Source organism: Lepisosteus oculatus, chromosome 5 (assembly GCF_040954835.1).
Source record: "Lepisosteus oculatus isolate fLepOcu1 chromosome 5, fLepOcu1.hap2, whole genome shotgun sequence".
Taxonomy (NCBI): domain Eukaryota; kingdom Metazoa; phylum Chordata; class Actinopteri; order Semionotiformes; family Lepisosteidae; genus Lepisosteus; species Lepisosteus oculatus.
Window position 1 is genome coordinate 30557410 of NC_090700.1, and position 134339 is coordinate 30691748.

At 43.4% G+C, this 134339-nt stretch overlaps 5 protein-coding genes and 1 non-coding gene across 13 annotated transcripts; 2 read left to right on the forward strand and 4 right to left on the reverse strand.

Moving 5' to 3' along the window:
- Positions 1 to 980: 980 nt before the first annotated feature.
- On the reverse strand, positions 981 to 44953 carry elapor1 (endosome-lysosome associated apoptosis and autophagy regulator 1). Its single transcript, XM_006628294.3, has 22 exons — positions 44585 to 44953; positions 26891 to 27011; positions 23977 to 24163; positions 23004 to 23151; positions 21454 to 21534; positions 20426 to 20531; positions 20030 to 20179; positions 19041 to 19129; positions 18070 to 18247; positions 16862 to 16990; positions 15727 to 15817; positions 12611 to 12716; positions 11890 to 12027; positions 10841 to 11104; positions 9306 to 9479; positions 8909 to 9062; positions 7784 to 7877; positions 7569 to 7670; positions 6562 to 6688; positions 5577 to 5755; positions 4801 to 4966; positions 981 to 3725 (listed from the first exon to the last, which is right to left on the reverse strand). Exons 1-22 carry the CDS (start codon positions 44717 to 44719, stop codon positions 3654 to 3656), a joined length of 2991 nt encoding a protein of 996 aa, XP_006628357.3. The 5' UTR covers positions 44720 to 44953; the 3' UTR covers positions 981 to 3653.
- A 2110-nt stretch (positions 44954 to 47063) lies between these two features.
- On the forward strand, positions 47064 to 51713 carry cfap276 (cilia and flagella associated protein 276). Of its 2 annotated transcripts, XM_069190276.1 has the most exons (5): positions 47067 to 47204; positions 47504 to 47620; positions 48187 to 48302; positions 50274 to 50392; positions 51390 to 51526. In XM_069190276.1, the coding sequence occupies exons 1-5, from the start codon at positions 47124 to 47126 to the stop codon at positions 51458 to 51460; spliced, it is 504 nt and encodes a 167-aa protein (XP_069046377.1). In that variant the 5' UTR covers positions 47067 to 47123; the 3' UTR covers positions 51461 to 51526. The 2 variants fall into 2 exon arrangements, with proteins under 2 accessions (XP_015197632.2, XP_069046377.1); XM_015342146.2 differs by lacking the exon at positions 50274 to 50392 and having other exon boundaries at positions 47064 to 47204; positions 51390 to 51713.
- A 1069-nt stretch (positions 51714 to 52782) lies between these two features.
- LOC138239323 (small Cajal body-specific RNA 2) lies at positions 52783 to 53168 on the reverse strand. The gene has a single exon (XR_011189795.1). It is a non-coding gene; the product is annotated as a small Cajal body-specific RNA 2 (non-coding RNA).
- Positions 53169 to 55968: 2800 nt separating this feature from the next.
- tmem167b (transmembrane protein 167B) lies at positions 55969 to 60549 on the reverse strand. Its single transcript, XM_006628296.3, has 3 exons — positions 60412 to 60549; positions 59231 to 59362; positions 55969 to 58246 (listed from the first exon to the last, which is right to left on the reverse strand). Exons 1-3 carry the CDS (start codon positions 60419 to 60421, stop codon positions 58164 to 58166), a joined length of 225 nt encoding a protein of 74 aa, XP_006628359.1. The 5' UTR covers positions 60422 to 60549; the 3' UTR covers positions 55969 to 58163.
- Positions 60550 to 64280: 3731 nt separating this feature from the next.
- Positions 64281 to 65312, forward strand: LOC102683991 (galanin receptor 2a-like). The gene has a single exon (XM_006628356.2). It carries the CDS (start codon positions 64281 to 64283, stop codon positions 65310 to 65312), a length of 1032 nt encoding a protein of 343 aa, XP_006628419.1.
- Positions 65313 to 67582: 2270 nt separating this feature from the next.
- Positions 67583 to 116028, reverse strand: inavaa (innate immunity activator a). 7 transcript variants are annotated; one of them, XM_006628357.3, is made up of 10 exons: positions 95646 to 96045; positions 91180 to 91298; positions 88634 to 88767; positions 85542 to 85664; positions 84421 to 84652; positions 83814 to 83867; positions 82989 to 83256; positions 79856 to 80026; positions 77911 to 78694; positions 67583 to 70729 (listed from the first exon to the last, which is right to left on the reverse strand). In XM_006628357.3, exons 2-10 carry the CDS (start codon positions 91232 to 91234, stop codon positions 70637 to 70639), a joined length of 1914 nt encoding a protein of 637 aa, XP_006628420.2. In that variant the 5' UTR covers positions 91235 to 91298; positions 95646 to 96045; the 3' UTR covers positions 67583 to 70636. The 7 variants fall into 7 exon arrangements, with proteins under 7 accessions (XP_006628420.2, XP_015197860.2, XP_015197856.2 ...); XM_015342374.2 differs by lacking the exon at positions 67583 to 70729 and adding an exon at positions 76189 to 76840 and having other exon boundaries at positions 95646 to 96046; XM_015342370.2 differs by lacking the exon at positions 67583 to 70729 and adding an exon at positions 115925 to 116028 and having other exon boundaries at positions 77460 to 78694; positions 95646 to 95793.
- Positions 116029 to 134339: the final 18311 nt, after the last annotated feature.

The window sequence follows — 134339 nt, forward strand, 5'->3', positions numbered from 1 at the left end:
TCCTGCTGGTGTGCTGTGCATGTTTGTGACACGCTGGCTTTCAACTGCTATATCCTGACTTGAGGATCTTATCTTTTTCCTTATAGGAGGTGTTTAAGTGGCTTACAGATCACAGGCTTTTTCTACAAATACACAAAAATAGAAGCTTCTCCCACCCTTTTCTCTTAGTTGGTCAGTTGCCTGATCCCAATTAAAAAAAACGTATTTTCTTTCTATGAGCTACTACTTCTTCAGCAGCTATATCACCCTGTAACTCCCAACTAGCAACCCCTTCAAGCTAAACAGGTGTGATGACCTGCTTTGGAAGAGGTGTTAGATTGATCAGTAGGGGGAGCTCTTCTTGTGATCTGTGTGGGCTGTACATTGTTCCTCATTCAAAATAAATGAAACAAAATAATTCTTTACACTTATATTGCACTTTTATGTACACTCCGCTCAAAGCGTTTTACGGGTAATGGGGACTCTCCTCCACCACCACCAGTGTGCAGCCCCACCTGGATGATGTGACAGCAACCACAGTACACTCACCACACACCAGCTATCAGTGGGGAGGAGAACAGAGTGATGAAGCCAGTTCAGAGATGGGGATTATTAGGAGGCCATGATTGACCTCTTTTCAAGAAGCACCCTGGAATTTTTAATGAGTACAGAGAGTCAGGGCCTCGGTTTTATGTCTCATCTGAAGGATGGTGCCTTTTTACAGTATAGTGTCCCCGACTGGTCCCAGTAACACCACTTCCAGCAGCAACCAATTTTTCCCAGGAGGTCTCCCATTCAGATACTAACCAGGTCACACCTGTTTAGCTTCAGTGGACTGCCAGGTGTGAGTTGCAGGGGGATATGGCTGCGACCACATGGTTTAGCTGTTACTACAATATGGTTCTTGGTTGTTTCTGCTCATACTCTAAGAGGTCACACCAGGAGCTCAACAACTGAGCTACAGTTAGGAAAATAAATCACAGAAACTCAATAAAAGCACAAACATTACTCTTTATTTATTTTCTGATGGTTCTGTGTAAGCTTTGCCATGACTTCATAAGACAAATCTTTTGGCACTATCAGGGTAAGTAAAACATACAAAAAAAGAACTCAAAAATAAAAATAAGTCTTAAAAGTCAGTAGTGTTTTACAGAATCTGTCCTGCATTACTGACAGGAGAGGCCAAAGTGTGAAAATAGTTTTGAATAATGAATTGAAGTAAAAAGAACATTCTAGAACATAAAATGTAACAGTTTATTAATTAGATTAAATAACTAAAGTCATAAGATAAAATTAACCTGATCATGTTTTAAAACATTGACTAAACCTCTTTATTTAGAGGGTCTTGTCTTCATGGCTGTTCTTCTTGTTCTAGAAATACGTTTGTAAAGGCACTCAGACTTTATGTATTTCCAGCAGCATGGAATTTCATACAGAATTCCAGTGATCTCTTTCAATGAGAGAGGACCAAGCACAGTGACAACCAGACCATGTTTTGCAGGCCAAACAATTTCTCATTTTTTGACATGCATCTGCATCAAAAAGTTTTTAAGAACACTTTCAAGCACTTCATGGTCACATTTCTTTACCTCTTCTAAAATTTAAAATTGCCAGTTATTATATACCCAGCCAACGTGGAAGTGGCAAACAGCAGCCAGCTCTGAGCTCACACAGATGAGAATGAAGAAGGGGACACAGTCTCCTCCTGCTTGCCCATTTATCCAGCCATTTGGATTTTTACACACCACAGGCTCTGCAGCCACATGCAGGTGAATCAGTGCTGATTGGAGGAGAGACGCATCCCTCAATGACATCGCCGCCAGTCTGATGGTGCACAGGAAGCCACAGGCGTTGGTGTTTCACCTGCAGCCAAGAGAGCCCTGGCTGACATATCCCAGCCCATCCACTAGGGGTGCTGCGTTTATTGGGGAATCCTATTTAGTGAGAATCAAACTCTAACTTTCAAGTTGTTTCAGATTCTAGGCATGTGTTGATTCAGCCCTCAGTGAAAGAAAGTCTGTTTTTGTGAATACAGGAGCTGGACAATTCGGCTTTGGAAAGTACCAAAATGGGTCTGTTCTGTCTGACTGATCTGTGAAGGCACCTTCTCCAGGCAGCTCTGTTGAGCCCTGTTCTGGCTCTTTTTGAGCCAAAAGAGCCATACTTGTCACATGTTTCTACACCATGACTGTACACCACCGATAGCAGAAGTCAGTTCTGAAATATATACCAGACATAAACATGGGCATCCTTAAACATATATCAGAAAATACATTAAATTCATATGGAGGAAAGCCAGAGCACTGCAGAATGGGCAGCAGGGCATCCAGGTGAAGGACAAACTGCAAAGAGCTTATATTTATATTGACTGTAGATTTTAAAAATACAACAGCCAGGCCATTTAAAAACAATAAGGCACCCAAAGGCATTATTTTACATATATTGTAATATTTTAACACAAAATTCAATTTTTTCATTTTCAGAAATTCATTTTGCCTATGAAAAGATTGTGTATTTTGATTTTTAAAAATTCACTCCTTCATTAAGAACCTTGGTTCCCAGTTAAATATCACAATTTTGCACAATCCCATAATTCCATACCAGTGTATTTTGGCGGTCTTCCCACACCCCAGTATGAGAATGTAAGCAAAGTGAAAAATCTCTATCTGTTCTTGTGTTTTTGGGACTTCTATGTTCTGTTTATTGTTCTTATGGAACATATAAAAATGACAAAATGCAGTTAGCTTTGGTAAAAAGTAAACAGAAACTGGTGAATAAGCCACTATCGCCCAGGCTATAAAGAGTTCTGCTTCCCTTGCCTATAAGTTTGAAACTTCAGATTCCCCCTTCCATCCATCTGTTTTCTAAACACTTCTTCCAGTAGAGGATCACAGGGAATCAGCAGGGCCTATCCTGATAAGCAACGGACACAAGGCAGGTTACACCCTAGGCATGATGTGTGTGTGTCGGCCTTGCCAGTCCATCACAGGGCAAACACAGACACACTCACAGCAGAGCAGGTCATTAAAAATGATTGTTTTCGGACACGGGGGCGGGCAAGGCAATGAGGAGTAGGTGGTCAGAATCCTCTCACCGTGAGGAAGAACCGAGGAGCTGCTGTAAGGGCAGAGATGGTTGAAAAGGAGCTGAGCAAACAAGGATCTGGGAAACACGGTTTGTACAGGCAGGCAACGCAGGCAAGTGAGTCCTGGGAGTTTCTTTCCCTTACATTTGTTTCCGACCTACGTTAAAAGGCTTTCCTTTCTACATTCCTGACCTCAGTGCATGAGGACCACACGGGCTAGAGCTGCTTTTAACATAAAAAATAAAACTTAAAAAAGATGTTTTCATTTGGCAACAGTATAAAATTTAGCCGGTAAAGAAAAAAAAAAGAAGCTAGCAAACTGGATAAATTCTGTAGCCGTCATGAAAAACAGATTGTTTAAAAAGTCCAGAAACGTACAAAAAAATGATTCAAAGCGTTTCTGCTAAAAATATTGGAATTACTATATCTCACATTAATCAAGGAGGGAGGAATGTACATCCTATGTCGGCTTGATATAGCCTTAAAATGTTTCCTGAACGTGGTGTCTTCACACAGACATGACGATTGACCTGCGACACTGTCACAGACAGTGTGGCAGAAAGGCCACTATGGATCCCAGAGCTGGTTTCTAGCTTATTTCAACGTCGTTGATTCCCGACGATGACTTCAGTGGAACCGAATCAAACCCATCAGATGTTCTCTGCGGAGAGGGATGTGTCAATTAATATTTGGTCACCTTGGTATTTAAAGTCCGTAGAGCTCCTCTGGCAGAGCAGTGGGTCTCAGTGTGTGGGCTAGGCCCCAACACTGGATGGAGGAGGCAAACTCAGATGTCTTGAAGATTACATTTCAAAATAACAATTACCAAGCTTAAGATCATATTTTTTCATTCTTGAGGAAGAAAACTTGGATCTCTCTGCCTTTCAATAGCCCAATGTGAACCCAGGGACTGATGCCTGTACTTTGCCTGTTTTTGTCGATGCATCTGTGTGAGACCACTTTCTCATCACTTTTTAAAAGAGAGAAAAGGGCAAAACCTAAAGCATCTCACGACCTCTGTACATGTCTGTCAGTAATTCCTCCTTGATTCCAGCTCTACAGTTAGAGACAGGGACAAAGATTCTCCTTGTCTAGCAATTGTTGTACTCTTTAGTAAAGTTTTGAGGTACTGTATTTGCTATTATGTTCAAGGGGGTCTTGATTTTTTTGCATGTTATGTTGGTAAATGATGACTGAAAAAGTATTCTTATGCAGCTGCAGAATCTGTCTGTATTTTAACCCCATGGTGTCCATTTTAGCTGACGCATAAAGGTCATTAAAAAGTCAAAGGTGACAAACTGCTGCCTGCACATCAGTAAAACAACTTTTTTGCATAGCAATTCACAAGTAGGAGGGAACCCACATCCCCTACCAATGAAGTGTAGTTCCACCTGACTAATACACAGCAGACATTCTACACCTGTGGTCCCACTATGAAACAGATCAGGTATAGAAGTGACAAAATGCTTAACCAGCTGAATTTTAGGGAAGCCAGACTGCGCAAACACAAGTGGAATTTTTCCTGGACACCAGGGTATTAGTAGCCAATACAGTGTAATGATATCATTGCAAAAGATCTCATGGTACTCTTACCAACATTGCCTTCTGCCATGCTAAGACGAGCCTGCTTCTTTGTTCGTGTTTTGCTCTCAGACTGCGATCTGACAACTTTGCCTGTATTTCCATCCTGGTCCGCCAAGTTTAACAAGGGCTCCACTGCACAGAACAGCACTCACCTTGGAGGTGAAGGACTTGATCTTGCCAAAGATGGACCTCTTGGTGAGGTAGATCAGGTCGTCCTCTGCATCTTCTCCTTCCATGATGGCGCAGCTGTCCGCCGCAGGGAGCTCACAATCCTTCGCGCTGGAGTTCATCACCAGCTTCGAGTACTTATACTCCAACCTGCACAGCCAACCCATTCATCAGCACACGTGCGCCATGGCCAAGCCTACCAGTCTCTGCCACAAAGGAGCACTGTCGCACCCATCTCTTTTAACTCGCATCTGGGAGAATAATTCTGGGGGTAATTTGGGGTGAAAAGGTGGGCAAATTCCCATACCCCATGCTTTGCAAAGGTCCCACAGTTATTTCTGAATTCTCTTCAGGGATCATGTAGATCACACAGAGGATTCTGTTTGGAAATGTAGCAGAAAGATCTGTAAAGCTTGTAGACAAATGACCTTCCTCAAAACTCACTTCACAACACAGCTTTGACCCTGTACTAATTCTGATTCATAACGTAAGATATGTTACTTTTATTATTCCTATCAGAACCTAGAACAAATTAATCCTTACAAATTTTAACTAAGATGATCTGTGCTACTTTCTTTTACTTTAAAGAGCGTAGCCTGTATGTGTGTAGCAGGGGCTTGTTGCCAAAGCCGTGTGTCTGATGAGGGCTGTTCCTTCACACTGCAGAATTCCAACAGACAGCAGCCCCCAGGAAATCCCCTTGCATCAACAATAAAAAACCCGCCTGCCTTTCCTGACAGCGCACGGTCCAGACACTGACCTGCGGGTCCTCTTCCAGAAATAGCAGGTGACGGCCACCAGCAGCAGGGCCGCCACAGTGCCGGTGGACACTCCGAACTTCAGCCAGAAGTCCAGGGTGACGCAGACGCTGACCTTCTGCTCTGGCACAGTCACCCCTCCAGTGCACAGCCTGGGTTCCTGCCACACGTAGGTGGTTTTCTACAGAAACAGTCACACTGAGTCACCTGATGTTCACAGCAACACGTGTATCAAACACCTTTCTTTTGTTCACATGTAAGAAGCCAGGTTTGTAGTACTTTTGTTTAGAATTGTATAATGTTAGCATGACCAGAGGGGTTGGGCAGCCAGTTGACCTTGGACCCCTAGAGGTTTCAATTGAATTGAAGTTTAAAGATGGGCAGTTAGGAAGAGGGCATAGCTTGGCTTCTAAAATATCCTTCTCAAATATCTTGTTATATGTGCTCCTACAGTATCTGTAATGTTTCTGTTTTATTGTCCACATATCTCTACATATGACTGGTGTCCCGTCCAGGGTGTACTGTGCCATGTCCCCCTTGCTTGCTCGGATGGGTTCTAGCTCCTCCAAGACCCTGAATTGGAAGCACTGGTTTGAAAATGCTGGATTTTCAGCATCCATATCCAGGATGGATGGATAACCAACGCTATTTCACTAAGTCTGGTGTGATTCTTTCATTGTTTTAGCCAGGGGAGCAGGAATTTGTTGTCAAACCGCCGTATTTCCAGAAACATGTTTCTCTAAACCCGGAAGGAAGAGAAGCAACAACTAGGCAACTGTTCGATTCCAAGCGGAATGAAATGAAAGCTGCCATGTGATCAACAAGGGATACAAGAGGAGTGATTGCATTTCCTGTCGATCTCATCTCATGGACAAGCAGAGCGCTAGCCCCCTGCTGGCCAACACTGAAAGTGCAGGGGGTTGGAAACTCAAAGATAGGAGATCCTAGTACTGGATTTGGGCACAGCGATTGGGCACCGGGTCGTACCTGGATTCCCTTGACACAGGCACTCACGATCTCTTTGTAGTCGTTCTCAGAGCACAGCGGGCAAGCGTGCCTCGATCGCCACAGGAAGTGGAATGTGCAGCCATCGCAGGTGCCCTCTGGGCATTTACTGGAGAGAGCAGGAGAAAGTGATGATGTCAGCCTCATAAAGATAAATAAGATAAGTAAGCATTCTTAGTTATCTTATGGCACCGAATGAAACTCTGTGGAACCAAAATATTTTTCTAAAGTGAGCCTACACATGCTCCCCTTTCATAAACTTCCTTTAGCTTTGATATTAATTTACTTTCAAGAGTACCTGGCTCTTCATGATTAAATCTTGAAATTCAGCCCCTGACTGAGGGATCTTCCAGAGATGTGGGTGTGTTTGTTCCGAAATCATGTGGACCCCTATTATTGCAAATTCAACTAATTTTGTGACTGATTCAAGTAATTTTTGCACACCTGAACTAATTTAGGTTTGCCACTGCATTCCTCCTTTACTATCAACATATTGTATTTTTTGGGCAGTTTGTGTAACTGGCACGTGTAACAAACGTTCAAGTTTTGATAAAAATATTTTCTCTTTAAAAAATACATTTACAATTTGGCAAAATGTGACATCATTGGAAGGGGGCAATGCTTTCGCAAGGCACTGTATTTATGTGCAACATAAATTTATCAGGTACCAATTTTTGTAAACTGTTTGTAGATACAGCTTTACCGTGCTTGTGCTTCAGTTCCAGGTTTTGGTCTTGCAAATGATATGAGGTTATGGTATGAATGCAGCTGCTCTTAGGCATGCTGGTAGGTTAATTGGCTTCTGGGAAAATTGGCCTTGTTGTGAGTGTGTGCCGGTTGGCGTTTGTGTGTGCCCTGCAATGGACTGGCATCCCGCCCAGAGTGTATCAATCTTTGCTCCTGTTGCTTGCTGGATGGTCTCCAGCCTCCCTGTGACTCTAAACTGGATAAAGTGGATGAAGGGAAGAATGCATGTGTTGTTACAATACCTTGGCAGAGTGAGCACATTGGTCTCGGATTCGGTTGGGTCACACCTCAGTCTGATTGTGGTGGCTCTCCCATTTTTACAGGCCTTAGTCACTTCAACTGACCTGCAAGAATTATCACCAAAATACACAAATGCAGTTTTTCATTGAAGGCAAGGAATGAATGATTTGTGCATCATTATCGGTATTACTGGAGTCCAGCAGGGGGCAGTCCTCACCTGTAGTAAAAGATGACATCAGGTGATTTGCCTCTGCCAGGGAACAGCTCCTCGGGTGAGGTGATGTTATCAAGCTCAGTGTCAGTAGTAACCCCTGAGAGAGAGAGAGACAGGAGCAACAGCCATCACATGGTAGCTGAGTCATTGTACACTAACTCTGGCACCACTTTGCAAAAACCTGATCTGTGCGAGCACAAAGCTCTTCAGTATTCATCTGGCCCGGCGGGCAGACCACTTTGACTTGAGATGACTTTTGCTGTCATGAGAAATATTATGCAAAGTAAAGCTTGCTTTAAAAAGTGATACAAAGCAGGGGTGTCCAATCGTGATCCAGGAGTGCTAGCGTGCCTGCAGGTTACCATTCAAGCTCAGTTCTTACATGAGCTCATTATTAGCTTAATTGAATAAATTAATAGCTTCTCCTATGTGTCGCTGAAATAACCTATAGGTTTCCCTAACGATCCAGGACCAGGACTGGACAGCCCTGATATCAAGGAAGGGGGCTACTTGCTCAACGGGAAACATCAAAACCATGACTGCTGAGGTTTACACTGTGTATTATTCTGGAAATGCCAAGACAGCTTTCTCTGAACATTCTATATTTGCTCAGTGTTTCTTTATACTGGACTAATGTGGAATAGGTTAAAATTAGCAGCTCTGATTTTGTAAGCATGGCCAGTACTGGCGCAGGGAACCTCTAAGGAACGTTTTTTTCTTCTTAAGGTAGTGTTGGGAGATCAGAAGGTGGCTGTCCTCCTTCCAAGGGATTTTGCTTTCTGTGTGACGCTAAACACCAACTGTAGCTCAAGGTCACTAACCAAGTCTGCAACAAATTCCAGTTTAATACGACTCAAGAAAATTGGGGAAAATGAACAAAACATCTGCTTTCCTGCCCCCCCAAAAGGGACTTTAGGAAAGATAAAAATGGAAAATAAAATTAATTTGATCTTTCTGTCATCAACTACTGTCTTGTTTGAGGAGCAGAAAGAAATCAGCTGAAACACATCTGCTGGGAAGTCTTGTGTTCAACATGAGGATGTTTGACAAGCGGCAAGGAGCTCTCTGTTATTCAGTGTGAGAGGAATATGCGTTCGTCTGCTCACACCCAGGCAGGAGTGTCTCTACCTATTAATCTGTCTGCAATGCTGAATGGCTGCGAAGAAACCACAGTCTTCTGGGCCCTGACATCTGAGGGTACGAGGGTAGACTGGCAGGCGTATGCAGAGAGCTCTTGTCTGTGGTCTGTGATATTGTCGACACAAGATGCCAGCTTCCGCCCCTGAGGGGAAAAAAAAGCTAAGCTTAAACATGTATTTAGTCCAATACAGTCTAGTTTCTATTTTATGATCTGAGAAACTAAGGGTCATTCATTGTTATGGCCACATGCAAGACTGGACATAGGGAACCCCAGTAGCACTCACAGTCATGCATTTCCATCACATTACAAAGAAGTTTCAGAGCCATGGAAGGAATTCCTGCACCCGCTTGGGGGAATACAAGCAACCCCGTCTCGGACAGTCACCTCGTTTCCACACAGGCTGATGCTGAAATGATGGAAGTACTTGAGCCCTTTGGGGGTGAAACGGGGTCCACTCTGGAAGCTGGTGGTGTTGGACAGAGGGCCGAAGTCGTACTGCACTTTCACCTGCTTGTGCGCCAGAGTCAGCCTGCAGTCACTGAAGCACGTCGACTGCAGCTGGAAGGAAGCAGAGATGGATTATCCAAATATGTCCACACTAACAGAGTCTCGGAGCAATGCTGTTCAGGAGGCAAATAGAAATTAACCTATAATTCCAATGCATCCATCCACTTTGTATCTGCTTTGTCTAATACAGGGCTGTGGGAGAGCCAGAGCCAATCCCATCAAGCAATGGGCACAAGGCAGGGTACACCTTGGACAGGACACCAGTCCATCACAGGGCACACACAGACACAGTTCTGCCAGAAGCTCATTAACCTACCAGTATGCCTTTGGACTGTGGGAGGAAACCAGGGCACCTGGAGGAAACCCATGTGTACATGAGGAGAACATACAAACTCCACAGAGATAGAACCTCAGGAATTGAACCCAGGGCCCCAGTGCTGCAAGGCAGCAGTGCTAAAATGGAAGGAAAGTTATACTAAAATGTGCTTGCAAAAATTGAAAATTACTTTTTAGGATTGTTTTGTGCTGCACCCAGTGCTGCTCTCTGGACACCCTGCTTTGCAATTTAAAGCATCGGGCTGTAGGCCGATGTGAGGAACCAGTCCTCTTGCAATGACGGACATTTAGAAGATTTCTGGGGTGGATCCGTGGAAATATTTCGGCTAATAATATGCAAAACATCATTCAAACCACCCTGAGCTTTACTTGTTGAGACTCAACAAGGGAATTATCTGCAAAATACCTGGAAAAAAGCAGAACACTTCAGAGTAGGTGGCTTTGCTTTCTAGACACAGGCAAAAGGGCTTAAATGCACAGAAGCCAGACCTATGGATTGAGGGGTTAGTGGGGCCAGTAGAGGGCTCTCACCTTACAGTCTTTGTTGGTCCTAATGCCCCAGTATAGTATAGTGCCCAGTATAGTCCTTCAGATGAGACATCTGTGGTCATTAAAAATCCCAGAGTATTTCTCGAAAGGAGTAGGGGTGTTACTCCAGTGTCCTGGCCAGAATTCCCATTGGCCCTTACCAATCGTGGCCTCCTTATAATCCCCATCTATGAACTGGCTTCATCACTCTGCTCTCCTCCCCACTAATAGCTGATGTGTGGTGAGTGTACTGGTGCAATGTGGCTGCTGTTGCATCATCCAGGTGGATGCTGCACATCGGTGGTGGTGGAGGAGAGTCCCCATTACCTGTAAAGTGCTTTGAGTGGAGTATCCAGAAACGTGTTATTTAAGTCTAAGCAATTATTATTATTCATGTTTTAATCTCCCTTCTATAGCTGCTCACTTCAGGAGAAACTTAAAACAAACCTCAGAATTTGGGTGCCCCCCTTCCATTGGGCTTGGATCTAAAACTGGGGGTCTCCTACTACTGAAGGAAGCGTAATGCGAGAGACTTGTGTTGGTCGAACCTCATTGCTGTAGGTGTTGGGGCCACAGGGAACACACGCCCCCTTGCCAACAGGCTGGTCTGGCCTGAGGAACGTATTTGGCGGGCATGGCTGGCACGTGCTGCTGCCGTTCTCGATGTAGTGCCCGGGGGGGCAGGGCACGCAGGAGGAGCCGAGCTCCGAGGAGCCCAGGGCGCAGCGCCGACAGTGGGAGGCCACCCCGCTGATGACGTTGGTGATGCGGATGGAGAAGATCTTGGCAAAATCGCTGCTGTATTGTCTGTCCTGCAAGAGGGAGGCGAGGACAGCTTTGTGTCATAACTCTGTGCAAGCAATCTCAAATTTCCCATTTAAACTCACTTTCAAAAACCGTAGCTCTTCCCAATATCCATGTTTGCTACAACTGAATCCAGAAATGGGTCTTTGAGTTTCATTTCTTTGAATAGCTTCTATGGTTTATTTTTTATCACTATTGTTGATATATTTATATACGTTGTATGCTTTATAATCTATTTTTACCACCCATTCTTTTTTTTCTACATTGTAACTCCCCATAAGCCTGTACCTAACAGCATGCACACGTACATTTGAGCTGGGAAAAAAAGATGGTTGAAAAAGTTCTTTCAATCACTTATGGCGATATAACCAGCGTGTCTGTTTTTCCTGCACTGCTGGATTTCTCCCACAAAAGGCAGTGACACCTGGTGTCAATTTACATTTTCTACTTAAAGGTCAGGTGGCTGCCCAATGACAGCTGCTGCACATGAATTCTTACATGACAGTTCCCATGGGTGCATTCTGTGTTGCTCCTGTAAAACTTCTTTAACTATTGAAAAGCTGAATCTACAAAACAGGAGAGTTGCTCCTGTGTGAGGCTAATAGAGTCCTCTGTGCCCCTAGTGCTCTGCCTCTGCTTGTCTTTAATTCTGCAGAGTGGCTGCATACACTGGGCTCGCGATGGAAAAAGCATTTTCACACGGGAGCCTCCACAGTAACAGAACACCCAGGTAACCGCTGGGAGCTGAAAGCCTTTTCTCCCTCCCCCCCGAGAGCGGTGCCCAGGCTCGTACTGTGGAGTAGTCCTCAGTGCGCTGGAAGGCCCAGGTGAAGCTGACGGTGTAGTTGCTGCTCACGATGTAAGAGTAGGACTGCCTCTCCTTGGAGCCGGTCCAGTGCTCCACCATGGTGTTTGCCCTTTCGTTGTAGCCCTGTGGAGAAAGTCCGTCAGCTCCTTTACAACACTCATTATTAGAGCCACCGAGCAGACGCTTTCTACTGTGCTTTCAACTGTGCATGGGAAAGAGCACAGAACGCTTTGAGAAATTGCTCAGCCAGAAAGTGGCCAGCTGGGGCTTGACTTAGCAATTGCCTGCTGATGAGCCCTATTTAGTTAGTCTAGATTCAGCCCGCCTCCCCAACAATATTAGACTCTCACTACAGTACAGTGCTAATAAGTTATGGAGGACGGATGATAATGCGCATTAGCTCACAAGTTGAAGGGCATGCTCTTTTATTTGTAAAGCACTTTTTTTTCTTATTGGGGGAGCTACTTATGATAAGAGACACTGGTGAGATCCCCCCACCCCCAGAAAAAGTATTTACGAAATCCATTCATAATTCCTAGCCCTCCCACTGAAACCCCATGCATTCGCACACAACTAGAGCTTTTGAAAGAACAAGGCTGTGTGAAGGAGTTTGGAAGCCAATCGCAAACAAATTGGTGTATTCACTGCTTTTCTGTTTCTGAAAACACTTCCTTGTTCCCTTGAGAAGCATGGGAAGGAATCTCACCGCCATGAAATACAGCGTGCAGTCAGCCGTGCACTTGGTCTCGAAGACGAACGTGACCCGGGACAGCTCCTTATTCCCCGAGTCCTTGGCGACCGACTGCGGCTCTCTGGGGAAAACAGGCTCGGTCAGGACACTCGAAAATTCGGTGGAATCGGTGGGAATGCCAAATGTGTTTCAGTGGTCAGAAATAACTTCAGCACGTAACAAACTTGGACAGATTTCACTGTTGCTTTGGTATACGGCCAGACTAATAATACGCCTCAAAACTAGGATGATCTCAGCTTAGGAGCCATTGGGAAACCCCTATAAAGAAACTAGTTTATGTTACCCCAAGAAGTGCCTTTTGCAAACATACATATGACCAGCCTTGATCTGATTCAAGGCTATTCACTTTTTTTTCAGTGTTTGTTGATAACTTTTTAATTTTAGTTGATAAAACTAAGTCAAAAGCATCCATTCACCCATTTTGTGGCCACTTCTTCCAATTCAGGGTCGCAGGGGAGCCAGAGCCAATCCAACCAAGCAAAAGGCACAAGACAGGATACACCCTGGATGGGATGCTAGTCCATCGTAGGGCAGACAAGACATGCCTATTCACACCAGAGCCAGCTTTCCCAGAAGCCAATCACCCTATCAGTATGTTTTTGGATTGTGGGAGGAAACCCACATGAACATGGGGAGAACACACAGACTCCACACAGACAGCACTCCAGGTCTGGAATGGAACCCAGGGCCCCAGTGCTGTGAGGCAGGAATGTTAACATCTGCACCAGCCTCAGTAATAATATATTAATACTCAGAAAATCCTTCTGAATCAGTGGTCCTTAGTCCAGGTCCTGGAGTATTCTTACATCTGTTTTTGTTCCAGCTGAGATATTCAACAAAGCCAGCAGCCATACCACCCTGCAACTCACAACTGGCAGCCCACTGAAGCTCAGCATGTATGAGCCTGGGAAAAACTAAGGTTGCTGCTGGAAGAGGTGCTAATGGGGCTAGCAGGGGGTGCTCACCCTGCGGTCTATGTGGGTCCTAATGCCCCAGTATAGTGACGGGGACACTGTACTGTAGAGAGGCATTGTCCTTTGGATGAGATGTAAAACTGAGGTCCTAACTCCCCATTATCTGTAAAGCGCTTGAGTGGAGTGTCCAGAAAAGCACTATATAAGTATAAGGAATTGTTATTATTATTATTATTATTATTATTATTATTGTTATTATTATTATTAACATTGAAACTAATTGATCCACTTAACTGAACTTCTTGCATGATTAGATGCTTCATAACTTTCTCTACTCAGACATTAGATTCGTCAAAGCTCTGCTGCAGGTGTGTTGTTGTGAAGCAACATCCTGCTCTTTCTCTCCTCAGCTTGCCTATTAAGTGGTTGCTGCCTTATTTTCCTTTAAACAGCTCTTATTAGGTGACCAATAGGTGATGTGCAGACACAGGTAGGATTGATAAGTCGTGGTAGCAATAGTTATTAATTATTGTTTCTATCCAACATCTGAGGAGCCAAAAAAGCCTTAATCAATACAGATCAATTGATTAACAGCTGATTTGGTGCAAACACACAAAGACCGCAGCAGCTGAGTTCAGATCCACTGATATAAATTGAGCTCCAGCACAAACCTTCACAAGGTGTGGAACTGAGGAACTTTCTCAAGATTATGGCCTTTAACACTTTAAGTCGTGAATTTTTGGTTTCATCTAAAAAAAAAGTCTTATTAGAGCTAGTCTTAAAGAGCTTGTATTATGTAGGTTATACTTATAACCATTCATTCTCTTTGGGAGACTAACTCTGCCCAACGTCCACCTCAGTTCTGCAGTCTAATGTTATTGCTCACTGAAATTCTTCCCTTTTTCCATTTTGAAAAAAAGCCTGACAGGCTATAAAAAAGGTTAAGAAGGAAGTGCTGCCTTTTCCAACTGAAACATCAGAGCAGCCGTCTTCCTAAGCTGTACCTGTTGGTTTAGGCCACCAGAGGGCGACCTAGGGAGAATCTAGAGAGGAAGTGCAGGCTTTTGCAAAAGGTTTCAAGAGAGAAGTCTAATAATAATAATTAATAATTTATAATTGCTTACACTTATATAGCGCTTTTCTGGGCACTCCACTCAAAGCGCTTTACAGGTGATGGGGACTCCCCTCCACCACCAAGAGTTGGTTTCCATTAGGGTTCTCTGTTAAGCGGTATAGAACACAAGACAAAGTGTCTAGTCTCTCAGCAAGATCAGACCAGTGTCATGGTGAAAGACTGTGAGTCTGTTTGCTAGGATAGTTTTAAAGAGTTGGCACTTAAATGAGCACCAGAGTTGAGTGCGTGCTACTGACTCAGGGTTTACAGTGCCTGTATAGAGTATTTTCCAGCTCTTAGGGAACAGGTTACTTGGAGATGAGTGAAGGAAGAAACATGGTTTGGTTTCCCAACAAATTTAGGTTTATCTTTCACTGGTGAGCTCACTCTTTGAGATTCCAGTTTGCTCTGTTGGGAAAGGAGATGGGAGTCTCTTTTGACAGGAGTGAGTGACTTCCATCTCTGGATCACGCTGAAGGAATCCTTTCACACTATATCAGTGAGGGACAGAGATTTCCTTTCCTTCCCTAGGGATGCCAGCCACAGCTCCCGCTCCAAGATTCCCTGTAACTTGGGAGGTTAGTGTGAGTTAAGGAAGATCTGATACAACCAGGAATATAAATGACAGCTCAAAACCTGCCCCAGGTTGAACACTTGCACTGTCCCAGCCTGTTAGAAAATGTAAGCTGGGGAGCGTAGATCACAGATCTCTGACACATCGCTGTGCACCTGAAAGAGTACTGGGCAATACCTAATTCTCAGGTCTGGAAATGTTCCTGAACTATTCCCCTAGTTTGGCCAAGTGTCAGACCTTCCTGGGTGTAGGACACGACCTTTCATGGCAAGATGTGGTGTAACAGTACGATAACACTGGACCAAACAGCAGGGCAGACTATAAAAAGAGCTAATGAGGATGCTGCACCAATATTATTTTATTCCATCCGGTGCATTACCCGAGGGCACACACTGAGCACGTCCCCGGGGGGAAGAGCAATTGAGACTTAGGTTTGTTATGCTGAATAATGGTAAAATGAATGGCTCACCTGTACCCTGGGACAGTCAGGATGAGCATCAGGTAGTCGGTGTCCGAGTCGCCTGCCGTGGTGTAAATGTACTCCCCAGCGACCTCCCAGGCTGTGGAGAGAGTCACAGTGCCTGCTGAGCTCATGGGACAGGCAGGGGCGAGCCAGACAAGGGCCACGAGCTCTCTGTGTTGACCAGTCAGGCCAGACGCACACTCAACAGCCACAGTACTATTATGAAAGATATCTAAAATAATCTAAAATCATATTAGTATCTAAATATAATATACGATCTAAATTAATATTTCCAATATCCAATCACTCCATGCGGGATAACGACCTGGGAATATGGATTTCATTGTGCTTCAACCTCTTTCCTATTTTAAATAAATCCATACCTATTGGATGATCTTGATGTGGCAGGGTTATGGGTAACAGCACCCCAGTTTCAGCCCTGAGCTAGACCCAGATAGATTCACAGCACACTTTAAAAGCACCAGGGACCCCTAGAGGTTTGGGGTACCAGTGTGAAAGCACCAGAGAGCCCCAGAGATTTTGGACAGCAATGTACTGTACATGTAAATGCACCAGGCACCCACAGGGGCTTGGGGCAGCAGTGTTAAATGCACCAGGGTCGCCCTGGGGTTAGGATAATGTCACAGCCTGGGTTTCACCTTACATAGCCCAACACCCCCTGTTGGGGTTACCATACCCTACAACAAAACACATTGTGGATGAGTACTGAACCGCTAACAGCAGTATCAGTATATTACAGTATAGCCTGCGTGACTCTACCCCAGATCTCACTACTCTGCATCACACAGGCACTGTTTCTACTGATTTAATAGAACAGTATTATTGAACCAGTCAGAGCAGCAACGACAGTTAATATTGGGCACTGAAGTGGACGTGACTGCTTTGCTCATAACATATACACCTCAAGGAGGGTTATTCTGAGGGGTAATTGAAATCCATGTGTAAAAAAAACCCTCACCCTTTTAAAATGTACTTTTCTATTAGCTAAGGCTTATTTGAAAACAGCTCACTGGAGATGTTCCAAATTCGTACTAGCAGATGCGCAGAGCTCAGGAAACACCAACAGAAACACTTGCGCATGAAGGGTTCCCTCCAGCCTGCAGAGAAGAGTCTCTCTCACCAGTGTGCCTGCCCGAGTCGCTGTACTCTCTGCTGAACACCGACGTCTTCATGTTGCTGGGCAGGCTGTTCCACCACTTGTACTCAAAGGCCATCATCGGCTCTGTTCCAGCTGGGCACGGGACACACTCTGCAGACAGGCAGGACCGTGACATGTCACTCTTACTTCACATGCTTGACTCTGTCTTTCTGCAGGACAGAGGGGTCAGGCAAGCCAGAGGTCTCTTGTCCCATTGGCAAGCTCAGATAGCTTTTTAAAGTGACACAGTCCCAGCGCTCTTAAACAGTGCAATGCTTTTTGTTCAAATGAGATTCAGGGTAATATAAGTAATAATATTAAGACATCCAAGAAACATGTGCACTACCAGTTCACAGTCATCCCTTTATATCAGTGTGATCTGATGTGCATGATTTGTGCCTCAGGTATACCTTCATTTAAAGTAGGGCTGTGAAGGTGATGTTGCCAAACAGCCAGCTCTATCGCAGTGCAAATAAATAGGGTTTTCACATGTAATGCTCAGGAAATTGTGTTAACCGATGCTGGGTAACAGTGACCTATTCGGCATTAAACTCTTATATGTTTAGCAGTTTAAAGTGCCAGCAACTGGGGTATTGTTCTGCTTCATTTAAAACACTTCTAGTTAACAATGCACAGAGATTCTTTCAATCTGTTTTGCAATCTGCATGTATTACATGACCCTAGGTGTTCAGATTATTGGTATATAAAGTGTGATACTGGAATAATGCATCTCAATGGGACTGCAGATTGTTGTCAATAATAAACGATAATCTATTATGGCAACCTTCAAGAATTCATTGATGCATTTGCTTTGCAACTATTTCTTCTCGGATATAGTTTTGGGAATTACATGGAGATCCAAATGAATGGCAAAGAGATCTTTCTGATAGCACTTGAGATTAATGGAAAATTCTACCGGTGTTATAAACTGTATAACAGCCATTCATTTAGGACCATCACAGGACATGAAGACATTCTTTGAAAAAGCTGACAGGGATCTGCTGTTGTAGATTCCTGTCTGTGGCACAGGTGATGTGATACTGGGACTGATAAGAAACTATCAACTAAACCAGACAAGGTGACTGTCCCTCATTGCTAAAGCAGTTATTGTATTGATGCTGTTTCCTGCCAGATGCATGGATTCCAGGTATGTCTATGGCAAGAAGATGGATGCTCTATAGAGACAGTACCTGTGCCATTGGAATAGGAGTCATAAGGACAGGGCTCGCAGGCAGAGGCGTTGTTCTTGAAGAAACCCGGGTTACAGGGAGGGCAGTTGATTTTTTCTCCAGAGGCAGGCAGCTTCACCGCTCCGTCAGCATTCTCACTGCAGACCTTTGGCTCAATCCACTTGTACATCAGCTGGGTCTGTAATATAGACATCACATGCCGAGCACAGATTACGCTCTCTCCTTTTATGTAACACTTAAAGTACATTGCATGCCGAGTACAGACTACACTGTTACCTATCAAGTAACACAGATTCGCATTGGCATTTTCCTGTGTATTTTTGATAGCAGCTAAATGGAGCACAACAGATGTGTCCTCTTGTCACATCACAAATTGAGTCAAGCACTGTGAGGTGTAATTAAATTCCTGTTTTATTTCAGCGTATTCTGACCATGCCGACAGCTACAAATGAGAGGAGGGTCTCCTCTCATTTGTAACTCTCGTCAATAAATATGATTAAAATGATAAAAAGGGATAAAAAGCAACACTTAACACAGTAGTCTAAAGATATGAAGAGCATTATAGCTGATGGTAGCCTCTATATGACTTACACATACGATCAACTCAAGCTACCAGAGAGACACTGCTAGCTGTCTCAACTCTATTCATATTGCGTTTTATTCCATTTCTATTACATCTACTATTATGTGACCTTATTTTCGTAACCTCAATTTTGTGATTTTTGTGATTCTTGTGATTTTTGTGAGCTCGCAAATAAGACATTTCATTGCCAGCAACTACTGCTGCACGCTGTATTGTTGTGCATTTGATAAATAAACTTTGATAAATAAACAAATTTGATTTGAACTGCTTCGCACTTAGAAAATGTGACTTAGCAGGAGTGTCCTTTGCTCAGGTGAATAAACCAGAACGAACGGACTACTGCGTCACGCGGGGGAATTCCTCTGGCCTCGGGGTCCTGGGTGCTCACCTGCCCGCTGGAGTCACAGGGCGTGTGTGTGTAGAAGTAGTCACTGGCTGTGCACGCCGGCCGCTCCTTGCAGGTCCCTGACCCGATGTCTGAGACACGGAGGCAAAGTGCAGCAGACGTCAACACGCAGGAGGGAAAGGAGAGCGCGGATCCCACACTTCCCACTGGCTTCTATAGGGGAGAGGGAGCTGGACAAGCCAGCTGGGGGTCCTGACTTGGGGAGGGGGGGACCTGGGACAAGAGTGTCTCTCCCTCTAGAAACATTCGCAGCAGCCACACACAGAGTGCTTGAGGTGGACCTGGTACCTACCAAAGGTGTCCAGGGAGCGTCCTGAGCACTTCTGGGTAATGTGATCAATGGGCTTTGAGTTGTGACTAATGTGCTTTAGGGGGGACTGAATGGGGAATGGCTCTTTCCCAGTAACCATTAATCTTCAGGCACAGAGGCTTGACCCTCCAGCACAATTTCAGCTGAAACAGCATCTTACAATTCTTTCAAGGTTGGGCAGTCTGGGATACCATCTCATTGCACTCAGTCGTTGTTATTCTGCCAAATTATTCCAATGGAAGGAAGTGCAAAAAGTTGCAATTGGAGATTCAACAACTGTGACAGTGTGGTCAGACACCACTTCTTGAATTACAGTGTGATCAGTAAATCCCCTGTAATCAATTGCCTTTGCATTGTTTATTCATCTGTTGCTTTCTTTTGAGTGGTTTTGTATGAGTGCAGCACAGTGGTACAGAGGTTTAGCACAGCTGCCTCGTAGTGCTGGGGGCCTGGGTTCAATTTCAGAGCTGGGGTGCTATCTGTGTGGAGTTTGTATGTTCCCTTCGCGTTTGTGTGGGTTAATTGGCTTCTGGGAAATTGGCCCTGGTGTGAGGGCATCTGTGTTTCTGTCTGTCTGTCTGTCCTGTGATCCTGGGTCATGAAGAGCAGCTGTCCTTGTCATCCCCTGAGCACAATCAGCACGAGAGAACCCAATGCATACCTGCATATTTCTCACTGTCGCACTGCTGGCACACTGTGGCACCCTTATTGGAGTAGGTGTTGATGGGGCAGGGAGCGCAGAGGGCAGAGCCTGGTTTGGAGCTGTAGGTGCCAGGCTTGCAGAGAAAACACTCCGAGGTGTAGGCAACCCCTTGGAAAAGGGAAACAAGTCAAGTGCATGTGTACAGGACACCTCGTGCTACCAAGGACGAACTCAAAGATGTGCATGTGTAGCTCATTCCTGACCACAGATCTATAGCTACCAACATGTGTTTTAACAGTCCAAGCAAGTGTTTACATTACAAGGTGCTCTGGATAGGACCTTTGGACTGGAGAATGGTTATGAAGGAGAATTAATGTTTAAATTGAGCATAAGACACGTGTGAGAAAGAATTACCCGTGATGGCGACGTTCCTGACCAGCACGGGCTTTGCCACCGTCTTAGATATTAAGAATCCAGTAGTTCTCCAGTACAGGACATTATTACCCCGACTCAGTGAAACCTGCAGGGACAGGAAGGTCCAGAAGTCAGTATCTGCCATTTTAAGAAGAAATACATCCTTCTTTGCAAAAGAGGTATGATTTCTAAATCAGGAACATACCAACAGAACAGACAGATATATACTGCAGGAAACGCATTTTTAAAAAAAAAAAAAACAGTAGCACTACAGACAGTAAGAAGAAATCTAGAGGAGATATAATAGTTTTAAGATATCATAGATAGGTTTTTCAATATCTTATAAACTCCTGAAGCTTAGAAGTGTAACAAAAACACAGGAGTAATTGCTGCAGTGACAGCAAGATGGATTTTGGTGGTGGAAATAGCAGGCTCATGGGTGTATTCGTGTATGCAAAAAAAAAAAACATTTATGATTGGGATCTGTGAAAAAAACAGCTGGGCAAGATTTGTAGATTCCACTAAGGAAGCCATGTTCCACTAGGAACCAAAGTGGAACATGGCTCCTTCTTCTCGTTGAACTCTAATCCTGACATTTATTTAAATTAGACAAATGGCACAGACAGTATTTGAGCAAATCTATCCACCTACACAATGGCATAAAATAGAAGTATGGTGAAATCCAAGACCAATAGCAAATAAATATATTAGCATACATTTATAAATATTAAATGCACTGTACAAAACAAGCAATCTACATAAAAGGCCAAGGTCCAGCTCCTACACAAAGGGTGGTGGGAGTCTGGAACAAGCTTCCTTGATTTGTTGTTCTAGATTGTCCTCACATTCGTAACCCTTTTCTTTGTTCTTAAGAGTCTTGTATTAGATCTGTGATTATAAGGAAGACCCTTTATTTTTTTTCTCTTATCTGCCTGCCTTTTAAGAGATTACCTAAGAATGCAGTTACAAAAGAAGAACATTAAAGACACTGAAGAGAAGTATAGAAGAAACATAAAGAGAAGACCTACACTGTGTGTATCCCAGTCTCCTTCTGTGGTCTGCATCCACCTGGTCTGGGTCTCAGTGGCCTGACATTGGTCATTCTGAACCTGGGAGAAAGACACCATAGAGATTTACTGATTCTGTTCTGCTGCTGTTGCAGAATCGCTGGAGATTAGTATCTATATGCATGTTCACATGATAACTACCACTCAGAATTCATGAATTCTTTTTAAACAGGGCAAATTGCCTTGGAGTTCATCTCTAGTCTTTTTGAGACTTGGAGGGGAATATGTGCTATTTCGTTTTTTAAACCTTGGAAATTCTATTACGCGTCTGCAACAAATGCAAGAACATCAGACCCAGAGACATCGAAAGGACTTAAGCTGTGTGTGACAAACCCTTCAGGACACATCTCTGATTCAAAGCAAGGGCACCTACAGTAAAGTACATGTTTAAAAAACAGTAAAATTGGAAGAAAAAGACAGGTTTCTAAAGCATTTGCTGCACACAAAATATTTTTCCAGATCGCATACACTTTCTCTTTGAAAATTTCCAATGGCCTAAGCGCTGGAAACAGGGGAATTCAGACCAACTACGTCACTAATAGAAACAAAGAAGCCGTTAAGAAATGAGGGGCCCTATTTAAAATAAACAGTATAGGTGCTATAACACTTACGAAGCAATCAGGATTGAAGGGTTTCAATATTGTATCCTTTAAACCACAAGACTCTGTAGCTGTCCGGGCTCAGGAAACAGTAGTGCTGTTTCATGTTCATAGTCAGGCTACAGAAATGTTAATCTTGATTTAAAAAAACGGCATCTGGCACTGTGGCTGTACTGCTTTTAACAATCAGAAAAGGTCAAATTAACCCTAATATTTCTGGTCCCACTGTATAATCCAGTAACAGAGATCAGTTCTTTCTATTGTTGTTTTAGCTTTAAGGAACTAGCCCTGATTTTTGTTATCACCACAATATTTGCTCCTAGAACAGCAGGCAGGTAAGGGCTGATGTCTTTACCATTTGGGCAAATGCAAGAGTGAATAAGACGGTGATCAAGTTGCCTCTGTTCCTCCCCTGTTTTTTAAATTATTCAAGCAGGATTGTGTTCTCCCAAAAACCTTACTCCTGCAGCTAACCAGCGCAGATGAACAACTTATATTGTAACACACAAAAGAAAAAATTTAGAAACAAATAATTAGTACAGCTGCTTCTTCCATCCACAGGTAAAATTCTTTAGAGATGTTCTTAGTGTTTCATGCTGTTGAGGCTGCTGATATAAGGTAAAAGAAAAAAATTCTCGATTTGCCAATCGAGCTCATAACAGATCCAAGCAAATTGCTCCAAATTTGTACTGGAAAAAACAGTGCATAGCTTTATTGATAATAATGCATTTTTTATGCAAAAATTACACAGTAGCTGTCATGTTTCATCGTTGCCTTCAGCTGTGCTGTGAGCTTTTAGATCTTTCAAAACATTTTTTACAGATCAGTCAAGCCGGTCGATCCAGCAAATGGCGTCTAAATATTTTACTGGAATATTAAGGTTTGCTGGTCAAACGCAATAAGAATGCATACGTAGAACTCGAACAGGATGTTGTTGTCGGGGTAGAGGTACTCGAAGGAGACAAAGCCGGCCTGTTTGAGGTTGACGGCGTATGACAGCGTGGACGTGCACTCGTCCGTGTTGGATGCGATGTATTCACCCTTGGGAGTCCAGGCTGACCTGTAAACACACACATTCTTTTCAGATATTTATTGGTTGCAGCCTTTGTCAAGGTTATGTCACGGTAGGTACCAGCCTGCAATGCCTAAAATGTAATACAGGCTCCACAAATCAATCTATTACAGTGCCCCTTGACTAATTGGCACACCATTTTTGGCAAGGTCGGGTTCTGGTGGGTACTGGCTATGACGTTGTTTTGATGTGAAACCTTTAATGAACCTAATTCAGTGTTTTTACTTTCATAAAAAAAATTGTTTTTTCTATAAGCCCACTGACAAAGGCTGAAATGCAACATGGGTTTCAGCGATCAGTCCATTCACAGTCTCCCAAGCCAGATTTGCGCACATAATGAGGATGCACAGGTTCCAGGAATCAGTCTATTACAATCTACATGATCGCTGGAACACAGGGAGGATGACACTGGCCCCATGGATCTGTTTGTTACAGCCTTGCAGGATGAGACCGACTTCCGGTATCGGTTTATTTATAACCTGATCAGGGGCGCACAGGGAAGACGCACTTGTTCCAGGCATCAGTCTATTAACATCTCCCTGACCACTTGTAGGCAGTGAGGATGACACTCACTCTAGTCTACCATGAGAATACAATCTTGATCTGAAGTGAGCTGCATATGTGTCCTATTTTGCACAACACAACATAATGATAAAATTATACAATACGCTTTGATAATTCGTCAGACACCTTCATCAATGTATTGGAAAGTTATTTCCAAACAGGAGCACAACAATAGAAGTTCACAAGTTCATCATTTGAAAAAAAAACAAAGGGTGGGGAATTCTGAACCCCAGTCCGGAGAACACGCACTGGGAGCAGTTACTGTAGGAAGAGGAGGGGTTTGCATCCAGGTCGCTTCCCAGAGTGACGAAGCCCGGGGGCACAACATCCCACTCGTCCACTCGGACCCCCGTCCCCAGGGAGTACGTTCCAGCGGCACACGGCACGCACGACTGGGTCTTCATCTCCAGGAACTCCCCCGCCTTGCAGGAGAACGCTGAGGCAAGCAGAAAACGTAGTCACATTCATTCAGCGTCTATCGAATTATTCAGCACCCAGTATGTCTGCACATTGCAAAGCGCTGCACATAAACCAAGCAAACTAAATCTCTAACATGACAAAGCACCTTGACAAATTGACAGGTATCTGGGGAGGTTAAATTGGGCAGATAGACAAGACATACTGTAGGTATGGTAATATATACTGTATATAATAATGTGCATCAACAATAGAATGTCATAGTCAATGCAGAATTTTACAGGTAGCCAGTGCAGGGGCTCCAGGACAGTAGTTATGCACTCAGTTGACTCTGTCCTCATTCTTAAACAGGAAATGTTTGATATTGAAAATGCTTTAACAAAATCATCTTTATGAAAAGTACTTAATCAATGTGTTATTTAATCGACATACTTCTTTCTTTAGATAGCCCTTATTGTTAATAGAGGTTTGAGTGTGGAGCCCTGATAGCCCATATTGTTAATAGTGTTTCAAGTTGAGAGCACTGATAGCCCATATTGTTGAAAGAGCTTCAAGTGGAGAGTCCTGATAGTTCATATAGTTAATAGAGGTTTGAGTGGGGAGTCCTGATAGCTCATATTGTTAATAGAGGTTTGAGTTGGGAGTGCTGATAGCCCATATTGTTAATAGAGGTTTGAGTTGGGAGTGCTGATAGCCCATATTGTTAATAGAGGTTTGAGTTGGGAGCTCTGATAGACCATATTATTAATTGAGGTTCGAGTGGGGAGCCCTAATAGCCCATATTGTTAATAGAGGTTTGAGTGGGGAGTCTTGATAGCCAACATTGTTGAAAAACGTTTGAGCTTGTGGGTTGCAAAGGAACAAGTTGAGGTTAATTCCACACTGAAAAGCAGAAAGGAGGGCTCCATACCTAAAATGTTTTTTTTTATTCTTCCTTTGTACTTTTTGACATAATTATTTACCTGTTTCTTTTCACATGGCTAATATACAGTCAAATCGGTTAATATTATACACTACACCAAGAAGTTTCAAGAAGGCTTCTACTTTCATTAAAGCAACGATACACCATGTTGTGAAAAAGTCCAAAAGTTTAGAGAGTACAATTTGAAAGACACATAAACATGTGACCTTTGCTCATCGTACCAGACAAGAAAAGCATGGTGTGGCTGTGGAAAATGAGCTTAACATTTTCTTTTTAACGTTTGGAATTAAAGCAAAGCTTTTTGTTCAGTGGGATTAGGTGGACCAAAAACTGAGGAAATCCCTGTTTAATCTCATTGGCAGAAAAAGGAAAAGGTTTGCAAGATAAACACGAACAGACTGCAGGCAACACCCTCATATAGAGTGAAATTAAGAAACAGTGTCACCACCCTTTTAGAATCTTAATTAAGTACATAAGAACAAAAGAATGGTTACAAACAAAACGAGGCACTTCAGACCATTAAGCTAGTTTGGTTCTTAGTAACTAATTGATCAGAGGATCTAATTCAGCTGTATTCTTAAAGGAAGCCAAATTATTGGTCTAAAACATTTTGCAGAGCAGCTTGTTCCAGACACCCATAGCCTTTGTGTAACAAAAAACGCCTTCTGTTCTCAGGTCTAATTACGCTTCACCATAGTTTCTGCTTGTGTTCTTTAGTTCCTGTTTGATATTTTGCACATTGCCAGTACCTATAGTCATCTTTGTTCAAAGCTAAAAATATTGAGTTATTTTAAGCTGTAGGATGTTCCAAAATGTGAGCCCTGGGCTGGGGCAGACTTTCAAAGCACTAAAAATGACAGGAAGTCATTATGATGTACACATGGTGTGATAGAGTCAAGTAATCATCTTACCTGAATACAGTGCTGAGGTAAATACAACAGTAGGTGCAACAGCATGATATGTCATAGAGTAAATTAGAGGTCAACATGACAAAACAAAGACATGGTCCCCCAGACACAGCATTTAGAAAAATTCAAGGAAACAATGTGACATGCTTTCACAACAGTGCCACCACAGTGCTGTGGCACCATGGAAATGGACTTATTAGCCAAAAGCAGTAATACAGGCAATAGGGTTTCATTTAAACCCCAGAATTCCCAGCAGTGGCCATTTGCTATGGCTCTTCCTGGATATCTACAACACCACAGCCCTGTAGTAACGATCCTCATCGTGATTGAGATAGATAGATACTTTATTGATCCCGTGAGGGAAATTGCAGTGCAACAGCAGCTAAACACACACAACACAGCCACAGTGTAACGAATTACACAGTGTAACGAGTTACTCACAGTCCGGACACACAAAGAACAAACTAGAACAGAACAGTACACAGAAAAATCGTATCACACATATGAATATAAATATAGATGTAGATATAGATATGGATTTAAATATAGATATCAATGTATTGCACAGGTCCATGGCATATATTGCACAAAAAATGGTTGTAAATGGGAAAAAGAAAAAGAAAAAGAAAGAGAACAGATGTAGCAGTAGATGTGTAGATGCGTTTAGTCCAGAAACAGGTCACTGTAGTGTAGATGCCATGTGTTCTGCTGTTGGAACCTCCATCTTCCATTTCCCTAATTGTGGGATACTATACAGATATGCCCTTGGTTATTACAGAAAGAAATAAGTGTACATATTTTATATAAAACATTGCCTTTAAAATAAATGATCTGGTGACATCTAAGCTCTGGGGTGACCTCAGAAGCCTGCCTGTCGGCCACAGAGAACGGCGGTGCTCAGGTGCCAGTCACTCACAGCACTGGGTGCCCTTGACGGGGTCTGGAAGACCGGTGCAGATTCCAGGGGTGTGGGGCACTGCCACCCTCCAGCGCGAGCCCAGGCTGTCGCACTCCGTGTACTCGAAGCGGTAGTCCGACTGCAAGACACACAGCACGCACACACTGTCAGCATGGCATGACAACACAACTGTGTGACCCATCCCAGCATAGCCCAGTCAGAATGGATTTGACAGAGTTTAACGCCATAAATGTGTAATCCAAGTCACTCATTTTAAACACAGGTTTAAACACTAGTGAGAACTCATGCAGTCTGTCCTTGCTTGAAACAGACAACACCACAGGAGTCTGGTTCATGTGTTAGTGGGGATGATTCATCATAAATGGCAATATTCCACAAAATGATGCATTTCTGACATCAGCACAGCAAAAAAACTATTTGCATTTTGTACCGTCCATTGGAGACAAGCGCACTAACTAAAATAGAAAGTAATGAAGAGAATATTAAAATCTAACGTCCGCAGGTTTGATAATACTGCTGTACAATACCGGACAAGAGTCGGCAACACAAGGGACAAGGAACTGAGCTCACCTTCACCCAGTGATCGGTTTGTCAATAAAAAAGATCTTTAAATTTTCCTAATATACTCCAACAATCTGTAACATGAAAGTTTCCAAAGGTTTTATAAACATTACTCCGATATCAAGTGCAAATCAAATACAGTTCTTACTCTACTTGAGTAATCCTTCTATGCAACTCTACAGAAAGCTATGCTAGAAATCCCCTCAAACCTCGCCAGAATTACTAGACTATAATTACAAAGAGCATAAACTGACAGATGTTCGCTCACCTTAGAAATAAAAGAAACCTCAAAATAAAAGAACCTTAGAAATGAAAAATAAAATATAAAAACTGTATGTTATGTCAAAAAACGTTTAACTTGGAAATTTCATATGTTTGGAAATGTTGCCTGGATTGCCTGTTTTGCATATTGTTCTACTCATACCTTTTGTGGTATTTTGGCAACACTGTGCGGCAAGGTTCTGACATCTTTTTATTTTATTTTGGAAAGAGTGTGGAACAAGTGTATGACTGTATAAATCCGGCATTGAAAACTAAAGGGAATGTAATCAATTTCCTTGTACACTCTATTACACCAGTAAAAATCTGCCTGCAAACACTGATCCTGCTCGGGGAAGATGTCTGTTTGCCCTTAGTAAAAATGGCCAACCCCCTCTTTAAATAAAGCACTTAATAAATATTTGTCCAGGAACCTGCCTCACCCTTCTCTCTAATCTCCGCAAAGGGGCTGTGTATGTTACCCAAGCTCTCCCAGGAACAGGCAGTGGCTCAGAAAGGCTAATTTACCTATACAAGAGCTGACAATAATTTCTAAAGAATTAGTTATATTGTTGCAGACTTTACAGTGCTGCCCTTCTTCATGTTTTTCCACAGGTTTGGGTTTTCTGTTTGTGGTACAAACAACAGCTTGTTAGCCACTGTTGTTCCCAGTGCAGGTACAGTATCTTAAAGATTGTAAAGGCCAAAGTCCCTTTCTGAAACTGTTTTAAGTGACACATCCATTCATCCATTTTCTAACCACTTCATACAATCTAGGGTCGTTGGGGGAGCCAGAATCTATCACAGCAAGCAATGGGCGCACAGCAGGATACACCTTAGACAGGATGCCAGTCCATCACAGCACCAACACAGCCAAGACAGAAAGCCAAATCGCAGACATATTCATACCCACACTCACACCAGGGTCAGTGTCAACCTAAGGGTGGCAAGTATTGAAAAAAAATGCATTACTTAAAACAGCTGTAGTAAACTGCTGCTATTTTGGAAGAAAAACAACAGAGTAGTAATTCTTAGAAATACTTTACCACAGAAACGTAGACCAAAAGAGCCATTTGGCACAGTGTGTTTGTTGAGCATGTAACATTAATGTAACTGTTTACACAACCGATTGCCTTTAACTATGCCTGCAGCAAAATTTATTTCTAGCACCTTCAAAAATGGGGAAGACCTAGCTCAAAAACACAGAAAAACAGTTCTGATTGCAGTCTAGTCTTTGAGATCATTGTGTGTTCAGAGTGACTAATCCCTTTAACCTATTATGATGTCACTTCAGGAGGTAGTAACCAAAATGATGGGGTCATATAATCCTTTGAAAAACATTCACCTGAAATTCTGTATTTCTAGTTTTAGCAAGAGAGAAATATAGATGCTATGATGAAGAAATAAAACCACATACTTACTGGCACCAATTTAAAAAGAAATGCAGAGCAAATATTTGAGAAATATCACAATGTAAGACAGTAGGCTAGGACCTTTTTGAGAAAGGTAACTGGCAAACATTACTTTTTAAGGGCTTGCTATTAGTTTTTATTGAGTTAACACACAATCACTGGAGCTTTGTGTAGAGTTTCAGGGCTTGAGTTCCAAAGATGTCCAGTGTGAATGCACAGTACATCACCAGGTGCTGCAGGCAGTAACCCTGATCTCCGTGCAACTGTCAGTCAGTCTGTATTCTGATACTCTCTTCATGAGCAATCATCACAACGCACCCAACAGAAATGAAAACCAATCAGCAACTTAGAAAGAGAAAAACAATTTCTAAAAATGAAATCGAATATGCATATAAAATGATCCCAACGAGAAGCCAAACATAATTCTATTCAACGCCAGTCATTCATGGGAATCAGTCACAGTGTTCTGCAAGGCACATTGCAAAAATGTGACTTTAAGGTAACTTTAGAATCAAAGTGGTTAAGTTGCTCTCTACGCTTTTGGGACTTTAGGCTGGAGACACACCAGCTCTGCAGTCATGTGGGGCATTCATCAAGACCTTTCGCGTCACAGTACCGTACCCACATTTACCAGACTATACTGCGCACATGTTCATTTTCTCCATTTATTTTATATCATCACATTAAACCTTCAGAAGCTTAAGAAATGCTGATCTGGGCCAATGAATATGTTTATGGAGTATTGACCTGATGCAGGTTCCCACCAGGGAGAAGCAAGAGGCTCCAGCAAATCGAAAAAGCCACAAGCAGCTGCTGGGCCACAGCTTGCAGTAATGTCGAGGTTGGATTTAATCAAGGTCCTTATCACTGTGGAGAAAATCCCATCAGAAGCAATATCCCACGGGATGAAACATGCTTTGTTCTACTGAAAAAGCTGGATGACGCAACCTTCTAATTTTGTTTTCATGCAGGTCAGATAATCCTTCAACCTGGTACAGGGTTTACCTGTAGACAACAACATCCCAGCCTTGCTAGGCTTACGAGATACAGTACATAAACAATACACTCTGTAACACATCTGTCCTCTGATCCCTGTATTTATGAGGTGAAACCGTGGCAACAGGTCAGGCAGACACAATGTTCTTTTTTCATTTCCAAGAAACCAGGCCTTCTCCCCACCTCAGTGAGCCAAGCTAATGATCCCCCTGGAACAATTACAAAAACACATATCTACACAGTGAATTTTCCTATGATCTGTTTGAAGACTCAGGTAATAGACCTTAGTTTCAAATAGAATTCGGTATTAATTCAAGGTCTTGTGGTCATCTTGAAATAAAATAGAAAACGATTTATCAGGCAGCCAGTTTGTATAATTGTTGTTTGTTCTTTGTGTGAAAATGTTTGCATTCTGCAGCTCAGTTTTGAATGTGTCATCACAGATATGTAAATATACACTTCCCACCACAGGTAATGGTAACAATGAAGTAAAAATTGCTATTTTTGCTGTATACTCAAGCAAGTCACATTTCAGATGAAAAGATGATTGTGAGGCAAAAGTACAGAATCTCTCCTTTTATTTCTGGGTATTTCTGTGCTTATACTGTACACTGTGCAGTTTTGAATTAATAGACGTTTTTGGGGCCGTTGGCTGGCAGGTGTTTCGTATGAGTCTGGTGTTTCCTGTTGAATTGATAGGGCAACATAAAAGAGCTGTGAATGTGAAGAACTTTGCTCTTCTGTTTGGTGTCTGCCTTTGGAGTCAGTAGGCTTAAACCAGCATGAGGACTAGAGCACTGTCAACAAGGTTTGGATATCTATGCAATTTGGATGCAGAATGAAAAGAAGAATTCCATCAGTACCATAGCACAGAAGCTGGGCCCAGCAAATTCAACAATGTGGTATATCTTAAAATGGGAACAAAGCCACTGGTATACTAAGCAATCGGCAACAACCATGCTGGCCGAGCAAAACTGCAGTTCATTATAGAAAAACGATCAGGAGCGAAGGCATCGCAATCTACTGTTCGCTGAAGACTTTGACAGCAGAATTGTAAAGGCTGCACTGCAAGATGCAAATCTCTCATCGTCACCAAAAATAGAGAAACCGTGTGAATGTTGGCTCACACCCCCTCAGCTTCACACAGTCTGATAAAGTCACTGTCTGCACACGGAATGGGCAGTTGGCACTAATATCTGTAGTATTTAAAGTACTGCCCCCTCCTGCTCTAGCACTCTGTCATCATGAGTTATCCCCTTGAGAGTCCTGTCAGCAGTGCTGTGCGGCGCAGTTCTTTGTTGTGCTGTGCAGTACAGTTCTATGTTGTGCTGTGCAGTACAGTGCTATGCGGTTTGGTGCGGTGCAATGTTGTGCTGTGCGGTGCAGTGCGGTGTTGAGCTGTGTTGCGCAGTGTTGTGCTGTGTTGTGATGTGCAGTGCAGTGCGGTTCTGTGCGGTGCAGTGTTGTGCGGTGCACTGCGGTGTTGAGCTGTGTTGTGCTGTGTTGTGTTGTGCTGTGCTGTGCGGTTCTGTGCGGTGCGGTGTTGTGCTGTGTTGTGTGGTGCTGTGTTGTGCTGTGTTGTGCAGTGCTGTGCACCAACCTCCTGCTTGTCTCCCGACTGTGATTCCAGATTCTCCCTGGCTTTGTCTACACTCAGATTCCCTAGCTGTGAGCCTGTCTGAATCTGTGTTTTTGGAAACCCCTTGCGCTTTGAAGTGTGATCTCCATCTTTGTTCACTCTCTGCACAACAGCCTTTGCCTGGATTTAAGCAACTGCCTGGAAATCACCAGCACTCTCCCTATGCTTTTTTATTATAAGACCAGATTACAATTTGCTAAAATGTACAGAGATAAGCCAGTAGAAGTGTGGAGAAAGGAACAAACAGCAGAGAGCCCAAAGCACCACCTCATTTGTGAAACATGGAGGTAGTCTCAGTCTGGGCAGCATGGCCGCCTTCGGAACTAGCTCACTCATCTTTGTTCATGATGTTACTAATGATTGTGGCAGCAGGAAGACTTTAGAAGTGTAAAGGTGCATCTTGTCTGCCAATGTACAAGAAAATGCCCCCAGCCTCATTATGCAGCAAGGCAATGACCCACAACACACTGCCAACGAACCAAGGAGTTCAGCAGAGGGAAGAAAGTGGAAAGTCTCAGACTGGGGAAGTCAATGTCCTGATCTTAATCCTGTCGAGGATCCCCTCAAACAACAGCTGACAATGGCTGCAGCAAAGGCTTGGCAAAGCATCTCAAAAGAGCAAACCAAGAGTTTGGTCATGTCAACGTGTTGCAGACTTGATGGAGATATTGCATGCAAAGGATTTGGGACAAAATACTCTATACTTTGGCCTGATAGTCATTTCTTCATGTCAAATCTGAATCGCTTGAGTATACATCAAAAACAGCAATTTTGACTGTTTTGTTCCAATACCTATAGGGGGCATGGTACTGGTCTCCACAGCGTCACTACAAAAGCTGCACTGTGGGACTGATCAGGATATCACAAATATTGAAGGCACTTGTCAAATCACAGCTCAGGACATATACTGTATGTAGTACACAGAGACTTGCTGAAAGTGCTGGCTAGAAGCAGCCAGTATTGCAGACATCCTATTCCTGTATAGGCCATGCTATTGGCTGCCTTTGGACTCTCCAGGGTGCTGGAAATTAAAAATAAAAATGTTGAATCCAAGCTCTGGCTTCCTCCCACAGTCCAAAGACACTGGTAGGTTAATTGACTTCACTTGGTGTGAGTATGTGTATTTCTGTGTTTGTGTGTGCCCTGTGATGAACTGGCATTCTGTCCAGGGCGTATCCTGCTTTGCTCCAGAAGGCTCCAGAACAGACTGGAGAGTGTGCCAGCATGTGACATCATGATTTGAGCTGATAGATTGAAATGGCAATGGGCTGGACACAGAAAGCAGGAAAGATCATCAATGGACACATGAAATACTGAGCTGGATTCCAAAAGACTAACTAAAGCTCAAGAAAGATAAGGCAGTAGCACAGACATTCATGAAAGAGTCTGGGAGAGTTCTGCATATGGAGTTTTATTCTAGCAGAGTATGAAACGGTAAACACAAATAAAAAATTAGTCAACACGACATCCCAACATATACGGGAATCCAAACATGAGTATAATTTATTCTCTTGGATCAAGGCTTCTCTAGGTTAGCAATTTAATGTGCATATCTTTATTTACGCAACCCAAAATCCATATATGTGATGAAGAGAAGGATGCTGGGTAGGGTGTAGAGCTAATCAGGGAAAGTAATGACTTCGAAGGAGTAGAAGGAAAGAAATGCTGGTCTCTAGATAAATAGGAGAACAAGAAAATGTTCACAGGCTGCTGTGCACTGGAGTGGCACGTTCTGAACTTTTACAAGAATTCAAAGTGAAAAAAAGTCAGCAGAGCAGAGCTGGGTCAAGACATTGAATGCAGTCCTGGCAGTGGCGGGGGGGGGGGGTGTTTAAAAATGGTTCAGAAACTTTACCTGTGATTCCAGATCTGAATAATTGCTTATTATGTGGAAAACCTCTTTGAAACGGTTTGCCAGTGTTTATGGAATGGCGTAAGAGAACAAACTGTGTGTTAAAATGATGTAATTAAGATTACAAAGGCACATGACTAGATTTTCATGCTGCGCTTGTGATCCAGTCTTTCTATTCTAGAATCCTAGAATTGCACAGTCAAGGGCAAAAGCTTCCATATTCTTCAAGATCAAGACGGAATGGATACAAATATGGAGATCCACAGACCGTCCAACAAACGGGCACAAATAAACGAAAAAATAAAAGAATCGGATTTGCCTTTGAACAAGGTCACCTTAATACAGCTCTAGGTAATTGTGTAATCGGTCACACTCCTTTGTGCTTGTTTAAACACATGTGGTTTTCACACAGCTATCAGGGAAATGGTGTGTGAAGCTGACCAGTGTGTTTTAACTGAGCTGATAAGGGAGCAGCTTTTAATTCTCCATGCATCAAGAAGTCTAGACACAAAACCTTGAACAGAAGAAAAGCTCAAACAATAGGAGCTGGTGAATTTATTTCATACTGCGCAGGGTCTCCACCCAAGTCTCCACTCCAAGAGTTCTCCATCAAATCACCAATATCTAAAGACTGGGATCAATTCAACGGGTGAAATGCAATTAAGCATGTGTTAATCTAATTATTTAAAAGACTATTTAGGCCCAAGACCTAAGTACTCTCCAGCCCTCAAAACTTCACTGTTCTCTCAATTGATCAAATCACTTGCTGAATTGATCAATATTGCATGGGAGTTGCCAATCTGTCTCAGCAATGTAGATAAATGTCCCCACCAATGACAAAATGTGACAAATAAGCCTAATTAACGGGGACTCTCCAGGACCAGGGTTGGAGACACCTTTAAAAACAATATTCTCCAAGATCTTAAGCAAAGAGATGGGCATCTCAGTTGAATAATTAAGTACTTTCGATATATTATTATTTATTATTTAAGATAACTGACTTTCAAAATTTCCAAAGGAAGTTGTGAATACTTTATGCTGTGTGTCAAACGGATCCACGTATATGATTTATCCATGTATAAACTTTTAAAATCTCTCTCTCAAATTGCTAACCTACTGTAAGTGCCGTAACGCAATGACCCCAAAACATTAGCGCAACAGTGTTGGGCGGAGTATGCGGCACGACAGTACCCACTAAACTAAATTAATCAATATACAAGTATATATAGTATACAAGTACTATATATACTGATGGAAAAAAGAAACAACATTTTCTGGAATGAGAATATTATAGTTATACTGTAGCTTATGTACTTTCACAACAAGTTGTCAATTTGTTTTAACCCCTCTGACCAGCAATACAGCTTGTGCACTGAGGCATTGCAACTTACCAATCACACGAAAGCTCGTTAGGTGCATTTTTACGCAATGAGGTCCAGGTGGAACAATGCCTGATCAGGTCACCTTTAAAAAGGCCTTAATTCAAAGTTTAGGTCAATGCAAGAAAAAGGCCACACTTAGTCAGTTTTCTGTGCATTCCATAATGCCTCGAATGTCACCAGAAGCAAGGGAGAGGGCCATTGGCATGCTGCAGGCAGGCATGTCATGTGCCAGCGTTGCCAGACACTATGGAGTAAGCCGCTCCACTGTGTCCCAACTGCAGAGAAGGTTACAGCAGACCGGCAGGACAGTGACCATCCAAGATCCGGTTGCCCTCGCGTGACCACACCAGAACAGGACTGACACATCAGACTGGTCCATCTGAGGTCCATCTTTTAGATTCCAGCTGACACAATGCCAGCATCAGTGACAGGACAGTGAGGCTGCATGCTGCTGGCCTTAGAGCAAGGCAACCTGTCAGAGGCCCCTTGCTCACACCTCCTAGACATTACACCCGACTGGCTTGGGCCAGACAGAGGCTGCGATGGACTCATCAGCAGTGGCATCAGGTCCTCTTCACAGATGAGTCACTCTTCAGCCTGTTCCATGCACACAGGAGGGCCAGGGTGTGGAGGAGGAGGTGTTGTGTTTCTTTTTTCCATCAGTATATATACATAATACAAAGAGAAAATTAGAGGATTTGAATAATGTATAATAATAGAATCTATTGTGTGGGAAAAAATATGTATTATTATATTAATATTTACATAAGTGAATTAACATAAGTAAGCAAATTATTGATCAAACCTGAGTTAATTATTTAATTAGACGTATGGGAGAGTTATTGACCCTCCAGTAAGACATGATATACAGTATCTCTCTGTTGCTGTTCCCAGTTTTCAATAATCCTGGTATTAGAGCACACAGGAAACTAAGTGCAAATTGCAACAGCGGGGATTGAGCCGTCCATCGCCATGTCCTTTTTCAGAGGGTTACTGACCTACTTTCCCTGTTATTGTCACTGGGGTCAAACAGTTCCACTCCATCCATTAGCAGAAAGATACTTATTCCTGAGGAGGGTGACAGCAACCTGGAGCCTAGAAGCACTGAGTGGTATCAGGGATACTGAGGAGCTGGAGCCTATCCTGGCAAACAAGCACAAGGCAGGCTACACCCTGGATGGTACGCCAGTCCATCACAGGGCAGACACAAACACTCACTCACACCGAGGCCAATTTTCCCAGACCTGTATGTCTTTGCGCTTTTGGAGGAACCCCACACAAACACACAGGGAACACACAATCTCCACACACACAGCACCCCAGGAACTGAACCCAGGGCCTAGATTTAGCAATGCTAATCACTGCTTCACTGTGCCAGACCTCTTACTATAACGTAGAGATGAATTTAGTCAACATGTCTCTGCTGGAGAAAACTGGATCACCCAGAGAAAACCATATGGTGTAGGGAGAACTTGCAAACACCACACAGAAGGTGCCACAGGCTGGAACTGAAACCAGTGCCGTAAGGCAGCAGTACCATGCCATTATACTGCCAAGGGGTTACCCACCTACTATGAAGCTTGAATCTAGCTGGTGTATTATTATTTTATTACTTTATTAGTTTATTACTTTATAACTTGCAATTCAACCCTGTCAAATCCGCCTTCACACACTACACTCCGGGGCGGTGGCTCTGTGGCTCAGGATCTGCGCCTGTAGAGCCTATCCTGGCATCCTGTGGCTGGAAGGTTGCTGGTTCAAATCCTGCAGCCGGCAGAGGAATGCTACTCCATTGGGCCCCTGAGCAAGGCCTTTAACCCTAACTGCTCCAGGGGCCCTGTACAATGGCTGACCCCCAGCTTCTCTCCCTGTCTGTGTCTCCATAGAGGAAAAAGCTGGGGTATGTGAAAAGATGAATTTCTAATGCAAGAAATTGTACAGGGCTAATAAAGAAACATTATTATTACATATTGAACGCTGTGTTTTCGCATGGGAAAGAGCCTTAAAAACCTCCAGAAGTGCAGCAGACAGGTAGGACTAACTCTGCATAACAGGCTGATCCATTACATGAGCTGCAGGGCACAAATAAAACTAATTCTACCAACAAAGCACCCACATGATTTCATATAATTTTATGTAATCTAAATTTAACACTTCGGTCTGTATAAAATGACCCTAAACAAGGCCGTAAAGTTAAAAACCAAATCAAGCATTCTGTACATACAGTATATAAGTGACAGCAGCTTGTGAAACATAAAAAGGGATTAAACTGATGCATTATTATTTAATTTTGTATTGCATGAACAGTTAAAGCAACGAAAAACAGCAATGCCACTACACATCAAGAGGATTCATACACAAAGAAGAGCACAAAATTGCATCTAGAAACAAGACCAATCTGTCAATGTGCAGAGCAATATAAATATATTAATCACAGCGTCCTATAACACTGAAGTAATCATCACACCTGAGCAGGTCACTCTGCTCTTGTTACCAAGCGACAGATGAGATGAAGGGGGAGTTCTACCTAGATGACCTCTGCTTGGCCTCTTAATGCTCCACGGAGGCACTGTGCTTTCTGTGTGCTTAGATGAACCTTTTCTGTGATAACTGGCAGGGAGGCTCTGTTGTCTGATAACGGGAACCCATTCAAATCACTCCTGAACTGTACCTAGCCTGTTGGGTTATACAAGAGCTGAACAAAGTCTGCAAACAAGAGGTGGCTATTTGGCCCACAACCCACAACTGGCAGCCCACTGAAGCTCAGCAGGTGTGAGCCTGGTCTGTACCTGGATGGGAGACCTGGGAAAAACTAAGGTTGCTGCTGGAAGAGGTGTTAGTGGGGTCAGCAGGGGGCGCACACCCTGCGGTTCATGAGGGACTTAATGCCCCAGTATAGTGACGGGGATAGGCACCGTCCTTCGGATGAGATGTAAAACCGAGGTCCTGACTCTCTGCGCTCATTAAAAATCCCAGGGCATTTCTCAAAAAGAGAAGGGGTGTAACCCCAGTGTCCTGGCCAAATTTCCCATTGGCCCTTACCAATCATGGCCTCCTAATAATCCCCGTCTATGAATTGGCTTCATTACTCTGCTCTCCTCCCCACTGATAGCTGATGTGTGGTGAGCGTTCTGGCGCACTGTGGCTGCTGTCACATCATCCAGGTGGGGCTGCACATTGGTGGTGGTGGAGGGGGGTCCCCATTACCTGTAAAGCGCTTTGAGTGGAGTGTCCAGAAAAGTGCCATATAAGTGTGTAAGCAACTTTTATTATTAATGCTTAAATTGAACTGAATCGAAACCCAGTTATTGGCTTCGACAACACAGCTGGTAACTTGTTCCAGACCCTCAAAACTCTCCCTGTAAAGAACGCCTCCTTAAATGATTTTGCCACCGGTCACCGTAAACCGAGTCAGATCAGATCGGATTGGATCACTGAAGACATTCGGAAAGTGAACGTCGCCCTGGAAGACACTTTTGACCGCGCTAAAAAATGGAGACGGGCTGCCCGAGAAGCGGATCCTGCCGATGCGGGATTAACGCTAGGATGAAGAAGACTGTAAACCGAGTCAGAATTTTAAACTCTTCAGCTGGACCACCGTCCGCGGTTGTTCCAGCCTTTAGCAAACACCTCGGTCGAACAGGCAGAAGCTACAGCCTGCCTGACAACTTACAGACCGTGTTCTCCGTCAGCCCCTGCCACCACCGAAATCGCAATTTGCATTCCACAGTTTCAGATGATTTCCTTCCAAGACTGCTTTGCATCTGATTTCCATGCCAGTTAGGCCTGCTGAAGATCGCGGCCTGATTAGTCTTTTCCAGGCAGCGTGAGGAAACATTAATGCGCGGAGGGCAACATCACCTCTCTCTCACCGCGACCTCGCAGCTAGCGCCTCTGAATTAAGCCGGACCAGTCAAGCATGAGAAGCAACAATGTTATACTCTCTCGCCCTCTGTGAAGTATTGATATCTAAACTGATAGTGATCAATACAGTGGCCCCCAGAGGCGCAAAGCAGGTCTAGTCGTGCCTCACAGACGCACTTATTCTGCCAATACAAATGACGATGAGGTATGCATCAGCTGCAACAAATCAATGTCTATTTCATGTATTTATGGAACATAAGAGCTTTTCACTTTATAGCACTGATGCTTTCTCTGGGCCTTCTCTGGCAGGAGGTGTATTTGTTCATCTGTAAATAAGGTAGATGTTTTATTTGTGTCGGTTTCCTGGGCACTCAGAATATTCACAGCTTCTAGTCTTATGGTTAATATACCCCATACCTCACTATAGGACAAAAGAACAAATGATAAGGAGGCTTTTCAAAATGAACCAAATACTTGGATTATTTACAATTACTCTGTGTTCCAGTTTGATTATTTGTGTTATTTAACCCCCAAACTATCTTTTTGGTATTGAACCACTTAAAACACCAGCTTATACGGTAAACAAAAATATTTAGAATAACATTCCAGTGTTACAATCATATACATCCGTTCTTATGATTTAAGTTCTTAATACACATGTGCAGCTCAGTAGACACATTCTCCTGCTGAAGGCTTGATCTGTTGTGTTAGCAGGAAAGAAGGCTGATTTAGCTTTTGAAAGAGAGAAGTTCTGTAACATTACTGTATGTCTTGGTCACAAAAACCTATAACCACTTCATTACTCTATTTGTGCCACATGATACCACTTCACCCCAAACTGTTTGTAGTTTTTGTGTTTGACAACATAGAAAAAGTTGCAATTTAAAAAAGGTGCAATTTCATCCTGCTCACTTAGCAGCTAAGCGGATCTAAAATTTCATCCTGCCACATCTTGACAGAGCCTGTTCCAGACATCCACCACTGTCTGGGTAAACAAGTTTTTCCTATTCTCTGTCTGAGAATGTATTCCCTTTTAGCTTTCAGATGCCCCCATGCTAATGGTTGAAAAGTCAGTACCTGGGTTGACATTAACACATCAGGATTGTTTCTTCAGTTGTTTTTGCTCTAAACTGACGAGATTAAGAGTCTTACACAAACAGGTTAATGACATTTTCCTAACAGTCTGCAACAGTTTATAAACAGCGGGGGAAACAATGTAATTTGGACAATTCCGAATAAATCAGGAAACATCTTCAGAAAAACAGGATATTACAAATAAAAGACACCTCAACAGATTATTTTTCCATTTATATCCATCAATCCATTTTCCAACCACTTTATCCAAATCAGGGTCACAGGAGAGCCGAACCCTATCCCAGCAAGCCATACACCCTAGACATGACGCCTGTCCATCTCAGGACACACACAGATATGGACACGTACACACTCACACTGGGGACACTTTTCCTTGCATGTCTTTTGACTGTGGGTGGAAACCAGAGTACCCAGAGGAATCCCACTCAAACATGGGGAGAACATATGAATTCAAGTAGGAAAACATGCAATGTCCACACAGACAGCACCCCAGGAATTGGGCCCAGGGACCCCGCATTACAAGGCAGCAATGCTAACCACTGAGCCAATGTATCACTCTATATTTCTGATGTTCTATGATAATTGTGGACCATGTAGTGTGAGATTTCACCCATGTGTCTTAATTAATCTGTTTACAAAGATCAGTAGGAGAATCTATAACTCCAGCACCATTCAGACACTTCTACACAAACCTGAACTGAGTCCCTTTGAGCCTCTCATTTAGACTCTTATCTGAACACTCACAAGTGTTCAAAAACCAGATGCGATTAACATCGGCACCCTTTTTACTTTTTAAGAGGGTTGAAATGAAATGAACAGATAAAAAACTATAGTGCAAAGTGAGACCATCCTCAGATTTTCAGCAACAAAAACCGCTGTGTTTTTTTTTAAATGGGGAAAACAATGCTACTTTATTCAAAATAAATTGAACCCATCAGCGTTACAGTCTTGAGATTTCTACAGAAGTATTGCCATATCAAAAGCTTCCGCCTTGACTACCCTTTTTGCAATCTGTTCTGCCAAGCAGTTGAGACATGCATCCTTTGGTATATGAAAATATGATTTTTGTACCTTCACACGTTTTGCTCCAAGAAGTATCAGCTGACGGAGTCAGCAGTTCTTTTCCTGTCTAAATCCATCTTTTCAGCAGTGACAGATGAAGGGTTAGTGTAGCTGGGTGTCATTTTTAACACTATTTTTGTTTAATAGATGCGGAGACTTAGATGTGTCTAAGTACACCATGCACTGCCAATTCATCATACAAACAGCATGAAAATCCTACACAAAGAAAACTTCAGGACAACGCACTAAGCAGTATGAATCACCCCTGTCTAAATGCAAATAAGAGCTGTTTCCAGTTATATCAGTTGTGAAGCACACTAGGAACACTGCAGTTTTGTGTTCTTCCCATTGCAGGCCAGGTTGTGACATTTAAGGCAGCTCCAGGCTAAAACATTAGCATATTAAGGACACATATCTTTTGCATTGACAGAGCACTTTTCATAGCTGTTGCATATTAACATAAAAACCTGAGAAGAGTCTCTGACAGTCCTCAATTTGAAGTCCTGTATCTCGTCACAGATAAGAGGACCTGGAGTGACCAGTAGCACCCCAACACGGGGCGGAGCGTTGGCACCGTGGCTTAGGATCTGCACCTGTGGCTGGAAAGTTGGCGGATTAAATTCCGTTGGGTCCCTGAGCAAGGCCTTTAACCAGTTGCTCCAGGGGCACCGTACAAATGGCTCACCCTCTGCTCTGACCCCAAGCTTCTCTCCCTGTCTGTGTGTCTCATGGAGAGCAAGCTGGGGTATGCGAAAAGACAAATGGCTAATATGCTAATTCTTACGTGGCTTATAAAGCGATCTCTCTCTAAGAAGAAAGCGCTTGCCGTATCTCACAGCCCTGCTTCTACCACCCCTTTCCAACCAAGATGAATCCCACCCTAGGGAGCATGAGCCTGTTACACTAATTAAAACAAGACAACAAAACACAGAGGAATAGTGAAGAGAGCAATATTTAAACTGAGGGACGTACTACAAGAGAATACAGTCTTTGTCACTTTAAAATAGACAGGACATCGGTGCCCAGGGAATGCCTGAACAATGACCAGCTAGAAACAGTCCTAATCCAACAGTCATCAAGTCATAAAGAGACAAATCTCTTCGATCTTGAGCAGAGATGGATAATGGGCAGACACTGTACAGGTGCTCAAAACTCTGAAGGGTACTGACAAAGTCAACCCAACAGGCTTGACAAAGAAACAAAGGACCGGAGCACACACGTGGGCACTGTCTAAGATCAAATCTGATTAACCGATTGCGCAGGCTGGACTCACAGTTACAACGCGTGTCCATTCGCGGATGGACACTGTGCAGCGGCAGGCAGCAGCACGATGACGACTGTGCTGATCTGGCGTTTCCGCAACACGTTTGGAACAGGATGACCAGCTTTATCAGTATGTGTCAAGAAAATCAACAACTACAAATCACCTGCTGTTCAAGAGGAGGTTACCATCCAAACACCCATCCATTTTCAAAGTGCTTCTACCAATTTAGGGCCGTGGGGTCGCAGGAGCAAGGCAGGATACACCCTGAATGGGACGCAAGTCCGTCACAGGGCAGAGAGACACACAGACAAGCACACACTCACGCCTGGGCCAGTTTTCCAAGAAGTTTTAACCTCCCAGTATGCTTTTGGACCGGAGCACCCGGAGGACACTCATACAAACACGGGGAGAACATACAAACTCCACACAGATAGACCCTCAAGTCCAGGACTGAACCCAGCACGTCATGACTCATCACTGTGGCTCCTACTATTCACACATCTAACAGAAATGCATTACTAATAGCCTGCCGGGATACGCTCTGGTTCCAACGCGACCATGAACTGGGAGAAGAAGTTAGAAAATGCACTGATGGAAGTTACTAATAAGGGCCACGGCCACCTGGATCTTATCCAACAAATGTAGGATAAAAGGCAGGAATACACTTTGGATGGGACCAGTCCAGCACAGAGCATGCATCCACACAGGCAGGATTTAGAGACCCTAATTAAACTTGATGAGGTTTGATGAGGGGAAGCTCACACAAACACAGGGTGAACATGCAAACTCCACACAGACAGCACCTCAGGAACTGAACCCAGGGCCACCACAGTACAAGGCAGCAATGCTAACCACTGAGCCCAGCAGTACCATTATCACATAAGCATTAATACAAGATGAGCTCAAACTGATTTAAACATAGAAAGAAAAACTATGGCTCCTCAGCCTTCTAATGAAGAAGGCACAACAGCCAAAAAATCTGGGTTCTTTATTTCTACTTTTCAGTATGGAATTGACCTCTGCTGGTTATTTTGCAGGCTGTAGGGTAACGCAGAACCCCACTGTAACCTCTTCAGAATTTCAGTTACAGATGTGGCACCCTGGATCCAAACCAAGGTTATAAGTTAATTCCTAAAACAAACATATGTAAATTATAAAGACTTAAAAAATACCTATTCCAATTCATGTATCCAATGACTCAGATTGTTTTAAGGGTAGTTTAGATTCTCTTGCAGATTAATCGTTTTTTTCACATACCCTGCGAGCAAACCGATTTACAGAACTGTATGTATTTATAGATCTGTCAGTCCCACTGTAGTTTTAAATTGCCCCACTGTTACACTACTTATTACAAACTAATTTGAGATGGTACTACACATCTATTTCTAAGTACCTACTACACAGGTACTTAGAAATAGAAAGAAATAAAGAAATAGAAACTGATCGTTTGCTGTATTGTGTTTCCCTTAGGGAGTCCTCTTCGAAAAGGCGCTTTGCACAAAAGACTGCTGTGAGTTTTAGGATTTAGAATTTAGAATTTTCATTTGCAGAAAACGTGTTTTGTTCCATTTTTTGAAAGAATTATAAGGAAGGAAAATATAACATCTTTAACTTCACTCTGGTTAATGTCAAACTGCACTCCAACTGAAGGTCCATCTGACAACGCGCGTACACCTGCCTCGCACCATCTGTTTCTTTGGAGAACACATTCATTAAAGGCAATTTCACTGTAATCCTCGATTTTGTATGGGTTACTAAAATTAATCATGATTAATATATAGTTAATAAAGGTTTAATAGAGATCGTGGTACCCTTTTCTCGAATAAGAAATAGAGATTCTTTAAAGCATTTCTCACAAAGAGAAATCTATTGTGAAACAAGAACTATTTTTCTCAGGAGGTTTGAAAGCGGTAAGGCTTTAAAATTTGTCGACAGCCTGTCTTTCGAGACACTGCATGGGCTCTTTAAACAGACTACTGTACCGCCAGTGTTTTCAGACCTAGGATGCACATACATGCTGCCTAAAGATGATACCTGTTGATTATACTTGATTAAAATAAAATGCAAAACCACAGCGACAGCATATGGCTCTGCATACACCTGTCCAGGTGTCTCATCAATTTCCTCAGGCACTTGAGTAAACGAATATGGAAAATGACTATTTCAACAGGTGTTTTTTTTTCCACGTACAAAACGACAGCCCTGTAAAAGCTGGGGTAGTGTTTGAGCCCCAAAGACCCAGTCTTTCAGAGCCGGTTTTTATATATCTAACCCATTCAGAGCGTTCGTCTCGGATGGGTCCTTACCTCCTTACACATGGGCAGCTGTCTCTCCTGCGCTGTCCCCCCTGGGACAGACACAATCCACACAGAGAGGTAGCTGGAGACCAGGAGGCAGGTCGGAAGACTCCACGTCTTTGAAAATAGACCGTTTAAGCCCATCCTGTCTGTCTTCACTGAGGTACTAGGCGCTGTGCCTGGGATTCTAGTGAGAGTGACAGCCGATGAAAGCGATGGGAAGATACTGATGTCCCAGCGCTCCCGGATGCTCTTCCTACTGACTGAGCGCCTGTTTAATAGCCATCATGGCTCATTATATACACACCTCGGCACTGCGGCTCTCTGCCGCCACTCGGCGGACACGGGAAGTGCCGAAGCCGCAGGCAGCACAGGTGGGAATGAGGCGTTTCCACCTTTTCAGGCGCGCCACCTACTGTGCCCGGATTTACCACATAACAATAGGCAACCCGCCTTGTAGTCAATCTCTCATATTTTAATTGGTAAGACTTAATTTTACCAATTGACTGTTGCTACAGTCTGCCACTGTACTTTACAATACATTTGCTTGTTATGTTTCTAAAAATGCCAATCTTATTTTCACGAATCAAGAAGTAACTAAAATGATCCATTAATACATTTCCGTCCCTCCATTTTCTAACCGATTAACGGTCGCGGGGGAGCCAGAGCCAGGTAGAACCCGGACAGGACGCCAGCCCATCTAGGGGCACACACAGACACTCACACCAGTGCCAGTTTCCCAGAAGCCAATCAACCTTCCAGTAATTTTTGGACCGTGGGTGGAAACCAGAGCACCGGAGGAAACATACAAAAGTCACACAGAAATCACCCCATTTTCTGAACTGAACCCCGGGCCCCAGCACTGCAGCCGGAACACTAACCACTGCGCTACAGTTCCGCCGCTAAAACCGGATTAATTCGCTTGTCAGAATCCCAAGTGTCATTTCCTCGATGCCTAAGCAGCTTCTGATGTGCGTTTAATGGGTCAGTGTTGCGCTATGGGACATTGACCTGAAACTCTGCCCATCCTGACAGTGTACTGGGGACACAAACCACAGCGACCACCTGACAGTATAGACCCAGGGCTCTCGGGCCTCCCAGGGCAGAAACAGAAATTAAGCAGTCGCTCTCAAAGTCCTACTAAAAACCGCTTCAGACTTCCAGGCGCCCACTCTTCAAATTCTCCACTGAGGCCCTGTCTGAGCTAACAGCACACACACCCGTCGGAATCAATAGCTCCATTCAAAATAAACCGAAGACTCTGTGCTAACTGCAATTCAAAACTCGTGTTTGTGTTAACAAGGACAGGTGTAGATCTCAAATACGTTTCACAATACCCGGGGTTTACAGCAGGTTCTCCACCCAAGACAGCCTATTTTGTAGTTAGTTTTAGTTTCTTAAATCCACGGTCTAAAAAAATATGACAGGATTACAGATTAAGATTAGCGTTTGTAACATCCTCTACCAGCAGGTTCGTTAGCACAAGAGCTCCCAGATGGGATCCTGTGTGTTTGTCTGTCTATTTTATAGGAATGTTACACTCGCTAGGTTTTAAAACAAACCCCAGGTCCAGAATCAACCCATCTTCCCTTTATAAACGGTGCCGATATTGAAAAAACAAAACAAAACATTGGTTTGAATTTATTTCTCTGCTGAGAAGGCTTCACAGCCGAAACTTTGTGTCTCTTTCCCGCATTTTCAGCATGGAATAAACTTTAACCTGTTCCTTTGCGTCTTACATATGGTGACGCAGCTACCTACTCGTTTATTAATGATGGTCTCCTGTTAATAAGAAAGAAACTGCATCATTAATCCAGTTACTACTGGTTTAAATGTAACTGGTTGGTTAGTTTAAATTGGTTTAGATGTAGAAATTAGTTAATGTGTAAATAAATGCATTGCTGTGTATAGAATTACATATCGAAAGGTATATTACAAAATCCATGTCTAAACCGACATACACGTATCTCAATACTTAGTTATCAACGCATTTATTTCTTAATTGCTCATTTGTGTATTTTTATCTTCCCGGGCCTATATAGTCAGGTATACAATGTAAGCTCCTGTTACTGTTCATAAGGCTCTGAACAGTCTGGCTTCATCACACTTCTCTTAATTCCTTCATGTTTCTGTCACTGCTCCATTGTTATGGAATGCCCTTCCTCCGACTCTTCGAGAGGCAAATTCATTGACTCTTTCTCAAATCTAAACTTAAAACTCACCTTTTTACTAGGACCTAAATCTGATTGGTTTACAGTTTATCCAAAAATGTATGTTCCTGCTTCATTTTATTTACTTCTTATTGTATTGTTTTCTCTTTTTATCTCTATCATTATGTACAGCGTCCTTGGGTTTGGAAAGTCGCTTAATAAATAAAAGTTCTTATTAATCCCCTCCGCATCGAGAAGAGATGACGTTCGACGGGTCAAGTGACGTGTGAAAGTGACAAAGGACACGTCACAGTGGGTCTCCTAGCAACCCCAGTGGCCAGTGTACACAGTCTGAGTGTCCTGTAGGAAAAGTACAGAAAGTTCTGCCGCATCTAGAGATGCCACGATCTCGAGACCCCTTTCCGTACCCAAAATATGAAAACGACGACACCTTTATCGGTAAACCGAAGAACTGTCAGGTAAAACACAACGTGCAAACGTTTTTCGCTTTTTAATAATAAAAACCATATGTTCTCTGCACAACAATGAAATGCGTTGTATTAAGATAGGGTACATGTTGACAAAATAACTAAACATAATCGGTTTTTAATTTAATTGTCATAACAAATGTCTACAAAAACAAGTATATTTAATAGAAAAGCTTATTTCCAAAAAAAAATCATAGAAGGATCTGAAATTTGAACTTGTTTTACCAAAGGACTAATCTATACAGTGGGAGATAAAGTATTGACAGGCTCTCTCTACCTTGTTCCTTCAGAAGGTGCCCTACTCGAAACCCACTCACCTGGCACAGAACGAAGACCCCTGGAATCGTCTGAACGCCAGAGCTACACTGTCCAGCGCCAGAAGAGAGGTCCTGTATTTCGATCCAGAGGTAAGAATCACACACGTGCAGTCTGAATGAAAATATAGTCACATGAATGCATTTTGCATCATAGGATTTCATCCCGGATTAGTGTACCCTTCTGTGTGGAGTCTGCATGTTCATGTCTATGGCGGTTTCCTCCAGGTGCTACAGTTTTTAAAGACGTGTGGGGCTAGACTAACTCTTGGGTCTGTATAGAGCAGGAACACTTGTTTGAGCTACTGATGAACTAAACAAGTGAGACTACTTGAGGTGAACACTGGTCCTCAAGGGCTGGGAGATATTGTTCTGTTCCTGATGATCTCTGACTGACTGCTTTTTAAATTGATCATAAATTGCTCCCGGTCTTCATCCATTTATGATTTAAAGGCTGTAATATCTTCTGGATCCTTCGGTTAAGTGGTCTATAAATTGTGTGTATGGACAGTGCAATGCACTGATGTCCTGTCTAGGGTGAAAAACAAGACTTTCTGATCATGGATGGTTATCATGGTTACTAAAATGCTCAACCATGGGGCTGCACAAGCACAGCGATCAGCTTCTCTGAAAATGCATTTTCTGTCTTTGCCCCCTAGGTCCCGCAGGACAGGCTGGACTTCCAGCTGAAATCCTTGTACGACCACCACGAGGAGTTCCTGAAGGACAAGAACGAGACCCTGTACCAGAGAGAGACATTCACTGAAGACCACGGGTGAGATCACAGTGGCCAGGAGATCCAATCAGCCACCGACTGCGAGGTTTTAAGTGAGAAAAGTGGCACTTAACTAAAATCTATATTTTTTACATGCTTGTGTGCATCTCCTCTAGAGACTAATCATAAATTATAGCTAGGAGACAGGAAGAGGTGCAAGTGGGGCCAGCAGAGGGCGCTCACCCTCCAGTCTGTGTGAATCTTAATATCTCCAGTATAGTGATGGAGACCCGATACTGTAAAAAGGGTGTTGTCCTTTGGATGAGATGTAGCACAGACGTCCTGACTCTATGTGGTCATTAAACATCCCAGGGCATTTCTCAAAAAGTGTAGGGGTGTTATCCCGGTGTCCTGGCCAAATTTTCCATTGGCCTCCTAATAATTCCCATCTATGAATTGGCTTCAGCACTCTGTTCTCCTCCCCACTGATAGCTGGTGTGTGGGGAGGGTACTGGCACACTATAAATGCTGTCTCATCATTCAGGTGGGGCTGCATACTGGTGGTCGTGTAGGGGAGTCCCCATTACCTGTAAAGCTCTTTGAGTGGAGTGTCCCGAAAAGTGCTATATAATGTAAGCTATTATTATTATAATGTTGGTATAATAAAGTCAAAGACTAGTGCCAAAAGCCATAGTGGCAGCCCTGAAAAATGCTATAAGATAGCTTTCTGTGAGGCAGGGCAGATCAATCTGGCTTCTAATGTGCCGTTTTTATTCTAGCTGAATTCTTGTCCGCTTAATCAAATGTAGTGCATTCTGTATCCTGACCTTTTCATTTTCAGCTCTTCAGTGTTGGAAGGCTTCAAGCAATCTCTCACCATCTTACTAGAAACATGAGATCTTTGCTTTCAAGTTTTACAAGAGCTGAAACTGATTAAGGAAGGCTGACGGAGCAAATGATTAAACTGAGAGCCCATCGGGATGTTAAGCCAAACAGGGGTGTTAAACTGAGACAGGGATGTGCAATTCCATTCCCCAAAGGCAGGATCCCTGCAGCTTTTATGGGTCCTTATTCATTGGAAATGTATTATTTAGGGCAGTGGAAAGGCATGACTTTAATCAAAATAATTAATTAAATTCAATCCAATGAGAGGTGGAACAATAACCAAAACACTACGTGGCCCTTGAGGACTGGAGGTGCTCATCCTTCTTAGGTGTGGCAGCATTTCTGCTGTACCAGTTCTGTGAAGAACAAAGCTGAGGGAAAAAAGCAACATTCAGAGCACTAAACCTGCAAATTTAAGTCTTAGTACAACTACTCTTCAGAGATGCAAGTGAGTTGATGATTGATGTGGCAGACAGTCTTATTTGGCATGAACACTTTGCTCTTTCACAGTGAAGGAGTGCCTCCTATCCCACTCCCCCTCTCTTAGCTGAGGCTGAACCTGTGCCTGGTGTGAGCCTCTATTTGAGGATTTGAAAGATGGCCCTCGTTTCAGTATGAAGCCCCTCTGTTTTTTTAAGAATGATACACAAGTTTCCTTGTCCTCCTGGGTGAAGAAAAACTCATTGAAGAGAAATTAGTTCAGAAGCAGGACAGAACGATGGTAGAGTGATTAGCATTGCTGCCTAGCAATTCAATTCCTAGCTCAATTCCTGAACTGACATGTTGTCTGTGTGGAGTTTGTATGTTCTCTCTGTGTTCCTGTGGGTTTCCTCCGGGTGCTTTAGTTGCCTTCCACAGCCCCCAAAACGTACGGGTAAGTTAACGGGCTTCTGGACAAACTGGCCCTGGTGTGAGTGTGTTTGCGCCTTGTGTGTGTACCCTGTGATGGACTGGCGTCCTGTCCAGGATGTATCCTGCCTTCCTCCGCTTACCTGCCAGGACAGGCTTCAGCTCCCCCTGAATGGGACAAAATGGTTAGAAAACGGAAGGATAGATCAAGTCTCTTGTTTCCTAGTGACACAACAATTCATAATTATATCAAGGTTGATATCAGAGGTTCTGATGAAAACATTTGGACCTTTTCAGGAGGATTCTCAAGAACCGTGTGAAAGAAAAGCCTCCACAGCCTGAGCTCCAGAAACTGCCCATCAAATTTTGGGTCAGCCCCCAGAAAGCCTCCATCTACAGCATAGAGGGAACCATAGGTGAGCAGTGAGGCTCCAGGCCACAGTCTGGCAGTAACGTCATAGACCAACAACATTCCATTTTACAAACAGATTCATCTACAGATACAAATTACATCCAGGAACCAGAGAAACAACTCTGAACATTTTGCTAGTCATAAAATTGGCTCAGCACATTAAGGGAGAAGGCTCGTTCAGCTCACTTGCTTTGTTGTAAAAGGACAAGGCTCAGAGGCTGAATTCATAAAGCCTTTTTAAAGAGACAAGATTGCACTGTCATTATTATTCAACCAGATAAGGTTCCCCACCTACACTGCAGCTTTCAATTTGCACTTTTCCATTTATTAAGCCCAGAAGGGTGTCCATCTCTTTATCGCTCAGTGTGTGATATCCGATTCACATTGATGGACATTAGTTTACACTGGTGCATCTCTCTAGGATTGATGACTGCTGGGCTGGTCACATTTATCAACTCTTGATTTTCCCCTTGTTTTCATGCAGGTACTCTGTTAAATAAAGCCCTTTAAAGTAAGGTAACCATAGATTAAGTAGCTGAAAAACACTATATTCAGGTAATTCAAATGCAATAGACCGGCACTTTTCTGAGGTATGCACATCTACTGTATCTGCCCAACCACAAATATTTCCCACAATTTACTATGTTTACCATGCCACTTAACTCTGAAGTGGTCCACAAGGATGAAAGGAGATTATTCTGCCTCCATTGTGCTATTATTGCATTTGCAAGGAATGTTTCCATTTATACCAACAGCAGGAAACATCAACCTATTCAGAGAGCAAAGAGGCCTTTCTCTGTACTTTGAGAACGCCTTGAAAGCAGGCACATTAGTTTAAATTTACATTACACTTTGACCCATGTTGCTTGTGTGGTTGCACCCTTAACGCCCTTCATGGTTCTTTGACATGTATTCAAAAGACAACAATGACAGCGTGCTGCTGCGAATAAGTGTCACCCCAGGGGTGAGATGTTCACCCAACTCTCCCTTTGTCTTCCCAGAGAGCCATCACAATGCATCCACAAACCGAGGCTACTCCAGGAAACAGGATGGAGGATTCTACTCTACCTAATGCTTCTGAACAGTTCTTTACCTTGCAATAAACCCTCTTCACCTGCTTCTGCAGATGAGCAACTTCTCACTGTTAACGCTCTCTGAACATGGCAGACCACACAGACGCAGGTCTTTCACAAGCCGCACTCTCTACCAGCAGAGTGCATAGTCCTGGTGGGGGGTGCAGCAGAGAAACCTTTCAAGCCAGTTTGTTCGGAAAAGCTTATAGGCTGCAGCAGCTGGTCAGTGGTGTATAAAATTGTTTAAAATCATTAGTGTCTCATCTGTCTGCTTATTTTTTTTTACCCCAGAGTAAGAAAACACACCTAATACAGGAAACACTTTTTTTTAGGAAGATCCCAAATACTCGAGTATTAAGTCTATTTCCAAAACCCAGCACAGCAACCTTCATCAATATTTCAAAAGCAGATCTGTGCTTATGTACAGTTATTTTAATGGGAAATGTTCTGAGCCCCAGTCCCATTAGAGAAGTAAGACTTATCACTACACAATCCATGAAATCCAGACCCATGCATAGGAAATCCTTAATGTTACCAATATACTTGGTTTACAATTTAATACGCTTTTGGGCTTTCAGGACTTAATATCAACAGGGCACTGAGACTGGCAGAACAGGCTCATCAGCTGTTGCTCTCCCTTCGTGTTCCATCAATCAGAGCCTCAACCAGAAACAGAACTTAAGAAACAAAAGAAACCCCCACTACAAAAAATGAGACTACAACCCATTGGTGCTCAAGCGGCTCAGTTTATTAAAAAGTTCTGGATACATTTAAGGCTTTATATCGTTTAGAAACTGATATTGTACACAATATTTAGAAGCCCATTGTAAACAGTCTTTTTACATTTTATAAAAATGTGTACCTGAATTTTGGTTTCGTCTTTTAATGAAGAAACTTTCCGATATGTTAAAGCAAAAAAAAAAAACACGAATAAGAATAAATCACACAAACGCCGCTCAACACGCGTCACCGTTTTAAAGCGTCAGAGGCGTACACTTCTAAATGTATTTAAAAACCAATGTAGGGGCACAAAATACTTTCCGAAACTGCACGAATCACGTGATGGGGTTTTATTAACGTTCACAAGAACCGAGAAGAACGAAAAGATCCTGCTATCACGTTTTCGGCGACAGACGTAACGAATTGGATTTATGTTCTGTACCTTGAACACCCAATTTCATAGCACGCTGAACATTTTCTCGTACAAACAGGCACGTAGACGAAGACGGGTTTCGCATTGTTAATATTGCCGCCTCTCGAGCAGTCTCCGTACGAAGAGGACGTGCTTCCAAGCAAGTTGTGCAGTACAAAGCGGTTATGGTCAGATCAGAATCGCCTCTATACTCACAGGCCGAGGAAAAGCCCGAGGGGTAAACCCCCCGAGACATCCCCAGCTCTAGTATATCTGATCAATTCATCATTTCTGAACCACAAGTAGTGGTGAAGGCCCTGCAAGCAACGATCATGCCTCATGCACATCGCCGGAGGAACCGGCTCGCATGTCGGGTATTATCATCTCAAGTCGGAGCAGGACCGGAACCCCGACTCGATCAAATAAGATCACGGTGTAGTTTTTATATTTTTTTCCCCAATTCAAACAGTCGCACTCACAACCATCAAACATTCACACACACACTTTGAAACGCTCACCCACTCACCGACTCACCCGCGCAACCAGATCCACAACACACTCACCCTCTCTCTTCCAACCCAATGATGAATCCACGCCCCACACGCCGAGTTTTAAACTGTACTGCGGTGCATCACGGTACTGCATCCGCTTCAAACTACTGAAGACAATACCGAGGAGCGCCCTCTAGTGACTGGAATAGGTGTAGCAAATTGCAGATGCTTCTTTTTAAAAAACAAGACTCTTTAACTTCAAAGCTTTTTCGCGCTTCATCTATTTTTAAGCAAAACGATTTCCAATACAATAATATCGATTTAAGCCTCAGAATTAGTTCCTGAGGTTCCCTGTTGCGAGTGTGCGTTATGGCTGTATCCAGATACCCATTTCCTAACGCACTTCGTTATAATTCCTCCCGGTAGTGTCTTTATTTCATTGATGGCCCTCAAGTATTTAACTTTGTGCCATACTAGTTTTGAATACATGAATGAAATCCTCCCTTTTCTCTTACGTCTCCAGATATTCCTTGTTTTTAAACCACAGCAACAGCTGTTATTTTTCTTACAACGATTTTGCTACCTGCCTGTGTGAGTTGCGAACAGGCCTTGCCATATAAATAATGACGAAGAAATATGCGATACAACAACTCTCTTCATAGCATGTAATTACCTGTGAAAAAGTAAACAAACGGGTTAGCATTGCTGTCTTGTAGCACTGGGGCTCTGTTTTCAATTCCAGTCTGTGTGGAATTTGTATGTTCTCACTGCTTTCACAGGGGTTTCCTCTGATAACTTGTTGCCTCTCGCAATCCAAAGACAAACTACTAGGTTAATTGGTTCTGAGAAAACAGGCTCTAGTTTTAAGAGTGTACAAAATAGATTTTTGCAGACAGATTTTGCCTTTCAAGGCAGTGTGGTGGCTCTGTGGCTAAGGATCTGCGCCTGTGGCTGGAAGGCTACCGGTTCATATCCTGTGGCCGGCAGAGGAATCTTTCTCCGTTGGGCTCCTGAGCAAGACCCTTAACCCCAACTGCTCCAGGGGTGCCATATAAATGGTTGACCCTGTGCTCTGACCATAAGCTTCTCTCTCCCTGTCTGTGGGACTCATGGAGAGCAAGTTGGGGTATATGAAGACAAATTCCTAATACAAGAAATTGTATATCTTGTGATCTAATGATCTAATGTGTCTGTGTGTGCCTTGTAACAGGCTGGCATGCTGTCCATAGTGTTTCACCCATTACTTGCCAGCACAGGCCTCAGCTCCACACGCCCTTCAAGTGGATGAACAAAGAAAACGGATGGCAGGGAACTGTCATTTTTTCCACCCAGAGGTGGGTGAATGGAACAAATGATCAAATCCTGCGCTGGAGTTAAAAAGGATTCTTAAACCAGAGCTGGATAATTCATAGAGAAATGGCTACACACATACTAGCAGCCATAGAACTGGAATATATTTATTACATAAATAAGCCACAAGAGGAAAAAAAGCAGGCTCATTTTAATAATCTGTCAAAGCTCTCAACTGTTAACATTGATCTTGAGTTCTATATCATTGGCAAATTTTACACATTCCATTAGATTTGCTATTCTGTGAACAATGGGGGGTTGGGGGGCTTTTTGAAGAGATTTTTCAAACCCATCTCCTTTGATGTTTTGTCTCGGTTTCATTGTTAAAGTGATGCGTGAAAGAGACCCTGCTGATTTCTGCCAGCTGTACTGTAGCCACACTGCATCGGATACAAAGAGGGAGCAGAGAGGCTTCCAGAGTAGCAGTCACACCCAAGCAATGGAATACAGCCAATTTTAACTGGTCAAGCTGATCAGAATGGATTTCCTGTTGAAAACTAATCACATCCTGGGAGTCAGCAGAGAGGTCTATTATTTGCGAGAAAACCTAGCTAAAACCAATTAGTTAACAGCACAGAATGAGCAGTTTTCTCTTTTGTTTTGTAGGCCAATGGCTATAGCATTACTGTAGAAGATATTGGATGATCAAATCTCATCTGTAGCAACAGTTACATTGACACAGCAGCTCAGAAAACACATTGATAATTGCAGGCAAGTAATGTTAATTTGGGGATGCTATGAATTTCTAAAGGATTAGAAATCCACTTATTTAGAAACGTAGAAATGACAAATCCAGGCTTACAAAACCGAGACATTGGTGTGCCCAGCAAATGAAGGCAATTTAAAAGAATTTGGATACTCTTTTTGCATTCGAATAAAGGTTGTTTTTCATGGATTTACTCATGGTAGGCACAAGGTGAGCGTTTTATTTGCTTGGAGGGGTTTGAAATCCAGTCCCAAAGCCTGGCATTTTGAAGTTCAAATACTAGTCAATGCTAATATCTGCAGATTCATTTCACAAACCCTTCTCTTATTGTAGTGTAACTAACCTGTTGACATCTCACAAGAGGTGGGTCTCACAGACACCAATAAGTTATAAACATACAAATAATTCATACCAAAGGTACAATTTTAACGCTAGCAGTTAAACTGTAAAAACTACAAACATGGCTTTTGATGGAGTGCGATATTAATGTGTCAACTGTTGCATAGAGGCAAGTGAAAATAAAGGAAATATGCAGTCAAAAGCAATAAGTGAGCCCCACCAAGGCACAACTTTGCCCAGAGTACAAAATGAGAAAAAGACCTTGTTCTTCTATAAAGTCCATAAGAACACAGTGGCAACACTGCCATCCTAGCTGGGTGTGTCAGACTCCTGAGGTCAGTAAGGGTCTCCAGTGTTGCAACTGAAGGATGAAAACCACTAGAGATTTTAAATGATTTTTGGATTTTGTCCCAGAGGAAAACAAAAAGATCAAGACAACTCCCGTTCAGGAATACTGCAAGCGTGGAAAAAAAGAGCCCAGAACACAGCTTTAATGATGGTTTCTCTCAAGTTTAATAAAATGGAAAACACCTGCCCCTTCCCTTTTAGTACACAGACATTTACAAGCTAGAAGTCCTACGATGTCCAGCGACAATGTCTAAGCCCTGTGGGAATAAGTGTGAAGGTGTAGCATACAGACTTTTGATCTGAATTACTGTTGTACTTTTACACACACAGTATTGGCTTCAGCCTACCCTGGCTATTGTCTTCAGGTTCTTCGGTTTTTGTTTGATGTTCCTTGGAAAATATTTGCAGTGCAAAGCAAAAATGTAAAGCTGTGTGCTACCACAACCTTTAATTAACCTGGCAGATCTCTATTGTAATTTCTTGCTGCTTACCGACTTGGACAGGGTGAAGGTAGTCTGGCCTGCACAACGAAGGCTCACGATTTTCACTGGACTCCCTCTCCACTTTAACACAGGATAATGAGTGATGGAATTTGAGTGCACACATCCTGCTGCAAGACCGAAGAGCAGAGCATAGCTGCTTCAAAATCAAATGTAATAAAGACAACACTGTCTCTCATTTCAATTGCCTTGACAAAGAAACACAGGTGGTTTAATTAAAAAAAACTGTAATTAAATGTCAGAAGAGAGGACAAATGAAGAACCTGGAATACAGGACACAGAAAAATGCAAAGCCTTTTATAGATAGTTTTTCCAGGATCTAACTAATGAACACCTGGGACACTTCTTGTAAATGCAAACGATTCAGTTTAAAGGGACTAACTTCCCAAATCTTGCTCTAATTTGTCATTTACTAAACCAATCATCAAATGAAACTTTGGCCTATTTGCTCACTTAACATGATTAAATCCTTGCTGGGTCTGTCCTCGAGACTCATCACTACATGAAGCCAACAGGAACAGAAGGTTTTTGCAGTAGTAGCTTTGGGCTCCTACACCACATCATTCACTTTTTTTGTGCCTTGATTTGTTTAGTAAGGTTGTGTAGTGCACTAACAAAGTGAATGCAATTATCTCGCGAAAGATCACCATTTTCCACTCCCGAAAAAAGAATCTTAACAATACCAGTTAAATATATATACACAGTAACAGGGAAGGGTGCAGGTGAACCATCACTTCTGTCTAGTGTCTTGAGCGTTGACTGGCAAAAAACACATTTTCAAAATCCACACAAGTGTTAATTCTTCAGGTCCTGTATTTCCAAAAATCTCTTCTCCACAAATCATATAGACAGCTGTATTTGAAAAGATCAAGCATAAATGCAGTTCATGCAAAATAACTGGAAGTTTACATTTTTACAGCTTGAAAAATCTGGAATAAGAATTACTGGGGCCAGGTACTCAACCTGATCAGAGCTACATACAGTACTTCATCAACGCATGAAATCTCCCTGGAATCTGAATGCTCCATGTAACAAACAAAACATAAAATCTAAAATGAGCAAGAAAGGCAATAAGTAACAAACCTTTTAACATCTGAAGAAACACTGTGCAAACCATCACCCTACCTCTGGGTTTTGAATATTAAAATCTTTTAGTGAAAACGGTTTTCTATTCATCATACTACTACTTGCAAGGATCAGAGCGGGATTTCATAAACAAATACATCTTGCACTTCTTTATCCATCTCTGCCCCAGCATTTTAAAATGTACATTCCATTTCCACTGCATTGAGATCGGTATCGCACACAGATTCCGCACAAGAAAGCCCAGCCGACACAGAGGAAAGTGGCTTCTACGTGACTACTGTACCATTAAATTTTGCTTCTTTAGTCTCCAGGCAAAATGAGCTTCCCCCTATCCAACACAGACCCACAGATGCAAATTTACTAAAAAATCCCGGAGGATTCGTAGCTTTCATTTGGCCCGTGGCCGGAAAAAAAAAGAAAGTTCTTTCTTCTAACAATGCTTTCTTCTCTTGCAGCCCCAATGTATGCTAAACAGGCTCTCCTATTGTGCCCCCCCCGGATGAAGAATCGAAAAAGACAATGAAGAAAGGAACACGAGAAATAAACGCACACCCAAGTTTCCCTTCTGTTCTGGAAATGCCGGGGTGGCTGGTGGATGCTGAAAGGATCGGCACCAGGTGACGGAGCCCCATCTGGGACTCCCGATGAACCGAACGCCACACCCGCCCTGCAGGAGGAGGGTGGGTGGGGGGGTCCAGGAGGTCTGAGCACACTGATTGTCCCGTGTCCATGAGCGCAGGCCGAGCCGTGTCACTTTATAAACAAGACGTAGAAGGCCATGGCCACACAGGAGAGCGCCACCGCGATGTGCAGACGCGTCCCGATCACTGCCGCTGGAGGAGGAGAGAAGAAGGCACTGTGAGCTGGCAGTCGGGCGGGGGGTGCAAACTACGAAGACAACGAAGTGTGAAACTGGGTCACAAAGTTACCCTGGGCGGTGGTGTAAAGTAATGGTGCAGGAACTTTAATAATGCAGGGCTATATCAAAATCTATTACATTGTTGGAATGTTGAGTAGTTTTGACTTGCATTCTTATAACTCAACAAAGACTAAGACAGGCTCTGTCAGGTAACAAGTGACCCGACTGTTGTGAAATGTGATCTAACAGAATAAAGTACGTGTTAAACCCCAACAAGAGAACTTGGATCCGGCCGAGGCAGAAAGCTGTAATCTGAAATGGCTGACACTTATTTCTTGGTGTGAGAGCTGTGAGAGGTGTTATGCATCTCAAAACACAATAACAACACACAAAGCAGATTGCTCACAGGCAGTAGTATAAAACATTCATGTCATTTTTTTTTCTTTTTACGAGGCATTCCTAAACATTCTTCCCTGCTATTATTCTGATCCACTCCAGTATCATAGAGCTTTATAACTCATCCTCTTCTGGGGGATACAGGGGAGCACTCTGTAAGTTATCCAGCTCTAACCCAACATGCTCCTTATGTCTCATACCCTAGCTGGCTCCTCAGCAGGGTTCGGAAGACTGTTTGCTGCCTCCATCAGATCATAGGACATATACTTCACACTTTCATCAAGTCCTTTTCTTCAGCATTCACCCCAATAACACCAATCTAACCCTTTTAGCATTTCTGGGGTTACTGCACTTTTGTGATCACTGTGATCATGGACGTGTAACTGTGCACAGTTTTTAAGCAGATTTCTGTCCTCCAGCCTCTAAGCAACATTAAAACAATTAACCTAGAGGCATTTGGCTAGTCAAAATGCATCAGTACAGCACGTTGTCTGTGACCTTTCTTTCTGTGCACCCCCCCAGTACAACACTGGAGTGCGGTCGAAACTCTGCTGTGACCCACCTTTGTAGAAGACGCCCCAGATGCCTCTCTTCTCCGACAGCAGCCAGTTCTTTAGCCTGGGCACTTTCTTGAAGTACGCACATGTGCAGACAAACAGCAGGCCGAAAACCAGGATGCCATCGAATGAGTACACTGCCCAGACAGAGACAAGACAAACACACTCAGACTGGCGTTGCATTCCAGGAAAGACTGGTCTGCATGTCACCATGATACACCACAACCATCTCACTGACTGTTTAAATTCATTGGAGACAAAGCCTTTGCAAGCTTGTAACACTCTTTTCATTGATCCAACAGTGTTGTACTTCATTCACTGAATGAGCTCTATATTTGACATAACAAAACCTACAGCGTAAAACTCAGACAGGTCAGATTCCACGTAGAGGTTTGTCTGTTGAAATGTGATGAAAAACGGAGGCACTCACTCGATCCAGAGTTTTTCAGAGCAGTTTCCTAGTGAAAATATTAGAATTTCAGGCGATGAGACAGACGCAGCGGGTCGACATCTTAAAGGTTTTAAGAGTTGGGATTGTTTTTATGCAAGATCCGGGGGAGGATCCTGCTTTTCTCGTATGTGACAATTCAATTTAGACGTGAGCCCTAATTCTTATAAGATATAGAAAGCGGCCTAGACAGGACAAATAGGACAATTTAACCTATTAAAGGCAATAGATTGTGTACGCAGAATTTACACTACATAACTTAAACTGCATATAATTTAGTATCAATAACTAAACACACATTTTATACACCTGTACTTTGTATACACAGGGATATACTTTGTATATACACCAATATACTTTGTGTGCAACTACCATTAATACACGTTTTATGATCCTCACCTAAAAACAGCGTGTATCGCGTAAGAACTAAGGAATCTTGCTCGGGGAAATTAAAGGATATTGCTAACCTAAAACATGGACACAAGCTAGCAACAAACGAGACTCTGCATCGTTTTAAAACCCGGAGACTGGATGGATATTGTTCTGAGAAGCATTTGAAAGACAAGAAAAAGTATTTCTGAACTCCGAACACATCGACAAGGCCTGGCGCTTCTGTCACAGGAGCCACGTCCTCAAAATATCCTAAATTACTTCCTGCTTCACAAAAACTGCAAAGCAGCACGTAAACACAAATTATGTGACTTTGCCTAGCCTTTGACGCGAAAGGGCCGAACCTACCGTTCGTCATGGTGGTCGTGTATTACCGAGACTTCAGATACAATATTCCCGAAGCTGTTCAATTCCCAGCTCTTTCCTATCTCTTCATTTTCCGCCCGCAGTCTCGACCAGTAAACACACAGAGTCAGGAAGGAGCAGCCGAAAGCCGAACTAAATCACCACGCCAGGGAGGAGAAATGTAGGACAGAGAAATTGATTGAGTTCGGATGACGTAATCGTCAAGCCGGCAGTAAAGGACTGATGTTAATTTGCCTCTGTGTGTGTGCTGTTAATATTTACTATTACATGTTGTTTGCGTTGTTTTGCATCAATAAATTGTGTTTATTTTTGTTGTAATTAATAGCTGTATTTTATTGATTGTTGAATCCCTGTAAGAGCAAGAATAAGAACAGAAGCACGGTCACACTTTTAATTTTAATTTAAAGAGTATCACTCATATGCAACCTCAGAGCACTCTGTCACAGTTAACGCCCTAGACAAGTAGCAGATGCACCCTGAATGCATTTGTGAGACAAAACATGATGGAAAAAATCTTCATCTGCAACTGCCAGTGTGATGTCACGTGCATGATCTGAGCAAGTTTTAAAATTCAGCATTCAGACACAGAACACAGAAGTTCTGCAACCCAGTCATGACTTTCTAAGAAGAAAGTTGCACAGAGTAAAGTCTAGACTCTTTGACTGCTGGATCACAATGAACATCACAAAATGAAACACCTGAATATCCCAGGCACTTCCTCAGATCAGATAATAACCAATTCAAGTCCCAAATTAATAATCCGCAAAGCATGAATCTTGCATTGTTTTGAAGTGTGATCTAACAGAATAAAGTACACCAAACAAGAAAAGAATGATCTAGGAATTGTGGGCTGTGCTCTTTAAGTCAGGGGAATAAGCAGTCCTGCAATGAGTGGTGTAGACTGTCCAGGAGTCCTAGTTATAAAACCCATCTCTCGGAAACCTGGATCTCTGTAAGAACAATCCTAGATAGTACAAGGCTGGAAGGCAGTTGAAGAAAACAAGGTTGCTGCTGGTAGAAGTAGTTGATGACCTGTAGGTGGCGATCTTTTCGCTAGACCTGAATTGTGGGGCTAACCAATATGAGGCCCTTTCCAATCTGCTCCCCTTCAGTATTTTAATGTAATTAGACCTCAGGTGTTAATATTGTAACACATACGGCCACCATTGAGCGTGTAAGAGCCGGCCAGAGCAGTGATGTCACCGCCCTCCCCTGTGATAGCAGGGCCCACAGCCCCTGGGCTGACGGGAGATCTTCCTTTAGCTCAAGCGGCTGGGTCCCTGTTGAGCTACGCTGGCGGTCGTGGGTTCGAGTCCCCGACGGTGGGGGGCCGACTTAAGCGGCAACGGCAAGGGTGCCCGTCTGAACCCCGGAGTAATAGTACAATATTATTCTATTATGTGTTCAATAAATAAGAATTGGTTATCGCAAAATTTTGAAAAGGAGTGGACTGGAGGGACAGCAGACTGAGAACCCCTGTTGGAGGCAGTATCGTTTTTCACATGTACTCCTGAACCATCCAACTTTCTCTTGCGGCAGGCCTAAGAGATCACTACAGCTCTTTTTCAAGAGCAGGGTTGTTAACCACAGTGCCAAAGAAGTGCAACAAATCAGAGCCAAGCAGAGCAGAACCGCAGAGGCCACTATCTCAAATTGGGGCTATGTTAAAACCCTTTACTGGGAAAAAAAAAAGTTTATAAAATAATTTATTTAAATTCTGCACTCCACTGCTCTCCTCTCCAAAGCCTTCCTTGTTAATTTCGATAGGCTTCCTGACAAAATAAACCTGATATCCCAGGCGAGTTTCATGCAAGCCTTCCTAGGGAAGTGTATAAATAATAAGCCATTTTGTTGTCCTTTGGTGCTAATTAGAAAGTTTGATAGGGTTGTTTTGTGCTCAGCTCAGCAGGACTGTACATGTTTCTCACCAGTCAGCAGCCTGAAACAATTAGTAATTAGCCATAGTTATAACACCTTTGGGCACTAATGAGCAGAAAGGGGAATTCAGAAGTTGACTGTTTAAAGTGACCAACCAGTTGAAGGCCACAGTGGCTTGTCTGAATCGATAAGTGAGATGGAGTAAGAGCAACAATAACACCAGCAACAACAGCAGTGGGGTCAGGTTACATTTAATCTTCAAAAGGTCCCATATGAGGCAAAGCAGATTGACCAAAACAGAGCTGTGCAGACGTCCTGACACGTGTTAGTTTGTAATGGGTAAAAATGATAGAAGACGATCAAAAAAAGGATGATCTAAGCCATTAGCCAGCATCTGACTTTAACCCAGAGCGCCTCAAACTCAATTTCTAGAACTTTCGGGTACTTATTTCAGCAGAGCTCTCATCATTTAGTCGGTCTGACTATTTAATTAGCTGCATATTCGTAAGATTTCTAGCCAGGCACCAAGGTGTTTTATAAGCACCTATAAGTAATGAATTAAAGTTGAGTTTAAACAATCAACTGCCAAATTAAGAAATTAGTCATGTTTATTGCTTAATTGAGTGTTCAGTTGAAGAGTTAATGAATGGTATTGTTTCCTTATCCTGGTCACGACCCTTTTCAGAACATCTCTCTGACCTCTCAGCGTTGCCTTTAGCACACATAGAATTGTCCACACCCGCAGGAGGCTCCACAGCCTCTTTACCTTTCCCTTCAGCAGGGAATGAACATTCAGCTGTTCCACAGAACCGAGATATTTGCTAAAACCATTGGATATGTGCTTGCGCCGAAAGAGGCCAAAGTGTTTGGGCAATATACGAAATGGAAAAGCTAAAAAAGAGATAAATGTTCCGATGTGGCGGAGTCTTGGTACTGGACAGACCCTGGTGTGACTCTGGTGGGGGCAACGGGGTGCCCCTCCCTGCCAGGAGCGCCACCGCTGGCCAGGTGTCATATATAAGGCAGTGCAGACACTGACAGAGGAGCAGCTGGCGCAGAGCAGTGTGTGAGCGGTAAGTCTGTGCCGGGCAATGGGAGACGGCTGCATGATATATTCCTGTAGTGTCACCTGCAGGGGTAAATGACTAGTTGGAAAAGGGCAGATAGCTAAATAGATCAATTAATTCAAATACCTGTTTTTTTTACTGTTGTAGAACACATCTTCCATCATCATTATAATGAGTCTTCTTTGCCTTAACTTTGAACGTTGTATGACAGAGCAGGGTATTTATCTTGGTTGTGAAATCAGCTTGAGCTAGTGCATGTGAAAACGTTTTTTGACAAACAGAAATGTCTCACCTTTCCCTTTGTTGTCGGATGAAAGCATTTTTTTTTTGCATTTACAGTGGGGAACGCAGCATTGTTCACCTGCCTTGAAGATGTACAGCGCATGGCACATTATTTGTAGTATTTGGTACCAGTAGCTTTTGGAAGTGACACAGTTTAAGGGTTTGTGAAACTAAGCTTATTTGAGTGCCTATGGGGTATCGCGCATTTCGACATAGTTCTAGAATTAAAGAGGATAAGTAACTTCTTTTGCTTTGCTGTCAGAACAGAGCTTGTCCATTGGCTTTGCTGCATTTTAAAATACATTTGTTTAATTTGTTTAGATCTGTGATCTCCCTACTGTGTATAGTTTTATAATATCTTGACTGTCATTGGGTGCAGGAGGTAATGTCTGCAATAAAGCTGACACTGCGGTGTTTTACAGGTGTTAGGTAGAACAGAATGAATTGTCTCTTCACTTGTTCTCTGCCTTGCAGGGCTGAACAGTGAGACCACAAGAGGGAAGCACACCACCGTTAGTGAGGACTGAGATTATTGGCGAGCTCCAACCTAAAAGTTAGGCAGGCTTAAAATAGCCTTTAATAACTTTAAGGTACCCCAATTTACTACTGTGCCTTGTTTCCCAGATGGAGAATGTCACATTCACCCCCGGGCTGCTCCAGACTCTGCAGGTATCGAACAGCACGCCCGGCCCCAGCTTGACCAGATCCTATGTGGTCGTGAGTCAGGTGGTGAGGGCCACTTGGTACGTTGTCATTTTCGTGCTGGGGGTGGCCAGCAACCTGCTGCTCCTGCTGGCTCTGCTGCACAGCCTGCGCGAGGGAGGCGCCAGCCCCCTGCACAGCATGACCAGCTTGCTCATCCTCAACAGCGTCCTGGCCGACACCATCTTTGTGCTCTACAACGTGCCTCTCAGCTTTGCCCAGAGCATTTGGTGGGACCCGCGGTTCATTACGGCCGCCTGCATCTCCAGCCAACCCGTCACCAGCCTGGTGATCTTTGTCAGCTTCTACAGCATGGTGGCCAACTGCGTGTTCCGCTTCTTGGGCGTGGCGCACCCCACGAGCTCCCGGGGGCTCCGCAGGTGGCACATGGGCCTCAGTTTAGGGGTCGTCTGGCTGGCCAGCATCCTGACCTCCCTGCCTGTGTGCTTCTATATCCGCGTGGCGGATGTGAACGGGACGATAAGCTGCGTGCAGGTCATGACCAAGGCTCAGGCCATTCTCTACACCATTCTCCTGGGAGCTGTGGCTTTCTGCCCCGCTGTCCTGCTCATGGTGGCCCTGTACAGCAAGATGATCCACATCCTCTGGAGCCGGAAGGGCGGGGGTGGAAACGTGCGGCAGAACAAGAGGGCCACGGTGATGATCCTCACCGCGCTGCTGGCCTTCATCGTCATGTGGATCCCCTTCTGGGTGCTCATTTTCGTGGTGGCGGCGGCCCAAGAGCTGCAGAGCTCCCCCACCCTGATCTTCGCCTTGGGGGTGCTCGCGCTGCTGGCTTCCTCCAACTGCTTCGTTAACCCCCTCATCTACCTCATCCTGTCTCCGCACTACAGGAGGAGGCTGGCGCGCATGTTCGGCTGCGGGCGGCTCGCAGACAGGCTGGGCGCCACCACGCAGCTGGAGACAAACCCCGACACCGGGGCTACCACCTGACAGCTGCCCACGTGCCTCCCACTGTCGCGCCCCTCGTTCTCACTTCTGTGTCTTGCACCTTTGTCTCACTGCTGGATTACTTACAGTAAATACGTAACACACTTTCACAAAACCTCTCAGTTTGAGCTTAATTCTCACGTTCGGCAGCTGTTTTTAGCCATTCATGAAACAGGCCTGGGTGGCACGGTGGCACAGTGGTCAGTGCTGCTGCTTTGTAGTCCTGGGGTGACATCCATGTGGCGTTTATGTTCTCCTTGTGTTTGGGTGGTTTTCCTCCCGCAGACCAAAGGCATACTGGTTGGCTAGTTGGCATTTGGGAAAACTGACCCTGGTGCGAGTGTGTGTTTTTTTGTGTGATTGTGTCTGTGTGTGCCCTGTGATGGACTGGCATCCCATCCAGGGTGTAGCCAGCCTTGTGCCAGTTGCTTGCCGACAGACTCTGGCTCCCCCGTGACCCTGGATTGGATGAAGTGGTTACAAAATGGATGATACGGGCCTCAGATATGGACTTACTCAGTCAAAGACACAAAAAGCAAATCATAGAAAGAATGAAAGGATTCTAACAGCCGTGTGGAGCCTAGTTTTGTGACAGCAGGTTACCCGTCTTTGAAACGATTCGCCTTCCTGTGCTTTTAGTTTTGTACAAATCAAGGGTTGACCAGATATTCTGAGCATCAAGCAGACACACGCAGGGCTAACAGTGGATTTTCCTGGTGAGATTGTGAGATCTTCTTGGGGTGTTAAACAGTAAGGTGACACCAAGCTGGTAAGGCCAGATTAAAGTACTGTTTTTCAACTGTTTTCTGCCGCCTATTTTTCAAATTAGTTTAAAAGGGCACATGTTTAATCAATATTATGTTTAAATGAAAAAAGGTGGAAAAATAAACTGAATGAAAAAGTAGAGTTGTAATTTATTATTTTTTAGTTTTTTTTGTCCTAAGGGTGGTGGCATATAATTATTATAATTAATTAATAATTATAATAATTATTAAACACTTTACTACTTAAGCTAGGGTATTGACTGGACATTTGTAGGCTAGATGGGTTTGCTGTCTCTCAAGTGCCAGAGTAGTATTGTCCAAACTAGTTTTCATTACAGCTAAGACCAGAGTTAATGAATTGGATGCCTATTAAACATTATCTGTTGTTGGAGAATTGCTTATCTCTGGTAAGTATCATGGCAACCCAGTGCCAGTTCCAGAAACATGAGGCACAAAGCAGGACAACCCCCTGCACAGGACACCAGTCCATCAAGGGCCATGTGCACATACACATAGACAAGCACAAGAGCTACAATACAGAGAACAGCATACCTTTGGAAGGAAAGCGAAAACTGGAGCAACCAGCAAAACTCAGAACATGCAAACTCCACAAAGATGACTTCCCAGTTCAGAATCAAGCCTACTGTCGGTCCCAAAGGATGTGATGCAATAGTGTGAACTGTAAAACTAGAAGTCACACTGGTATATTAATATGAGACCCAAAGCCTCCTGGTCTAAACTGTTGTTTATTAAATGATTTCTGATTACTTTATTTATGAAATATCTGTAAATAGTTTATTTGAATTACTTTTCAAATAAATATGTCTCCTAGAAAAGAAAGAGGCCACTCAGCAGCTTCACATTGACACCTGCTGTCATCTCCACCAGGAAACAAAATATTGAAGAAATCCGGTAACTTCCATAACCAATGGGCTTTGTTTGTGGGAGTTTAAAACATGTATAGATAATTTAAGATTATGAATGAGAGGAGACCATTTGGTAGCTGATAGTCAATTGATCCAAGAATGTCACTCAGTTGTTTTTTGAAAGAAGCCTGGGTATCAGCTTCAACAACATGACCGGGCAGCTTGTTCCACACTCCCACCATCCTTTGGGTAAAGATGTTCTTCCTGTCCTAGGGTTCAAGTGCGTTTCCATTTGTATCCTCTGGTTCTGTGTTTCACTTTTTATTCCAAAGAGGTCCACTGACTTTATTTTGTCAATCCCTTTGCGAATGTTGAATCTCCTTATACTCACAATATATACTGCAACTCCTTTTAAAAGATGGCTTTTCATTTGACACACAATTTTTTAAATGTATGCAAAGGACAGAATGGCTTTGGTGTCCACTGATCACTGTGCTGACACATCTCACATTTCCCAGGAAAAATAACCACATCTTCACTTGAGACATTCTCTCAAGTCTCCATTTCCAGCTCTGTCATGCCCAGGACTTAAACACCCAAGCTGCCACAAAAACCAAGAGTCAAAAAACTCATGACAACTGGATTATAAAATATGAAAAATATTTTATTACAAAAATCACAAGGAATTATAGAAGAAATGCCATGTAATGCTGTTCAGTACAAAAATGCTTGTCTGTTACAATTACTGCAATACCGTGGAGAATTAATCTCACAAGCACACTAATACTTCTCAAAATCATTCTCTCAAATTCAACAAACCCTTGGTTTCTTAAGCAGACTGAAAGAACATAAATAGAATAGCTTGTCAATGTTCCCCTGTAACAGTCGATGTGTGTCGAGTGAGGTCTCCAGAACAATTTACTATTGAAAAGTAACAAGATTTCATGTCACGGTTGATGAGACAATGTGTCTCACTGTAAAATTGAAATAATAGTTCCCTTTCAGAATTCACTAAAATATCCAACAGCCATTGTTTCCAGAGTCAACTGTTCCAGTGCTACAGCTTAAAAAAACCTTTTCAGAAACAATGAAGCGCAGATTGAAACACATCAAAGCATTTGTGCCTGTTTCTAACACTTTTCACCTTTGGATCAACCTGCATTTATAAAGACGTTTTGCCAATTACCCATATTTTTACTTGACAAACTGCATCATTTTCTAGCCACCAGGCCTTGGGCACATAATAGTACCCTTTTCGTATGAAATACTTCAATAATATTTCACATCCCAACCTAATTCATTAGGACTGTGTCTAACTACAAGGCCAATCCTACAATCTGCAGGATTATAATGGTGCTTGATAATAAAATGGAAGGCAGGCTTCTAGGATGAAGAAAAAGTCTCCAGCAGTCTGAAAAGGCAGTGGGCTCACATCAAAAACATGTGTGTGCTGGACAGTGTTTGTATTTTGACAAACCAAGGCAGTGCAGCTGCCCATGCTATTGATTACCAGCAGTACCTCCAGCAGAAGCACACTGTTTCTGCTATTTAATTAGGTTACAGAACCATTTTATTCATTTTAAACAATTGAACTAAACTTTTTTTGCTGATCTAAGGCAGTTTACAAAAGACAGAAACCTAGAAAACACAATAGGCACCGAGCTCTTGAGATAACGATCACTGATCTACAGTATATTGTTTCCAATTACATCAACATCATAACTGAGTACTTCTGTTTGTCTTGGGCAATAAAATAATCCTTAGAACGGAATAGAAAAATAACCTTTTCTCATTACAGAAGGATGATCAAACAGACAGCATGAGTTAGGGTTTTGAATAAAGAGTTGGATTAGCCACTCAGCCAGTCAGTGGCAATCTCTCTACCTGGGCTGCAGAAATGAATCTATAGCCTGGGACTGCATGTTCAAATCCAGACAGATGTAATAGACATACAGCTGTTTGACTGTTTTCTTTGAGTAATGTATTAGTGTACAAAGGAACTTTACAAAGACGTTGCCTGAGGTGCAGTAAGACCCATATGAAGCCTGGATTGACTCACCACCTGGGAATCCTTCAACTTCAAATCATTTCAATGGTGCACATGCACCCAAATACAAACACAATTATTTGAGAAAGGTTACCTGCCAAACTCATTCCATTGCTTGTAGCCTTCTGATCCAGGAATCTCATCCATCTATTTTTTAATTATTCTTTGAATCTGGGTTCCCCCTGGTTTGCCGGGACCTATATTTCACTTTTACATGTATCCTAGGAGACCTCTAATTTGGTTGAAGTTTGAAGCTGTGCATAGTGTTGACTTTTCAGGGTAATGGATTCAAGACCTCCCCAAATCCTCCGTTTCCTGTCATCTGCAAATGCTTCACCCTAACTCCTTAGATTAGGGACCCATTGGGGATAGATTCCCTAGATCTGGTGAAATCAATGCCCAGATCACACCCAAGAAGCCACCGAGGTCATCTAAAATCCATACAGAGATCCACCAGGCTGTCTCCTACCGGAGACTGAGCATGAAGCTGTGCCTCTTTATTTTACCACTATATGGGTAGTACAAACTCTTCTAGTGTCCAGGGGGTCTGATACAAGTATTCTAAATCCTCAAAGGTGCTGCCAAAATCAACCCAGAGGACTTCTTCAGAATAAACAATGAAACAAGACCAGGAGCACAAAGATGTGGAAGTGCATTTAAAACTAAGAACAAGAGCCTTCTTTACACAAAGGGTGGTGGGACGATGCAACAAGCTACCCAGCCGCATTGAAGGTGATTCCCTGCCTTCTTTCAAGACACAGCTGAATGAAGTCTTTGGATCAAGTAGCTAAGGACTACCAAGAGATGTAGTCGGGTACAATGGCCTCCTCTCCTTTGTAACCTTGCTCAAATACTACCGTTCGTTGCATTAGAAACCCACAACTCAAGAACAGTGCGTTGATGACAGGGATGGCAGACTCCTGATTTAGGTCACTGACTGTTGGAGGTAAACCCATTCGACAGGCCAACGAATGTCCTTGACAATAACAGCATGTACTTATCACACAACTACACTGGTCCTGCACTCGTTGTCAGTCAGGGTCAGTTAGTACTCCCCCTCCAGTGTACAGATTCCAGTGAGCTCAGAATCAGAATGGGGCAAAATTCATATACAATTTCAAATATTGCCTTTTAAAACCCACCTTTAAGCAAAGGAGAAGATTCACATAAACTAAACAACACTATCAAAAATATTTAGGCGCTTGTTACAGTAAGTTCACAGCAGGTATTAATATATACTTATAAAGGAATAGCTATAAATAGATCTATTTTTTTGCCATATTTTTATAGAAAACTGTTATAAAAAACATCAAGGTGTTCCTATCCAGGACCTAGCCTTTTAGTACTTTTTTAAATCTGGTTTTACATTTTCAAAGTAAACAGACAGACAGGCTGCCTTACTTAGTGGTGTAGCTCGCTTTTCATTGAAAGCAAAGTTCCATCAAAGTTCCCTTGGCTGGGTAAAACACAGGTTTGCCTGGCGCAGTGCTCTGTAGCACCAAGCCAGGCTGTGTTCTGCGGGCTGGTTCTCCTCCAACTCTGAGTCCGGCTCCTAGAGGAATTGTCCAGCTCCATACATAAATAAGACAGGGGATTCTCTGTTTTTTCCAGTGGACACTGAGACCATGCTGAGTGGGGTGGAGGCCGTAGCTACACCTGACTGACAATCTCCGAGTCCTCTTCCTCGAACCACTGCACTGGTGTCCCATCTGGAGCTCTCTGCAGGATGTGCCGCTGAGGATTCTGGGTGGAAAAAGAAAACAGGAAATAAGCACAGGGGCAGATGGACCACTACCCTGATGTGAAGAGAGAGAGGGAAAGTGGCAGTTTTTTTGGGTATAGAGGCCTGTGTTCTTTTTGCGCATCCAGCCTGCGTAAAAAAAAACTGTACCGCTCAAAGGGCCTTTTTTAACCTAGCACCAGCTACAAATGGCCAACAAGGGCTTCTTCTCCAATATGGCCGTCGTGTGAGCAGTGAACACAGCTGTACTTGGAATCCGCTCAAAGAACAAACGGAGAACAGGGGAAAGAGGGAGACGATTTTGTAAGGCACGCAGAGACTCAAGACAATCTCGGGCAGAGGTAAAAGACGGAAAAATATCCTTAATTTGAGAAACAGTTGAGCTCCAGAGCTAGGGGTCATAGAGTTACACGGAAGGAAAAAAGGGAAATACATTTGTCTGTGTGGGCAGTAACTAAAAAAAGCAATATTTCAGCACCAACATCACAAAGAAAGGTACTCATCCTGTCATCCTATCAGAAAAAAAAGATAACATCTTTCCCACACAGACACAGACTGATGCACTCTGCTTGACTGAAGACACGTTATTTGAAAGACTCCTTTAAACCCAATCAGTACTTTTGCCCCATTCCCAATACAAAGTCACTGGGAAGCCAGAGCCTACGCCAGCAAGCAATGGTCCCAAGGACACACAGCGTGCCATACCAAAGGGCCAATTTTCCCAGAAGCCAACTGAACTACCAGTATGTCTTTCGACTGTGGGAGACAACCTACAAACTCCACAGAGATAGCACCCCAGGTCCAGAATTTATCCTTGGACCCTGGGGATGCAAGGCAGCAATGCTGACCACTACACCAACATACCATTCCATTCATCCATCCCTTCAAATCCTCATATTTCAATGCAAAGGCTTGTGTTCCAGTGTCTAATAACCAAGAAGAATCAACACTGGGTTTTATTCAACATATACATGAAAACTTCAAAACTCACTGGTTCTGAGGTTCAAAGGGCACAGATCGCAGAATGGGCCACCAGACAGGTTAAATCCACAGGAAGTGATGACTGAGCGTTTGAAGCAACAGTATAATAGAATCATGGTTACAAAACAAGAGGCGAACGCAGTGGTGAAACCAGCCTGCCCGAGACAGCAGCCTTTCAAAACAAACAAAAACTTTGCTTTCATGAGTTACTAAGCTCACCTCCCGTCAACCGTGTGAGTCAGACAGCTCATCAGACAGAGCTCACCCAACACTTCAGACTCTCAGCCGCACAGAAGAAAGCAAATCTGACAGGAAGTGAAGAATCCTGAGCAGGTCAGAAACACTTCATCTCTCACCTTCTTTAGCAGAAGCCGCCGAGAGTTCATTTTAAAACCAAAAGGCCAAATGGAGAGACCACTATCCTTATGGCCTCAGTTTATTGCTCTCCCCTACGTGTGCGGAAGAGCTCCTAGCAGTCTAATCCGCCCAACTTTGACAGCGCTAGGGCAAATCATGGCTTTGCTCCGAGCTGCAGCTGGAGTCACAAGACTGGGAGATTCTTGACCAGGAACACAAGGAGCTGGGGGTGTGGGGGCATTGGAAGGGCACCTTCAGTGAGTGGTGGAAGAGTGGGCCACAGGGCACGGGGGCAGAGTGTCTGTCCAGACGGAACATGGAGAAGCACAGGTGGTGCAAAACAAGGGCATTTTCAAACTTCAACTTTTGTCAACTGGAAGAAAAAAAAACTTATTGCATCATCTAATTCTGATGGGACAGGGTGGTCAATGCTTTGCTGAAACTAGGTCAAGACCTTAAGAAAACCACAAGAAATGGTGAAAAACACCACTATGGTAAATTTACCATAAATATACTTGGAAATGGAGATCTAAAAATAAAGCTCCTTACATTTCGGTGAAGCTCTCCACTTCCAAAAGATTCCGAGATTCTTCACATACAGGAGAGGATGGCTGGCATCACAAAACAGCAGCACCCCTGTGGGTGAGGTGCCCATTTTGTGCCCGTAGCCCCACAGGGGAGAGAGTGAGAAATTGCTTCACAGAGTGGACTTCAGTCAGGAAACTGGGCTTAACAGCCCCAATCTGATGAACAGTGCCATTTACTTTATTAAACAAGCAGGCCCCAAAACGGATTAACTTCTCTTACAGTATCCCTGGTCTCCGTACTGGAGAAGTGGGCTGGAAAGCACCAGCTTCTGATCCACCAACACTGCTTACAGCTACAACATGCAAGATCTCACATCCCCATACTGACCAGGGCCAGCCTTGCATAACTGGAGATCTGACAAGATCAGGCTACAAGGTGGTAAACACTGCTGTTGTGCTCCGTAGGACTAATCCTGCGCTTTGGGTAAAGGCTTTTCCTAGAACCGCCCATCACGAACACCCTAACATAACTGGTCTGGTTTATTATTGTAAATTCCAGTCTGTCTGCAGGAGCTGGCACGGTGCCCTGACTGCTGATCTCAGGTGCCAGTCTATAATCGTGTTTAACTTTCAGTATCGTCCTAGGAAGGCCACTGTGGAAGGGGGAGCTTTTCTGGGATGGGGAGATACATGCCATGCAAGTAACTGGGCAGCAGCTGAGGGCCCCAGGAGTTCGAACACAAGCCCCCCTGCCCACGCCTGCCCTGATTTTCATCTGCGACAGATCTGGCACAGCGTGCACTTCAGTCAGGAAAGGGAAGGGCGCCACCGGGTCCCGAGCTTCACAGCTGCGGTGTGTACTCTCCCCGCTCGACAGGTGTGGTGAGGACGCAGCTATCAGTGCTCCAGGGATGAACTCTGCCTGCTGAGTCACTTCAGGCAGAGACAAGATGGCCCAGAGAGGGAGAAACAGAGGTGGAGTGAAAGAACCGGTCGCAAAGAACCCCTCAGACCGAGCACTCCCAAGACAGCAAAGGAGGAAGCACAAGAGCAGAGGACAAGGAAGGATTGTGTGTCTAATTAGAATAACGAAGTACCCGCACTCATAAAGCCCTTTACAACCCAATGTGTGTCACACATCACCTGTATTTCACCAGGAAGTCACCGTGTCCCTTCAGGAATGAGACCCGGTATTAAAGGTGAGAGGTCAAGCAGCACTTCAACCCAATTAATGCAGGGCGACTTCAGAAAGGTCAAAGTTTACAGCACGTAGCAAAGGGACCACGAAGCCAGACCCTCCGTTTAATGTTTCATGCAAAGTTATACGGCACAAACTGTGTGATTTAAAAGCACCCCTTGACTTTGAACAGCTTTTTGAGGCCGTGCTGCTCTGGCACCTGGAGAGGACCAACTGCTGTGGGAGGCGAGGCGAGGCGGGAAAAGTGAGACAGAAAGACGGAGAGAGACGTTGACAGTCGTGCCGTGGCCCGCGGTGGTCGGGCGGAGGGCGGCACCTGTCCAAGCCCAGCTCCCCGTGCTTCCTCTGGCAGAAACTCCGCCGCTCTGCTTGGGCACGACTCAGCCCGGGCGAGTCGGCACAGCCTGTGGCTCCCCTCCTGGGTACCCGGCCAGCAGCAGCCAGTCTTCAGGTCAGAAACACAGCTGATCTCGCCGTGATCAGCACCTTGACCAGTGCGCCCAAAACCTGGCTCTTTAATTCTGAATTGGGCTCTGCTTCCTCACAACTAGACTTTGAATAGCAAGTATATGCTGTTAATAATTCCGAACAATCAAGATGGGTTGAATGGCATCTTGTTTATCATCTTTATTTTAACCCCCCCCCTGAAAGAGCCCGGTTTTAAATGCATCAATTGCTATTGAAAGAAACGGAAGGTTTTATATAGTAAATCACATTCTACATACACCACTTCAAGTGACTTGATGCCTTCCAGATGAGCTTTGTATAGGAGACAGGCTGGATCCAGACATCACAAGCACACTTGGTGACAGAGAACAAATGCTTATTACAGCCACTGTAGATACTGTGCGTCAGGAAAGAGTTCCAGTGTCTGCATCTCTGAAGCGTGGGTAAAATGCCTGCCAGATGCTCGGATTGCTTTTGTCAATTTATGTCTCCTGATAACCATCAGATGAACATCCTTTCCAAGCGCTGGAACTGTTCGCTTGCAGAGACAAACAGATAAGCCTCTTCTGCCAAAACACTGCCTCAGTTCTGTCTCTGCAATCAAAACTTCCATTGTTCCCAGAGGAGAGCTGTGGGGCCCCAGTGACAATACGACATAGTTCAGCAGCCCCTGACAAGACCAGAGATTAAGTATTCGGTACTGTGTATTCTTTACAGTGAAGCTATCACTTTCCGCAACGCTGTAGAATTCCAACCAACAGGAACTGGGTTTTTAACTGGAGAGCTCTTGTTGCTTTGTTCACAGCAGCTCAGGCACTCATTAATACACAATGAAGTGTCTTGGTACGGGATCCTTTTCCGCGGAAATGCAGTTATAACTAGCACACCGAGCAGATCCCCCGTGTGAAGAATACAGGAATCAGATGGAATTTCCTCTACTTGGGAGGTTGAGATCTTTGCATTTTAAATCATGACCCTGCGTGCCTTCACTGTGCAAGTGCTGCAAGAACCATCTTTTATTTGTTTTATTAAATCAGATGGAGTCCACCCTCAGAATAATTAGACAAAGATAGCTGACACGCAAGTGCCAGAACAACATTAACAGCTGACAAAACGCACATCAAACAAACACTGGAAACTTTCTACACAAAATCCTTGAGAGTACTTCTTCCCAAATTCCTCCCAGTATCCTTCATATGTCCTGAAAAATGGGGCTGGGGGGGGGGGGATTTCTAATACCATCCAGACATCCATTAATTTCCTAACCACTTCTTCCAATTCAGGGCTGTGGGGGAGGAAAAAGCCTGTCTCAGCAAGCAACTGTGTGCAGGCAGGACACAGACACAGACTCACACCAGGGCCAGTTTTCCAGAAGCCAATTAACCCAACAGTATGTCTTTGGATGGCAGCAGGAAACTGGAGCACCTGAAGGAAAGACTTACAAAGACAGGGAGAACATACAAACTCAACACAGACAGCACAGACAGCTGTGGAATTGATCCCAGGGTCCAAGCACTGCAAAGCTGCAATGATCAACACTGCACCACCATGCAGCCCAATTTCTAATTCTCTTCAGGACATCTGAAAGGGGTCCATATGCATCTGAGAAGTTCGTTGCTCTGCTCTTGGCCATCATGCAGTATATTCAGCTTTCAGTGGATGAACCGATGAGTTTAAAAGCGGTCACTGTGCCTTCCAGCACCCCTTACATAAGACTTGTTCACAGCATTGGCTTAATCTCCACCTGCAACAAACTACTTTGATCCCTGATCCCGTGTTGATTTCTGTCAGAGTGGAATAGCACATCCCTTCAGCTAGCAGGTCTAAACTTTGGCCACCCATAGCTGTCGCACCTGAGGAACACTGCTGGACAGCCTTCAAAGCTAGAGAGCTTAATTAAAAAAATCCCCTTTGCTTTCTCGGTAACAAAAGCTACATACCACACAGGCCATAACTGACAGCGTCAATACTTTAATAAGGTGAGAAATGTGTTAGGACTGACAATGAATAGCTCACAAAGCGCTAGTCTCTTATTCACCTTTAATGTACACCACTGTACCACTGAATAACCTGTGCATTGTACAGCAAACATTTGTTTAGCTATTGGTAATAGCAAGGGTTTCCAAAAATAGGTTTCTTGGAATATTCAATTTTCTTTTAAATCCGCTTTTATTTCTATATACCTTTTTTATTCTTGTGCTAGAAACAAATTGGAAAGCACTGTTTTCTTTAAAATCTGCTTTGTGTATAGGGCGATGATACTGTTAAATCAACAGGCAGTCATATAGAACAGAAAACAGGCAAGTTAACCTGATCCACCTACATAGGCAGCATTGCTAAAAGGCATCCAGCCTACACAGGAGATGGGGTTTTCATTCTAGTTAGGCAATATGGTCTTTGTCACAAATAAACTTTCCTAGCTAATTTCACTTGTTGGAAATAAATGGGGAAAACCAAACTGAAACTGAACAAAACAGCAGAAAATTCTTCTTTCTTGTCCACCCACAAGTCAGAGAAAGGGTTCAGCCCAGCCCTGCAGGATCTGAAGCGCCTTCGTGATGTGACAGGCCCGGTACGAAATCCCTGCCAAAAATGGGCCAGTTCTGCAAGTAGAAATTCCTTTCACCTGACAAGCTCACCAAAGGAAGCAGAGCAAATGTGAAGCGAAGAAAAATGTTTCGCAAAAGATTCCACAAAAAAAAATCTCTGCTTCTGTGGCGTTTCCATGCACTCAAGTTGACAAAATGCCAGTTTATTTATTTTCAAATACACCAAGAGGCATCGAAAGTGCAACACATGCTATATGTTCCAGATCTCTTATCTCCTGCATTTTTAATGCCTCTCTGTTCTATTAGTTCTCTTCTTCCTGCTTTTTTTAAAAAAAAAACACACTGCTCTCTCTCTCCTTCGCTAGAGGAAGTACCCTGGATACCGCTGTGCTCCTATCTGGGGAAAAAACCTGAAGGAATACTGGGTGACAAATCCCAGTCAACCCACCACATTCCTGAACAGCCTAATCCTTCCGTGGGGATTTGTTCAGCAAAGACATTCTTATACAACACTGGGTGAGAGGACTAGGAGGCCAGGCTGCTGATAAGGAAAAATAATTCTAAAGAACTAACAGAGTTCTCATCATGCACCTGGCAGTTACCTCAACTTCTTTTAGGACATTTTTTTTTGTACTGGAGGTTGGAAGAGAGATAGACAACAGGTTTGCTCATCTTTTGCAACAAATGAGAACATTTAATATTCCACACGCACACACAAAATATTTATTCACATGACATACTGATATTGGGGGCTTGATTATGAATAAAAGGAGAATCGCTGAAAAATGTATTGCAGAATGTGGAAACAGTAGCCTGGGTTAAATCAAAACTTCAAAGCTCATCTAAAGAGCCCGTCAGGAGTGGACAGTTGTCCAGGGCCTGTAGGGGTCAATCCAGTGTCAAGAACTAGCTAAGGGATTGTGGGATTGGTGTGTAGGGGGAAGATTAGCTTTTGATCCAGGCCAACGTGACACTAAACAACTTCTTTGGTCAAAAGTCAGGGCGCCCCCTTATTTTCACATATGTGGGCCCCATCTGTTTGAGTAAGTGGACGTCCACGCGAGATCAGACCCCCAAACCGGGCCGTTCCCTCCCCACAGAAGAACCCCAGGTGGGTGCCGTACCTGCTGGCGGAAGGTGTTTTGCCGGGACAGCGGGGACTCCCTCCCCGGTACGCTCCTCATGCGGACCGCCCCCTGCCGGTCCAGGGAGCGGGGCCGCGCGCCCCTGAACTGGCTGCGCTCGTGCCAGGACTTGAGTTCCTCGGACACCACCTCGCGGGGCAGCGCGCAGCCGGGGCTGGCGCGGCGCGGGTGCTCCTTAAGAGAAGGGGCGCGGCTCAGCCGGACGTGGGCAGGCAGGGGCCTGAGCACCCGCTGAGCCTGGGGCGTGACCTCCTCGTACCAGAACTCTCGGGGGTCCCAGTGGTGGGGCACTGGAGGACCCAGATAAAGTCTGCCCATGTCTATCTCGGCAGGTAAGTATGGCCCATCCTCAACATACCCCCGGTAGAAATTGGGCGAGGACACATGCTGTGGGTTCCTGTAAAAGGTCTGGCCATTAAAAGCAGGGTGTATGCCATAGTTCCCGTTGGGCTGCCCACTGTAATGCCCACTGGGATGCCCATTGTGTTGGCTGACATAGTAGTTGCTGGTTCCAGGATAAGCAGGGGGGCAGGGCCTGGCCTGCTCAGAAACAACCTCGCGGTGAGGAGAACTGGCATAAGAGGGCACGGACTGCTCCGAACTGCTGTCCTCGGAGCTGGACTGGTACAGTGGCTTGCCCACAGTCATCGGCAGAGGCGAACACTCTGGTGAAGGCACAGTGAAACTGGTAAGCCTCCTGGCAGGTAACCTGGCACGTCCTCTCATTTGGTTGGGATCTTGGGGCACATCATTGGTAGGAACCCTGTAAAACCCAAAACATTGGCATCAACTTCGCCTTGAGACATCTGGATACTGGGACAATACGTCATCTACAGGATGGACAATTCTGATGGCCAGGCTCCAAATATACCCACCGATAATCATACTTTTACACTCTCCCTCATCAGTACTGACAGCAGTTGAAGCACATGGTTCCCACCATAACATCACCAAGCATGAAGGGCTTTTGCATACAAGATGCTCCAACATCCCACGTGTCAGAGACTCTTGCTACTTGACACGCTGCTGACTCCTCAGTATAAATAAGGAGAGCTAGCCTGCATTAGGACTGCTCAGCAAGTCCCAGGAGGCACTAAGAGATAACCCTGGGTGACGTTAGGCCCCTGAACCTTGTAGCTGCTCATCTAACTGTTGTTCCCTTCTTGGTGGCTGGCTAATGACACAGGTTGTACGGAATTCAGAACTGGTGTACTATGTACTGTGTACGTTACTGCTGTAACGGTCTACTCACTGGGGTTATTAAATCCACAACAAACTCCAGTATGTCCACAATTCAGCAACCAGAATCCTAACCAGGTCTAGTGCAAGTGATCACATTACTCCTATCCTGGAGTCTTTGTACTGGCTTCCTGTCATATTCCATGTGGACTTTAAAATCCTCATGCTCACCTATAAGGCTCTGCATGGCTTGGCACCTCAGTACCTGTCTGAACTATTACCGCCCTACTCCCCACCTCGCAACCTCTGCTCTTCTAATTCTGGTCGTCTAACTGTTCCCCAAGCCTGTCTACATTCTATGGGTGACAGGGCCTTCTCCTGTTATGCCCCCAAACTCTGGAACTCTCTCCCAAAGGATATCAGAGAGACAGCTTCTCTAACCTCCTTCAAATCCAGACTCAAAACCCTCTTCTTCAGAAGAGCCTTTACTTAACTGGTTCCATTCTTTACCTCTCTGTTCCTACTGTATTTAGTACCACCATCTACTGTCTCCTCTGTGAAACCTCATCGTGTTTATCTTGTGTGTTTATTTTATTTTTATTGTTGTTGCTGTCATTCTGTAAAGGGCTTTGAGAGGCCACCTTTAAAGGGGCTGTATGAACTGCTGACTTGGAAAATGCCAGCTTGGGGCCTCATCACCAACCATACAGCACGTGTCCAGGCACGGCCTCTCGAGAGCTCTGACCTGAAGGACTGGGAGTGCTGGCGCCGCCCCGGCAGCTCAGGAGTGGAGGGGGCGCTGTTGGAGTGGACGTGGCGCAGTGCCAGGGTCTTGACGGGCACGAAGTGGAAGGGAAGAGCCGCTTCGCCCAGCCGGGGGTCCACTGGCGTTGATACTGGGGTGACAGCGGGGCTACTGCACGAAGAGGGAGAGCGAGGGGAAAGAAGTGAAACAGTCAAGCAATTGTTCTTCACAATTTTGGACATCAAAAATTTCATTTTTACTGCAGGAAGAATGCTCTGAGTCATAAAAAGGAGAGCGGTACAGAATTCTTAGTATTAAACTTCTATAAACAATGGAGGATAAATATCTGTGCATGTTAACAGCCTAATTTTCAATTCGGTTATTATTACATCCTTCTACCACAAATGCAAGTCGGAGCAAAACCCCTGCTCCCTCAGTCTTAAAATATCTTTCAAAGCACACGGCACGGCTCGGGTTTCCTTGAACTGAACCACTTCAAAAAACATCCTGCACCTTAACCTTCTAAAGTGGTTTGAAAGCACTCACGCACGGAGAGAACGACACGCGTCCGGACCGTCTTTACTGCAAACCACAAGCCGCTAGCCCAGAACAGCACGGCGGGGAACCAACAGATATTCTCACACGTGGTGAGCTTGTGGTAAACTTCTCGGGCTGACAGGCTAGCACTTGCTGGAGGTTCCCCAGTGAAAAATGAGGTGTGTCATCGAAGCATGAAACAGGCAGATGCAACACTAAGAGTTCTACTGGCAAAGCTTGGCAGCAATATTCAAAAGATCAAGCAGAAGTTCCCAGATCAAAAGTAAAAAGAGTATGAGTGATTTTACAAACTTTAACTTCAACGTTGTTTTGTGCAGTTCCCTACTTTAACCTTGTAACACTATGCTCTAATTCTACAGACAGGTGCATTTGTATTCTTCTAAATCTCTGAAGAATGCAGTATTTACCACAAAATAACACCATAAAAAAAAACAGGAGCTGAACTGAAAAACGCACCTCATGTTGTCACATTTGGAGAAAGAAAGAAAAGTGTATTGCGGACATATTTTCTCCATACTGTAAGGGAGCTACTCATTTTAAGAAGGGTTGCTCGGGACACATACTGGCTCAATTAAAGTTTGCACATACACAAGGATGGAAATTCCCGACTCGGTCTCTTTGCGGTCCAAATGCTCCTGCTTCACACTGAGCTGGCAACAGGGCAGGGCTACCAATTCCGGTGTCTCCCCGGGCCACACACAGCCACAGCCACCCGAGGAATCAATCCCAACGAGCCAGATACAGACGGGATGAGCCGGGTGGTTTCTGGTTACTCTCCCACTGCCGGTAACCTAGTTCTAGTGTCAGGAAAAAGAAACCCAACTCGACGCAAACTCCCACGGTATCGCGGCAGAAAAGCCGCGCAGTTTCTTAACAGTTCGAACAAAGCCAGCTTTCGCTGACAGGACGCTGTTTTTTAAGAAACATCCCTTTCACACATTCAGCTTTTCCTTTGGTTGCGCTTTGAGCTTCAACTTTATGGATGACAATGCATAGAAAACCATCCCAACCTTGATCCAAAACACGTCTATCTTCTCTCCAGCTCTGTTACCACAAGGCAACATTAACCAAATACTTTACTAATGAAAGTTCTTTCAGCTTGAAAATGGTTGGATATTTGAAATTATGTCTAACTCTTCAAAAATCTTATTGAAAAATTTATTTTTTATTATAGTCAGCAGTTGTGCTAGTGCTGAAAGCACTTGAACATCCTTATTTGCAGATGGAAAAATGAAGCCCGCGGTGCAAATCTGATCCTGTGGTTGCCCTAGACGTCTTGACTGTTATCCTTGGAAAACTGCTACCAACCCTCTGATGTCACACAAACCGGGTTCAGATCTTCAGGATCTGATACTCATTTAGAGGTAATCAAATCCTAAAAGAGGAGTTTGGCTTTTGAACCACCAAGAAATTCCAAACGCGATATGGTTTGGGGGAAAAGTTGAGCACACCCTTTTAGAATCCAAAGTCTGAATTCAGAAATTGAAACTTGAAAGTAACTGAAGATGTCAAATGTGCACGAATACGGGATTTCTTGCATGTTTTCTGGAAAAAAAAGTGGTGTAGTTTACTCCTACAAAAAAAAGTGAGTCTATCATAAAGCACAGACGCACTTAAAGCTAACAGCTTTCATATAGCCTGGTACCAACACGGTGTGGTTTAGATAGTTAGATCTCATTGATGAAATCGGTCATGCCCTTTCCAAATCTCCTGGTTCACTTCAGACAGGAGAAATCACCTGAAGTCATTCTGAAAGGCATTTACAGAGACATGAGCAGTTGATGCGTCTTTGTTGTTTGGATTGTTCTGTGACACACCTAGAACAGTAAGAACTGGAACAGATCGCGCAGAGGCAGGTGAAAGTGAACAAAGGACAATAAATCCCTGCAGTTTTTATTTAAAATGATGTCACGCCTGTCTGCGTGCTGTACAGGGTGGTGCTGATGAAATGCTGTCTCATACTTTGGTTTCTGTTTTTCTTTTTACATTTCCTTGTAATAATGAGCAGATGTCCTAAATATATTGGCCTACATCTTAAGGTGTGCAAGCGACTATGTAAAGAAGCTTATTTTTTCCCCACACACTGGATGGAAGGGTGAGGGCCTTGCAGTGCCAATTAGAAATCATGACAAAGGCTTTAATTTGAAGTACAAAAAAAAGCCGCTGGCAGCACTGTGGTGCAGTGGTTAGCTTTGCTGCACCATGGCACCAGGGCCCTGGGTTCAATTCCAGACCTGGAATGCTATCTGTGCAGAGCTTGTATGTTCTTCATGTGTTCGTGGGAGTTTCCACCTGGTGTTTCAGTTTCTTTCCACAGTCCAGAGACACGCTGGTAGGTTAATTTGCTTCTGGAAAAATTGGCCCTGGTTGTGAGTGTGTGTGTTTGTCTGTGGGGGCCCTGCAAGGGACTGGTGTCCTGCCCAGAGTGTACCTGGTCATGTGCCTAAGTGATTAGAAAATGGATGGATGGAAGGAAAGGCAGCACACGGGACATCCTGAATTCAAAATTCAGAAGGCCTGCCTCTCGAAGTTTTTCCACTGAGCCAATGCCAGCATCTCTGCATAACTGCCTTACCTGGACTGGCTGCTGCAGGCGGAGAGCGTCTTCCTGGGCTTCTCGTAGGGCTGGTCCAGGCTGGACTCCTTCCAGGGCGTGTTCTGGATGGGGGAGCGTTCGTACTCTAGGCTGGGGCTGTAGCCCGGCCGCAGGCCGTCCAGGGTCTGTGGGGGGGTCCTCCGGGGGCTTCGGTGAGACGGTAACGGTGAGGCCTGAGGCGGGGGGAGGGAAGCCGGCGTGTGGTCAGGGTCTGAGGTCGGCGGTGCGGACTGGCTGGGTGCCTCTTCTGGTAGAGGAGAGAAACAGCAATTAAGCGGAGTGACCAGAGACTGTGCATCATCAGCAAACACAGGCCAGTATAACATCCCACCAGCCAATGAATACAGGCTAGTACCTATACAGAGAAAGACATCTTCTTAAAGACTGAAGGCCGGTCCTGACTTGCTCTGCTATGTTTTGAAGCTATGTTTTTAGGCCAAGACGAACCAGATATCATATTTCTTCTAATCAAATTCTTTATTTCTTGTTGGCTTCTTTGAATTAAAAGTAAAATTGTATTCCTATGCCATGTATGAACTAGGAACAAGAATATTTCCACAGTTTGCAATAACAGCTGGCCTTGATTCATCATAGTTTAATTTTTAAAGACTTTCTACAAAAAAAAATTAAGATTGCTTGTACTTTCTCCTCTTTGCTCTTGTTGGGCCAGGAATTCTTTTGCAAAGCCTGTCGCTCGGTTGCTGCTGTTTAAGCTCCTCAACCTCCACAAGACAGATTTCTACAGAAACTGCAACCTCTACCAAAACATCAGTCCCTTTTCTGCAGGGGTATCTGAACTCCTACCATCATCCAGGACTGCGGAGTCCGATAGGGAGCTGTCGTCAGAGGCAGCAACGTCTGGAGACACAAACAAGCGGGGAGTCAGCGATTCCTTACGGGGGAGCCCAGTCTCGTCACTTGTGCTCAACAATCACACCCACCCTCATAGCACAGCAACCCATAGCACAGTAGCTGGATGAATTTTTATTTGAATATATACCGCCCAAGTTGAAATCGCATGTTTTACGAATCGACTCTCAACTCGTCTTGGATAAAGGTGAGAGTGCACGCCATTTCCATTCTAATTTGACGCTGGTCGGAAATCTGGTCCCATTGGAGAAAAGCCAGACTGGGAAGGATCTACAGTGCGAAGAATCTTTCAGCCCACAGGTGTGCTGATGAAACAGTCTTATAAGAAACGCACTTTAAATACCCCAAAAGAGGGTTTGAAGCACAGCTCCTTCATCTGAAGTGTAGTCTGCTATATGCAAAGGAGTGAAATGTTAAAATGTTTGGCTTATGGAGGGCGAGCAATACACCACTTCTGTTGCCCGTGGTCATGCTGTAATGCCTTCACCCTGAGTCTTGCCTCGTACCCTGACCAAGCCATGGCGTCTGCGGGGAAGCCTACCTTTGTGTCCGGCGGCGAGGCCCGGGCGTGGTGAGCCGTGGACCAGTCTCAGCCGGCGCTGGTACACGGCCTCCTGCAACTCCTTCACCTTCCTCTCCTCCCTCTTGTACTGCTGCTGCCGGCTCCTCTTCACCGGCTTGCTGTGGTGCTCCTCCAGGGACAGCCTCCTGGCCGCCTCGTAGATCTGGAGCTGCAGGGCCAGCTCAGCCTCCAAGGAGTTGAGCACCGGGTCCTGTTGGAGGAGGGCAGAGACACGGGCGGGTCAAGGCCCGATGCAAATACGGAGAGCAGATCACAGAGTTCTCCATCTTCTCCTTGTCCTCTGTGAGGTACTTATTCAGAGATAACCGTGCTTTAGGCACGAAACGGAATGTGATCTCTGAATTTGTGCTGGCCAGCGAGTGCCTTTCAAGTTGAATACCATCAAAACATTGAAGGCGAAGCACCTGGAACTTGTCCCTGAGTGAGGAATGTCAATTACATGCGAGGGTGAACTTAAACAATTGCTTAATTATCAAGCCAGCCCCTGACATCCAGCTGGCAAAATCATCAAAGCCACCATGAACAATGAAACCAGGACTTGGGGTCATGTGGACAAACTGTCCTTGGGTTCCCGTTACTGGAGTGTCTCAATGCCAGCCTGCCCAAGGCATCCTTGTCCAGATGTCATGGGCAAGCCACACGGGACCAGCAGGCTGCTTATAAGGTTAGGTCTTTTTTTTTTAAAAAGCTGCATCCAAACCATCTTCCCACAACTATAGACTTTTGTACCAGAAGTATGCCAGGAATTCTGGGTATCCTGGATTCCTGGGAATGGGAGGTGCAGCTATTGGCCATTTGGGGTTTTGCTGGGTAAAAGGCAATCTGGGCAGCTGGCTAGTTCATATGATGAAATCAGTCTTGCTTCCATCATGACATTAACTCTAAGTCAGTGCCCTGCTCTGGTCATGCCCAGATGGTGTCTGGGCCACAGACGGGATTGTGTGGAGCTGTGGCCCACTGCAGGGGCTCCAGCAGACTCCCACGTTAACAACGCTTTAACAGTTCTTGCTGCACATACTAAACTAGCAGATTGGCCTTCTGCTGACAGACTCTCGGCGAGGCCCCTGAACCGGATGTACCTCTCCCCGTGGCAGGATGCTCTCCGCGTTCAGTCGGAAGGCCGCCCCGATGCGGCGGCGTATTTGCGGGGGCTTCTCTCCGGGCAGCAGGGGGTAGTCTTTGGACAGCTGGCCCGTCAGCTCCTGTGGAAACAGTAGTGAGAGTATGAGCTCAGCTGTGTCTCTCAACAGGTAGAGAGCAGACCAGCTGTAATGAGTTTGTTAGGCTCAAGAAACAATTGAAAAGCAAAAGGAACAGTGGGCACTGTCGGCAGGGATTTTGTAGACGGCAAAAAGTCTGAGTCTTGAATGATGTGCTAAAATGCTAAAATGAAGAGCTTTTCAGCACCACTCTAAAGAAATTTGGTTGCCAAAGAAAAGACAAAATGTCATTCTCAGCGTAATCATACCACAACAAAAAGGCATGAACACAATAATTCCACAATCTTCCTAATCAGGAACAACAAGGACTCCACAGTATGAGGAAAACAAAACAGGTGCAGACATCATACTCATCTTGGTCTCAAGACACGGGACGAAAACGCTCATTAACACAAGTCGACAAGTTCACACAAGCAGCGCTCATGCACAAGAGCAGAGGGTGTGTGAATCTGCCGAGTTGTACCTTTCTGGGAAGAGCACTTCCTGCCCAACAGAGCTGCTTCCTCTGGCCTGGATCTACAGCTCCTGAGCAAAACCTGAGCTGTGCTGGGCGCATACGTTACATGTTGGGACAGGATGAGAACCAACAGCCAAGCTTCTGTTATGCAATCCCACTTTTGCTTCTCTTTGCCAGAGCCTGTACTGTGTTGCGAAAAGAGATTATGAGCTGTCATGTCTGAGACAGACACTAGATCACATCTGTATCTAAACGAATTAACATATGAGGGGTTGGAAATAAGAGGAGGCCTTTTTACTGATAGCAAAACCAATTCCAGAATCTCATCCAGGCGTTTTGTGAAGGATTCTACATCTGGGCTAAAAAGTTTGTTCCAGACCCCTGCCACTCATTACGCAAAGAACTGCCTGCTGTTTTTTTAAAAAATAACTCATTTCTGTTGTGATCTGAGCACACCTTTCATAGTAGTCCAAGATTACAGCTGCATAATTCTGCTCTTCAAAAATTGTTAGTCTCTAGATGAGTCTTAGCTTTTTTTTACAAAGAAATTCAAAAATGAGACACTAAGTGGAATGTGGCTCTAAAAACAAAAACTTCTTTTGTTGGGATTACGTTTGGCCCAACACACTATCGCCACCCTCGAGTGTGAGGACTTAGTCTACAAAGTCACATCTGTTGTAACAGAAAAATAAATGGAATCTGATTTCATGCAAAACATCATTTCCAGCAATAAGTGAAACCTGGTCTTTGAGATAAAGCAAAAGTAAAGGCGTTATTTATGAGAAGCCCATGGTCTACCACGTCTGGGGTTTCAACATTTGCAGACAGCTGTCTTGGCACCAGATCTAAGTAAACATGGGTGTCAAGAGACAGTGATCAACTGAGCCTCCAATCCCCGTTCCAAATCCCTCTTGCATTCAGCATGGAACTAAAGGCAGAGGCTCCTAAAATTACTGAAATCATGGCACCAACTTGCCCCAGCAGGCTGGTCAAGCGATAGTCACAAGCAGCGGGCAATGAGATTTAGAGCACAGATAGCTTGCAACACTGCTCTCTGTCACACTGCTCTTCAGCTTCTGTAGTAGTTAACAGAGTTCACAATGATATACAGTATTAACTGGGTACACTGTATAGTATCGGTTCACAACGATATACAGTATTAACTGGGTACACTGTATAGTATCCGTTCACAACGATATACAATATTAACTGGGTACACTGTATAGTATCCGTTCACAACGATATACAGTATTAACTGGGTACACTGTATAGTATCCGTTCACAATGGATATACAGTATTAACTGCTCACACACTAAATTTCAATGCCATGAGAGGGACACCACTTATCCAGGTTTGCTGCCATGTATGTCAGTTCAAGATAACAGCAAGTAACCATTTATTAATGAGATTTCCCATTTCCTTCATTCACAATCACATTACCTTTGCAGAATCCCTGAAGCTTGAATTAGACATTTTTCCATGAGGCTTTCTGAGTGCTATTTGGAGTATATCAGGCTCCAGTTAAATGGACAGACAGCACAGATTCGTACAATTAAGACTTAATATTCTCTTTACAGAAGTACAAACTAAATCCATGATGGGGAACATTGATCAGTCAAAAGATTAAATGTGAAAAACATTAATTCCCTAAAGAAACAGAGTGAAAAGGAGAACAAGTAAACCGAGATCCTAAAATTTAAATTTTTAATGTAAGGTTTCTAACAAGTATCGTTTGCAACTGCAAACACAAGCCAAACACCGCAAGCAGAATCATTATTCAAGATGGAAAAAAACAGAAAACACCTTAATCCTACCCAAAGGGTTAGTATTTCTGATGAGAAACTGCGTCTGAAGAGAGCTAAAACCTTCCACCCAATAATGGAACTTCTCATTAAATAACACTTTAGTCATTGCTGTGGTGGCGATGCATGTGAACGACACAAAGATACCTGAGCAGCCATGCTTCGGCAGGTAAATGTCATTTTTTGATTCCTAAGCGATTGAGCATTTTGTACGACGTCTCAAGACAATCCGGTAATAGCTTTTTGAATTGGCTGTATTTATGAGCCGCTTTGCATGCTGCTGAGATTGCTGCCAGCAGCCAAGGCCTGGAGTTTCTGCCAGTTTACACTGATCTAACCTGCACTCTGGAGATTACAGCAGACAAGAATATTCCCAATTCAAAAGCGGCACACGTGTTTAGTTCTTTACTTGGGGTTTCTTGGGTTACACCACTGATGAACAGCTCTTCTCTGAACTCTGGAAGTATGGCTTCTCTTCCAAATCTCAAACTAGGTTTGGTTAGCCAACCAAAAGAGACGACCGTGGATTTTGTGGACTGAGAAAACTCTAGAAATACAATAAGCCCCAGAGAGCTTTCCTTGGCTGCATCAGGCACTCTATACAGACATATAGAGAGGCAGGGCAGCCCAGGAGTCAAGGCAGGACTCCTCAGGGAATCAGACGGGAATCAGACTGGCGTGCTGGACTCACAGCCTCTCGGATACACAGTTTCTTTAGCTCCAGCAGGCACAGCTCCAGCCGGTCCTCCAGGGACTTGTGTCTGAGCTTGACGGCTCTGGTGTGGGTGCTCAGGTCCTTCATGGGTGTAGAGGGGCTGTCTGGACCTGCAAAACACAACCACAGCACTGCAGCTTCCAGTTTTAATATGCAGCAACATTGCCTTGCACTGGATTCCTGGTGCACCAAATGCCTAAACTCTATACTTTCTCTCTCTTTCAATGAGATTTCACTGTGCTGTGCAATATTGATGCTTTTTTTACCATGCTAATTCATAAGGAGTTTTACAAGGGCCCCACCCATCTGCAGTTTGGAGGAAAATCAATGTGTCCATCAAACACAGAAACAACTGCGATCAATTTCACATCATGTGAACAATCCTTGCTCTGCCTCAGTATCGCTCTTTTTACTAGAGCTGCCTAGACTGCGTGCTTAGGGTCTGGTAATGGCCGTATCGTGTGTAATATTTTTTCGAGAAAGATATTTGGAATGGAACTGTATATTGAGGTTTTCTTCCTTGTTGTTTACCAACAAGGGTGTTTCGATCAAAAAGGAAGAGTTTGAATGTTCTCCCGGTCTAAAGACCTCTGTAAAACTGTGTCATGGTCAGTGCATAATGGACCTTACATTTGGATGGGTAATTTATAATCCCAGGAGTCTGGCACATGTTATTAAGTCAAAGAAGTCTAAATGGTGTTGTGAGAAAGGACTGAACCAAATTGCAATCTGCTAAAAAAAAAGGTATTTCACATATGTTTAATCTGGCATTTCCTTAAAACCCTATGTTAAATTAGTAACATCAATCTAGTGGGTCAAGCAGCAAAGGTGCTTGCTTTGAGGTCAATGACCCATACGAGAGCGAGTCTGAGCCTGGGTCTTGCCACCGGCTGATGGGCACCAGGATTGCTTAAGCGGTGGCGCACATTGGGCTGGGCACCGCCACGGAATGGGTGGGATTAGTCAGCACCGGCAACTGCTGGAAATTTCCCAAGAGCCTCCAGACTTGTGGCGACATCAACGAGAGAGGCACCATTCCTCCAATCAGTGTGGACTCTCCCAAGAAGCTGTGTGTGCAGAGTGTGAAATGATGGATGGTTCAACTTTCTGCCCTTCCTCACTCATGTGGGTACAGGAGCCTCCTCTGTGAGACAAGCGGTACAGACATACCAGGCCATTCCAGACAGAGTAGATAGAAGCTGAAAACCTGACCTTAATCTGTCACTAACTGACTACTCAGATGATACCTGACAGGATTGGGCTTTCACCTTTTTCTCCTAGAACCTGCTTAGAGTGATTCACATTTTGCTATGCTCTTTTTTGTGTCTTCTGTCTCTCTCATTTAGTTTTAGTCTCCTTTTTGCAAGGGAATATGTGCAAGGGATATGGGACAGAGTCTGGAAATTCTGTATTTTTCCTTTTCATGAATTATTCTCAGATACCACACCGTACCAACAATCCGTGTGTCCTGTAACACGACTTTCACATGAAACTTATGAATCACCTATTTTTGTCGCTTTAGAGAACAATAAAAATACTCAGCAAAAGAAGCAGTTGAAAAACACAAAGACTGTTAAAAAGAGCATAGGCCGGATGACTGTCAAATACCAATTAAGCATAACAAAAACAAATCAGGGCAGAAACAAAGCAAGTGTAGACTGGAACCACGAGGGCGGCGTTTATTAACATTCCATATTCGCACTGGGTTCATGCTAAGAGCCAGGGAGCAGAAGCCACATCTTTTGTTTTGCAAAACCACTGGGCGCTTCCATGATGAATCACAGCAGGTAATGAAAGACTGCGCATCATTAACCTCTTCCCCTGAGCCGAAAAGGTGCGACTTGGAGAATATAAAAGAGCCATCAGTACTTTATTGGCATGTCAACAACGCTGAGCACGTGCAAAACAGCTCCGAGCACAACCAGATTAGGTGGCAAGCAAGGAATGCCACAGAGTGACACTTCTGTCAAAAAGGAAAAAACGGCCACTGAGCAAAATTGATCACATCGTGCAAATGGAACTCTATCTCAAAAGCAATGGTTCTCAGCCTCGGCTCTGTCTCCGTTTCAGGACTGCATGCAGTCGCGATGTCTTTTTGTATGAAAATTTTTAGAAGCTTGCGTTTCTCAGAAAGAGTAAGGGCCTCCTGGCCAAATTTGCCATTGGCCTCCTAATAATCCCCCTCTCTGAACTGGCTTCATCACTCTGTTCTCCTCCCCACTGATAGCTGGTGTGTGGTGAGCGTTCTGGCGCACTATGGCTGCCGTCGCATCATCCAGGTGGGGCTGCACACTGGTGGTGGAGAGGAGTCCTCATTACCTGTAAAGTGCTTTGAGTGGAGTGTCCAGAAGTATATGGAATTATTAATTAAAAAAAGATCACATATTTTACTACTGTGATAGAGTGATGTTTCATTACACTAATCTCTGTTTCCTAAGTGCAGCACAGATGAATATTTGATAACCCCTCCAGACACAGGCACAGATGTTGGCTATGACAGACGAAGACACAGTGCTGCTTACCAGACTGCAGAATGATCCCACTGTCCGTGTCACTCGTCTCATCTTTACTCTCCATTTTGGGTTCGGTGTCTTCTGGTCTCTTAACAGGAAAGAGGAAATTTCCGGGTCATCGGCAGTGCCTGCAGAAAGGGGAAGTAAGCATAGAGCATGCTTTAAAAAGCAGATCTTTTTTTCCCCAATTAGAACCTGATCCTGGACGCACAAAGGCCGCAAATGTCACAGTAGCACCAGCCTATGGGCTTCCTTAACCAAGTGTACTGAACAACAGCAATATTGAGGAAAATTTGGGATTCACATGGTGGCATCACATAATGCTCTCAACTGGGAGTTCCCAATGTTTGCAGAACAAATAGAGCATCAGGGTTCCAATCCAGGCTGTGCCACCCCTGTTCCCTTCAGCCAGAATGTCCCCAGCTGTGATCCCAAATCCGTAGAGTGCCACTTGGCTTCAATGTGACCCTCAGCCAGGGCTGAGGTGATGCCAGAGTGGGAGCTGTGGTAACACAGGCAGCAGTAGAAAGAGAAAACTTCCTGTGCTGCAAGATCCTGCATTGAAGACAGCACGTGAACGATCTGGTTCTTGTGATGCCACTGTCCTCCGGCCTTCCTTCAAGCCGAATCGGCAGTGACATCATTAAACCTGCCACTGGCCTAACAGCTCTGCTTAAGAAGAGCTTTGAAATTACTCAGGAATTTAGGAGGGTAAAGACTTCTTGCCACTTTCATTTAGAAGTCACTTTCAGAGCTCGAAAAAAAGTCAGTTGAAGGGATCATTCCCTCCTATGAAGTTCTCCACAGCACAGGCTCAACGACCGCTTTGATCTCACTGACGTGGTTTAGAGAGTCCTGAACAAGGCAGCAGAACTGTAATCGAAGGAAAACTGGAAATGCGGTGAACAAATGCTTCCATTTCTTGACAGAGAAATGAAAATGAAGGTGGGGTTGGAGAATTGGTTAAAAGTTGTACTTCAGGCATAAAACATTCTTCACGTGTTGGAATGTAGAAGCCAGACTAAGTGACCCTGGAGCCTCACTCTAAAGAAAGTCAATTTTTCCAAGGCAAGAAAAAAAAAAGAGAGAGAAAGGTTCCCAGCATTTCAATCCTATGGCTGAGAATACTGCTGAGAAACACTCTTGAATGCTGATAACATGCATGTGCTAACAAAACACACACACGGGGGGTTTGCGATGTGATCAAAGGTATGAGGCTGAGGGAGTGAGCTGTGGCTTTCTTAAAGACTGATGTCCATTGCACACATCTGCAAACTGACTGGGTATTAGTTTATACAAGTCTCTGAAAGAAATCGTGCTGGGGCCAATTCGGCACTCCCAAATCCCCGCACTGCATACCGGAACACCGCTGCTGAAGATCGGGGAAAAACACAGTTCCTCAGCCAGGTTGCCCAACACGTGAAAGTCCCACACAGGCACAAACTAGACTCAGGTGCCTCACTCTGAGTTTACAAATTACACAACATCATGGGTGCCAGAGTAAAATGAATGAATAAATCTTTACAACTGGACCTTTACTGTTTTGTTTTTTTCACTGAAGTCCTGGGAATAAATATAAAATTCCAAATTGACAGTGAATGCAATAGATGCAAGAATGTTTTAACTAACCCATCCACGTCAAAGAGATGTACACTGCCTATTTAACTGAAGTATGTTCTCACTTTCCCACCTGATTTGCAGTGTTGCAGGGCTGCTGTGTGTCACTCAGGTGGAGTTACACTTCTGTGGTGGATGAAATGGGTCTCCTCCTAATTGGTGAAGTAGTTTGGGATCTTTTAAGATGAAAAGAGCGACAGAAAGCCATCCATTCATTATCTAACTGCTTCACCCAATTTAGGGTCACGGAGGAGCAGGAGTGTATCCCAGCGAGCAACAGGCACAAGACAGGATACACCCTGGACAGTGTCCATCGCAGAGCACAGATACGGACACAGACATAGATGAAACAAACTCTAACAACGACCATTTTCCACTCAGTCTCCCAGAAGCCATTAACTTACCCCTGTGTTTTTGGACTCTGGGATGAAACCCACACAAATAAGGGTACAACATTCGAAACCAAATAGACAGCACCTCGGGTCCAGAATTGAACCCAGGGCCACAGCACTGCAAGGCAGCAATGCTAACCACTGCTCCAACATGCTCTCTGCTATAGAAATCAGTGAGTTCATTATCATTAGGTATTTATTTTTATTTTGATAATGTGGTCATCTACTCGGAAGGAGAGCCTTTCAAGAAAGGTAGGGGTTGCCACTGAACTGATTTATAGTTGCCTCTTCAGTCAGAAGAACAGAAGAAAAGATACACATGACAGGAGGTTAGTTGAGCCCCTCTGACCTGTGTGGCGGCTAGTTGTTAAATAATCCAATGATCTCACCCAGCTCTTTCTTGAAAGAAAAGTTAGAGAGAAAACCTTTTGCACGTGGGGCACAGTATTACTATGACACTCCCAAGACAAGATTCCATGTTGGGTACAAGACGCAAAGAACAACGTGCTTTATTACATAGCTGTGACCTGTCAAGCTACCCTGAAGAAGCCCCGATCATCCCTGAAGATGATCTAACCATGTCAATGCCTCAGACCAGACATCATGACGTCTGGCTGAAGCCTCAGGTTTGCTCGGAGGGTAATGCTGAGTGATGTCACCGATGCCCGAACTCTCCAGCCCAGCAGAGCATGGTGATGACTGAGTCCACAGGTCTGTGACACACCATGTACTGTACTGTTCCCATGCGCTGTGAGTTTCTGCAGTTTCCGGTGACTCACACACATACTGGCACCCGGAGAGCCTGCGATAGCGTGATGTCAGCACAGGGAGAACTGCTTGCAGTTAAAGCCAACACAGAGAGCTTATCTATGAGCACAAGCTCATAAAGTGGGCTGGCACACTGATAGGCCAAGGGTGGGTAGATATACAGCAGCCACAGCTGTGATTCAGCTGCAGCAACATTACTTGGAACGCAAAGCAGGAATGCAATTGAAAATTAAAACAGTCACACCCTTGAGAAATTAAGACTCATGGTGAACCACAACTGCAGATTAAGAGCAGTGGAGAAAAAAACAACCTAGCAAATAAAAAAAGAAGAAACAATTTGTCATTTTGCTTGTATGTCAGTGTGTATTAAAGCAAGGTTAAGAGATCTGTGTGAACATAAACACACTGAAAATGTTTTAGAACATTTAGATCACAAACATTAGCTGTGTAATACAGTAGACTGGCTGTGGAATACAGTAGATTAACTTGCTCCCTTTTTGATCAAACATCTAGACAATCAACAGGAGGTGGATTTTATTGTCCTATATATATATAACTCAAAAGTTTAAAAAACCGCACAAAAAACTTGTCTTGCTGTTTTATGTCAAAGGGATAACTTAGAATCCATACAATAAACAGATCCTTAAATGTCACTGTATTACAATAATCCCAGCGTTAAAACTTTAAGCAGGTACAATGTCGTATCTGCATTACAATTTTACAGCCAGATCAAAATTAAAACAAATCGTCACCCCACCCGCTGGCAATACATTTAAAACCCCACTGCCGTGCTTCGGCGATTAGGAGAAGCAATCAGCCTGTATTGGTATTGTAATTAGCGAGACGGCCTCAGTCAGGCGGCTCGCCTGCCTGGGGAGACCGATTGAGATTCCTTCGCCCTCAGGAACCAGACTAACACCGGACAACAGCTTCCCCAGAAGAGTCAGCACCCTGCGGCCGGACGCTCAGCAAGTAATGCCGCTTTAATAAACATCACCAATAAATCCCGTTCCTTACATTCAAACGGACCAAACAGCACATATCTGTAAAATCCCGAAAATTAACGGTAAACCCATTCACGTAACCTACGGAGTCCTCAAATACACGGCGAAAGATCTGCTAATTCATAGGTAATCGCATTTGAGGAAGTAAGACCCATACCGCTTCCCAAGTGCAGAAGACATACAAATCACTTGCAACTTAAATTTCTATGTGATTCATAAATCACATTTTCAGCTGCTGATTTTCAGAAATACTAATCTTTGAGCTACTTTAAGAAAACAAATAGAACGTTTCCAAATGAATGTGGTCAAAATCCATATTCAAGGTATTCGCATTCTTTAATGACTAAATCTAAATTACTATTCGACATTGTACGAAACAGCCCGACCCACAACCTTATAAGCAAAAGGCGTATATTCCCATTCACATGAATGAGAATTTGTCAATAAAACGCAAATATAGAATAAATAAGACATGTCTACTTCTTTAAAAATTACGGGAGTGAAATCTGCACACAAAATATCAGTACTGCAAGCACAAGAACGTCTCTCCCTCATTCTCAAATGCAAAAGTTGTACCCGAAATTAAAGGAACAGCAGGATAAGTTTCAGAAGGAAAGCCGAACAAGAAAGACCGTGCGCTTACGCAGCCAAACGCATGGACTTTCAGTGCAACAGCTCGGTCAGAAGTACTTACAGTGTAATGTACGCGCCACCGGTGTTAGTGCTTTCAAGCTCAGGCGCACTCTGACCCGCTGTCTGCGGGTTGCGCTCGCTGGTGGCAAGCGGGGCGTGGAGCCTCCTGTCCAGGGAGTGGCGAGGCAGACCGCATACCTGTCCAGCCCCTGTTCGGGGAGGGGAGAGGAGGAGGAGGAAACAACAGGTCTGTAGCGGAGCCGCAGCCCGGTCGGAGCTGTGTAAATAGCTCAAGTAGGCAGCTGCGTCAGCATAGGCTGCAAAGGAACAAGTAAAGGTTTATTCCATGCTGAAAAGAGAAGAAAGGAAACACAATGTTTCGGCTGTGGAGCCTGCTTCGGGTGTCCGGGAAACACGTTATGTTTCCTTTCTTCTCTTTTCAGTTTGGAATAAACCTTTACTTGTTCCTTTGCTATGTAAATAGAGCCGACACTGCTGCCGGGGGAGGAGGTAAAAGACAAGACTTGCTTTTGCCTGCTTTCCCTTTTCGCGTTTTGGGTGTGCTCAAAAGCCGGAAATCGTTTGTAGAAAGGTACACTTAGCTAACAATGCCGAAATGTAAATAAACATGGTTTCGTGTGAAAGGGAAACTAGAACACATTATTGTTCTCAGGACAATATTTATCAGTCCGTTGTATTATACATGTCCCACAGTACATCAAATAATACTTTATTAATGAATATGCTTATCATAATTAGTAGTAAGTTAACCTGCGGTTTGCAACTAGAGTACAATCAGAGAAGAAGGGTAGCTATAGGAAATGTGTTGTTGCTGGAAGCCGACACAATTTATTTAATCGTTTATTTAAGACCTGCAGACACCCACTGGTATTCTTGTGAAGTATTTCCTGCTAATTCGGATGTGGTATTTGTGTTTTGGGATATCACCCGCTGTTTTGAATATTGATACGTGAAAGGATTTGCTAGGAGGATCAAAGCAACAATCCTAATGCGACGACTTAAGCAATATTAATTGTTAATAAAATGTTTAGTCAGTTCAGTAAGGAGCGCTTGTTGACGTCAGAAACTGTCGAGTCAAGCCCTTGAGACAATAGAGACCAGACTTCTTACAATGACTACAGTGTTTAAGGCAAAACCGTAGAAAAAAGTACTTCCCAAGATTAAATATTGTAGCACTCTCGGGTTCACGTGGGTATGCGCCCTCGCCGCTGCCGCCTCAGGTCGGCCCCCTACCGCTGGGGACTTGAACCCGGGTCTCTGACGTCATTCAACATGGACCCAGCCAGTTGAGCTAAAGGGAAATCTCCCATTAGCCTGCTGGCTGAGGTCCCTACTATTCACAGGGAAGGACGGTGACATCACCGCTCTCGTAAGCCGGCTCTAACAACCCACAATGGTGGCCGTATGCGTTACAATATATTTCTCCTCTTTAATCTTTTGAGCACCATAACAGATGACTTTTGACACTTTTAATGATTTTTTTACAGTTTTTTTGGCATGGGATACAAGTCTCTTGCACAATACTACAAGATATTTGGTAGAATAATCCATAGGGGTTTTAAAATAAAAAAAAGTTATATTTCATTGTGCAAAATCAAATAATGAATTCCTCCTGACTGTTTTCTCATAAATGAAGTACTAGACATTAACAATGATCTTAATAATTCAGGAACCACAGTACTGCCACTGCTAAGGCAAGAGGAATTAAAACCAGTGGGGGAGCGTTGTGGTGCAGTGTTTAGCATTGCTGCTTCGCAGTGCTGGGGGTCCGGGTTTAATTCCTAGGGGCGATCTGTCCACCCACCTCCTAATCAAACATTAGAAGACCAGTTCTTCCAATTCAGTGCTTCAGGGGTGCGGCTGCCAATCCCAGTAAGCTATGGGCACAAGGCAGGGTACGTCTTTGGATGGGATCACAGGGTGCACACACACACAACACCAGGCCCAAATTTTACTAGAGGCCAGATAATCTACCAGAACATGTTTGGAGAAAACCAGAGCACCTGGAGGAAACCCACACGAACACAGGGAGAACAGTATGGTCCATGCAGATAGCAATACACTATAAAACATCTTTGAGATGGTACAGAGTCAACTGTTGAAAGATATAAAAAGAAAGATGATAAAACTGGACCCTGGTTTGTGAATACCACGTTTTTATCACTACAATGTCTGCAGATCCATGTTTAATCACAAGAAGTATAGTGAGAATAACATTTTGGCAAACAATTTCTTGCCGTTTTGAAAACTGAAAGGGAAATACTCCACGACAACAACATGACTAAACTAATGCTCTAACTGCAGGTGTTATGGCTGCTGACAGTTTAAAGACCAAAGTCTAATTTGCACCATAGTGATTTATGACAGACTTCTCCCATATTGAACAAGGCAGTCATTATGGCTACTTCCTCTTAGCTGGCTTGTTTTACCCCAATAGGCTCTGAATAACTGTGCAAAATTCAGTCCCACTGACATAGCAACACATTACTCAGATTTTATCGTTCGGCCCAGTCATACTCTGAAAAGTACCCCAAATACATTTTTGCATCTAAGCGTACTGTATGAGTCTTTAACCAGGAAAAGAGACAATCTGCCAAAACAGCTCATTTAGCTGTAAAGGTAAATACCCCACCGGAAAAACAGGAACTGAAGTTAGTTTGTCCTTTGACAATTAACTTGCAGGATACATTTCCACAGTTAGCCAATTGAACATTAGTTTGGGAAACAGGGGATTTGGCACAGTGATTAGCAAATGAATGGATCTTTATGTGTGATAATCCAAAATATCATTCACAGACCCCCTATTTTCAAAATGAAAGTCATACCAAATTTCCATCTGTGCCCTTTGCTTTAACGAGCAGCACAATTTACTTGAATTCAATTCTCTAGTTGCATACTTTATCACATCTGCTCTGCTCTGTCATCTGTAATTCTGTCTGCTTAGAATGTCACCTCAGGGGAAGCCCATGAGTGGGATGATCATTCTGATCATTTAAGCTCATTAGAAAAATTAGGAAATTACTGTCACACAGTCGGAAGTTTCTGATTTGTCTGCTCTCTAAAAAACTGTATTCAAGTACGCAGTATACTTTGCCGAAGAGAACAGATAATTCACACAAACATTTGGCTGATATTTGTATCCAAAGCGCTCTATATTAGCAACCATTTCTACAGCAATGTGTCTGCATCAATCATCGATCACACATCAATGTCCCACCTGGGATTTGAACCCAGGTAGAAATCTCCAGAATCTTCACTCCTGCTCCACAGTGGCAGTGCTGCCCAAATTCGTTTTGAAGAGATTCTGTACCGTTTGTTTGTTCGGGGACTTGTGCTAGTAACTACAGAACATCCTCCTACACAGCACGACCCTTCTGCACCTGCTGGAGATGGTGTTGTACGGGCAAGCAAGACAGGCACGGCTGAGCCACAAACGCAACAGGCGGTCTCCCACCCCCAGGCTGCATTCTATGCACGTTCCAACAGCCTGCTGGGCCATTCAGGAAAGAAACAAAGAATTTCCATATGCTGTAGCGGCGGTGTGCTCCACACTCCCTCTACAGCCAGCGACACCCAGAGCCTGGTCTGTGGTCAGGCACTAGAAAGCAAACTTTGGACCGTGCGGTGGATGAAGAGGTTTAAAAGTCACGCGGCACCCCTATGCAAGAAGTACAAATATTAACATCCAGGTCTCGATGGACACTCGCACTCTGATAAAAATACTACTAGGAACTTTACTCTTTCTTTCCTCAGTAGGGTCACACCCAGTTGTAATTCCTTACACGGGCATGTTTAATGTTTAGAAACTGTTAAAAAAAATGCAACTTGGAGCACAATATTTTGAGGAAGAGACAGGGAGGTACCGTAATGACATACACAGGAACTGAGAGGTAACTACAGGCATTGAAACGTTTCTCCAGAGTGTAGCAGTTTGACCTTCGGGGAGCTGTCCCAGAGGCACACAGCCCTCCTCCCACCAGCCACACCACTGCCTCGGACCTCTGAAAGACCAGGGAAGCCCACGTCTGAGCCACTGGGATAGGCTGATCCTGCAGAGCAGTCAGCTGATGACCCGTCGCCCGTGGAAACCCACTCCGGCCGCGTTTGTCTTTGGGGGCGTGACGGCGGGCGTTTGCGGAGCAGGACCCCGGAGACAGATGGTGTCTCCGGCAGGAATGCCAGCCCCCTCCCGGTCTCCGCAGCACCTGTTCGCCTCCTCCCTGTGCCACGCGTGGGCGGCGCCCAAACAAAAACCTCCGGTCGGGCTGGAAAGTAAAAAGTGCCTTCGGTGCGGAGTCAGAGCAGCAGCGCAGCCCGAGCAGGCCATGTCGCTCAGACCCTGCAGGAACGTGTCAGAAACGAGGAGGTGCGAGCAAAGAGCTCAGTCAAGCTGCTATAAAGCACAAACATCTTAGAACAGGGGGTCTCCAGCTTCAGTCCCTGCAGGCTACAATCCGGTGCTGAGTAAGTTTCTTTAAATCACCCAAGGACCATTTTACACTACCAGATGTTCATGGTTTGTCAAAAGCCTGTTGGATTGTGGTCTGTGTGTGCCAGGCCCTGGCTGCATGAAACACCTTGAGTACATCAGTTTTGAACGTGCAAACTGTTGCCCTGCACTGTGTTACTGACTTGCAGGTGTTATGCTGCCTTCTGTTACACCAGCACTGCATAACTCCAGTGCTAGAGTGCTGTAAGACCAGCAGGCTTATACGTCTCTGTAGCACATGAAGAAATAGAGAGAGGTATTAAATTGGTCTAGTTCAGGTCGTTCAAAATCCATTCGTCAGTGAAGAGCTGTGCTGCAATGAAAACCTACAGACACTGCAGTCTCACAAGTTGTCTGTGTGACACCTTGACACTCAAAGAAACACAAAGGGGAAATTCAACTTAATTTGCCTCAAGCTTGGCAACAGGCCCACGGACCTGGTTTGGAGGACAGGATCTCCCAGAATTCTGATGAATCTCTACTGACCATCCCAGAGGACCTTGGTATGCCTGTTTCATTTCAGATTTCTGTCATGTGCCTTGTTGACACCACTGCTGCGAGGGTTCAACAAACAAAACGTTCTGTCTCATCGGATTCAGAGGAAAGCGGATGAATGACATTTCTCACAATTAAGAGGAAGCTTTTATCATAAGTCAAAAATGAAGGATTGATATGGCCCAGTGATTTTCTTTACCACTGCAAGAGTTGGAATAATGGGTTTATAACCCCTGTGAAAGCTAGTGAATTAAAATATGTCTTTAATTACAGTTACAGCAGCTATAAAACAATTTCAGGTTTGAATTTAAGTGCTGTATGTTGTTTTCCTGCTAATTAAAGTAATTAGACCAAAGAATAAACAAGAAAGAAGGTGAGGATCTGTATAGACACAGTTTTCTTTCTGTAAGACACAATACTTTCAGCTGACAAGCTTATTTTCTTTTTTTAAAAGTAGCCTCTTCTAGTTCAGCATTTCCAATTTTGTATTTACAGTTTATGTATGTACTACTTGCATGCAAAACCCTGCAGTTGTTTACATTTAGTGCTATCTGCCTTATGTCTGCTCGGCAGTGAATTTTATCTAAGATTTTAAAGATAAAAAATATCTTTCTGTGCTTCTTACTGAAGTCCATTTTTGGACTCCACAGTACAGGCAGGCCTGTTTTAAACAATGTACTGACACATTTTTCTTGTTCTTATCTAGGTTACCACAGGACACTTTTTTGTTGTAGCTGGAGATAAACTTTCAGCTTAGAAAATTAGTGGAAAATCATAAGAATATCAGACATACAGCACAGTGGTGTGGCAGTTGGTGGTGCTGTCTCACAGCTCTTGGGTTCTGGGTTCAGTTCTGGAACTAGAAAGAAAACGACTGTTTTCTGTGTGGAGTTTGCATGTTCTCTTAGTCTGTGTGTTTTTTTTTCTGGATGCTTTACTTTTCTTCAGCCTTCCAATAACATTCTGGCTGGTGTGCTGGTGTCTGTGAGTAGCCTGTGATGAACTGGAATCCTGTCCACTGTGCATTCATTACTTTCAGGATAGAATTTGGATTTAGGCTTTTGTATAGTGGCAAAGAGTATTAAAAGAAAGTATCAACAAGAAGACATCAAATAAACGGAACGTTAGAGTATACATACTCTTTAATAAAGACAAAAATGCAATATTTTTTGATAAAATAAAATGTGCAACACATTTATATTTATTTAAAGTCATATTGTGCAAGACGACTTTTTTGTGTACTGTTCTGTTCTGGTTTTGTTCTGTTCTTTGTGTGTTCTGGACTGCGAGTAACTCTTCTACTTGTGTTATTATTATTGTATCATTCGTTACACTGTGTCTGTGTTGTCTGTGTTAAGCTGCTGTTGCACTGCAATTTCCCTCATGGGATCAATAAAGTATCTATCTATATTGTGATTTAAAGGGACCATAAACACCAATTTAAACCATTAAATGAACAGCATATTCATTCAAAAAAAAGAAATGTAATAAAAGTCAGTGCTACACAGTTGTGCGATTCTTAGGGGTCACAGTTTGCACACATCACAATATTCCAAATTTCTGCACAAGTCTGAACACGGTAAAAGTCAAACCTCAGATAAGAAAGAAAGCCACAGTTAAAATGATGAGGCATACTAGTTAGGACTAATTACCAAACTGTTTGATGAAACAAGCCAACACTCAGATAACTGGAGATTGTAGTCGACCCTCTCAGTGACTATGCATTTCTGTGTCAATACCAAGGTCTGAAGAGAGTGTAGATCATGTTTGCTTTACAGATATCCACAGGATTACTGAAGAGAATTTTCTGTCTATATGCTGCTGACGCGAATATTTTTTTATCCCATCAGCTAGAGTTTTGTCAGTGTAAATCTGTTCCGGAGAAACAGCAGATGTATCTGCTGGAAAATGCAAACATCCGGGAGAAATTTCTATAGGGAGTTATTTAACAGCCAGTCTGGGGTGTTGCCTGGGGAGGGGGGGGGGGGAGGTCACCCCTTTGCTTTCTATTTAAACGAGCAGCCCATGCGTGTGGTTGCGTCTGTGGGCCTGAGGGAGCACGAATCAGCCCCTGCGCCCTCCAGAGTGGACAGCGGTGCATTCCCAGCCCCAAAAACAACAGCCCCTGGGGGGGTGATGGAGTCATTCCCCTGGCCTGACCTCCCTGTCGGGGCGATCTGCTGCAGGACAATGAGCCAACAGCCCACAGCAGACAGCCAGACTCCGCTCGGCAGGGGTCCTGCTCCCCCCCCGGGGAAGGCTAAATAAAGTCGGCCGCGTCAGCTACAGGTGGGAGAAGGCCATCCGGCCCATCATTGCTCATTTGCATTCAGCTCTGTTCAGGTCGTGGTAACTGGTACTGGTAAGGCCAAGAACACCCCCCTCCCTCCACGCAGAAAGGGAGCAATTCAGAGTGGCCATCTGAACCTAATTTGGAAGTGCTTGTGGGTTGGAACTGGCGTGTCCAGTGAAAGCCCGTGAGGAAATGGGGGGGAAACAGGCAAACTCCAGACAGAAAACCGATCAAATCCAGGCAGTTCAATTCCAGCTAGCGCTGACGCTCCTCACCGCCAAAGCACACCCTCAATGTGCCGGGGTCACATCCCTGGCATCGGGGGACCAAGCACTTGTGAACAAAAGAGAGGAGCCCGGCCGATCTAGCCAGTTTGCTAGTTGGCAGCTAATTGATCCCAGGGTCTCTGCCAGCCTGTTCTTGAATGAAGTCAGGGTATTGGTTTCAGCAGCTTGTTCCAGCCCCCCACTACTCTTTGGAAGGGAAGCATGTGCTTCGCTCAAGTTCTCAACCCTGAACAAGGAGTTAAAAGGCAAAACCTGCCAAAAGAGGCTGCAGGCAGACCGACAGACTCCAGGCTGGATTAACAGTCTCCTCCAGCTCAACCCAATCCCCCCGGCCCCCTACTCCCTCCCCAGTTTCACCCCTCAGCACAGAAAGTAAAAGTGTGCCGTCAAAGGAACGGAAGCAAATGCCATAGCCCGAAGTGCAAGAACTAAGACCCTCCGCGAGTCACCCCTAAGCAGCACACTGAGCAGCACAGGGAAGAAATTAAGTAAACCTCAAGGGCCAAATTAAAGACAACGGTATCTTCTGAGCATTTGCTTCCCATACTCACTAGAGGGGTGGTGGGTGGACTGATATTTAGGCCAAACCAAACGAATTCTCAGCAGGACTGACTGTGCACGTGTAACAGACTGATGAGCAGCTGGCAGCCATTCCACACGCAGGAGCTGTCCCTCACACGGGAGCAGGAAAAAGGAAAGGGGAAAAGAGGACACGCTCCCAGGGAACAGAATTAGCAACAGTCAGTTCGGGAAACCTTTGTAACTTCTTATCTACATTACACCCTTTCAACGTCACCAACCTCCGGGAGTGACAGTCAAACTACTGACAGAATTTCACTTGAAAGCGAACGAGGGGACGGATCATGACCTGTCTTGAAGAAACGGGAACGGACTGTGAATGGATGGAGAAGCTTTGTAAAGGCGACCTGGTTCTGCCAGGCCACTGGCTAGCTCTCTATATAATGTGGGAAATTCAAAATAAGTTCAGATGCAAGATGCAGATTGACCGGTGAAGGCACAGAATCTCATCCTGTGGGTTTTTAACTGGTTCCTCCCTGTCCTCGGTGATCTCTGACAGTTTACGACACACAAAGGGCTGATAGCTGCTATCATGATTCCCATAAAGCAACAGCTACATCCTGAAAAGCACAACCCTATTGCAGGCAAAAGTATATACCGCCTTTCTCCTATATTTTCTGTGAAAAATGCTAAGCAGCAGTTGCCCACAAGGAAGGACATCCGTCCATTTTCTAACCAATTAAAGCCGAAACCAATCCTGAAAAGCAACAGGCATAAGGCAGGATATACCCACTGCAACACTGTGCCACCCCGAGGAAAGTCTATAAAACCAAAATCATTTTAAAACACCCCTTATGATAGCCAAAGTAACTCCGTGCTTGAACTTCACCCTTGAACTCATTCTGGATTACATCTGGCGAATGAATGAAAAAATAAACTGCATACATGACTCTACTAAAGAAAGCGGGGACTGAACAGTAATGCAATGTGTGCTTTAATCACACAGAAACGCAGTCCCCATTCTCTTTGGTCCGATGCCATGAATGTGGTAGAAGTGCATGCCGGCGCCTGTCTCTGACATGTGAAAGTGATGGGAGGGGCCCGGGGGTCTCGTTGCAGAAGTGTTGCAGGAGCAGGAAATTGGGTTTCACTTCTGTCTGTAGGAACAGACTGAGCGTCGGATCAGAGAGTCGGTCACAACAAGAGCTGAGCTCTCTGGTCAGGGATCGGCATGGGAAGTATCAAACACGGAGGCAGGGCACGGCAATGAAGTCTGGCTCATAACAGTGACTCGTGTACTGTACTGTATTTCTTAAATAAGTCTACCACAATTAATCAGTGACAGAAGCCAGGTGGGGGACACACAGTGAAGTCAGGACAAAGGGCAGCTGTTGTTAGTTAACAGCTGGAAAACACAGGTATTGAGATGAATTTCATCCATCGTGCTGTAAAATCCAGTTGATACCAAAGGAACTTTAATTTTTCTTTCTATATGGCATTTTTTAAAAATTCAGTCATATTTAGTCAATTGTATATTTGGAAACCTCTCCTAATTCTGATTCTTCAGTAATTTAGGTTTGTGTCCATTAGTCTTGTGTGCTCCAGTCTGAGCTTGAAATAATCACTAAAGTCTTGACACTGCCATTTGCTTCCAGTTCAAATCAAACCTCACCCCGTCATCTGTATTCCAGATTCTCAGGTCCTTTATGGATCTGTAGAGGTCAGTATGTATCAGTGTGGGGTTAATGTGGGAAGACTTTTCCTCTGCAAAATTCTTTTCATAATGCGGTCACTCCGAGGAGCCTAAACTCCACCTCCTTCGCTCTGAATTCTGCAAATTTCACTAACAAAATCAGACAAGACGTGTGTTTCTGGTGTGTTAAACAAACAATATCTCTCACTTTGACAAACTTGGTACATTTCGACACTGATTTTAATATCTTTAGACACTGTCCTACGTCATAATTGCTAACGAGAATTTGAAATGTTTGGATGCATACTGAAGCAATGCAATTGACAATTCAAGTCCTCATTTTCCATAATCTGGGAAAGTAACTCATAGTCATGGCTGAGAAAACCAATCCTAGATTTGTCTTTGAAAAAAAACTAACTCATAAAACAACCTCATAGATCTTTCCTAAGGCGTCTCCTAATGTCTTAATAGAATTTAAACTGTTACTAAAAGAATGTGGGTGGCCTGATTTAATACAACATTTGGCAAGCAGGACAGCTGCCTGTCCAACCTTTTTTCAGGCTTTTTTGTCACAATATATACTCAATTGGCCTTAAATTCTGACAAAGCTAGCTTCAAGGCAGCAAAATAAACTTCATGTATTTACTTCATGTAAGTAAATAAGTAAAATAAACTGACAAAATATCCAAAATGACCCTTCCACTTCCTGAAAATAAAACAAATCTCCATCAATTCAGAGTTACAGTGCTTTTTAGATAAATAGTTGATAGATAGATACTTTATTGATCCCGTGAGGGAAATTGCAGTGCAACAGCAGCTTAACACAAACAACACAGACACAGTGTAACGAATGATACAATAATAATAATACAATACAATCAGTACAGTGAGAAGTGCACTAAGAAGAGTTACTCACAGTCCAGAACACACAAAGAACAAACCAGAACAGAACAGTACACAAAAAAGTCATATTGCACAATATGAATATAAATCTAAATGTATTGCACAGGTCCCTGGCATATATTGTACAAAAATGGTTGTGTTGTTTTACTGAATTTTTTTTTAAAGACTTGTTCATTGGAACAAGAAGATACAGAAAACTCTTATTTTCATCTCGTTTACAATTTTCAAGAACACTTCCCCCTCCCAGCAACCCTGTTAATTGAATTGCGCCTCTAATCTGATTTGACATCTGTCAAAGGGCAAGTATAGGAGCTGAAAAGCACAAACAAAGAGGGAGACCAGGGTAAACTGCAGAAGTATAGGGAGAGAGGGGTATCCCAGGGGGAAAAGCCATAGCATTGCTATTCAACGGGATTCAAGGGGATCAGCTTCTCAGACATGAGCACTTTAATTAAAGTACTGTCTTATTTCCTTCTGCTTGTTTTCTTCTTGATAAGTCATCCTCTGTGACTTCATACTAGATTGGTTTTATTACTCACTGTCTCACAGATTACAGCACCCCCACTAGACAGGGCAGGGACCTTGTATTTTACACAACGTTATACATTTGGCAAAGATACGCAGTCTGATGTGTGAAAAGGGCACGGAAAACAGACACACACACACACAAAAAAAGCATTCACAGTGACAACAAAACCCAGGAGATTTAGTCAACAAAGTTGACAAAACGCCAGTATCCCCATAAGTAAAAAAGTGCTTGGTTAGCTACGATCCTAATATTGTCTTCCCATATAAAAGCAAAGTAATGTGATAACAAGAGCCCATTCCCTTTTTTCCTCCTAGACTTTGACCGGGGGGGGGGGGGGGGAACAAACCGTACGCAGACAATCAAAAATCTTTTTCAGGATGTGTTTCGCCCCAAACCTAAACCTTCATTCCTGAAATTCCTTTTGTGTAAGTGTTCTGATAAAGTACTCAGTAAAATGTGATAAGATACTCCCTTCGGCAAACAGCTGCATAATCAATACTGTATTCCCTGGGCCAGCAAAGTCTTAACTAGGCTTTCTATTTAAATTACAAGAAAATTTGAACTTCTTGTCCATAATCAGACTAAGGCCAGCTCTCACTTTTCAGGATTTACACCTCAGTGACAAATCTAGAAGCCCACTAGAAGCCCTCTATAACTATAACTATAAGTTACGCACGTATATAGTAATGTTGGTGAGATCACAGAGAAAGAAAGGATAAAAACACTTCCACTAGCCTGAGAGGCCGATCTCTCCCTATTCCCCTCTCTTTCAGCCTGTTCCGTGCTATGGTTTGCGCTGCACGTCGTCTTCACAGGGTTAAGCAATAGAAGCTTGTTGTTAAGGAACTGCTCGCAGGAACATGCCCCTGGACAATTACAGTGTCACGGGTCTGAGTTTCTGCTGGGCTGTCGGCAGCGCACAATAGACCCGTGTTTTCGTTTCTCGTGGCTCGGGCTCCATGACAACGCTCCAATTGCAAAGATTGTCCCAGTCCCAGCTCCGTCGCCATCCTTTCCCACTACCTCATACGTTATGAGAGGTGTGGATCCCCTCCTTCTTACCTTGAAGATCTGCCCAGCGTGGACTGAAGTCTGAATACACGGAGAAGCAGCAGAAAGAAACATTGCAAGGATCACGGCAGGCAGGCGGTCGCATTTTCAAGGGAGGAAACAGAATGATAACATCAACCATGAAAAAGTGAAAAGAAACTGCTCCTCCAAGCTCTAAGTTACAAAAACTTCAGTGTGAAAAGATTCATGTGTAAAATTGTGGGATAGGACAAACCTGGGAATTCATGTGTTAGTCAGGCGTGAGTACTATACTGGCAGTTAACACACGATTGACATGCTCTGTATAAAGGCTGGCTATGAGTGTATTATCTTTAGTCAGTAATGAATTAGTAATATACAGTTTATGTATCACTAACAAAGCAAGTATTAGGCATTTAGTTGCGCTTATGAAGCAGTTTTAGTCATATAGTATTGGAAATGGAGAAATACTTCACATTTCTCCTCTTCCACAGTGTTATTGGTTTTACTAGGTGTAATGACTAATACATGTAGCTAATAAAAATATTCCATAATTCACATAATGAGTGAAAAGGCTATATTAACCATCTAAGGTGACAATAATCAGAAGTGTCGATACGGAAATATTCAATTTGCAAATAAGTATCGAATGTTCAGAGTGAAATGGGTGCTCATTTCAGGTGCTAATCCAGTACACTGCAGAAGGAGCTTCTGTTGAATGGGGCAGAGGCGTGGGATTGGACCTGGATGACCCATGGCTTTTTCCAGACACCTTGATTTGAAGAGTGGCGTGAAGAGTAAACAAGATGTGTTGTTTAATGGAGGGCTCAAATGCCCTAGAGACCCCCCTCCTCACGGATTCTTACAAATCCCTCCTCTGGGAATGGGGCTTAAGGGACAGTCTCAGGTCTGTCTGCTACCGACACCACTCTCAGCCAGTTAAAGCCTGACCAGAACCCATATCCTTTGTGCTCATCTGGTAGAAAACATCTTAGTCTCCTATCTGAACAAAACACCACCCTTATGAACTTTCAGCTTGATTGGCCTACCACAAGACGGGTAGACATTACTGTAATTTTACTCTGGTTTTCACTTTATTTTACTGCAACAGAACATGGGAATGCCATGATATATCATGATGAATCTTTCTAAGTAGTATTTATTGTTGTAAACCATGTCATTAACATGGTATATGAAGCACATGACACTATAGCAAACTTAAGCATCAAAAGACATTGTAAATCTGTGAAAATCCAGTGGTGAATTTACCAAGGCCAGCATTTCTAAAGACATTCACACTATCGCTAGAATGAAAAAGCCGTATGCTGTGGCCTGCCTGTATACAGTTTGAACCTCACAAGAAATTCAAAGAGTTGACTTCTTTTCTGACATGTTGAGTTTGTTTTTGAAACTGCAGAAATGACATGCAATGACACATTCTTGCGACTGTCCGCGAATACTGTTTATCAGCCGAGAAGCCCTTTTCGTTCTTTAAGAAAACAGTGCTGTGTTTTGTGAACCACCTAAGGCAAGGACCAAACATTACTCTCCACCAGTCATGAAACACTTCAAACCTGTTGACAATGATGGAAGACAAACACTGATCTGGAACCGCCAGCCTAACTGTGAAACCTCTGAGGACTAACTTATCCACTGCGTAGGGGCAGATAACTGGGGTGAGATACTTTAGAAGCTTTTTTTATATTTAAGAGTCTTTTGCTGGGTTCTTTGAAGAAATGGCTGGATGAGATTCTTAGATTAATCAGCTAGTAAATGCTAAACAGGCTTGCCGGCCTAAATACAGTATCTCTTTCAAACAATTGTATTTTCTTCTCCCTTTTCCTATTGTAACACAATTTCGCTGACTTCTCTGTTGGTAAAATTTTGTCTGTCATTGTGTTGTTATGTTAAGAGTGTGCTGTAAAACAAATTTCCCCAATGGGACAATAAAGCGTGGATTGAAATGGCCTTCCTCTTGTTTCTGAGAGTTTGTATGTTCTTCTCGTCATCCAGCAGACATTGATGCGGTATGGTACAGAGAATTGAATGGGACTATTTAAATCTGGAGCCTCAGCGATGGAGACTAAGACTAAAGGCATCAGAGTGAGGCCTCAGCGCTGGTGTTCGCTGAGCTCTCCTTGGCTCTGGGTCTTGCTCGCACGTTTAGCTCGGCAACAGACCCCTCTGCCCCTCGGCATGCTGGGAGGTCAGGGAAGGAGCAGCGCATGAACGCCGAGGGCTTCCCTTTGATGCGATCTGGAACAGCTGCTGAGGGCCCAGGAGCACGCCAGGCCTGCTGATAAGATCGCTGATCGAAACAGCAACTTGGGAGCCTCTGTCTGCAGGAGGTTTGGCCGTTATTCTGCAGCCCAGGAATAGGCGGCCTGTCATTGGTACCCTTATGAAGGCAAAAGCACTGGCTTTACAGCAAAGAGTCCCAAGCAAAGAAGAGTGTACTACAGCAGGAGTTCTCAGTCCTGGTCATAAAGGCCCACACACCTGCAGGGTTTCATTCCAGCTGAGTTTAGTTTCCCATTTGAAGCACCAACTGAATTAACATGTTGATTGATTGGAAGGTTTGGAAGATTTATTCTCCTGCTCAAAAGTTTGGAATTTTATTTGACTTATTCTATAGCTAATGAGATGGTTAGAGGTGGCAACAAGTTTAAACTAATTCAGTTATCAAATGAATTAAGGGCTGGATTGAGAACAGGGCTGGAAGGCAGTGTCCTCCAGGTGCAGAATTCGGAACTGTACTACAATAATTCCTCTGAGACACCTTTTGGGGTACATCATGAGATTCCCAAGGTCTGGTAAAAAAAAGGCACTAGAGATATTTCTGGAGGCCCACTGAAAGCATCTTAAAACCAAAGCAAACCATGACAAACAGAAGATTTAACCATAGTAAACCCAAACAAAACTTTCAGTATACTTACCATTGAAGGGGTGTGGGAATGGGATTTGCTACAATTTTGACAGACATTGATTCTGCACAACTTTGGTGGGAAGCCTTCAAGAGCTATCTATTTTTGCTTTACACGTCTGTACTAGGTAAAGGATTGGGGTCATTAAATTAATAATTTACACCTTCCTCTATGAACACATAGCACAATGAACTAAGTATTTTGACCGGAGGGCTTCGTTGTCTGACCAGAAGGTGTTACAGGGGGTCAGCCCAATCCATCACTGCAGTACAGCTCCCCTCTATTCAGACATTTTTATAACTCGCTGCCTCAGGAAGGCTGGAAGTATCGCTAAGGTTACCAGTCATCCTGGTTTCTCACTTTTCTCCCCCCTTCCCTCTGGTAAGCATAACAGGAGCATAAAGGCACGAACGTCCAGATTCAGAGACAGTTTCTCCCCACAAGCAGATTACTGAACCCCTGCCACTGACTCACAGTGATGTTGTTTTTCTAAGTTGCATGTTATTTAACTTGTTATTGCTGCTGCTCTTCTGTGTTTATGGTTTTTGGTGTTTCCTTAATGTCTTTGTATTGGAGCAAACATGCAAATAAGCATTTCATTGCACTTGTGCATATGACAAATAAACTGAACTGAACTGATGGTTTATCTGCACCTTACCACGTACCACAGTTCATTATTCTTCCCAACCCCTTTCTAAGATAGTGCATACCGAACAAGGGTTCTTACCATGACCAGCCATTCCAGGAGCTTCACAGAACAATGTGACAAACAGACACCTTAAAGTGTGGCCCTAGAAAATACCACACACCACTACAGGTAAATGTGTCAAATGAAGCTGCAAAAGCAAGTTACAAGCCATGAGTCGGACCAAAAAGCTTTAGACTTGTTAATTGCTAACGCAAGGTTTTGCATAACAGAAGATGGACATTTCTAAACCAGGTTGTAAACTGAGCACATTATTTACAAGTAAAACAATGAGTACTGCTCAGAATGAAGCAGCACGAAGACAGCAGATAACCACAGAGGCCTACAAACAGAAATGTCTGGGGAGGGCCAAAAGGAAATAGAACTAGTGACCCTCGACCAACTTCAAGATTGACCCTCCACAAGCTTCAAGAACTCATTTAAACTCAAGAGTTCACAAGAGGCAAATATGTGCTTTACATCCACCCATTCTCTAACTGGTTAATCCTATACAGGGTCGTGGGGGAGCTATCACCTATCCTGGCAACACCCTGGATGGGACGCCAGTCTATCACAGGACAGACACAGACTCAAACATATACACACTGTACACTCACACCAGGGCCAACTGTTACAGAAGCCAATTAACCGGATCATGGGAGGAAACTGGAGCACCCGGGGGAAACCCACATAAACACAGGGAGAACATACAAACTCAATGGTCCCTGAGCTGCAAGACAGCAACGCTAACCACTGTGCCACCCTGTGCATTACAATTAAACAGTTGCTTTTCACATGTAATCAGATGGCTGTGTAATTGATTGTGTCCAGCTACCAATTAATAGTTCCTTACACTTATATAGCACTTTTCTAGACGCTCCACTCAAAGCGCTTTACAGGCAATGGGGATTCACCTCCAACAGCACAATAAGAAAACTTAACAAACCCATTAACCCTCAACACTGGCCCAATTATCTAATCTCAGCTTGCATTCATATTGCACTTTTCAACTCAAACTTTCCACAAAGCACTTCACATCTAGGAGGGGAACCCCTGTCTGTCACCATTCAAGCACAGCGCTCAGCTGGGTGATGTGCGACAGTCTGTCCACACTACAGGCGAGGGCGAGACATGAGAAATTACTTCAGCAGCTGAAGGGGGAGGTGGGATGGTGCGCACCCAAGGGTGCAATTTAACCAGGACGCCAGGGTTAACACTTCTGCTCTTAAGAGCAGCACTCTGGGATCTGACCAAGGAGTCAGTTTAAATGTCTCATCGGAAGAACAGCGCCTCTTACACATGGAGTCCAAGGGGCGTCACCATGGGGTTTTCCTTAGATCTCCTATCCCAGTAGACACTTGCTCCCGAGATCAGACAGGATTGGGCTACAAGGTGATAGTGCTGCTAATCCAGTGCTTGTAATAGCATTTAAGCATGCACAAGCACTTAAAAGGAGTTTTTTTTTTAAGAAAAGCTGGGCACTTCACACTTTGACATAACAACTTAAGCGCAGACCTTACAGCCACCTGCCAACAACTGGGCTCTTTGTGTTTTGGCACGCTTGCTCCCTTACTTATATACTCCAGCGAAAACTTTACCAGCAGTCAAAAACTATCGCTGCTGGAAACCAGAACAGCTAATTGTGGCAACTACATTACTCCAGCAGCCATATCACCCTGCAGCTCACAACTGGCAGCCCACTGAAGCTCAGCAGGTGTGAGCCTGGTCAGTACCTGGATGGGAGACCTCCTGGGAAAAACTAAGGTTGCTGCTGGAAGGGGTGTTAGTGGGGCCAGCAGGGGGCGCTCACCCTGTGGTCCACGTGGGTCCTAATGCCCCAGTATAGCGACAGGGACACTATACTGTAAACAGGTGCCGTCCTTCGGATGAGACATAAAACTGAGGTCCTGACTCTCTGTGGTCATTAAAAAAAATCCCAGTTTCTTGAAAAGAGTAGGGGTGTAACCCTGGCATCCTGGCCAAATTTCACACCGGCCCTTACCAATCATGGCCTCCTAATAATCCCCATCTCTGAATTGGCTTCATTACTCTACTCTCCTCCCCACTGATAGGTGATGTGTGGTGAGCGTTCTGGCGCACTATGGCTGCCGTCGCATCATCCAGGTGGGGCTGCATATTGGTGGTGGTGGAGGGGAGTCCCCATTACCTGTAAAGCGCTTTGAGTGGAGTGTCCAGCAAAGCACTATATAAGTGTAAGCAATTATTATTATTATTATCTCTTTTTCCTCCAGTACTTACCAAACTGCATGTGGGATACACTAACACACACCACCTTACTTGGATACATGGGATTGTTCTCCATTTTTTTATCTATGCTTAGAAGATCAGCTGCCCTGCGGACCTATTCCATAAAGTTATTTGCTGAACGGACTTCGAAGGGCAAAGCATGACAGATGCCCATCAAGAATCAACACCAGCTGCCAGGCTGGTGGTCATGGACATGTAAACTGGGAGATGGCAAAGCTTTTGCTTCTAATGCAATCATGGAATTCTAATTCCGGAATTCCTTCCAGGCTTGTGGAGCCAGAGCACAGTGTTCAACAGTTCACAAGTACTGTATAAGACATCCCGTTGTTGACTGCAGTTTTGCAAGTCCACTGTGATGAACCACAGCAAAAGCAGAAAAAGAAACTGGAGTATAATAAGTTCATGGCAAAACTAAGAGCATACAGCAGAAACACAGCGTAAATAATTCACAGTATATTTTTTCAAGGTCAACCTAATGTCAGGTCTGGTCAGCGCACGTAGAAGATGCAGCACACTCCATTAGGACGCATGTATGGTCGCATTGGCACACAGGTTACAAGCTCTCACATTTGTTGCGATTTGAAGACAAGGTCCCGGATTGCGGGACAAAAAGAAGTCATGACTGCAGCTGTTTTCCAGGGGGATTTGTCTTCCTCCTCTGAAACAAGGAGGCCTTTGTGGGCCGACTTGAAAAGTACAAACAAACCTCAAAATTAAATTCCCCAGCTCAAGCCTTTGAAAACTCTCCATTCACGGTATCAGTGTGTGAAGCTTATCTCTTGTCTTGGTCTTGTTATCAGATCTGTGCAAGTCTGTTTTTAGCTTTAATTCCTTAGCTACTAGAGCACAGTAATACTGCAAGGGGCTACAGTAACTACAATTTCTAACCATTTGGTTGCTTCACCGTAGTAAAAGTTTGCGGAACACGTATAGGAAAGCCCTGTCAAAGGAGCAAAACTTCTACAGCAGTAACCATGCATAAGGGAACCGATAATTATTTTCAACACAGTGCCGATATATGTAAAAAATCCAAATTACGGAAAAGACTGAAAACCTATATAAACTTCATCATGGAAAAATCGAGCATGTCGAGGATGAGCCGTTCAATCTCTAAAGCAAACAACGGTTAAGTAAAGGTGGGTCACAGTGCTGGACGCGGCTGATCTGAAATACTTACAAAAGTCCATGAGGCAGCCTGAGAGAAACTTACAGCTGCTTTTTACCTCTTTGTATTTCGATCCGCCCTTGAAATTACATTGCTAACAACCACCTCTCCCAACAAAGAAGTCTGACACCAGACTTTGAGGGATAAAGAATCTCTGAAATCAATTACTTCAGATGGGAAGCCACTATTTTTTTGGGGGGGGTTCTAATCGTTTCTAGCACTACAGACCAGTTAAATTGCAATGACGCTCTGAGAGACACAAAGTAACAACTCTGTACAGGGGCATCCCTTGGGCTCAGACAGTAGACAAAGGTTACAGCTGTAACACTGCATTTTATGCTGTATTTGTATTTGTTTACGTTTAGCATGTAACGCATTTTTTCACTTCATCTTAATCTTGTTTCACACTTGATCTTAAATACCGTCAATTCAAAGCCTTAGAATCCCGTTTTCATGTAAACCACGCAAATCAAACTTTTCTGAATTTGGAATCTGGAACGGACGAGCCTCCCCGTCCGTGAAAAGGTATTCCCCTATTCTTCTCATGTAGAAATGACTTGCAGTTGTTAAACAAATGAAACCGACTGACCCCACCCCGAGAAAAAGAGGGAAAAATGCCTGTCTCCTCTCACCCGTGGAGAAATGTAAAATCTCCTGCCTAAATACAAACACCTCCACAGGCAGTCGTCTCTCCGACCACATCAAGCTAATTTGACAAGATGACTGAAGCGCATCTGCGGCGACCAGCACGAATTCTGTGCGCACTGATGCTCGTACCCCATTAACTCAATATTAACTTTTAACTTCCAAACTAGGGACAAAATCATCTCTATAAGCCTTACACCTTGGCCCCTAAGACGAGTTACAAAATGGTATTAACAGCACTGCGCATTCCTGATCATCTTTAGACTTTTAAAGCACATGACAGAAATCGGATTTTTCCCTTATTGTAATTAAAAATTGCAAGTGAAATCTTCTAACCGACTTGATTTTCTTAGGTCTTATTCTCTTAGTTTCAGGGATAAATGCAAATGTTTTACCTTTTCCTGTTTTCTTTAGCAGTCCCAGGGATTCTGAGATCGCTGAGAAGATCTTCCTGTATCCATACCAGGACAACAAGCCCCTACACGCACCCACGTTTTCCACTTTGCGGTATTTGCTGAGCATCTCAAATGTTTTGGAGTGGGACATCTGTCTCAGGGTTATACCATGAGCCAAAGCAGATGGGGGGTAACGGCATGGTGGAGAGATCGCTATTAAATGAGTCAGGGCGAAGGTTGTTCAAACACAGTATTACAGTGTATCACGATCTCACTTGTGTGTTTTGTAGGGATAATCTTTTTATTTTCAATGCATTAACGTTATGGGCTTTCACAAAGAAAATTCAACCGACTTCCCCATCCTGTTTTGGGATTCCCGTCATCCCGCTCCAACAGTTTTGTTCTGGGGTTCAATGTGCTCTTTCAAGCAGCACACGGGTGTACCGCGGGTGGTTATTGTGAAGGTTTTCAAAAAAAAGAATAGCGCGAAAGAGGGAAAAAAAGCTGTCTGCACAAAGCAAGTGTGCGAGACAGCTGGCTGGTTAGTAGTGTAAAAGGGATGAATTGGTGTCTTCACGCCGACCCCCTCCCATTCCGAACCCCAGGACAACGTCAAACCGCGCATCAATCACTTCTCTGCAGAGAACATTAAATAAGCCCCCCCCCCCCCAGTTTCACAACACGCTCGATATGTGCTTACGCTTTTAAAAATGTCTATTATCGCGACATGCTTTTATTTACCGTTTCAAAAATTCTAAGTTATATGGCTTCGTTTGTATTATCCATTAACTAGTTTTGAGTGGGGGAGCTGCGTGAGAAACAAGTAAAGATTAATTCCACCACGCCGAACAGCAGCCTTCTTCAGGTGTGTGATTTCCGAATCTCTCCCTTCTCCACCTGACCTGCTGTGTGGCGGGTAATACTTGTTCTTATTTCTCACATATTTGTTTTGCGTCCACGTACCTATGTTCTGCACACAGAGAGACTTACATACAAACATTACATTAAAAATATAAATACCATTACATAAAAGGCATCAATCCATACATCTTTATGCACCACTCCTACAGGTATCCCACCAGTGTACCAGAACCTGAGCACCTGAAGGTGTTCTTCCAGGAGCTGGGGATGATGGGATTTGTTTGAGTGAGGGACTCCCAGTAGCGACGGGGAAGTATGCTCAGCCTGAAACTCACGCGCATTCCTGCAGATATACTGTAGAATTTATAGCAGAGGCCCAGCAGAACTCTGTGACCCGGAGACAGCAGGATCGCTGTGATCCCTCTCCACCAAACTCAAACCATGCTCCACTCTCTGCTGCACTGAATGGGGCGCCTGGTGTCCACACCCCAGCAGATGGCCTCTTTTCTTCCCCTGCCTTGTGTGGGAGGGAAGGGAGCAGCTAATTAAACGGCGGCTCATTTCCATTTGAAAGGCCTGTGGGACTGGGAGTGCTGAGTGGGTGTAAGTTGGAGGCTGGGGTGGGGGGGAAGGAGGGGGCGTAACACAGTCAGCAGCAGGCAAGTTAATTCTGACATTCAGTCAAGTGGAATGGCTCCACACACTCCTCACCAGCAGCCTGCAGGGTGATTTAGGCAGGAGCAAACAGACACAGCGTCTTCTGAGGAGAGCTACAGGACATGGGGCGCGCGGCTCCAGGTACTCCTGCCACTGTCACCATCTTGCAAGATGTCTGGAGGATATTTGTAAAACATGATGACTTCAGAGCATAGGAAAACAATATAGGATGAAACAAGTTGGTCACTGACAGCTGACACCTGAAGAAGAGAAGCCCATATTAAAGAAATATGAGTTCAGAGAAGTGTTTAAAGAGACATTGGGAATGGGACTCTGTAGCAGTTGTCCAGTTGCCCTACTCACTTGCAAGCGGTTGGGGGGTGAGGTCGTATTCACACATGTCACTCAGTTACCATGGTAACTAATTCTACAGGAGTATTGTGCCACCTGGAGATCACCTACCATACCCGCCTCAGGTGGTTCAAGCTACACAAGCTGTGATCCAGCAGTGCTCAGGTACTCTGTCATACAGTTTATTCTGAGTTTGCTGCATTCCAAGTTCTCACTGTTTGTTGCCCAGATTCTGGATGCTCACTTCTCTCTGAATTCATTCTTTGGATTCTCCTCTGGTGCTTGGTGCATGCACTGTGAGTTCCTCCAGCCTTACATCTAACTTTCATGAGCCTGTGCTCTTGTTTTGAGTGTTACTCTCAAAACCATGAAGAATGGTGGAACTGTTGGTTGCTTATGTCTTATTTTTGCGTAGCAGATTCAGGCAAAGGTGATTTACAAGTACACAGATGTGTTATAGCTAATGGGTCCTATGTGCAGGTACAGCACCGGGCAGACAAGTTTGTAAGATAATTATTGTTTTTAAATGGTGATTGTGTGTGAGTGTGCTTTAGATTGACCCAAACAACAGTCCAACAGATGTCCTACATGTACGTTCAATTCTGTATTGCGATACAGACTACCTGTCCTTACAGACCACAGGTAGCTTAGCCTTTTCACTGTTACAAGGAGTATGTTGTTTTAGTGTGTAGTAGTGTGTTGTGTTATTGTACGGCCTTGCAGAGCTAGTTAATTATTCAATCACACACCCCACTGTGAGTTCTGGTGTTCCATTAAACAGTTAAACATTTTCTTTTATCAAAAAACTTTTATCTAGCCCTGCTGTTATCTGAAGATAAGTTATATCCATATGCTGAAAACAAACTTCTCAAAATACTAACCTTAAAGCTTGTCAAGTGCATTTAAAAAGCCTATTGAATAACCAAGTAAAGCTGGGTCATCTGCTATTTAGACCTCCCATTAACACCTTTCAACACTGTTTTAGATAAGTGCAAAATAGACGCAGAATACTTGGTACTCATTTGATATTGATATCCTCCTTCCATGAAATTTCATAACACAGATACCATAACAGCTCCAAAGTAATAGTTGTTGAATTAGCTAGAGCTGAAAATAGCACCATTAAGAACTGCTGGAGGTCTTGTTAAAGCCTGGAAATATTAACACAGGGACATCCTTTTTTCAAACCTCTTTTTTCTTCATACAGGTGAAGAACAATTGGCTGTGTCAAGGTGTGATGCTTTGTAACCTTTGTTTCCAGACATACTGTGCTGCTTTCATACAATTGGACTTGAGCACTTCTTCAGGGCGAGACACAGAAGCCATGATGTGGCCTGGGGTTGGAAGAACAGAGGCAGCGTGGGAAAGGTTTCTTTATCGCTGGTGCATCAGTGTCGTGGTTAACCAAGTCCTTGAATGAGACATCTTCTTGTGCAGGCGTTCAGCTCAGACATGGGTTGCCCACAGCAAAGGAAATAGTCTACCTGGCACTCTTTCTGTCGTTGACATAGCTCCTTAAAAGTCCACAGGTTCCAGCATTCAGCAAAAGGTAAGAATATCTATTTTTTCATTTCTTTTTCCTTTAAACTGAGCTATACTTAAAACTACACAATTGCTTTTAGGGAATTGTCTGTAGCAAATGCCGCTGTGTGGTGTTCTGTCAGAAGGTGGTCAATAGATAGGTCAATACTCAGCTGAAGCAATAATGCATACTTTAAACCCCCACCTTTTTCAATTGCTTTGAACAGTCTGTAATCTGTGACTAATATGTGAAAATCAGTATTTTGTGTAACAAATAAACATTGTCCCTGGTAGCTTAAAGCAGTGCTTAGCAAGTAATTGCAAGACTGCAGAAATCTTTCACATTGATAAAGCACTAAAGTTTTATTAACTGTGTTTCAAAAGCTGCTGCCCTAAGCACTTGGTCTTTAGCCAGTGAAAGATGTATGTTTTTAGAAAAAACAATGTTTCTGAACTGTTGCAGCAGCAGTCATTTGTAGAACAAATATCAAATCACTCTGGCAAACTGGAAACTCCAAATTGGTCACTTGAAATGAGGACACAGGAGGTCATGAAACATTACACCTCATATACTCATTTATAAGTGCCATAAGTATCCTGGTAAACAGTTCCCAGAGCATGACAATGGAATTAAAACATGCATTTTCATTTATGTATGCTGTTCCAGATTAGGCCTTAATAATGCAAAGGAACAAGTAATAGGTTTATTCCATGCTGAAAAAAGGAAGAAAGAGAACACAACGTTTCGGCCGTGGAGCCTTCTTCAGGTGTGAGGGCCTTAATAATGACTAATACAGTCTAATAGGCCTTAATAATGACTAATACAGTCATTAATAAGGCTGTACATTTTAACAAATAAATGTTAACAAGAAAGTTCTACCTTGTTTCTGCAAAAGTACATTCTGGTGAAGAACAAGGAAAGATCTCACAGAATTCTTGAGTATTTTATAGGTTTTTGGTTGTCTAGCAGATAGTACTGCTGTCTTAAAGCTGCTCCTAGTCTTGATTTCAAACTGTCAGACTGGGGTGCCTTCTGTGTGAAGTTTGCACGTTCTCACTGGTGTGTTTTGTTTCTCCGGGTGCTTTGGTTTCCTTCCAGAGCCCTGCTGGCTAGAATAGCCACAGGGCTTTCAGTTGTGTGTGATCCCAGTCATGGACTGGCATCCTGGCCAGTGTGTAGTCCTGTATTGTGCCATAAGCACTGGTTTGTCACGATATTACCAGGAATAAGTGGCTTTCTTTTAATGGAGATTTTATATGCTTGTAGTTTGCATCTGTTAGAGGTGCACGTGAAGACCATGTTTTTAAAATAACTGCAGGCATCCAGCAGGTGAAATGTGTGCTCTTTTGGGGCAGCACGTTGGTGGTGGGAGTCCCCATTACTTCTAAAGCACTTTGAGTAGAGTGTCCAGAAAAACGCTTTATAAGCATAAGCAATTATTATTATTATTATTATTATTATTATTATTATTATTATTATTATTATTATTATTATTATTATCATCATCATCATCAGAAGTTGAGAGAACCTGACATTGAGTTCAAGTGACTGAAATGGTGTTAATTCCAAAACTCTGCTTATAGGGAGATGGAATCAGCTGTGTTTCAGAGGCTTGAAATGGCACAGTTCTAATCAAAGAGAAAACAAGTTCTGAGAAACAACAAGAGTCAAACAGAACAGCTATCAGGCCACTCAAGGCATGCATGATGGGAGACTCATATACACACACTAATTATTCTATTAGAACTTGTTTAGAAGCTCACTGGGACACAACAGGAAGGATTCTGATCACCTTAGTTAGGGGGCTAGCTGTCCACCCTAACTGCAGTTTACTATGATTGATCAACACAGGACCTATAGCCACACAATGACACCCCTGACAGCGCTGAATGCAGCAGGGGCAGAAAGCCAGCCTCCTGTTGCTGGAGGAATTCAAGGGTATCAAGGCTCTAGATAACATCAGATCTGGCTTGAGCCAAGAGAGACTGCTTACACATGGACCCCTCACTTATTTTATTTTCCCGCATTTATCCCAGGCTTTAACTTACTTTACCACACCTCTCTGTGGTTTCACCATGATTTTCACCTCTCTGCTACACGCGACGATTCAGGGCTTCATTGCATCCGTTAGCCGTGTCTAACGTCTGTGTGATTCCTAGCGTTGCCACTAGGTGTCTCCACTCTCCTTTGGTTGTACAACCAAGCAGCAGAATGGCTTGGTGTGTTATATTACAGACAGAGCAGAAGAGCAATATACTGTATGTCACAAGATACATAGGATTCTGTTTTTAGATTATATCTATATCAAATTTAATAATAGAAATACAGATCAGAAAAGCTTTCCTTTAATATTATATCTTTCTGTCTAGGAATGTTTGTGAACAACATAAATAGGTGCTTAAATTCCTTGCTGAGCTTGAAATAGCCATGAAAGTTCCCTTTCAGGATAGGATTCAAAGACTAGAGCTTCCCCTGTTTCTTGCAAAGGAGATTTAGTTCTGTCATGACCTTTTAATACTGGATGTCAGTGTATCTACGAAAGCCTCTTAAGGTGTTACTAAGATTGGGAAAAAGTGTTTTAGCTCTTAAACAGAAATAGCACTTAAAATGATCATTCCCGTCTGCTTTTAAAACAACAAATGTTCTTCTGCGATTTTGCAGGTGAGTCGTATTAGTTTGTGTTCAAATCTAATCTTAGGCTGGACTGAATGATTTCTCCATTAAGAATCAAATCAAACAATTTATCACATTCAGTTAACCTATGGCTGTAGTCCAGAGTTAGTCTTCTTTCATTTTGTGACAAACATATGTTATCATCAACAGTGTCGCAGCCAAAACAAGGGAGAAGAGAATGCAACTGCTGAGGGAGTGAATAGTTTTTGCTCTAACTTGAAATCTAGAAAAAAGTCTATTAAGATAGTAGTTCAGGTGGGTAGCTGCGTCAGCATGCATAGGCTGCAAAGGAACAAGTAATTGGATTATTCCATGCTGAAAAAAAGAAGAAAGATAACACAACGTTTCAGCCGTGGGGCCCTCACACCTGAAGAAGGCCCCACGGCCGAAACGTTGTGTTTTCATTCTTCTTTTTTTTCAGCATGGAATAAACCTATTACTTGTTAGTCTATTAAGATACCTTTTATTACATCATCCAACAAAGATTCTCTTCCGGCTGATGAAGTTCATCAAGAACCGCCGACAAGAAGTGATGTAATAACCTTTAACAAACATACCCCCTGGAGCCAGAATCTTTTTTTCACCTAAGTAATTTGGTCAGATCAAAATGTAATTATAGAGGTCAGAGCTGCAAGTTGAGAGATCAGCATGCCATGAGTCTAGCTGGAGATAAAATAAAAGGGGCTGCGATTGAGAAAGTTTGGGAGTTTTATATGTTAGACCAGCACTTCAAGGAAATTTCACTGCAGTGGAATTTGAAGTCAAGAATGAATTTAGAAGTGAGAAATTGTGTTGTAGCAAGATCAAGTTTCTAAAAACAACTTTATATTACTGCTCCCACCTGGTATTTTGTTACATATATTTGCATATAATGGGGTATTTCCCCTGCGTAAGCAAAGAGAAAACAAGATTGTGCCCAATCATGCTTAAAAATATGATGCATGTTTTCCATATTTATCAGATCCATTGAGGATGCGTGTGCTTACCCAGATTTTTTTGGTCCTCTTTCACTCAATGCAAATTGTTTTTGACAGTGCTATTTTTTAAATGCAGGAATACACAGAATATTCTGCTGTGATCAGCTTTGTCTTCTGGATTTTGTTTCACAGCATTTGCATTTCTGTCTTTATTTTCTTCATTATTGAGAGCAAATGAGGAACTACAAATGAGCCCAACCTCCTTCTAAAAACAGCCTGCGGAACATCCCCGATTAGAAACGCACTGTATAGGCTAGAATTCACAACAATATGACATGACATTACAAAACACCATTTTATTGGAATTTAGAAAAAAAAGGTGGAAAAGCTGCATAAACTGCAAAAATTCTCCAGAACAGAAAGAGTTGTTAATAGAAGAGAGAAACATAATGTAGGGAGTAGCAATTTTCAGCTGTTTAGCAACATCAGTGGGAATGTAAGAGCTGCCTTCACTTCCAGTTACACTCAGCTAGGGGATGCACAACAGCCAGTGGTGAAACCTTCAAAAACCTCTGGCATTATCAGGATGCAATATGGCACTAGAGGCTGACCTCATGAATATGGGGTCTCTGGCAGAGATTTACAGGAAAATAAGAAGGAACTAGAATTTGCTTCGCAAAACCTAATTGGCACTCAGTGGTAGGGAAGAACTGAAATGGATTTTTTGGAATTATTCATATTCACCAAGAAAGCACAGCAGAAAAGGGTAAATCTTGTGTTGAAAATCCGACTTGTTGTGAAGCATTGAGGTCGAGGACATGACGTCAAAACCGACTTTAATTTGCAGAGTAGTATTATAATTTTAGATTGCATTGCTTTTTTTCAAACAAATTACGACAAGAAAATAACATCCTCCTCCCCTACAAAATCCCCTCCCCCTTCGCGCTGCCCTCCAGGTTTGTAGCTACGCTTGCAAACAAAGGTTTGGCACAGTGATGTCAACCTCCCCGTGGAAACAGCTGGCTCTTTGCCTTTGCCAAGATGTCTGCTCTCCTCCCCCAGCTTCTTCTGATGTCTCCCCTTCCCGTGCCCTCATGGCTGGGTCTCGCCACCCTCTCTCCTCTTTCTCCACAATCTCCCTCCCAAGCCCACCACGTCTTCAGTCCCACCCTATCTCCGGTGTTTACCTGTTCCCCAGTCCTCCTTTTCACTGGTCCCTGTAAGAGCTTCCCTGCCACTCATGCGCACTCCCCCCTCCTGGGAGAAGAGCAGCACAGCGCCCGTCCGCACTGGGCCCGACCCAGGCAGTAAGCTGTAGGGGTTGCTCCCCCTGCTGGTGCTGGTGTCCACTCGGATGCAGCATTAGTCCTCAAAACCCTCCAGGCAAACAAAGCAGCTATCTGCAAATGGAAGCAGAAAATTAAACAGAACTGAGAGCGGGACTATGAAAGTGAGTGTTAAGACAGGATCTGAAAGTGCAGGCAGACTTAGGTGGGGAGATCATTCCACAGCAACAGAACAGGCCTCCTATTGCTCAAGCCCTTCTATGGGAACTGAAAGAAAGCCAGAGTCTGCAGAGTGAAAAAGTGTAGGCGTGTAGGGAGGTAACCGTTCTCTGATCCATTGTTGGTGTCGGACCTTATTTTACTCTTAAAATATAGTGCATTGCATAGTAAATTGAGATAATGAACTGTGAAAGGCTCTACATAAAATAAAGGTTATTATTAAGATATGGTGGGTGGCATGGTGCTGCAGAGGTTAGCATTGCTGCTTCACAGTTGTCACGGATGTCGGAAGGGATGGGCCGTGGGATGACAGGAGAGCGAAAAGACCCTCTGCGTAGCGGCGAGACGGGGGTTAGCCCGGGCTCAGCTGTTCAGGAAATGCCATATAGAAGCCCATATCCTCAGGTAGCGGACGCAGGGTGACCTGGTGCTAGGCGGGTTTCAGGACTTCCGAACATCAATGCTGAGCAAAGGCAGAGTGACAGACCTGGAAATATATAGCCCCAGAGAGAGAGAAACACCGGAAGGACAGCAGAGAACCGGAAATGAGAGACAGGATAGAGAAGGAGCGCCCTCTGGCTGCAGAGGGTGTGACAACAGTGCTGGAGCCCTGGGTTCAATTCTCTCCATGAAGTTTGTCTGTGCACCCCATGTTCATGTAGGTTTCCTCCAGGTGCTTCAGTTTCCTTGCACAGTCAAAAGACATACTAGTGGGTTAACGGACTACTGGGAAACTTAGCCCTGGTGTGAATGTGTGCTGGTCTGTGTTTGTATCTTTGTATCTCAGAAGGCGTCACTGTAGGCTCTGACAATTCAACATATTGGGATTACTTAGGACAGAAGTGAAGGCACAATTACCGATTAGAAATCAAAATCACCAGATAAATGGGCCAGCAAACATAAGAGCTGTTATTCACATCTGCGTCAACAAATAAATCGCATCCCACAGATGTAAACGTGTATATATTATCATAAACACAGTGGACGAAGACAATTACAAATAAAAGTTATGTGAACATGTATTGAACTGCATCAAGTTGTCAGACTGAAACACAAAATGTTATGGTAAATTCTTCACTGTTCTCCTGTGGTTGAAAATATGGTTTGGTTGTATCATCAAAATAATTTTACAATAAGTAATGATCATTAGTAATGTACAATAGATGTTGTAGAAGCAGTAGTTGGTATTGGTATTTGGTAATTGTTATTTTTCATTTAATAATCAGTTGGGTGTAGTTTTAACAGACTGTATTAATTTAACAATGAACTAGTCTAGTTCACTGAACATCAAAAGCACCATCAAAAGAGGAACTAAGAAAACTTCTCTGTGCTTTAGTTTACTTTAAGTCTATTTATATATTTTGCTTAACTATAGATATTTTATTTTGACCCTGCTTGATTTCCCTCAGAATGCAGATCTGAAATACTTTTATGCAAGAAAATGGGTGCCACTACTGTTAACAGCCTGAAAAACAAATGCCATTTCATATCTGAAGTTACACTTCTGAACGATGTGATTGAATTACAGCAGGAAGTCATACGGAATTATCTACTCATGAACAATGTTTACGTGTCTCTGCTGTGCACAGGGAGTGATCTCTATGTATTGTAAGTGCACATTCAGCACATGCACATTATCTGATGTGCTTACAAGATGTTCTAAATTTTTGTGATCAACACTGAATATTGTTCTCAGATATGTGACTCTTGACAAGCTTTTTCTCACATAGCTTCTGAAACCTTAGTAAGAAGCTTTTCCAAACTAGTAGGTGTTTGTTTACACGCTATAATCATAAGTAAGATAGAGATACGTCAGTAGTGTTTACAAAGCCTGGGGAAGCTTAAGGGATGTCTGCAAACATGCTGTATTTCACTCTGTATTCAACAATTGAATCCGCTTACTCACTGTACATTTTTTTCTGGATCTAATAACATGGGGAAGCTATTATTACTGCTCATACTTTCAATAAGATTACATTATGTGGCATAATTAACATGAAGAAAATTATATTGTTAACACACATTTACACAGTTCATCTGAGTGAAGTATTTAGTTTAGATCAGGGGTTCCCAATCCTGGATCTGAAGGCCTTGCACACACCTGCTGTTTTTTTATTCCAGCCCAACTCTCAGTTACACAGCTGAACTCCTCATTTACGAAATAGGATTCTATTCGACTATTTGATTGCATTTAGATCTTAGAGGTGTTGGAGAACGCTTTTTAACCATTGCTTTTCATGAAAAATAAAAATGTTCAGTAAAGTAATCACAAATTGCATATATTCTGATCAGGATTAGGAACCTCTGTATTAGATTTTATCCACCCATCCATTTTCTAACCACTTTATCCAGTACCGAGCCTGTCCTGGCAAGCAATTAATACAAGGCAGGATCAATCCTTGACAGGACACCAGTCCATTGCAGGGCACATACAGACGCAAACACACACTCACACCAGGGCTCACAGCTTTCCAGGAGCCAATTCACAAAGTAGTCTCTCTTTGGGCTGTGGGAGTAAACTGGAGCACCTGGGGTTCAGCTACATGAAAACGAGAAGAACATGCAAACTCCATGCAAACAGCACCCCAGGAATTGAACCCAAGGTCCTGGCACTATGAGGCAGCAATGTTAAACACGATGCTAATGCCACTGTGCTGTTCTGGATTAGATTTTATTCTGAGCATTTTTTTAAATGCACATTTCTTTTTTTTCCTTGATTGTTTTGTCACCTGAATCCAGGAAGAATTGTACAAGTCTGGAAAAGAGAGTTCCTGATTAAGAATCACAAATACTGTATCTCCATAAACTAGGAATGAAAGACAGTTTGCAATACTAATCTATATTATTAGATCCATTAAGAAAGAGAGATGATCCTCACATCTATACAATTAAGGTTTTTCAGGGGTGCTTTAAATATTGTCTAATTATTACTTGTTGTATCTGCATACATTTTTATTCTTAATCTCAAGGAGTAGTCAAGAATTCAGTAGTTGTAGTGAATTCATTTCAGGGTAGTAATATCCAGGGCATTTCAGCAAACAGTTTTATGGCTGTCCTCAAAACAGGTATGACTGTATGACTAGTGAATCATGACATTTTTTGTCAAATTGATACAAATGAAACCCAGCCGGGCCGATTGTCATGAAATCAGCAAAACATTTCACTGGCCTCTCAGCTCAAAATCGACACTTTTTTTAGGTATCATTTTAGCAAGCCATAGCAAGCCTGAGGCACCAGTTGAGTAACGGGCTGTTGGTCACATATCACTGTTTTGTGAACTTGGGTAAAAGTTTCAAAATCAGTCGCAATAAAACTAAGAAACCATCCTCTGCTGGCATATCTGATAAGCTGATGAGAATTTTTTTTTCTGTACGTTTTCAGCTAGCAGAAAGTACCAACTGTCGGTTCAGTCTCCTAAGAAGTACAGTTTCAGCTTAAAAGTCGACTGATTGCGACAGAAATGCTGGTACGGTTTTTTAGGGGCAACATGTACAGTAGCACTTAAAAGAAATGGCCAGGCTGATAAGATGAGATAGTAATGACAAATGCCACTGTCACTGGACAGTTTCATTAAAAAAAAAGATACTATCAGAAATCTCTTCCTTAAGACAGGAGATAAAGGATCCTGGTCTGAAACGACATTGTGGGCATAAGTTGCAACATTTTAAACCAAAATGTGATCATCATTTATGCTTTTGAAAATATAGTGAAAACAAAATTTAAATTTAAATGTATAGAGATTTTAGACACATACTGATGTGTATGTTGGGCATTTAGGTATATGCCAGTGTTGCTCCTGGTAAATGATTGAATGTAAATATAGTCAGAAATATGTATCACATTTTCACATGTATTTTATCATTCTTTTTGACCAAAGGTCACCCATCCATCGACCAGAACTCTGAATCATCAAAGTAAGAACGCTGCTGCTTGTTTATAATGGGAGTAATTAGCCTTTTAGCCTAGTATAGTATTTGGTACTGTAAGATACTGTAAGTACACAACCTAAAATGTGTAAAACGCCTCAGAATGCAGGCGCACTGAGGAACAGTGTTTTGGGAGGTCATGGTGTGAGGCTGGCGTTTCCCGGTTTGTTATTGATGATCTCTTTGCAATACAAAACACGGGTATGAAAAAGTGTATTGTTGGAGAGAAAATACCTAAACCGAGTAAATCCGAGTTGCTCTATACACTATACACATACAGACATACCATATATACACAGACATATAAAACATTTAAGAAATTAAAGGAAAAATATATATTGCACTTCAAGAATGTGTCAGAACTTTAAGTGTGATAACCCCATACATATATACATATTTGTAAATGATAAATAAACAGTCCATGATAAATATCCATATACAGATAATATTGTTAATGCATGTAATGCCATAGTTGTAATCAAAGTGATCAATATTCAATTTTAATAATACAAATGTTCAGTGATTAATAGTGGTGATTGAGAGTCACTGCCTGGGAAAAAAGTTGTTCTTGTGTCCCGTGGTCCTAGTGCTAATTTACCTAAATCTCTTCCCTGATGGGAGCCATTCAAAAATATAATGGCCAGGGTGAGAGGAGTCAGCAATTCTTCTTGGTCCTGGAGATGTAAAGGTCCTGGAAGGTAGGCAGGTCACAGCTCATGATCCTCTCAGCTGTCCTAATAACACTTTGGAGTCTGTTTTTGTCCTGTGTGATGGCAAATCCAAACCAGACAGTTATGGAAAGTTAAGATAACCAGACAGTTATGTTAAGATAAATAGAGAAAAAGTGTAAATCTTCTAAGAAAGCAGACACATTGATGGGCTGTATGATGGGAGGGTGGCATTTCCATTCGGCTACAAAGAACTCGCCATCTTTGTAGCAAATTTTGCTTTGTAACTGCTTAACTGCTACAAAACGCATTTGTTGTTATAGAGAAAATTCATAAACGGGGTGTCTAAAAAAAAAAATCAAAGGATGCATGTACCTCAAATTTGCAAGAACTTTGTGTAACGAACAGTTCTTTCTGGACCCTATGCGGACGACACAATCCGAAAACAATGGGGAAACACTAGGGAAACGTCATGCAGGAATACGGGGCTGAAAACAGGGGGGCGTGTCCAAGGTGCGCTGGTGCACGGGGGAGGTGTGGCCGAGGCAAACAATCCAAAAGAATAATCCTTAGAGGGTATCCAAAACACAAGGGTAAGTCCAAAGCCAGGAGATCCATCAAAACTAGGAATTAAAACCTGGAACCGGGTCGGAACGGGACCAGGCGCTTCCAGGTCCCGGACTCGCACAGTGCGGAAACCAGATGCAGAGCCAGGCTAAACGTCAGCGCCTGGCTTTTAAGGTGGGCTGGGAATAGGAATCAGGTGCACAGAATAAAGTCTTAAGTGAAAGGGCTGGAGCACCCTTAAGGAGGGGGAACTATAATCGTGACACTTTGTATTGAGGACTGGGCTCAAACACCATCCACAAGACATAATGGTTCAATGGATCTCACCTCTGTAGTTTTTTTCCATTAAAATATAGAGGGACTTCCTGTTAGAAATGAAATAAATGACTTAGGTAGGACAGATCCTCTTGTGGAATGATGATTTTCCCTGTACTCGCACAGAAAGACACAATTGACAGAAAATCTATAGTAGATTCCAAAATGTATTTCTTCAAAACTGAGAAAATTCAAATTCAATCCTTGTCTTTTCTGTGCAGAAACCACTGAGGAAGACGATAGTTCTTAAAGGTTTTTTTTTTTACAGGTGTATAATGTTTTAACGGGTGCAAAGCTGTTATCATTGACTCTACACTAGAATAAATACCTCAAGTGTATATGAGACATGTTCATTCCAATGTTAAGTACCGTCAGTATTTATGAATGAAGATATGAGAGTTTAAGCTGTTAATGCTGGTGGAGGGAGTCTATGTTTTCAATGTTTCCTAGTATACAGATATTTTCAACTGACATTCCTTTTGTTGTTCATTGATTTTTCTTGGTTTTACTGATCAGACACATAATGCAGAGTAAGTGATATTTTCTTACATATCTGTTTTGGGAAAGGAAGTCAGCTCACTGTTATTGACAGTTGCGATATACCGCAGTTGTTAATTTAGGAATTCCACACTAGACAGCCAGTTCACACTTGCTGTAATTGTGCCTTGCACTGAACTGTGAGAGATGACAATCCCAAACCCCACACATTTTCCTGTTTAAGTGTGCTGCATAAAACATTATCCAATATGATAAAATGGAAGATTTTGGTTTTTCACATTTGTAACAATTACGGAAGCAACTTTTTCAGATTCACGAACTGGAGCTTAAAAGTTGTGAAATTTACTTGACCTCATCTGATAGAGCAGATAACTTAAAGAAGACAACATCTACTCTTGCACACCTCTGGCTTGGTTCATATGCTTTTGTGTGCCCTTGGAGCAGGTTATAGTTAACAACAGTGATCATCATGTTGTACAGCAAATCTTTGGCCAGAAGACACAAGCAGCTGTTATTGTGCAGAACAGAAAAGAAGAGACAAAGACAATTTTTAAAATGCCATATAGTATGTTCAAGTCTAATTTTAAAACAAAAAACTGACAAACCTCATTGATTGAGAACTTCCTCTTAGAGTTGCAAGGTGCCAAGAAAGTACAGATCAGATATAGAACCTATTTATATGTAGAGTTCAATAAAAAGTGTATTTCCTGTTTGTTTTGAGAGCTGCTTCTCTGATATACAGCTGTACAACTTAATAACTGAATTAGGTTACTTAACTACTCTGGAAACAACAACAACACAGAGAATTACTAGTGACTTCAATAGCTAAGTGTCACGATTGTAGTCCCTCCCACTTAAGGGCGCTCCGGCTCTTTCACATTTGAGTTGATTTTGCGCACCTGTTCCCGGTTCCTGCCTCCCTACTTAAGCCAGATGATCAGTCTGTTCTGGGCCCTGCATTGCTTTTCAGTACCAGCCGAGTCCGGGACCTGGAGCTCCCTTTTTCCCCCCTGACCCTCCGCCAGATCCCGCTCCGGTTTTAAACTCCGTTTGTCTTCGTCTTGGATGGACCACCCGGCTCTGGACATTTGCTTTGTCAAGGATTTCCCTATGGACACTCTTTGGACTGTTTGCCTTGGACTCACACACCAGAACACCAGTGCACCATGGACACACCCCCTGATTTCCTTCCAGCCCCCTTGCATGCTTTTTTCCCCGTGTTTTCCTCACTCTTCCCCGGATTGTGTTTTCTGCATAGGGTCCTGAAAGAACGCTTTTGTTACACTAAGCTGTTAAATGACATTAATTTCCTCTCTGAACACATGAAAGTGCAGCCTCCACATCAACATCAACTGCTGTAAGATCTGTGATACTGGATATGTGGGCATGACATTTTCACTGCACGCTGACTTTAAAAAGTCAAGGCAAAGAACATAGTACAATATAAATTGTGGTGTCACATTTCAGGAAACTGGAGGATCAAACCAGTTAAGACTCTGATCCTATTGTTTGTTTTCCCATTGTATCATCTTTCCTTCATGTGAAATTTGCAGCCATTCTAAGAGTTAAGAGTCTATCACTGGAATTCACTTAAGGCAGGGGTCTCTAATTCAGTTCCTGGAGGTTCTAGTGTCTTCAGATTTTTACCAACCTGAGTATTCAATTAAACAATTGAATTATTTTCTTAGTCATCTATAGGATTTTCCTTGAGGTTTTTCACGGTTGACTACTAAAAATGTTCTCTTCAATAGAGACAGAGCTTCCCCAAAACACCTTGGAGTCAGGATAGAAGTATTTCAGTCATCCAGTTAATTAAAATAATGAGATGATCTTTTAAACAGAGAGCTCAAGTGAAACATGCAGTATACCAGAAGATACTGGGCCTTCCAGGAACTGGGTTTAAGAGCCATGGCAAAAGGTCTCGTATCCACACAGCCTAAGCAGGTTGTAACTTTAACTTTTGCTTTTATTGCAGTTTACCTAAACAGTTTGATCACAGAGGGCAGGAGTAACATCACTGGTTAATTCTCTTGGAAACAAGAGTTGAGCATGGTTGTTATTCCAGTGTACAAGCGCCATTGCTGAAAAAAAGATCTAGACAGATCTAGTTTGCCAGTTTGACAATGTTCTTGTTTCTGCAATTTTTTGTTGTTGCACTCTTACTGTGATGGCAGATTCTGAAACACAGGTCAGAAGGTCATAACTGCCATTGTTGGCTCAGAGACGGTTTTGGGTCCAACAGTGAGGTGTGTGGTTTCTGGGTTTGTGAAACATATGCGAGACATTAAACTGAAATAAGAAAGAGAACTCTCAGATGTTTTAGGGTTGAATCAAGGTAAAAAAAACAATGTAGTCTACATTTATTTTAGTAATGATTCTTATTTGTGAAAGAAATGCTTGCATACATTTTTTACAGAATAGTGTTCAGTAGTGGGACTGTAATGTGGCTATCTTAGCTTAATGCTAAGAGAAGATTCATCAATATCCTTATCAGTTTCACAACTGTCCCTTGATCTAGGCAACATTCTATAAATGTGCTCTTACAATTAACACCTTAGAATAAAAGAAGACTAAAACCTTTTCTTTTTCCAAGCATAGAGAAGGCGAGTGAATTCAGATACGTCAGACTTTGAATATCATATTGAGTTCAGTCTGAGCAAGGCTTATTCAGAAACTAAACTGCAGAGGTTACTGAAAGTTGTCTCCATTCATCTGATGGTACTTTCTGACACAAATGTTCAGAGCTGACAGTGATTTAACTCAAAGTTTAGCCCATGTTTTTAAACTCAAACAAGGCAAGTGCCATCTAAGACACCAAAACCGTAAAGGAAATGAACTAATATATAACAAACGTGTTGCTGATTTCACATTAATACATGTATCTCCTGCAGATTCTAAACAGCACTGTTATCTTTGGCTGAGAGTAACCCTTTTTGCTTTTAGTTTGGAAGTTTTCATAGAGAAAGAGAACAATACCAGCTGTGGCTCTGATTAAAGAGAGCTCCAGATTCAGATGTATTCGTTTTCTCTGTAAATTCATTTTCTGGATCATATGTCGTGCAACCAGGTTCAACAGATAGTTTTGATTGTAGATATTGTATTCAATATTTCTCTATATTATTATTATTCAGTATTACTGTAGAATAAATACACAACTTATTATTTGTATGTCAATATCCCAGTGATAGTTAGGAGTTCCTTGGAAGTCTTGTCAACTGATTAAGTAAGACTAAACCTGTTAAAGTGGAATCCAATTTCTCTTTATATGCCATATATTAGTCACCTATTGCCTTATTGCTATGATTCCTGTACGGATCTGATGAAGACCATTTTGTCTGACTTCATTGGTGTTACTAGTGCTGTTACTTTTATTGGTACTGCTATGTAGGGGGACAGCCAAGCACCTTCAACACTCAGACTCTTTTGTGCGAGCTCTCTTCATTAGCAGTCTTTGCAGACAATAGCACTCAATGGCCAGTGTGTAGAGGATGTGGAGAGTGTTAAATATCTGGGAACCCATATTGATCAGAGGGTGATATACACTGAGAACATAGACAACATTTTAAAGAAAGCCAATCAGAGGCTGTTTTTTAATTCAAAGGTTATAGAGCTTTAATTTTAGCCAAAATGTCCCAGAGATGGCGTATGAAAGCCTAATTGAGAGCATCCTGGCTTTTATCGTGACTGTCTGGTCATGAAAGCAAAACCAAACTGTCCAGGATTGTGAAAATGGCAGGAAAAATAATTGGGAAACAGCAGCTCCAGCTCTGCGATTTATATCATAATAGAGTTCACAGAATGACAAGGAACATCACAGCTGGCTCCACACACCCACTCCATTCTCCATTCATAATACTACCATCAGGGAGGGGGTATAGGGTCTCAAATTCAAATAAAAAGAACATATAAAAACATTTGTGAGAAGTCTTTTGTCCCCACTGCAATAAAACTGCTC

Bases quoted from the DNA above. Each gene is read 5' to 3' on its own strand.
- tmem167b (XM_006628296.3), bottom strand. The intron at 58,247-59,230 runs GTGGGTCACAGC...CTCCTCCTCCAG, and splicing joins CTGGGGCGTCTTCTACAAAG to CGGCAGTGATCGGGACGCGT.
- LOC102683991 (XM_006628356.2), top strand. From the start codon at position 64,281: ATGGAGAATGTCACATTCACCCCCGGGCTGCTCCAGACTCTGCAGGTA.
- elapor1 (XM_006628294.3), bottom strand. From the start codon at position 44,719: ATGGGCTTAAACGGTCTATTTTCAAAGACGTGGAGTCTTCCGACCTGC. The intron at 27,012-44,584 runs GTAAGGACCCAT...TGTGTCTTGCAG, and splicing joins AGCTGCCCATGTGTAAGGAG to TCGGACTACCGCTTCGAGTA. The intron at 19,130-20,029 runs GTATGCATTGGG...TCCGTGTCTCAG, and splicing joins CGACAGTGAGAAATATGCAG to ACATCGGGTCAGGGACCTGC.
- cfap276 (XM_069190276.1), top strand. From the start codon at position 47,124: ATGCCACGATCTCGAGACCCCTTTCCGTACCCAAAATATGAAAACGAC. The intron at 47,205-47,503 runs GTAAAACACAAC...TTGTTCCTTCAG, and splicing joins GTAAACCGAAGAACTGTCAG to AAGGTGCCCTACTCGAAACC. The intron at 50,393-51,389 runs GTGAGCAGTGAG...TTGTCTTCCCAG, and splicing joins CAGCATAGAGGGAACCATAG to AGAGCCATCACAATGCATCC.
- inavaa (XM_015342371.2), bottom strand. From the start codon at position 91,234: ATGGAGAGTAAAGATGAGACGAGTGACACGGACAGTGGGATCATTCTG. The intron at 84,653-85,541 runs GTACATCCGGTT...CTCCTCCAACAG, and splicing joins GCATCCTGCCACGGGGAGAG to GACCCGGTGCTCAACTCCTT. The intron at 78,695-79,855 runs GTCAGAGCTCTC...TGGGTTTTACAG, and splicing joins CAGCACTCCCAGTCCTTCAG to GGTTCCTACCAATGATGTGC.